Source organism: Lytechinus variegatus, chromosome 3 (genome assembly GCF_018143015.1).
Source record: "Lytechinus variegatus isolate NC3 chromosome 3, Lvar_3.0, whole genome shotgun sequence".
NCBI lineage: Eukaryota > Metazoa > Echinodermata > Echinoidea > Temnopleuroida > Toxopneustidae > Lytechinus > Lytechinus variegatus.
Window position 1 is genome coordinate 61,194,195 of NC_054742.1, and position 144,179 is coordinate 61,338,373.

The 144,179-nt window shown below is 36.9% G+C and overlaps 3 protein-coding genes and 1 pseudogene across 3 annotated transcripts; 1 reads left to right on the forward strand and 3 right to left on the reverse strand.

Annotated features, from left to right (window-relative positions):
• Positions 1-8,779: 8,779 nt before the first annotated feature.
• LOC121411565 (MAM and LDL-receptor class A domain-containing protein 1-like) lies at positions 8,780-24,800 on the reverse strand. The gene is made up of 15 exons (XM_041604359.1): positions 24,634-24,800; positions 24,108-24,228; positions 23,484-23,600; positions 22,656-22,796; positions 21,585-21,847; positions 20,807-21,035; positions 19,034-19,180; positions 18,086-18,183; positions 17,556-17,720; positions 16,162-16,297; positions 13,162-13,284; positions 12,718-12,811; positions 11,288-11,363; positions 10,074-10,130; positions 8,780-9,048 (listed from the first exon to the last, which is right to left on the reverse strand). The coding sequence occupies exons 1-15, from the start codon at positions 24,778-24,780 to the stop codon at positions 8,971-8,973; spliced, it is 1,992 nt and encodes a 663-aa protein (XP_041460293.1). The 5' UTR covers positions 24,781-24,800; the 3' UTR covers positions 8,780-8,970.
• A 797-nt stretch (positions 24,801-25,597) lies between these two features.
• LOC121412101 (MAM and LDL-receptor class A domain-containing protein 2-like) lies at positions 25,598-121,349 on the reverse strand. The gene is made up of 63 exons (XM_041605010.1): positions 121,191-121,349; positions 95,468-95,880; positions 94,324-94,414; positions 91,649-91,786; positions 90,704-90,901; positions 89,909-90,067; positions 89,045-89,185; positions 88,245-88,373; positions 86,692-86,825; positions 85,964-86,096; positions 81,756-81,905; positions 80,432-80,670; positions 80,003-80,093; positions 79,435-79,581; positions 78,732-78,988; positions 77,280-77,514; positions 76,465-76,700; positions 75,562-75,766; positions 73,755-73,892; positions 71,482-71,604; positions 70,474-70,621; positions 69,550-69,595; positions 69,305-69,383; positions 67,822-67,944; positions 66,590-66,736; positions 65,910-66,175; positions 65,156-65,411; positions 64,459-64,687; positions 62,952-63,120; positions 61,579-61,681; positions 60,561-60,713; positions 59,890-60,077; positions 59,158-59,326; positions 57,452-57,592; positions 56,592-56,854; positions 56,011-56,245; positions 54,829-54,912; positions 53,549-53,718; positions 51,073-51,202; positions 50,337-50,486; positions 49,623-49,879; positions 48,677-48,767; positions 47,192-47,323; positions 45,834-45,982; positions 44,972-45,094; positions 44,024-44,258; positions 42,760-42,986; positions 41,664-41,787; positions 41,111-41,227; positions 40,147-40,287; positions 36,505-36,761; positions 35,899-35,983; positions 35,448-35,576; positions 33,732-33,878; positions 33,083-33,183; positions 31,965-32,226; positions 30,749-30,904; positions 29,666-29,794; positions 28,867-28,985; positions 28,482-28,625; positions 27,903-28,092; positions 27,021-27,170; positions 25,598-25,716 (listed from the first exon to the last, which is right to left on the reverse strand). The coding sequence occupies exons 2-63, from the start codon at positions 95,876-95,878 to the stop codon at positions 25,598-25,600; spliced, it is 10,188 nt and encodes a 3,395-aa protein (XP_041460944.1). The 5' UTR covers positions 95,879-95,880; positions 121,191-121,349.
• LOC121412102 (uncharacterized protein F54H12.2-like) lies at positions 107,542-108,132 on the forward strand. The gene has a single exon (XM_041605011.1). The coding sequence runs from the start codon at positions 107,542-107,544 to the stop codon at positions 108,130-108,132; it is 591 nt and encodes a 196-aa protein (XP_041460945.1).
• A 12,052-nt stretch (positions 121,350-133,401) lies between the features above and the next one.
• The window catches only part of LOC121412104, a 93,283-nt pseudogene continuing 82,505 nt past the window's right edge, over positions 133,402-144,179 (reverse strand).

A 144,179-nucleotide genomic window follows, 5' to 3' on the forward strand; every position in this document is an offset into this window, starting at 1 on the left:
CCTGCGGTAACCTCCGGAAACACTCCAGGGGCCTGTAAAACAAAACTTAGAAATGAACGTAGAACAAATTTTACGATTGACAGCATTTACTACAATGTACAATCAATTGTAAAAATCAAGCATACGATCAATCGTTATGCTTAGTGTTACACAGCCAAGAACTTACCTGTAGGCTGATCTAAATAGGGAATAAGATGCAAAGTGTGCTATACAAATTCTCTATATGTGTGATCGTCATTGTTGTGACCCATTGTCATCTGATCAAAGAGTTTTCATTAATACAAAAGTTATAAAAATAGTGACATCAAAGACTCTCTATTAAATGTCAATGTGCTGTGCATGTAACTGTTTTGTGACACATTAGCTGAATTTTACAATGTTACATCCTTATCAGATGTAGTTCGCATCAGATTTTAAATAAATTTTCAACGTTATGCTTTGTAACATTCTCCCTAATCAAGTTACATGTATTGTAGGGGTGGATTACTGGCACTGCACTCACTATTCAAAGTACATTTTACACTGTACATTTCTTAACCAAAAACTTTTCATTTTGCTTTTTACTGCTGTGCTAATCCTACTTTTTGTGAAGGGTCAGCTAATACCGGATTGCCAGTAACACACACTCTTGGAAAAACCAGTGTAAACACAAGTGGGCAAAGGACGTTCCTACAGACACTGATGGTGGACCGTGGGGATAAGGCTACACCCCTAAAACATGTTTAATTTACCTTCTTTTATTTGGTATTGATTCATATTTTGAATATGTTTATGTCAGTTATCTCGGGAATGGGGGGGGGGGGGGGGGGGGGGGGCACTCAATTATTTTTTGGTGGGTGTGTGCCTCACGAAACTCTGAAATGAGGGTCTCAGGAACTGACTATAAAGGTAAAGTACAAGGTCTTGGGAACTAAATATATAATGCGCAGTGTGAAAAACAGGATCTACGGAACAAGATCACAGCACTGTAGGTACTGGTACGGTGCACCAAAGCGAACAAAGTTAATGCGCTAGCCATACATGGAGCAGCTACTATTTACATGTATATATGTAGAGAAATGCGAAGCCATACTTGCATCTCTCGCATGAGATGCTAGCGCTTGACAATTTTGGCAGGGCTGGAGAACCGAGATGTCCCCGGGGGGGGGGGGCACTCAGTATATAATGCATAGTGGGTATGTGCCGCGGAGGGGACCCCCATTTTTACACTCAAATTTCCGTTCCAAGGCATAGCATTTTTGCCTTGTTGAGAAAAAGAACAAAGAAAGCCGCTCCAAGGCATAGTATTTTCTTCTTATTGAAAAAAAAGAGAGAAATCCGCTCAAAATCTTCGCATAATTTTCGTTACGCCGCTCCGATCGCGTTGAATGAGCTGCAATTTTGGTGAAAAGCGGCCGCAGAGCTCCCCGGCGGAGGCCGCGCTAGCTGCATCATGCATGCATGACCGTTCCGTAGGAATGCAGACGCGCTCACACGCTGGCGATCCGTTCCAAGGACCCCCGTTTTCACAAACACTTGTCGTTCCGAAGTCTGTCCAAGGACCCTCCTTTTTTACAATAAGCCCGCTCGAAGGCCCCCGTTTTTTGTCTCGCCCGCGGCACATCCCACCACTTTTTTGGTCGAGTGCCCCCCCCCCCCCGGGGATGTCCCATGAAAGGTCTTGCGAGCGGGACTGGGCAGCTTGCCAGCTTCTAGACTGAATTTTCTCCATTCAGAGAATCTGAGTATCTAGAGAACTGAAAATTAGGTCTGAATTGGGTCATCAAAGCGGCATGCCCCCATATCACCAGGATTATCATTTGGAAGACATTCAGGGAGTAGCAAGGGTCAGTGGCTGGGGGGGGGGAAGAGCCAAACATTTTTTTGTTGCACGTCAGCACAAACCTCTATGCAGGTGGAAAAAGGAGCCCAAAAGATTTGAGTGGGCACAACATGGCACATGTGGGAAAATTTCTTTAAAAAATCTTAAAAGAAAGGAAAGCAAACAAGAAATGAAATTGTAATATTAGTTTAAGATTTTGAAAACTTTATTCAACAAATAATATATTTCACTCCTTTTCCTTTCTCTCCAGGGATCCAGGTCGGAGCCCCAAAAAGCTTTGGATATTTAGCCTTGAAAGTAGGCCTAAATGTTTAACGCCTAGAGGTTGATTTCCACATTTAAGGGGTGGTCCAGGCTGAAAGTATTTAAAGCTCAATAAAAAGAATAAAACTCACTGAGCAAAGTGCCGAAAATTTCGTCAAAATCAGACAACAAATAGCAAAGTTATTGAATTTTAAAGTTCAGTAATATTTTGTAAAAACAGTCGTCATGAATATTCATGAGGTGGGCTGATGATGTCTCCACTTGTTCGTTTGTATTTTATTATATGAAATAAGGTTTATTCAATTTTTTTCCTCCAAGAACTAGAAAAATTGGATTGACAACTGATTTAGTGCATTAGATATTTATTGCTGTGACTTATTTCATTATAAGGGAGACATATTATTCACTTGTATGAAATAATGATTTTATGTAATAACATAAGAAAACGGAAAGTGGAGATGTGACATCATCAGCTCGCCTAATGAATATTCATAACGACTTTTTTACAAAATTTTGCTAAATTTTAAACTTCAATAACTTTATCATTTGTTATCCAATTTTGATGAAATTTTCGGCATTTTGCTCAGTGAAGTCTACTCTGTGTATAAAGATATATTTTCAGCCTGGACCACCCCTTTAAATAGGCCTACATGTAGGTACTGGGGTCATGTATATAGGGCCACGGCTTTAATAGCCCTTGGTTGGGTACATCTTTAGCCAATACTCCTTAAGGCCTGGTTACACCGCCCGAGCGTTGTTGGAGCGGGGAGAAAAAATCATCATCACTCGCTACCGTTCACCATTCTCGATTTTGATTGTTTTTTTCTTTCTTTTTTTCCCAAATTTTGTGAGCGAAATTCGACCCTCTTTCCCTACCGCTCCACGACTGCTCCAACAACGCTCGGGCGGTGTGACCAGGCCTTTAGAGGGGTTCGGGCATGCCTGTGGAAGCTCTTGAGGTTCTGTTTTTTTCTTCCCTCCCTTCTCCTTCCCTTCTTTTTCCTTTATCCTGCTTTATTCTTATTCCCAGCAAAGTCCTCCAGGGGCGGGGGGTTAGGCTGCCCCCTGCCCTAGCTCCCAGTTGTTGCGCCACTGTGGACGATATCTGAACTAGAAACCTTTTACTATGATTACTGTCTTTTATTCTGGATAAACACAGGATATACCAAGATGTACATAAACCCGATGCCACTGCCAGAAATATTAAAGGGGAAGTTCACCCTGAAGTAAAGTTTGTTGTAAAAATAGCAGAAAAAATATTGGTGATGGTTTGAGGAAATCCATTGAAGAGTTTTTTTTTAGTTTTTGAGAGTTTTTTTAATTTTAAGTTTTGAATTTGTGATGTCTCAAGCGAGCAGCTGGCCCATAATATGGGCCGTATAATATAAATGCATGCAAGATTTTTTAATGGTTCGTGACTTCATGACTTATTTTTGTTTTCTTTTTGGAAGTGGGTGTGAAATGATGTGTCTATTGTCATACCCAAGGTACAGTAAAAAATATTAATTTTTTGAAAATGACATTTCATTGATTTTCATACCATGTATGATTTGTAGGAAAGTGGCTCACATTTGAAGTCACAAATCAAATAATTAAAATTCTAATAACTTTCTTATTCCTTGAATTTTCTGAAACCTTCGGCAATATTCTTGTATTTTTTCTGCTATTTTTACAATATGAACAAACTTTTTCAGGGTGAACTTCCCCTTTAAATCTGTGGGCCATATCATAAATAAAGCTTGTCATAAGAGCAACTTACGAACTACTGGTGATCTTTCCTTACACACTAAATAATCACCAATGAACATTTTTACCTTGGTGAATATCATTTTCCACAAGAAAGGATCACCAGTTGTTCTTAAAGTCGCTCTTATGAACATCTTTAGCCTTTATGAAACAGCCCATCAACAAATCAATTTCTAATAAATCTCAGAGTCACACTCAAAAGTTTGTTCTAAGGCTGCATTTATGCGACCTCAAGCCAGAATCATGATTTAAATCATGATTAAAAAACATGATTACATTTGGGTTTTCGACAATCTTCATTCCAATGCCGTTTCTCCTTGGATCGGATTTGGGCCGATCCAGTGCGCATCAAACTAAAGGAAATACAGCCTAACTAAGTACAGGTCAACTTTCTTAGCTCTCAAAAAATCAATCTTTTGCTTCCAGAATTCAGTTGATTATACTTCATTTTTTTTACTTCCATTCATCTTGTTAGTTTATTGAAAATGTTCTACTTTTGTCTGCTTGATTTCTTTTCTGTAACGTTAAGTGTTAGGCGCATTTTGACTTACCTTACAGAGCACCGAAGTGAGCAGGAGGTCCACAAATGCAGAAGATCCAATGCCTGCTCCAGCGGCTGCGGTTCTGGCAGCGAGTCGGTGATGAGAGAAGTCGCTCTGTATACTTGTTGGAAAATTATTTTTTCCAAGATATTCTATCATGACAATTTCATTCTCAGTTTCAAAACTTCCACATCTAATTAACAAGAATGCCTCGATTATTCCACGGCCAACACAGGGGTCAACATCGTCGACCGTCACAATTAACCGTAAAATTGGCATGGAATCTGATCGTCAAGTAATTCACCTAGCATTCCATCCACGCCGACTGAGTGCAAGCAGGTGTATAGCCTACGAATTTATAAACATGTTGCGCAATATCGATCAGACTAGCTTGCTCGATGTTTACTGATTGGTTAAAAGTTTACGAGCGAAAAAGTTTGGCTTTATTTGTTAATGGATTGGAGGCCCTTGGAGGGAACCGGGTGTAATGGGAATTCGGCATAGACAGGCGCGGGGGGGGGGGGGGGGATAGAGCCCCCTTCTCTTAAAGGTATTGTTTAACTTTGTGAGCAGCCGATTTAAAAAATTCTCGAACGAAGATGAAATGTGTGTACAAGTGCATGAATTAGAACTAATAAACCCTGAAAACAACCATTATTGAGAATAAATTAAGCTAAAACTACAAGGCAAACCCCGATTTTGTAAATAGGCGTCTTAGACACCTAAATAGTACACATAAGTGTATGGGATGAAATTAACTTGGTGTTTCCGGTCACTTTATGTTTCAATTTTTGAAGCACTAAATCATTTTCGAATGCAATTTTTTCTGGGCTTCATTTTTGGAACATATCACAGACACAGGTGACAAGTGTGACCTTCTAGCTCAGATTTTGTAAAAGTCAAACCAATGTTAACCAATCACTTTAAGCCCGGATCACGCTATGCGATCCGATACGACACGATTTTTCAAGAAATTGCAGTTTTCATTAGATGTCAAAATATAAGGAGTAAAATTACTTTGTATAAGGTTTGGCATGATGTGAGGATCTACTGAAATTATATTTTTACTTTGCGGCAAGCCCCGTGGGCGAAGTGCAAAAGTCCAAATCAGCTTCAAGTCACAGCCGATGATGACATCATTACAATTTGGAATTGATATTGTTTTTATTCTTTCGGGGAGGCTCGAACTGGACTGTATTTTCGATTTCGGTAGTCCTATCACTATTCTGAGCTCTGATCCTAAAGATTTTACTTGTTGGAATATCCATATCAAATGTTTCCACAATTTCTTTGAAATTCTGATCGCATAGTGTGAGCCGGGCTTTAGATAAAAAAGGAGAGGGGGCTAATTGGAGAGTAAGTACCAGTAACTTTTAAGTTTAATAAGTAGCTTTAAAAAGCTCAACCCAGGAGCTCTTCCCTGACCAATCATAGGTTCACTGCACAAATCTACAGCAGTGGTATGGTTTATGACTGGGTAGTCTTGGATGGGCAATGGTGAACCATGTGGCCGACAGGGATAATGGGACAAGTATACAGGAAGAGAAGGAGCGGGAATGTGAATAAATTACATATATTTTTATCGAACTGAACATGTAGAATTACCATTGTTTAACATTTTGTGCCTCAATCAAAAGGGTCCTTATTGTCCAATGTTTAAAAAATTAAATATTGTATAATTCAAACAATAAAATACATAAGAAAAAGCAAGTGAAGAACATCATCAACTCTCTAATTTCCATATCATTGAGTTGTGAATAAATCTATTTTTTGAAAAATAAGCGAAAATTAAAAATGCCCTGACTTTCTAATTTTACATCCAACTTTGATGAAATTTTCAGCGTTATGCTTGTTTCATTTTTTTTATTCACTGAAACTAACGTTTTTTGGGGTAGAAGTTGATAAAAACTCTCTTTCTTTACATGTCATAAATTGTGTAAATGCAACAATATATAGAAAGCGCCAAACAAGTGAGGGTATACTAAAACAAAATAAATGTAAAAAAAAGGTAATCAAAATGCTGTTGATGTTGGAGGGGGGGGGGGCAGGGGGCTCTGCTTTCCCAATATATTATATATATACGATGAATATATGTGTGTGTGTGTATATATATATATACATACAGTGCGTATCAAAAAAGTTTACACTTTGCAAAAGCCCTGGGAATTAAAAATTATGCAACATGTGGGTAATTATTTCACATATTATCTTGGGTTTTGGTCTCATCTATACAATGAAAATAAAATTTTTGACAGAATGTTACACTTGAGTGAGCACTGTCCATTTTTGCAAAGCTCGCAGAAATCTGCGCAGAAATGCTTGTTTTCATGCTGTGTCAAGGGCGAAATCAAACTTACCCTGCGAAACATTTCTCACACATTTCCCTTGCACTTTTAGTCAATTGAATAAAACGGATACATTCAAGCATTTTGTAACAATTTTGCCACCCAAATTGAAATTTTAACACTTAGTAAGCACAACCTTAACCATTTTTGTGCCAGCTGATCTGAGGACATAACTGAATCTGAACAAAAGTTTATATCAGACATCTCCAGCATTTTTCACTAAGGTTTTATCGTGTAACGCGGGTTTACATAACACTTTTCATTCAATACTTGTTTCTCCACACTTTTCCCAAGCTTGACAATGATTAACAAAAATGAAAATCAAGCCTAAGCCATTTCATGTAAATCACATCTCAGTGTAAAGCAAATATCGTCACAATGGCCTTGGTGTGTGGGGGAGTGGGGTGGGGCGCAATGCACTCTTTGAAGTGTTTTGGGCAAGGAAACTAATTTTAAAAGGTAAAAGATATTTTAAAATCCATTTTACTAGCTAAATTCCATGTGTTCTTCATGATTAAGGTCTACTTTTATTCGCATATTTATTTCAAAGATCTGCGCAAATCCTTTTTCACTAACTTTTCAAAAGTGGTGCTCACTCAAGCGGAAATATTTTTTGACAGTTATATCATCATTTGCTTGAATGGATCTGTACCAATGTTAAAATGTGGACATATCTTCAAGATATCGCAAATGTATTATTTTACAGGACTTTTTCTAAGTGTAAACTTGTTTTTGATACGCACTGTATACAATATATATACTGTATAGAGAGAGAAGGGTATAAAAATCTGACAATTATCTCACTCCTGATATAAGAGAGACATATCTTTCAAAAAGAAAAAAAACATAACTGCATATGAAATATACAAAACAATAATGTCGTAATCAGTCTTTATTTCCATCAAATACATGAAGCCATTTACTAACACAAAACATTCTCTTTGGTTACACACTTCAAATGATATAACAACAAGGCATTCCCTTAATGCAAGAATCATTCTCAAGACATACATAATATGTTACATTAAATACCATTCACAGTTGTCTTCTTTTTGATAATGATAGACAAGAAACTATAACTAAAAAGATCTTCAAATTTTTGTCATTTCAAGAAAAAATTTTAGGTACAAGCATAGATAAACTGAAATCCGTTTGGTTTAGCTTCATGATATTAATCTAAGAAGCCAACTATTTGATGAATTGTGTATATATTTCTCCATACAGTATTATGACGACAAAGAATCACAATACAAATCACTATCTCAGCCGAAAATGCATGATTTTTAGATTGCCTATACATGACAAACCTATCAAAGTAGGCAAAAAAAAATACCACAATCCAAATTACTCATCTTTAAATAAATGCATCTGTAGGAATATCTATTGAAGTGTTAAAAGACAATTATCATAAATTTTGTGATAATAACATTAGTGTTAAATATCAATTACTTGCAAATACACATACTGTATACATAATTTCCCCAAATGCCCCCCAAATATTAAATTATTTTGAATGCAATGAAAATCACTGATATCTTGAAAATAACATTAAAAATCTATTCATGAAAAGTTGGAAAAAAAACAACATTTTGCTGCAACCTGTGAGATTGGTTTTATTTGTTGATCAAATATATATGTGAATATAAACGTGTTAGGGTTTTTTCATAGCATTTTATCACACTATATAGTCAAAAATATAAGTAAGGTAAAATGACTGTATAAAGAAAAAAAAGTGTTAAACCTTCAACCAAGTATATATTCCTCCCAACTCTGATGAAGCTCATAACATTACATGAGACACAAAATAACATTTAAGTATAAAAGAAAGCAAGACCTAAATAAAATGAAAATAACCCAAATGAAAGTCATGCTTTTACAAGGAAATGCCCATAAAACATGACAAGTTTAAAATGATGAAATTGAAGAAAGTGAAATCTGCAAAACTGAACTTCGTGAATGTTTATATTATTTATTTGAAGGGTGTTTATCAATTGAGCATTAATACTAGGATGAATCAACTGCTCCTTAATAAAAAAAAATATGGGAGGGTGTAAGGAGGGGGGGGGTGTGCTTGCATAACAGTGAACTAGGGTAGGCCAATGGTGACTCTTATGCCAAAATCTTGAGTGTGAGTTATGGTTTTAGGGTAAATTCATCTAGATATTCATGGGTATAACTTTGAAATTTTGAAGGTTTTACTATATATTTGTTCTTTTTATGTCAGATTGTGTCATGGAAGTGATGTGAGCAATCAGGCCTCTGTCTGTCCCTCAACAGGCAATTGTGCAGGTGCAGAATAGACTGGGTTATCGATACCTCTGTTCGTTGGCTGTCAAGACGAAAGAGACATGAAATTAATTATCATTTGTTATGTTTTGTTTAAAATCCTGATGAAATAAGGGAAATATTGATGATGATGGTGACCACAATGATAATTTTGGTAATGTTGATGATTTCGTTAGTGATGCTTCAGATAGTTCATTGACCTCAAATGAACTTTGACCTTACCTTGGAAATAGGTTATTAATTGCATATGATATATGATGTTCAATAGCCATTTCACACAAGTTTCAATTGCTTGTATAATATTGATATTAAGAATAACAAATTGTAGATTATTATCAAATGTAATGTTGATATCTGATTATTATAATGTAATCATTACATTCAAGTTTAATAAAATAATGATTAGTATTTCAGAGTTATCTTGAAGTTTCAGAATCATAACCTTTTGTCAAGCTTTGTATTATATTACTTTATTGACCCAAAATGACCTCTGACATTGGTCTAGTGACCAGAAATTAGATTAATCCTTTTGCAAATTCTTGATAACCATTATATGTAACTTTTATGGAATAGAGACTTAGAACTTCAAATTATATTATCATTAGATATTTCACATATATTACGACCACTGTGACCATTAACCTTTCACCTTGTGACCCCAACAAATCTAATCTGTCAGTTCCATATGCATATATGAATCAACTTTGAAGTTGATTCCTCGAATAGTTCTTTAGTACTTTGGAATGAGATATTTTGATATACATCTGTGACCTTTGACCTCATGACCCCCATACCAATCAGGTCATCATCCTTCCTATATGACTACAAGAACCAAGTCTCAATTTGTTCTCAGAAATGGTTATTCACACGACCAAGATGCATACAATCTTTGTAAACTCTGTCCCCAATGCAAAGTCAGATTATTGTCACAATGGTACATGTATGAATACTTTGACCAAGTTTGAAGTTGACGGGTGCAAAATGTCATTCAAGTGGCATCTGTATTGCAGGGAAGATAGTTTAACAGATTTATCTATTAAAAAAAAATCTGTTAAAAGAATGTCTTACCCCAGATTCAGAAGGGGATTCTCCAAACATACTTGTGTCTATTTCCTGTAGAGCAAACTGTGAAGACATAAAACATTTAGATCAACATGGTATTTTATCAATTAATAAAAAAAAATGCTGATTATGCTAGAACGTATACATGTACTGTCTAGCTGTAGCCCACATAAAAGGGGTTAATGCAAATGTTTAAAGCCTATACTTTAGCTTGGCTGTATAATAATCTATTGAGCATTCAAAGAATTTTTACATTACCCGGGTAGAAAGTGGCATACATGGAATGATGTCTTGCCAAACGACATAGGAGTTTGATTAGAGCTAGAGTTGACTGCCGATTGCCAATAAATAATCAAGAACTGATTGTTTACTTAACTGATAAATCTATGAACTTACAAGACATGAGTCATTGGGAACAGAAATGTCACAATTGTACATACTTCCCCATTAAAAAGTTAATGGGGGGAGGGGGTTTAATCAGGTCCCCATCCTAAAACAAACATTAATTTGCTATTTTCATCAACTAACAGGGTAAAACTACATAAGAACAAAATAATCTTCCAATGTTTGTCGCAATAATAAAAGAAGTCATGATTTACAAGCATGAGTGGCGAGATTTACATAGAAAGATTTTGTGAGATGGTTATAAATTATGAGTTGATTTCAATTTACTGACTTTATCAAATATATAATATGATTGCCTTTTCTTTATTTTACAAAGTCTCGCGATAATGGTAAGGGAGGGAGGGGTAATTTCATAGCGATTCATATCAAGAAAAAACAGAGTTCACTCTGATTACAAGTTGGTTCAAGAAAATCAATATATACCAATATTTCATCAAAATCCTTCAAATATAAGACCTTAAATTATGACCTTCAGTATTCTCCAGCTTTCATGAAACAGTGACAAACATAAAGTAGTAGGTAAGAAAATAAGAGAGCTAATGATCTTGCACACTTGGACTATTTTCTAAATTAAATTCCAAATATTTCATTTTTAAAGAATTGATAACAAAGGAGCTTTTGATTACATTTTTTGGGGTGAAAATAAAACTTTAAAATACTGTCACTAGTTTAGTTTTCCTCGAATTGTGATAAAATCATTAAAGGTAAATGTTTCTTTGATCCCAATCAGCTTTGCGGGATGGAGAGATTTGGACTTTACGAATACTATGAAAAATTAGTTGAAGAAAGAAAATAAAGAGCCAAGATGTACTTACATCAACATTCCCAAAGTCTTTGTCATATCCTGGTGTTTCCATGTTATTCCTAAGAACTCCTAGATCTTCTTTACCACTGTAACATAGGAAGGACACATGATTGTCGTTTTCATCACTATCATTGTCATCAATATTACCATATCAGTATCATCATCATCTACATTAACAATAATATCATTATCATCATCAGAACAGATGATTGTAAAATGTATTATTGTTTGGTTTGTTGGACAAAGTAATATCCTATCACATCTATCACCACTATAATTACTAGTGTACGTTTACTTTGCATCATCATCATTAATAACATATATAAAATAATATCATATATTTATGATATTATTATCAGCATTATCACAATCACTATCTTTGCCATCATCATTTATCATATTTTTTTAAAATATTGTTTTCATTATTATCATTGTCATTATCAATAGTAGCATTGCTATTATCATTCACATTATAATTGCTGTAATCATCAGTATCATCATCATCACCATCTTCAACATCATCATCATCACCATCATAATTATCAATTTTATAATTACTATCAGTATTATCACTCATTAATCTCGCCATCAACCTTCTTATCATTGCTATTAAATGCCTATCATAAGTACATGAGGTGGAGATGCGGTTTAGAGTGACTTTTGCCCATTTAAAGCTGCACTATTAAAATAATCAATATCTGCCTCCCTGCCATTATCACCATGACCATGTTTTATCATCATCATCAACATCAACAACTTCATCATCATCATCACCACCACCATCATTATCACCATCATCATCATCATCATCATCATCATTATCACCATCATCATCTTCATCATCATCATCATCATCATCATCATCATCATCATCATCATCATCATCATCATCATCATTAATCATCACCATCATCATTAATCATCATCCATCATCATCATCATTAATCATCATCATTATCATCAATCATCATCATTAATCATCATCATCCATCATCATCATCATTAATCATCATCATCATCATCATCAATCATCATCATCATCAATCACCATTATCATCATCATTAATCATCATCATCATTAATCACCATTATCATCATCATCATCATCATTAATCATCATCATTAATCATCATCATCATCATCATTATTAATCATCACCATCATCATTAATCGTCATCATCCATCATCATCATCATTAATCATCATCATTAATCATCATCATCATTAATCACCATTATCATCATCATCATCATCATTAATCATCATCATCATCATCATTAATCATCATCATCATTAATCACCATTATCATTATCATCATCATCATCATAATTATCATCATATCATCATCCTCACCATCATCACCATCATCATCAACTTCATTATCATGTACAAATACTTGTCAATAATTGCTGAGCACAAAAATATGTAAATACTCCTACCTTCTTCTTCCCCTCCACCAGAAAAAGAAAGATATCACCAGGATGCCCAAGATGATGATGCCAAAAGTAGCAGAAAGTCCCGCCACAAGACCAGCTTCACAGTAATAAGATAAATGTACATGTTAAAAAAAACATGATAAAAAAGAACACTGCTTTTAAAAAACACAGCATAATCACGATGACAATTGACATGAACATCACCTGTTTTTTTTGTGTGCTTTAAAGAAAGTGGATTCAAAATTAATTTCCCAGGCATTTTATTGATTGTAAAGATTTCTATAGTATTTCCTTGTTTTTCAATCCTATTGTTCTTGAGATTTGTTCGCCAAAATTTGTTGCCAAAGTCCTTAAGAACACAAAAATTGAAAAGATTATCGTTTATTTGGGAATTTCAGCAAATAATTTAATTTTTAATGAAAATGAAATCTAGGGCATAGTAGTTACCAGTGCGTGGGCTGTGGGTAGGTGGCTGTCGTGTTAGCACCCCACCTTCAGTAGTGAACGTTGTTTGGGAAGATGATGAGGATGAATACGGAGTACTGGCAGATTTTTTAGTGGTAGCAGGCACTAAAGGAAGAAGGTATAAAAATATATGCATTATGCAATTTAACTTAATAAAAATATTCATATTTAATCCTTTGACTCCTGTAACGTACAACATCATTTTGAACAAGTTTTAAGAATGCTAACTATCATTATTTCAAACAATTGTCAGCATGAGAATTCTTCACCACAATATAACAAAAGAAAAGTATGTGATGTCAATGACTCGCTCATTTGCACAATACCAATACCATGCTTTAATACCAAAATAGGCTAAAAGCTGTAACTTTGTAATCCAACTGAAAATTGATGAAAGTTTATTCTACTGCATTTTATTTAAATCAAGTTAAGGTTATGATGAACTTCGCTTTTAAACACTATTTTATTGATACATTATGAAACCTTGGGTGAGTGGATTATTTTCAAAGGTCAACCATTAAACAATTGAGATTTACTATAAGATTGTTTTTTTTTCTCCTAAATGATGGTTTATAATTTGGTAAATATGGGCCACTTTTCTTCAGATTACGATGGCTGCATCAGGCATAAAATATCAAATGAAAACGAAGAATCTACTATGAAAAAAATATATTCCTTGGAGAGCATTTGGAAGAGAAAAAGACCCACAATGAAGAACAATCAACAATAAATAATCAATGAAACATCTATTGTGTGTCACACAACATAGGATCAAGGCATGTGTGTGGTCAGTACAACTGAATATGCACAATTTATTTTCTGTCATACTGTACATGCCAACCAGAGTGGAGAGATAAATCTTTGAAAGCGCCATAGTGATGATTGTCTATTGTAGCAGAGAAACATTAATGTCAATTCTGGTAATGATCTTAAGATGATTTCAAACAGAATCAAATACAATGACTACCAAAATGTTTACAATGATTATGGTCACCGCAGAAAATGTTTAATTGTCGAGAAATTTACAGAATAAGCATGGAAGGCCAGCGAGATGTCCCATCTTTTTCTAAGCAATAATAATTGCATTGTCCCACATGTGCTTTTTATCTGTGTTGGTAATCTTCAGTGAGGTCATTTGATTCCATTATTTCAGAGTTAGGTTTGTGTGAATTAAACATATCTAGATCTAACATATGTGACAGCCACTCCAATACCAACAATTCACCAGGACAGGTTCTCTGCAAATAGCCAAAATGAAACATTGGGTTTTCAAAATCAATTTGAAAATTAACTTATCTGAGAGAGTAATTCTTCTTCATACTGTCAAACGTCCAAGTTGTTAAGTTCAATTTAAAAAAAAGACATTGGAGATTCTTTGATGTTGACTGTTTGGAAGTTTCATTGAGATCGCACATTTCATGCTCGAGTGAACCAGAACTTCAAACATTGTTTTTTTATTTTTTTGTCCACTTTCAATTTTGATTTCATATTGCAATTATTAAACTATTGACATAGAAACATAAAATCACATTTGAAGAATGTACAAAAATTAAAACAAGTGGAATGCCTCTGGCTGTCTCACCTGCATCACGCAATTCAACATAGCAGCAGTGCTGACTTTGAAAACTAATATAACTTGCACAAGATGTTCAGTGATACTTGGTTACTCGTATTTCCACATTTTATGAACTAGACCAATACACTTACAGAGATAGGATGGTAATTCAACAAATACCCCCAATGTGGCCCAAATTCATTGACCTCACATGACCTTTGACCTTGATCATGTGACCTGAAACTTTCACAGGATATTCAGTGATACTTGATTACTCTTATGTCCAAGTTTCAAAAGTCAGATCAATAAACTTGCAAAGATATGATGGTAATTCAACAGATACCCCATTATGGCCAAAGTTCATTGACCTTTGTCCTTGGTCATGTGACCTAAAATGCGCACGGATGTTCAGTGATACTTGATTACTCTTATGTCCAAGTTTTATGAACTAGACCAACATACTTACAGAGATAGGATGGTAATTCAACAAATACCCCCAATGTGGCCAAAATTTATTGACCTCACATGACCTGAAACTTGCACAGGATGTTCAGTGGTACTTGATTACTATTATGTCCAAGTTTCATGAATCAGATCCAAAAACCTTTAAAGTTTTGATTGTAATTCAACAGATACCCCCAAATCGGCAAAAGTTCAATGACCCTAAATGACCTTTGACCTTAGTCATGTGACATGAAACTCTAATAGGATGTTCAGTAATACTTGATTAACCTTATGGCCAAGTTTCATGAAATGGGTCCATATACTTTCTAAGTTATGATGTCATTTCAAAAACTTAACCTTAGGTTAAGATTTGATGTTGACGCCGCCGCCGTCGGAAAAGCGGCGCCTATAGTCTCACTCTGCTATGCAGGTGAGACAAAAATGATAACATTATAATAGACAATTATCAAATTGAAATATAAATAATTGAAAGGGAGGGAGGGCCAACTGAAAGCAGAGCTTGTATAGTGTAGCCCCCCCCCTTATATTGTAATTACATGTTTATTACAACTGAATTGTTGTTTTATAAAAAAATATATATTTACAGTTATGTAATATGTACATCATAATACAAATCATATGCATGATATTTAAAAAAAAATATAGTGTATCCAAACAATTTCTTAATTGAGCTCTCACTGTGTTTCTTCTTTGTTCATTCAAGCACTTAGTGTTGATCAATTTTGATAAGTTATATATCATTTCAAAGCTGAGGATGCGCTTTTTCAAACTCAAATCTAAAATCTCTAAATTAATTTTGGGTGACTTATTGCTGGTTTTGGGGTGGCTGGTCACATATGGTGACTGTCAATCTTCAATCTAAAGACTATCTTATGAAATCGTTGTTTGCTGCTACTACAGGACATTATCTTTTAACTTTAAGACAGGCATCAAAATGGCTGCAGGAGCAACTAAATCATTACCAGTGCTAGTAGAAGGCGACCTTGTAGTATGAACCGGAAGGCTGGACCCAGACATCCGACATTCGGGAGTGAATGTTGTATCGTCAATCGCCAAGATACCTGATGACCCTTGACCTTTTACCCCTTCCAAGATGACCTGAAAAAGACGATTAATTGAACATTAAACCAGGTCCCTGTAACACAAAACTTAGGATTGATCGTAGAGCTGATCATATGCAATCAATTATAAAACATCAATAGTTTGATCAATTGCTTAGCTTCATGTCACCAGCTCCAAGTGGCGAAGGATAAATGTTTGCTTATGGCAGATTTGATATACATAAGTATTGATGAATTCATGGAATTGCCCTTATGGTACTAAATTGTGATATATACTTTTTGTTTGTTTCTTTTAATAAAATTATAAGGAATACACGGATAAGAGTGCCCACAAATTTCTAAGAATGTGCAACTTTGCAAACCTAATGCACAAAGATATACTGTAAAAGCTGTTATTTTCGCGTACAGAATTTTTCGCGAATCGCGGGGGTCCCGACATTTTCGCGGGTTGTTAAATTCGCGATCGGAAGATGTACGATACATTTCCACAGCATTTCAAAGAAGCAAAACTAGTGCAATTCATGTGCAAATCTACACTCCTCAATGTCCCCATGGTGATATGTCTTTTGTACATAAATATGTCCCTGTAAAAACAGTTACAAATTGTGGAAAAAGTGGCTTAAATTTCACTTTTTTAACCTTTAGATCTAAAAATTCATCATGCCACAGGATCTATAGGGTTAAGCAATTTTTGGAATTTGTGTTTGGTTCGATTCATTTTTCAAAAAGTTGGTAAAAAGTGCAAAATTGTGGAATTTTGTGAACAGAATGTTCACCTTCAAAATTCTGGTCATGTGACTTATGAATATTAATGAGTATGCAAATAGCTACCAATACGTGTGTATAGAGTCAATCAGATGACAATAAAATCAAATTGTTTCATGGAAAATACATTTTAATATTACAGTGAGTGTATAAATATTGATAAAATAATGTTAGAAAATAGTTTAGGCCCTGATTTTGTTTGAGAAATCACTAACTGTACTTTCTAAGCCTATTTTTTGTACATATAGAGGTGCATATCTCAATTTTCTCAATATGCAGGATGTTTTCAATAGCAAAGCTTTGCTGTTGGGGGCATTGGCACTGTCTAAGAAATGTGTCAATATTTTCGCGTGTTGTTAAATTCGCGGCCGATCGGCAATTCGCGAAATCCGCGAAAATAAAACCCCGCGAAAATAACAGCTCCTACAGTAAGTAACCTTAAAAACTTTCGACTGCATATGTGAAATATTCACAATGACCACATTTGGAGCACCCTTAGAGCCAAACAAAGCAGTTTATTCAATGTTTACCTGAAACATTTCATCACTGTTCAACGTAATAGTCTGCTTGATCCACATCAGACCTCGATCAACTGACTCAGTCCATCTCAACAGTAGAGGGCCTCCTACCACTGTACGAGTGTAGACATTTAAAGTACCTCCATTGATTCCAGTCATGTAGTAAAACAACCGCATCTACCAAGGAGAGATTCATATTTCTATAATTACATTTCATCCATATCAAGAAACTGAGGAGTTTTTAATCTTGGAGCAAGGACAAGCATATTGAGGTTTCCCCAAAAAGTTTGAAAGTGACATTTTCTAGTAATTTCTAGTAATATAGGATGCTTGTTTTCTGAAAGATCATGTGACTCAATTAAACAACCATGACATGAACATCTGATTGTTCAAGAGAAAAGCTTTATAACAGATGACAGTAATTCTTATTAACAATTTTCATGAAGTGACCAAAATGTGGAAAAACATGTATGGGGGTGAGGGTTATTCTTTTTGTATTTAAGAACAATTATGGATTTGTAGAACTGTCAAAATATACTTACCTTGCAGTTTGTATCACTTGCTTGGATAACATAACTGCCAAGGTGTGTTATATCACCAGTCTGGGCTCGGTTTTGTGGATCCATATACAAGTAGTATCCTTTAAAATAAAATTGTTAAAATGATTAAGGAGAGAAAGAGAGAGAGAGAGATAGAGAAGTGTGGGGGAGAATGAGGGGTTAATGAAACATAATGCAATAAAGTAATTACATTTTAAATTTAATTGATGTCCAAGTAAATTCAGTATCAATACCGATGGCTCTGTTTATAATTTTTTAGGTTGAGGATGAGATTTGCTTACCTTGTTCATTTGAATATTACGTTCTATTCATTATTTTGTCGTTAAATTAGTATTGTGTTGTTCGAATGGTAATAAGTGCTAAAAGACAGATTTATAATAACAAAAATAAAAAAATATTTTGCAGTGAGGTTAAAATATTTCCTGTGCTATGAGATGTTATGGCTCAGTGGAAAAGTGAACACATTTTGAAGCACAAGGTCTGGCATTCAAATCTAAACACAGCACTCACAATATTTGGCAAGGTATTATCTTGATTTGCCATTCTTAACCCAGGTGTAGTAAATGGTTACCCAATAGGAAGAAATATTTCTTGAATGCTTGAGCGCCCGATCTGTGTTTAAAGCTGGGGTAGTAGTATGCAGCATTTAACTGTAGAAACAATGTACTATGTGTTATATAAATGTTTGCATAGTATTATTATACATATTGGGCCTGTGATAAAGCATACAAAGAGTTTACTTTAACTCAGATACATTTTGAATTGTTGAAATCTAATGACAGATTGAAATTATCAATTTTTTAAAGAGTAATTTTTCTTGATTTTGATGCCTCTTTCTTAAGGTCTTACTTCAAAACTCATTCATGAAAGACATGTAGCTAAAACACAAATACTTCAAAACCATACAAGAAAAATCAATCCGCAGCTTACCATTTACAGAATCTGTAGTGTGGTCAAATCTAATCTGACTCATCTTTCTAGCCTGAACCAGAGTCCAATCAAAGTCATCTTCAGGCGCTGTTAACTGATTCCATACATTACAGAGATTAACCTCAAAGTTACATTGATGATAAGAACCTGGTAGGAATAATCATAGTAAAAGTAGTAATAATGATAATAGTAGTAGTAATAACAGTAAAATTAATAATTACAATAACAACAGCACCAACAAAGTATGGCTATTTCAGACTCATCCATTGACCATGCATTGAAATCAGGGAATTTAGGTTAAAGATATTTATTGCCTATCATAAATAAAGAAATCTATCCTCCATACAAAGATAACATACATTGATATTAACTTTTGCAAAAAAAATCAACTACCAACAAACAAACAAAAACAAACAAATCACACTATCAATCATCCTATCTAAATTCAAAATAAATTTGGATTTTGAAATGAATCTATACATCTTCAAAATTCTCAAATTTTACAGAAAAACTGACTTTTGAGATAGGTTTCAAGGTTTCAAGCTACACTGACTGCCTCCTTCAATCCTGAGGATTCATGCAGTATTGTAGTACCGGGGGCCGGCAGGTGCAATACACCGGGTGAACACCCCCTACTCTTTGACGAATATAGTGTATTGGTTTTAACATGCATAGGTTGTGACTCTCCTATACACGGGACCAACATTTGCGTCCTTTCCCATGGATGGAGTGTTTTCCAACTGCATTCATACCTGCACTGAATACAGTGGTGAGGCACGCTTACACACAACGCTATAGCATCAGATTTTTTGTTAGTCGCGTTTCAGCATGAGCGGGACTCTAACCCCTCACGTTGAGATCTACGATCTTATCCAAAACATGCGCTCTAACCCACTGAGCTACGATATTCCTGAGAGATATTCCTGACCTGTACAAAATCTTGCACATGTTGGATTATTGCATTAACATATACCCCTCTCTCTCTCTCCTCGTCAAAAAACTATTCCAATGTCTTTCATCACTGTCTCTTGATTGGAAGAATAGCTTAATTCCTGTCACTATGAGACTAATCTGGCCCAACAGATGAAGCCCAAGTCAAACCTTTCCATTATTTATACTTTTGTCACAAAATATAATCGTACAGAATCTATGCCTCCAATAATTCAGGCGTTTCATAATCCATGCACACAAGTTGCACTCTTATTGTGACCTCACTCATATGCTTATTTGTAATATTGAAAGATTGGTCGTCCACAGTGCACTCCACACCATGCATCAATCACTGTGGCCCATATTCTGAAGTCGGGTTTAAATTTAAACTCGGGTTTAAAGTTGTGGTTTATGTATGAAAAGCCAATTGTTACATAAATAACAGTAATGATATCATATCTCAGCTCATTTAGCTCTCAAATCATTCATAATTGTCTAGGAAGTATGAGTAGATGATTGTCGATCTCCACCATTGAAGAATCAGGAAAGAGCAAAGTAAATATAAGAAATACACATCTTACTATTTTTTTTACACTTTTGGCTTCCCATAATTTAAGCAGAGGTCTAAGTTAAACCTGACTTCAGAATACGGGCCTGTGTGTTTCTCTCTCAAATTGATTGCAAACCTCATTAAAACAATGCATGATGAGATTTGTGGAATCTCTCTTGTAGGTTATAACTTTACTCTTCCCTGTGCTTTGGATTCCCTGTTGAATAAATTATTTCTTTCATTTTACAATTTACATAAAAATGGTCAACCCACAAGGCACAAATTGTCCTTACTGCAATTAGCTTCATCGTTGCCGTTGCCGCCATCCGTACAACAATCTTTATTCAGGTCACACTTGTTGTCCTGGTGATAACAATGTTCATCGCTGCATTGGTAGAAATTGGTGAGACAGGGTTTGGATGGTTCGTACTCCTCAAAGGCGCAGTTATCGAAGCGGATGTCATCGATGGCGTAACCTCCAGAGGTTTTGGTATTTTGTTGATTTCCAGCATCAATGAGTATCTAGGTAATGAAATTCATTGGAGACTCACATGACTGGTGATAACATAGTGATCTGTATGGTGTGAGATTAGAAACATTGCTTGGGGACCCCTTCTCACAAGTAGTCAACCCCACTTTCTTGTTTAATGTTCTAATTCATTCTACTTAGGGTAATATATATAAGCTCAGAAAACTGATACCAAAGTATAAAACACCTCTTTTAAGGCATCATTTGCGATGCCCGGATAAGTGGTTTCAAAATTATGCAACATTTTGTAAGTGCATGTCGATAGCCAAGATCCTAAGCCCCCCCTCCCCCTGGCCACATGATCTCCCAAATCAAGTTGCATTTGATTTTATTGTGTAGCAACCAAATGAATGTTTTCTATAACATGGTGTGGTAATACATTCTATTCTTATATCCTTCATATGGTGAAATTGATACACAATTCACATGCCTGTTCATTTTATTGTCAATCAGCACCACTTAATTGACATAAACCCAATACTTAGCAGCAAATATTCTGACAATTTAAGAGCTAACATAGACCAAATTAAAAAGAGACTTACATTGAAGTTTGCCAAACATGGAGGAAGGCTGAGCCTGGCCTGCGTCCACTGCTCACCGACCGCATTACCCTTGTTGATGTTCATCAATGTCCTTTCCTCGCCATCCACCCTTCGTTTGATCTCAAGGTTCCCATACGAGCTACCATAGACGTAGTACCACAAAGAGGCTACGCAATCTACCCCTGCTTGGCCGTACGTTGGGCTGATCAAGGTAGCATGCTCATTCTTACTGCTTGTGAGACCATCTACATAGTAGTAAATACCTAAGGGGAGAAAGGATGGAGAGGGAAAGGTGTTAAACAATGTTTTTAAGGATGAGCAAGAGTGTCGCTAAGGCGAGGACATAATATGCCCACCTGTAACAGCTAGGGAAAATGGACTTATTGGTCAAGCAAGAAAAGTGGAAGGTGGCGAATTCACCTTTTACCTTCTGACCTCAAAATCAATAGAATTCCTGGGATCCATGCCAGTATAATACACACCAAATTATATGAGCCTAGGTTAAGTTAAACTGCAGTTATCGCATTTACAAGGACTTTAGAAGGGTAAGATGAAAGCATGTCACTGTGATCTTGACCTTTATCCTTTGACCTCAAAATCAATAGGCTTCCTGGGATCCATGCTAGTATCATACACACCAAATTATATGAGCCTAGGTTAAGTTAAACTGAAGTTATCACATTTACAAGGACTGCAGCAGGGTAAGATGAAAACATGTAACTCTGACCTTGACCTTTGACCTAAAAATCAATAGGCTTTCTGGGATCCATGCTAGTATCATACACACCAAATTATATGAGCCTACGTTAAGTCAAACTGAAGTTATCGCGTTTACAAGGAAAAGTTGACAGACATACGGACGGACGGAACCGAGCCTGATACCATAATACATCCCGTCTAGGACGGGCATATAAAAAGAAAGAAAGCAATGAAAGGAAATTACTGAGGTTACCAATTTGAAGAACTAAATGAGATTAAAAAAGGCTTCAAATAGTTAATTTGCATGAAAAGTGGAAGACTGCATTAACTGCATTAAGCACTTTAAATGAACAGGCTACTCCTGCTACTCACCCATAGGACTTCCTTTAGAGTGGTCTGCGATAGGACCAGAATAACTGTTGGCCTCCGAGTTATTAAATCTTGACCAATCAAAGTTATCATTCACTCCTTGTCTCCACATACACATGTCAACCTCAAAGTCACACACAGATGCTGAAGATAAAATTAAAAAATAAAAGATGTTTTAATAATAATAATAATAACAATAATAATATTATTATTATCATGATATTATCATTATTATTATTATTATTATTGTCATTATTATTATTTTTAGTAGTAGTATTACTACCAGAGATACAATAGAAGAGTAGAATTAATAGTAATTGGATTAAGGTCAAGAGTCAAGGATTACAGGATTTAAACTTCAGTACCAGTGTGCAAATCGGGTGTGCTACTCCTGACAGCATAACTGTTGGAATTAGATGTTTTAAAGCGCAGTAAAGTATACATGGTCTATCGATACAAAGGACACCCAACATACATGTTTTTTGTGTAGGAGAATCATCCATTAAATCATGACACATATTTCACTGGAAAGTTCAAATAAATTATTAGCAGCGAAATAAGATCTGCGTCTGTGGCATCTCATAAAGAGACTAATCTGGCGGAGATGTTTGACATGCTCAAGTGATTGCATGCATTTGGGGAACGGGCAATCGGGATGCAAAATGGTAAGGAAATAATGATTCTTCTCTGATGTCATAAGCTATTTTGATGTCCAATAAATTTCATTTTTATGGATTATGATTAGTCACATAAAGGGCTCTGGACCAATTAAGGAGCAACAATCTTTACAATTTTCATTGTTAATAGAAAATGGCATCACATTAGACTTACGGCAATCTATCTCATCTGAGACATCATCACAATCAAAGATGAAATTACAGAACTTATTGGATGCAATGCAGGTACCGTCTGTGCAAGCTCTTTCACCAACTCCACAGTGTGGGCTATCTGTAAGGTTAAAGGTCAATTATTTAATATAAATCTAAAGGAAAATCGCATATATCAGTACACTATATAAAGAGAGCATAATTTTTTAAATCTCGTATATGAATTTTATCCTATTGTGATTGCATAGGAACTTACATATTTTAGATAGGGCATCCTTACCTCCATATGACATTTTTTGTTTTACAGTCTTATCGGTGCCTTCCAATTTCACACCAAAAGAAATTACACCTGCTCTCATCATCATCTCATGTAATAGCATAAACAAACTCTTGCCAATCACTAGTATACTTCAATTTGAAAAAAAGAATAATAAATGGTTTATATGGTTCACCATGAGCAAAGTCTTGAAAAGGTCTAAGAAAAAGTGGATAGAGGTAGAAGTGAAATGGATATGCGGAAAGTGGAGGTTGGACAGTCAAGTATCTATTTCGGAAAGAATGCTTTGCTCTTGTCATTTCATTTTCAATGAATGACCCAGTTTCATCAATACATTGTGTTTTTTCCTACCTGTTGGTTTGATGGTAATCGGAAGGGTTTGATCAGGGTCTTTGACACATCCTGGAGTCATGGTGATATCATCAAGCGCTATATTGTCATCAAGGCCTCCAGAGATACCTTCAAAGTATATCTACATCAAAAGAAAAGGAAGGAATACTGTCATCAAGGCCTCCAGAGATGCATTCAAAGTATACCTACATGAAATAAAAAGATGGAGGAATACTGTCCTAAAAAACCTCTGGAATACCTTTAAAGTATACCTTTCTCAGACATATTTCATTGAAAGTGTGTGATGATTAATAGAGTGAAAATGAAGATGATTATGAAGAAGATGATGATTAGGATGATGATGATTATGATGAAGATGGTGTTTTGTGGTGTTCATGGTGATGATAAAAAGGATGATGCATATGATGGGGTGAAAGTTTATCGTGATGATGGTGATGAAAAGAAAAAAGGATGATGCAAAGGATCAGGTGAAAAATTATAGTGAGAATGATAAGGGCCGCTATCATGAAGATCATCCATATGATACCTTGAATCTATATCCAACATCCAGCGGAACTGAAAATTTATTCCAGACATCTCCCATGGATGTGGTCTGAGTCCAAGCCCTCTCTGGCTCATCATGAGTTGATACTTGAGTCAGCACGCTCAGACGATTCACGTTGGCTCCATTCATGAATGCCCAAAAGCGAATCTACAAAAGAATTTATATGTGAACAATATAGTTTAAGTTTTAGAGGAGGGGTTTCATCAAGTGAAGGGAGGGGGAGGCTAACTCTGCTTACCGTCCAGTCTGATAAAAATTCATGAAGCACCAAATCATTAGTAGCCTATTTAAGCAGGGTTAGAATGTCATAGGATATTTACGCTTTTTAATAGGTGAACTTTGTAAGAATCACATATAGTCTCAGTAAGTATACTATACTACTTCTTGGGCTAAAACAGCAATTTTGATGTCCATTAATTACTCTTACCTTCAGAGAAAGCAACATTTTGGGGGGCATTCAGGAACATTTGTCCTGTTCTTTGTCTCTGTTTAAAGAATTTCAAGGAGGTTTTTCAAATTTTATGTCCATATTCAATATAATGTCTTTATTTCCTTAAAGCAAACTTACATATCACAATATCCAAAATGATATGGATCTATATGGATTAACCAATTTATTAACTCAAATATCAGCATTCACACTCGCAGACCTGCCAACCCTAATTTTTATTAAATCCTTTTTGTTTCTTTTTATTTTATTTTTAAGATCCCCCCCAAAAAATACCTAAAAAATTAAAAGATGCACATTAACCCATTGAATACTGAATTCTGTGATTCCCATAGGCTATGTACAAGGATCATCCAGTTCCATTGGCAAAGGGTTAAAGAAGTTTATAAAATCAAATTTCAATAGGAAAAATCTCCTTCGCTGTCACTTTCCCCTAACATTCCCTAAATACGATAAAACACTACTAATTGGTAGCTATGGTACTGTCGTCTATTTTGATCAATAAAAATAATGTACCACACAATCTCCTGGGCTTTGAGGTGGAGAAATCACTGGGCCATCCAGGAGAGCTTTCTTGTTCACATCATCTGCTGCTGAGTTCAGATAGAAGTAATGACCTAAAAGAGAGAGTACATCAGGATAACATGAACCGTATGTCATTACTTGGTGGGCTTGGAGTATTCAGTTGAATGACAGGTACACTAGAACTTCCATGAACTAGCAGGGTGTTTTTCTTGTAATTAGCCATTAATCTTTTCTTATATCTGATACATGTACATGTATACAACTACCACCATTATATATTCAAATGATATCTATGTGACAATATAATACACATTTTCTCTTCTAGTCCTCATACACCTTATAAAGCAGCAGATTATCCCCAAAGTAATGATTTAAAAATCATGTGAACCTGACATGACTTTTACTACAACCATTCACTTGCTTGGACATGATTTCACTTACTCACTCACATATTAACCCTCAATAGATTGGGCTATTTCGACACCTAAAACGGGGGGGGGGGGGGGCTGATTCATCCCCCCATCGAAAATTGGCATGGGCGTTACCCATGGCATTATCTACAAAACTATAAAGACAAATTCTGCGAAAAATCTCATTGCTCATTATTTATGCTAATTCATGCGTAAAATCATAAGTTAGCTCTTATTAATAAAATAATGCCACTAAATACTCTAGATAGGCATCTGATCAAATATATTTTCCAAAATTTCAACATCACATTTACTTTCTTATGTATTCTATTGTTTTCTAAATTTCTTATGTATTTCTATGTTTTTCGACTTTTTGTTTTTTTTATTGTTTTTTCAATGGAAAGTTTTTGGGAATTTATTTTGACCATAAACAAGAAAAAAATTAATTGATTTTAAGCAGGAAAGGGTAAAATAATGATACATTTTGGCTAAAAACACTATTGCATTGGATTTGTACACAAATTCACATTTTCTGAGTAAGTTTAGGTCTGCATGCACTTACGAAATGTTGCGATATTTCAAAAATCGCGTACCTGGGGGTCACAATTTTGGTCTCAAAAGTTGCGTGAGACTTAAAAGTAAAAAGTCAGCGAGCAACACGGTAAAAAATTTCGAGCCGCGGATTTATCGCGAAAAATGTTGAGGGGGGGGGGGCTGAATCAGTGTGACCAAATAAAGATGTGTTCAGTTTCACAACCATTCTTTTGATGGACTGAAATAGATGTGGGGCTCACAAGGAGCTTTATATTGAGAACAACCTTACCCAAGCGATCGAATCGAGAACAAAAAGCATTGATTGCAAAAAAGTGGTTGTGGCTATTTGTTCTATTGTTTAACACTTGGACTATATAGGCCTCTATCTAGAGACTCTTGGTGTTGGATATTCATGAACTAATTGGGTGTGGTCATTGTTCTATACCACTCACCTGATGGACTATTATGGGTGTGGTCCTCATAAGGGGCTCCATCCAGAGAACCTTGGTATCCAGTGAGCCAGAACCAGTCTAGATCATCGTCAGAATCTTGGGTCCAGTCACACACAGTTCCAGATTCAAAGTCACACATTGTGTATGCACCTGGGTAAAGCAAAATAGGGTAAGGGTCAGGGTACAAGAAGTTAGGGTTAATATATCTAAGGTTTGTGTTCGTCCCCCCCCGACATATACATGTATCCAATACATACAGATTCAGTGTTGATATTTGAATCAAGACAAGTCAATCTACTTTAAAATCACCACCCGCAGGAAAGTTGAAGTATACAAATTCAATTCATGTGTTACCCTATTGATAATCCAGACAACACAAACGTATCACTTAACTGTTATATCAGTTTGCATTTTACTTAAAAGATAAGGACTTAATCATTTTTTAAACTAGAAAATTGATTGTTCAAAAAAAAACAACTGATTGTTCAAATAGGAAGTTACATCTCGATCTAAGTGTGCTTTGTTAAAATTAAGAAGTGGCAGCGGTGGGATATGAACCAATGTCATCAGGGGACAATAACATAACCATGAATGTATGAATATACATCATATCTTGAAAATGTATTTGAATAAACATGCATTTTAGATGTTAATGCTGCTGGCTTTCAATAATTCTAGTTGTTCGGATCAATCTCAACTCTTTGTAGGATGGGGCAATGAAGACCAATCTGTGTGCATGATGCTATGAGCCTGGGTGTATAAATTTGTAATAACTTACATATCAGGAAATTTATAATTGACCGTTTCCCTGGCATTCATGGTGTGAAAAAGCATAGAGGACACAGTTGGCAATAAAACTCTTTGATACATAGGATAACTTACTGCATGTACTTTCATCTGTTCCATCACCGCAGTCCTGGGAATAGTCACATTCAGCAGAGTAAGGTACACAGAGCTTGTTATCACACAGGATCTCACACGGAACGTAGGACACAGCCTTGCAGCCGGTGAAGGTGACATCATCTATTGCTATGGTGTCATTCTTGTATTCCACAGATGCAGCAAAAATTAACTGGAATTACAAGAAAGAATACTAACTAGAGTAGCATAACTTTCAGAGGGTAAGGTTATTAGTATATGTATATATGATACATATGTTATTAAATTTATGTTTCAATGGCAATTTGCAAATAAAATCCTAGTGAAGAACAAGATCATCTAGTAGTTAAGCTTCACTTGTAGACGTGGTTTGTTCGTTTTTTCTACTGAGAAAAAGCGATGATAAAAAGTCCTAACAGAAGTTTTTGAGGCCGCCATCTTAAACTAAAAGCTTGAAATTAGTTGATGACTAATAAGGAAGAGGGAGGGACCACTATCTACAGTATGTACCACAAAAAAAATGTTTTTACCATATTAGATATCAAACTATAGGGTGTACGAAAAATCTAGGTGGTATCATACCTGGTAGGCCGTCTCCTGGCGCCCCAGTCCTACATGAGCTTTCATCCACGAGGATGTCCAGGTTACAAGTGAACTCCAGATCTTGTAGCTGGGTTCATCCCCAATCTGCACTTCCAGTTGAAATTCAACATTGTCACTAGATGCCTTTGTGTCATGAAAATAACAAAACAATGGACCGTTAAAGGAGAATGAAACCTTGCACAATTTTGGTGACAAGCTTACTATCGGCGAATCAGATGGAAGGATTTCAGTAGCTTTTAACTATGATTACAAATTCGTTATTCTTTGATCCTTATTTGACTCAGGCCTAATTGCAACCATAAAGAAATAAATACAATAGTAACCCAATATGTTTGAATGATAAACACAGAAAACATGACCATACCTGAAGGAAGAACCAGAAATCCACCAGACATTCAACAGACGTATCTGGCAGTATGGGGCTGTAAAATCTTGAAAACTCACTGAACTGACCGCCTCCAGGCATCACCTTCATGTAGTATCCTTCCAATTAATAATACAGCACGAAAATATCATGGGAATTTATTCAAACTTGGAACTTGGATTTAACTTATATAAGGCAAAATGGTAAATATGAGATGGGATATCCAGCTTCCATATGTTCCATGCATTTTTTTTCTTCAATTCTGTTAACTTCAATATACACATGTCTATTAAATAACAATGAAATATGGAGAATACTACAATCAAGGTAAACAGTGAAAAATGAAATATTTAACAGCAGAAGATATTCAAAAGTGACAAAACAAAAACACATTTTAAAATGTCAAGCATCACGAGATAAGGTAGAAGAATATATTTTAACTTTAGCCTGTATTGGGCTTAATTCAGCTAACTGAAGGAAATAAATGGCTATGCATAATATCATGAAAACAGGATGAGGATGTCAAATTTTATTTTTTTAACAAAAATGGGAATTTTGTAACTACATGTTCTTGCATTAAAACATGCTTTATCAGTCTATATTTTTTGTCATTATTACAATTAGAAAGAAGAAATACAGTCAATACAGTGGGGTTATGGTTTCCAGTGACCGCAAAATGTCCTGTATAAAAAAAAATCACCAACAAAATGTAAGACAAAGAGAGAGATGCACAGCATTATTATTTATTCATGAACATAATATATTCATTTACTTTTAATTTGATACATTCTGTACCTACCATTCAGAGAATCTTTGGTGTGATCTTTTTCTGGTATCTTGCCCGTGCCACCTTGCTCCCACTGCCACACATACTGTCCGTAGCTCTCATCGTGCCATCCACAGAGCCCATTATCAAACACACAAGGTCCTGAAAATTAATGCCCCACCACATTCCATGTGAGATATCTTATACCTGTATATAAAGACTGCTCATAGGTGGCAACACAAAATGGTATCTACATGTATGAACAGGTGTTTTTTTAATAATAATAATCCACATTAATAGAGCGCTTAACACATCGGAACGACGTCTCTAAGCGCTTTACAGATATATTATTACCCCGGTCATCGGATCCTTGCATGCCCGCATACAATATATGCCATATATATATTCCAACAAGAGTTCCAAGACTCAATTGCTCGGCATACTACATAGACTTTCGCATCCTACCGGGTACCCATTTTAAACCTGGCTGGAGAGTGGCAAATTATGGATTGACGCCTTGCCAAAGGGCGCTAGTCCATGGTGAGATTCAAACACACGACCCTCTGATTACAAGGCTACACCACGGCACTTCCACAGGCGCTTCCACCACGGTGCTTTTGGCACAGGTTACTGCAATGCACATATTAATGGTTTTCTTGTTTGTTTGTTCAAATTTATTTTGTGTTCTAACAATATTATGCAAACCAATCATTACATGGTATAATACTTTACACAAACAGTAATGATGCTTAAAGTATCTGGAATAAACATATGAATTTTACAATTTTAATTATAGTTTCAAATGAGAAATACATGCAGAATAGAATACAAGAGAAATCCATCGTGATGAGCAAGGCTTTAATGGATGGCAGACACTGGATTCATGAATTCAGAATAATGGACTAGTAAAAAAACAGTGGACTAAACTATGGCAACAGGCATAAATTTGGCGCACTGTGACAAAAGCACCCATCAGCATTGGACATTCTTATTCTTGGACAATTTACCTGCTAAAATAAGTGTGATCATACAGCAAATCTGCATAAATCATGGGCTCAACCAATGTTTTCCAAAACCACCTTTGTGAATGAATATCAAAGAGGAGCCATTACTTACCACAGAATGCTTCATCTGATTCATCAGTACAGTCCGCTTGGTAATCACAGTACTGACTAGAGTCAATACAAGTCAGGTCTGCACACTGCCATTTACCCTTCCCGCAAGGACCAACGGTAGTAGCCACAGGAGTCGTTGTACCCGATGGTAGACCACCTAGGATAAACAGTAAGAAAGTCAATACAAGTCAGGTCTGCACACTACCCTTTACCCATCCCCAAGGACCAACGGTAGTAGCTTTAGGAGTTATTGTACCCAAAGGAAGACCATCTAGGATAAGAATAAAAACAGTCAATACAAGTCAGGTCTGCACACTACCCTTTACCCATCCCCAAGGACCAACGGTAGTAGCTTTAGGAGTTATTGTACCCAAAGGAAGACCATCTAGGATAAGAATAAAAACAGTCAATACAAGTCAGGTCTGCACACTACCCTTTACCCATCCCCAAGGACCAACGGTAGTAGCTTTAGGAGTTATTGTACCCAAAGGAAGACCATCTAGGATAAGAATAAAAACAGTCAATACAAGTCAGGTCTGCACACTACCCTTTACCCATCCCCAAGGACAAACAGTAGTAGCTTTAGGAGTTATTGTACCCAAAGGAAGACCATCTAGGATAAGAATAAAAAAAGTCAATACAAGTCAGGTCTGTACACTACCCTTAACCCTTCCCCAATGACAAACGGTAGTAGCTTCAGGAGTTATTGTACCCAAAGGAAGACCATCCAGGATAAGAATAAAAACAGTCAATACAAGTCAGGTCTGCACACTACCCTTTACCCATCCCCAAGGACAAACGGTAGTAGCTTCAGGAGTTATTGTACCCAAAGGAAGACCACCTAGTATAAAGATCAAGAATGTTAATATGAGCCAAGTCTGCACACTGCCATTTACCATTCCCGCAATGACCAACGATAGTAGCTGCAGGAGTAATCATACCCAAGGGGAGGCCACCTTAGTTACAAGAAACAAAACACTTTTAAAGACATCATGAATTATTCTAAGGGATTCAAAGGAACATTTAATCAAAATTTTTGTCTGACGGGTCGCCGTCAAAACCTGATACCAATTTCCCCTCTAAATATGTAAAGCCCACATCATTTCATAACACAAGAAGAATGCTCATGCTTTAATGCTTTTAAGCTCTTAAGAGAGGGCCCTTAAAAAAATGTTGACCATAAGATTGCAACATGGTTATCAATTTCAAGAGCTTACCTGTTACTTGTTTACAGTCCGGTGTGAAAGACGTGTCATCGATACCTACATCGCCGTACGGACCATCGGCCCGGACGACCTCGATCACAACCTGGAAGTTAGTTGATCCGGCATCGAGCAAGGCAAGATTGGCCAACTCCCAGTAGTCATTGGAGTGTCCAGTCTTGGTGAATATAAGATCCATGTAGCCTCCGATGTTGGTTCTCAGGTAGATGTTCAAGGTCCCCATGTCCCTGCCAAACATGTGGTACCAAATACGTGCCTGGGAGGAGTAAAGATCGACCTTTGAATTTTGAACTTGTGATCTCCAAAACCAATCAGGGTCCCATAACACAAAGGTTTGCAATTAATCGTACGCTTGATTCTTACGATTGATTGCACATTGTAGTCAATGGAATCAATCACAGAAAAATGTTCTACGATCATTGCTATGCTCTGTGTTACTGGCCACCAACAATAAAAGTACAATGTAGGTGTATACCTATTATAGCGACATTAACATTACACGAGTTTGAATTTGATCCCTAGCATAATGCTTCAATTATCGCGAGAAAGATTATATTTTCAAAATGGATTCTGCAACTAGATGGGTCCATTTCCAATCAATAGTAGTACATGCATCCACAATTTATTTTTATTTTAAGCAATTTCCGTTTACAGCACAGATTTCATCATTGCATGTTTGGGTAACATAAAATATGTCACAGTTTCAAGAGATCACCATTCACAATGATTTGGTATCATAGAACCATGTTAAATGCTGATTGTGGAGCATTGTAGCCCAGTGGATAAGTCTTCTGACTTTGAAACAGAGGGTCGTGGGTTCGAATCCCAGCCTGGCGTAATTTCCTTCAGCAAGAAATTTATCCACATTGTGCTGCACTCGACCCAGGTGAGGTGAATGGGTACCCGGCAGGATTAATTCCTTGAATGCATGAGCGCTGAGAGGCAGCTCGAGCTAAAGCTGGGGTAATAATAATAACAACGCGCCTCGGAATGTAATATTTCTAGATAGATGGCGCTATATAAACGTCTATTATTATTATTATTCTTTTTAAATAATCACTCACTACCACTTCCCAAGCTCTATTTGAATATGATCGTTGAATAGAACTCACCCTACTTTGAGGGCCGTTGGACCGGTAGACGGGGCTGATCAGTCTCCCCCTGTCGCCTTCCTCATACCCATCAGTGCCTGCACGTAATACCATGTAATATCCTAGAAAACAAACATAAACGTTATAGAACAAAAGTTGAATTAAGTTAAATTATTATCATTATTATCATTTTTGTGGTTTACAATTTAAATTCCACAAGTATATGACATATGCTGGCATTAACAAGATACTGTGTGGTTTGTGCTATACAAGAACTGTGTATTATTGTTGTTCTTATTATCATAATTATTACTATAATCAGTATTATTATTATTAGTATTTTCTTCATCATTATTAGTGTTATTCATAAAACAATCCATATTACTTTATTGTTCGAAACAGATCTGCTGAAAATTTTATTTCGCCCAATTAATCATGGGCCCAGCAGCCACTGTGCTGCCCAAGATTGACATAGCCCTATTCCTTGTACTCCCAATTTTTTATGCCCTTTGGTCTGATGCGGCCGGGGTTTGAACTCCATACCTTCAGGTTGTAAAACGGACGCTCTACCAACTGAGCCAACAAACCAGCATTGTAACCATTATCATGATTATCAATTTTATGATTCATGACTGAAACTTTTCAATTGTGATATCTATCCTAGAATTACCAAGATATTGAGTGGTATGGTCACGAACTGGGCCGCTACGCAAATCAGGTTCCGATGGTCCGCTAATCCTGCTAAATTCCATTTCATCTTCGGTATCCTGAACCCAGTCACAAGTACCGTCCTCAAAGTCACACATATTATAGCTCCCTATGGTATAATAAAACATACAGCATTATGTGAGTCAAGGTGGAACTTGATTTGTAACCGGTTCTTAGGTTGTTACAGGTTTAAGAATAGGACGCATTGATTGACATAACATCAAAAGAATGTTTTCATATCTTCTTTAGATAGTAATGCCAAATAGAAAGCTTCTTTGCTCATTACATGGTGTGTCTGACTATGACAAAAGTTTTGAACAAAGCACATTTTGCATTAAGTATGAAAGTTCTAAGAAGTAGGTTTACTTTATTTGAAGTAAGACATACTACTAGGAATGCAAAATCAGAATTCTACTTTGAAGCCTTGTGGTGAGGGTAAAGTCTTAATTGGCTTTAAGTCGCAACTGAAGAAAACATCATTTCCATAAGGACTTGAATTTGCCTTTATTCGTACTGGGAGGCTTGAAATTCTGAATTCTGATACTGTATCCACACCACTATTAAAAACGTCAATTATTAATATTTTATAGACCAATTTCACAACGTGAGAGGGCAGCAGACTGGTCGCCATGCTGCGGTGGGCGAATCAACTTTTATAGTACACAAGTCAATAGGGTATTTGGTACATTCGTTCGATTTTTTTTTATTTTGGACCAATTGAGCAGATTTCTTGTAAGATTCACAATGAGCATTAATCGGAGAAGTTCAGGTCGCAGCTGTGCTGTGTTCAATTGCCACAACAATTGGAGAAAGCTTCAGGATTGGAAGCAAAGTGAATGTGAAATTCACTCGCCTTGGACTCATGTAGCCTGTTTGTGTGTGAAGCCGTACTCCCTGCATAGGTTTCCAGGCCGTGATGAAGGAATGCGTCGCCAGTGGATAAAAAACATCAACAGAAAGGACTTTAAGTTAAAATTAGATGGAAATATCAGTCCCTCTCTCCCTCTCCCTCTCTATCTCACACTTTCCCTCTCTCTCTCTCACTATCCCCTTCTCTGTATTACACTATCCCTCTCTCTCACACACTCTCTCGCTAGCCCCCCCTCTCTCTCTCTCACTACCCCCCCTTTCTCACTATTCCCCTCCTCTCACACATACTCTCTCCACCTCTCCCCTATCTCATCCTCTCTCTCTCTCTCTCTCTCTCTCACTCTGTGTCTCGTTCACTCTCCCGCTACTCTAACACAATTTACTAGCAACAAGAAGTGAGCTCCCTGATGAAAACCAACAGTGATTCTTGGTCATCATCAACTCACTTTTACTGACAAAACTAAGGGGAAAAAGTAGCCAAAGTGCAAAAATTCATCATACCTTCATCGGTCAGATATGGCCATTGTCTTACATCGTCTACCCAGGTGTCCATGCTCTATTTTATTGATTTATGATGAAGTTAATGACACAATATCAGAGCTTATCTGTAATCTTTCATTGAATTTGTACACAGAGCCAATCGCGGTCAGCGCACTTGCCCACCGCAGCAATGGCGTCGCCGATAGAGGGCCAAATACATAAACCGGCCGTGAAATTGGTCTATAGGGTAATTGTTCATTTCAATGATATTCCTTCTTTTAATGGGATCCCAGCAAGTTGCGTAGTGTGTGTCAGGCTTTCGTCTTACCACAGACATCAGGATCTTCATCAGATGAGTCTCCACAATCATCGGTAAAGTCACATAGTCTCGTTTCTGGGATGCAGGCGTTATTGGCACATCGGTTCTCATCTATCTCGCAATCCCTGGATTGAGGTACTGTAAAAATAGTTATGAACATGTCAAATATCCAGGAGGTAGTTTTAATTACTTTATTTCTTCTTTGCATAAATCAGACAAATATATGTATAAATACAAGTTTCAAATAGGCATAAAACACATCGATTTTCACATGGCACATAAATATATAAACAGTTCAGATTGATAGGGATATAGAGCGAGCTGTTCCAACTATATAATTAGAAGGAAAATCGTACTGGAAATCACCAAGGCTTCATGATCTCATACATGTTTTAAAATTCATTATCAATGAAGGTATAACAGATTGCTTTTAAGTATGACAAGGATTGGCATGCTTTACCTGGTAGTGCACATTGTCTCATACTGATATCATCTATAGCCACGTCACCAAACACAGTGTAGCGACGAACTGATTGAAACTTCACCTAGGAGGGTGGAATAAAGGTAGAAGATCAATATTGATTGTAGCTTTACATATGATTTGTCATAGACTTTACACATAGATGTTCAGTGTCTTCTTTAAAATGCACTTTTGCAGTTTCTAATAACAAATTAAAGTAAAGATCTTCCGCGCCTACTAGCTGGCTCTCTTATTGCGTGTAATTTCTCAAAATCATTACGTCATGAAATGATTCTTACCCATGTGCATCGTGGAATGAATCATGAGCGAATTATGATTTAGACTGACTCTGTAATTCCAGTACATGCATAAATAACAGGGGCCGCGGAACGGTTTTCAAAGGGGGGGGGCTGAGCCAAAAGTGGGGAGGCTGACCATGCTAAAAATAAAAATCATATGATAATTTTTACATTTTTGTAAACAGTTTTGGAAACCCCCCCCCCCCGGTTCTGCGGCCCCTGTATAACATCTTGGGTTGTAGCCTTATCATTGTAGTGTTTGTAGTTGGGGTCAGGACAAGGGGTACTTGCAGCACGATTATCTTACATTGAAACCTCCAGGGATCCTACCCAGTGCTGCGATACCCTCGTGCCACGTATCTCCCTGACTTCCGCTCGTATACCAAGGCAGCATCAGGTGCTTCTCTTCCTGGACGTAAAGCTGGAGGTAGCCGATGTCCTCCCCGTACATGTGATACCAGAAGCGTACCTCGCAGGTGGCGGCTGCGTTGTGATGCATGCGGGAGGCCAGCACGGCCCACCGCGTCCCGGAGTCTGGGGTGATTCCTACGTACATGTACCAGCCTAGTGCAAAAGATAGATTGATAGATGGTACATGGGGTAATGCATTTAATTTCATTGTGATGCATGCAAGAATAGATGGTAGAATAGCCCATCTTACATACCCAGAAGTAGGGATAATTTCTATACACATGTACCAACATAGGAAAGAGGGATGGATTTCTAAATAGAGAGTGCATGGTGCAATGCACTTTTATTGTATTGTGATGCATGTAAGACACCAGCATGGTTCATTTCGTCCTGGAATTTAATCGGGGTGATTCCTACATACATGTACCAACTTAGAGCAGAGGCTTGAATTAATAAATATACACAACAAAAAAAGTAAGTCTCCCCTAAATGAAATTGCTGTAACTTTTGAACGGAACTATTTTGAGATATATTTCGTAGGTGGTTATCTACACTCATGAAGCAACTCCTGGGGAAAATAAGATTGATCGGTTGAGTCATGCATGAGTAATTAAGACAAGAGTCGTTTTTCAGATTGTGCAAATACAAAGTTGGGAAAAAGTTGTTTTTAGGTGAATTTTATGGTGTTATGCTTATTACTATCCATCAATTAGCCATTCTACACAACTTTGATATTGTTGTTCATGGTTGAGTGAGCACAATGTATTGCAGGGACCGCAGAAGTGGGGGGGGGGGGGGGGCTTCAGTCCCCCAACTTGTTTTTTTCCAAAAGCATGTACAAGAATGTAACAAGTGGAATGCCTCTGGCCATCTCACCTGCATCACACGGTTCAATATAGCAGCAGTGCTGACTTTGAAAACTACTCTAACTCGCACAAGATGCTCAGTGACACATTTTTACTCTTTTGTCCACTTTTTATGAACTAGACCAATAAACTTACAAAGATATGGTTATTCAACAAAAAACCCAACATGGCCAAAGTTCATTGACCTTACATGACCTTTGACCTTGATCATGTGACTTGAAACTCGCACAGGATGTTCAGTGATACTTGATTACTCTTATGTCCAAGATTCATGAATCAGATCCATAAACTTTCAAAGTTATGATGGTAATTCAACAGATACACCCAATTCGGCCAAAGTTCATTGACCTTTGACCTTGGTCATGTGACCTGAAATGCGCACAGGATGTTCAGTGATACTTGATTACTCTAATGTCCAAGTTTAACGAACTAGACCAATAAACTTTCAAAGTTATGATGGTAATTCAACAGATACCCCCAATTCGGCCAAAGTTCATTGACCCTAAATGACCTTTGACCTTAATCATGAAAGCTGAAACTTGCACAAAATGTTCAGTGAAGCTTGATTACTATTATGTCCATGTTTCATGAATCAGATCCATAAACTTTCAAAGTTATGATGGGAATTCAACAGATACCCCCAATTCGGCCAAAGTTCATTGACCCTAAATGACCTTTGACCTTGGTCATGTGACATAAAACTCATGCAGGATGTTCAGTGATACTTGATTAACCTTATGTCCAAGTTTCATGAACTAGGTCCATATATTTTCTAAGTTATGATGACATTTCAAAAACTTAACCTCAGGTTAAGATTTCGATGTTGATTCCTCCAACATGGTCTAAGTTCATTGACCCTAAATGACCTTTGACCTTGGTCATGTGACATGAAACTCTAATAGGATGTTCAGTAATACTTGACTAAGATTTGATGTTGACGCCGCCGTCGGACAAGCGGCGCCTATAGTCTCACTCTGCTATGCAGCTGAGACAAAAATGACCATACGATTGTGATTTTTTTTGCATGGTCAGCCCCCCCTCTTTGAAAACCCTTCCCCGGTCACAGTATTGTGACATATCATCATAGGGGTATATGGTAGTATCCTCTAAAGCTTGTTAGATCATGTTAAAATTTGAAAATGTTGGTGGCTCCCCCTGATTATAGGCCCCTCCCCCATTTTAAATTTATGGATCCACCACTGATTTGTCCATAAATTAAACTGATCATGAGAAATTGTTAGGAAAAGAATACATTTATGCAGTATATAGAGTATTCATTCTTAGGTTTTCGAATGTGCTCGCTCAACCTTGAAAATGTTTAAAGTTCAGAAAGTGTGTGGTGATAGAAATGATGGATGATAGAAACAACAGCAATTAATGTTACATTTGAAAATGAATTTGCCCCAAATATTCACTTTATTGCCCTTTAAAATGAGTCTGTGACATAGAAAATACCAATTTCCCACTTTGATGCATGCTCACTCATCCATAAATAAACAAATCGATTTCATTTTTGTACAGAATTCTGCCCATAGGTTGATAAACATTACTGCCAAATGACTTTGCTAAAGACAGCCTTGGAAAAAAGTTCTACCATATTGAATAAGGGGTTACTTATTGTTAAACATATATATGCACCCATAATGTACACAAGTCTATGAGAGACGAAGTCAAAATATGAAATGAGGGTTTGTTTCATGGACGGTTTTTGTTACTTCTGCCAACAGTTATTTCATGAAACTTCGCACATGGCTTCAGAGTAACACTATTCAAAAGGCGCCCACACCAAAATAACTATTCGATACGACACAGAGTGGGGCCAAGGCCTTGAACTTTCTTCTCATTTGCAAAATTTTCGTGCACACTGAAGCATTAAACATCAGGATTTTCATAAAAATCAAATCAAATGAACTATTGAAGGAGGTTTGTGACAGATATCCATAGTTACAAATTGAATTTTTTCCAATAACATAAAAAAGAGCCAATTACATTCCACATGTTCATTCAAGCATGAATGTTTAATTAAACGCCTTTGAATCATTGAAGCATGTTAATTGGTCATGAACATAACGAAATAGTTGAGAAAAGATCATTTTCAGTTACCAAAATGAAACAATACTTGCCTATGATATTTGAAAATCGTATTTTTTGTTTTCAATAAATGTTCATTGAACCGTGAAACGATGAATATTGTTGAAGAAACTCTTCCCCAAAATAACTGTCATCATATTCTATCATTTTTATTGATAGAAATGTGTAAAAAATCAAATTATAGCAAATTTGGACTTGTGTATATTCAACCAAAAAAAGTTGTATCGTCTTTTAGAAAGTACCTTTTACAAATCTTCTAACTATTTTTCATGATGAGAATGTGGAATCAGTTCCAAAAAATAGAATCAAAGTCATGATATTTGGCTTGTGACTTTTGAAAAGTGACATTTTTGCCTTCTGACGGTGCTCACTGAAGCATGATGTAAAATACGTCCATAACATTTACTCAGAGGGTAGCTTATAAAATTACCTACACGCTCATGTAAAAATATATTAAAAACCTCGCATTGGTTCGGAAATTATTGATGTTTGTTTAAGGGGACACCTACTTTTTTTGTTGTGTATAGATAGTTGCGCAACTTCACAACTTTGGACACAAATGAGTTTAATAAAAACTTTACCAAAAGCAGTGAGTGTTGTATGATCGAAGGAAGGGCCAGTGTTTGAGTCTGGTGTGTCTCCCTGATGTCGAATAAACCGATAGACATTGTGACCAGAGTTCCACCAACGGCATGTACCCTCCTCAAAGTCACAAGAAGTACCTATAAGCACACAAACATGACGATGATAAAAGATGTCAATATATACAGTTGTGCTCAAAAGTTAGTGAACCCCACCACAGAAAGCGCTCCTTCATGCTGAGTATTGACAGCAACACTATTACGTTCGGCGAGCTAGGAGAAACAAACTTTATTGAAAATAATGTTTTATCATCTGACTTCCCAATCAAATATCTAAAAATAGCATTACTTGAACAGTTTAAATATGTTTTTTTTCTGGTAGCGATCACTAACTATTGAGCACCGCTGGATATCCCATCCAGAAGGGCCATCAGAAACACTGGGTGATTCACATTTGTTGTTCAACCTATGGTGTTGGTTTCGGTCCAACTGAATTACCTCTGGAACTAAATGAAACCAATAGTACATGTCCACGGGACCAATAAGATATTACTTATAATATTAATGGAAAAAATCTTAGCTTTGCTCAATTTCTTTACCTTTCTGTCACATCTTCATAGCCCAGGGATGATGCCAACCCCCCCCCAAAAAAAAACAACAACAGAAAATGCATTTCTTTGGGGGATAAAAACTGCATTTTGGGTGTAAAATAGAATATTTTCAACTTTTTCAATATACAGGTGTACATTTATATACAAAAATGCTAGAAAAATGCAAAAAACAGGATGACTTGGCATCTCTGCTATCCTAATCCTACCCAGCTTGCATCACATCCATTATTCCTCTATAAGTCAGTTCACAGTAAACTCGTGTCAGAAATTGGCTTGAACATGCCCAAATAATTCTAAACACAGAAAGGTCTATTGAGGGAAAACAGAATAATGTTTCCAAAAGGTGAACCTACCGCAATCGCTCTCGTCTTTCTGGTTAGGGCAGTGAGGGGTGAAGTCACAGAACTTGCTGTAAGGTATACAGGTTTTATCAGGATCTCCGCAGTAGAAATCACACACTGATGGCGGATCTGTGAATAGTGAAAATATCAGATGTTGTGAAGTTCATAATTTTTTACGTTTTTTGCGATGACATGGAGCTACAATGAAAGAGATACGGTAATGTACTTGTGACTGTCAAGAAGGATGGAGCCCATAGGCGAATTACACAAATCTTTGTTACTGATCAAACAGTTGATTTGTATGATTCTACATGCACATTTACATCACATCGGATGCCGGGCTCAGAATGCGATACCAGAAATATTCCACAAGTTAGGGTCATTATCGCACAAACTAACGACAGTGCAATATTGGGCTAAAGTTGTGAAATATAGTCTACAGACTCTGGTGTTTTGAACTGAATTATGCCCTGATCTTAAATAGGGAAATCACCAGGTAAAAATATGAGTTTCCATGCATTGTTAAAATCAATCATATGCAGTAGATAATCATGAAGATTATTACCTGGGCATTCTCCATCATAGAAGGCAATATCATCTAGCGATATATCACCCCGAACTGACGATCCGACAGTAGCGTAAAATCGTAATTGATAGGAATAGGCTTCGTCTATCTCAGGTAATGAGACCTGTTGATCAGTAGGAGAGTCACGGAAAGTTTCTGATTACAACACTGAGCACTGAACAGAAAAAAAACTTTATAATCATTAAGAAACAATATAAATATACACACAAGCAAACTAGCAACTTCACGGTTTATCAAGTAAATGCATGAGCAATTAAGCGAGGGGGGCATACCCTGGGTAAACCCCCCCTCAACAGTTTCTGCGATCATTCCGCCGCTCGAAATTTTTTGACTCCACCACTCATAGAGTTTATACTTTCAAGTATCTTTTTGAGACCATCTTTTGAGACCAAATTTACGACACCCGGGTACGCGGTTCCGAAATTACGCAACATTTCGTAAGTGCATGTCAAACCAAAAATTCATAAAACAATGAAATACGTAAGAAAATAATTTCCAATACAAAGTTTTTTTCAATTGCGATTGTTAAGAATGCTACAAAGAATATTTTTCTCAAAAATTAGCATTGTATGATTTATGCATGAATTAGCATAATTAATTCATATAAAATAAAATCTCATTATTTTGAAAAATTTTACCATACAGCCTTGAAAATTACATCGCACACTTTGCAAATATTTGCGGCGCTAGCGCGAACGGCGGCCGAGATCTCAGGGGGGTTGAAACAACCCTCCCCCTGGCCACAGAATAGCCAAAAAAGCCCGGCCTAGTTAGGGTTAAGTCATACATGGGCTGGTGTTCTGGGAAACTCAGAACTTTTGTCATAACATAATAAATAATAAATAACTTTTTTTCAGCTGATCTAATCACAGAAAGCCAATCAAAATCAATGTCAGTTCCTTGTTGAAGCCCTCTCAACCAATAGCAAGATTCAATCCAATTCAATTTAAAGTCATTTGTATATGATATACATGGAAACAGGGAAATCATTATAGAACATCAAATTTTTATCAGGTACAACTGTACCTGAAGCAAAATTGTCAACATTTGAACCATAATTATATCACCATCTCACCAGCTGCTGTCGCCAAACTGGCCCTTTGCTTCCTTTGAGTACGACGATATTGGAGAACTTTGATTGTGTGTCAGCCTGCTTCTGAACGTATAGATTACCCAAACCGCTACCATCCATATAGTAATAGAATTCCAAGCATCGTTCCTGCGATGCTAGAAAATCTCCAGATTTCAAGATGGCCTTGGAATTCTTTGGGTAGTCAGAAGCCTCGATGAAGATGTATGAACCTGTTGAAATAAAATTTTTAGAATGCCCAGGGCAATCTTGCTCATATTAAGAAATTTATCATGGCCTGGAAATGGATGATTTTCTGCCCTAAAATGACTTTTGACCTTAAAATCATAACCGGGAAACTGTGTCACATCAGCTATGTTGAATACTTACTTGATATTGGCCAGTAAGAGAGTTATTATAATAATAACAAAAATTAATGACAATATAATAATAATAATAAAAATAAGAAAACCATTAAATACTAATAATTAGAATCTAATAATGATAAAAAAATCATAACAATAATGATTATTATCATATTATAATATAATTATTATTAGATGCCAGGAAATCTGGAGATTTCATCGCAAGAACGATGCTTGGAATTCTAATCTAATAATAATTCTAATAATAATAGTCATAATAGTAATAATAATAAAAATCATATTCATAGTCATTGTAATAATAACAATGATATAAAAGACCAATGAAAATAATGTCTGTAAGGAAATTCCATAACTCATAGTAAAGGGTAGCATGATGCTATAACTATGGAGTAGCAATGTCTTATTCTAGTGTGCTAAATATAGCGGTGTCGCACTGTAGAGGAGTTTCAGAGTGGTTGGCTACCTGCTAGTCTATGGGCAACATGGATATGCAACTGTTGACCAGCAGTGTCTTAATGCAGGGTGTTAAATATAGTGGTGTCTAACTGTAAGGTGTTCCAAAAAGTTGTTGTCTAATTGCAAGTCTATGGGTGACATGGCCTTGGGACTGAGCATGGGTCTCTTACTGCAAGGCATTAAATATACAGGTGTCTAATTGTACATGTAAGTTCTTCCAGAAAGTGGTAGGTTAAATGTAAGTTTATTTGTGACATGCTTTTGCGACTGTGGAGTAGCAGTGCATTATTCTGAGGCGTTCAATATAGAGGTGTCTAACTGTAAAGTGTTCCAAAACATGGATGTCTAATTCTAAGTAATATGAGTGACTTTGGAGAAGCAATTAAGTCTTACTGCAAGGTGCTACAAAATAGCAGTGTCTTAATTACCATATGGTGTTCCAAATGTATGATCTACTGGAGGACCAGTCCCAAACGAAGGTGTCCGTCCTTGAATGATCTTCCAATCAAAATCATCAAGGTTCTCCTCATTCCTCCAAGTGCAGAGACCAGTCTCAAAGTCGCATGACCCAAACGGTGTGCAAGGGGAAGTACCAAGGGATATATCATCCACAGATATGGCAGCATTCTGCCGAGAATCCTTGCTAGAAGCTTGTAAGCGAACCTAGCAATTCAAGCCAATCACGTTAAAGCAAATCAATCGATTGAAATCATACTAAATCACATCAGGTAAAATTAAATAAAACTTCATAAGCTGATAATTGGCATGTGTAGCATTGTTCATTAACAGTCACTGATAATCAAAGTTTTATTCAAGATGATACATTATATGGCTTGATTAACCTTGAATGTATAACATAAACTCATATCAAACTATATACATTTGAATGTAATTACCGGTAAACTAAACCAATTTATTTTAATCAATCTCTCTTTTAACAATAATTTATCCAATTGCAAAGAAAGTGTAGAGGGAGAAAAGAGAATGAGAACACTTCAACATATACACAACAAAATTAGAAAAGGAAAAAAGAAGAAAAAGGAAGAGGAAAACAGGAATGAAAAAGGTTGATGAAAAAGTAAAAGGAGCTGATAGAAGTACTACAAGATAATGAAGAAGAAGATGAAGAAGAAAATGACCACAGAAGAGTTTTTGAAAGAAAAAAAAAACAAGGGGAAAAGAAATATAAAAAATACAGGAAAATAGTTGTAGCAGTAAAGAAAAAAATGAAGCAGTAGTAGAAATATTAGTAGAGGGAGAGAAAAAATAAACAGAAGCCTAAGTCAAAGTATAATAAAAAGAAAATGATTATAAAATAAAAAGAAGTCAACGAAGTAGAAAGAAGGAGAACAAGGAGAAGAAGGTCATACTCATACCTTGAAGAAGCCATCAGTATTATTAAGATTCATCTCCATCACATGCCATTCATCTTCATGTGCAACACCATCCATCTCCCACAGCAACTCAGCCTCCTCAGAAACCAGCTGGATCTTAAAAGCCTGGTCACAAATTATTTCACTCATTAGTTCGGATAATATATTCTATGTTTTGTGTAGAAAGCATGATAACATATATCCCAGTAACTCATGAGATACATCTGTCCATATAATTTTCTGCATTTATCACATCTAGCTAAAGGCTTAGTGTGGGCGAGAGGGGTGGACTGACAAGGCTGATTTTTTTTTACTGACAACTATTCTAATGTATGCAAGGTATTGGGAGAAAGTTATGAAAGTTCATCATTCTTAATATGTAATCATTTATGTCAAAGATTTAGCTTATACATGTAAATAAACCAAATTGGTTAAGTGTCTTAGGAATTTCTATGAGTAATTTTTCACATTTCTGTAAAAAAAATCTAATAAAACTGGGAACTGGGCCCTTGAACCCCCCCCCCCTCAAATGTACATAATAAGAAATAGCATAGTATTCCCTGGGTGGATAATAAATTAATACATTTCTTACTATCATGATTACTTTTCTATTATTGTAATTACCATGGTAACAGGGCTTAGCAACCAATCACAATCAAGACTTTATTGGCATTAGCATAATGGCAAAGTTAACGTGGTTTCAAATATTTATGAAATAGGCCCCTGGTAGGACTATTATAACCTACATCCATGTATACAATATTCTACTTTGTATTGGCTTGTGAAAAAAGAAAGAATGTCTAGACAAGATTTCTTTTCTTATAATTCTCATACATCACTCTCAGGTGCTGGATGAACCATTTACCTTGAGTTGGCAGTACTGAGAGTTGACCATGTAATATGCCATTGAATAGCAGATACCATCTCCTGTAGTAGCTGCAATGGGCCCACTGTCTACAATCGCAACATCCCGGTTTGATGAAAGACCAGTCATATCAGCAATAAAAACATGGCCTGATGAGAGACAGAGAGAGAGAGAAAAGAAAATATATTCTTAACAGGACAACAATACACTGATGACGATGATGATGATGACTGTGATGGTGGTGGTGGTGATAATGATGACTGTGATGATGATCATGGTTATAATGACGGTGACGATGGTGACAATGATAATAACCATGAAGACTACTGTGACAGCCATGATGATAATGATCATAATGATAACAAGGATGACAGTAATAATGACTACTATGATTGTGATGGTAATGATGCATGATGAAGATGATATTGAAATAAAAAATAATCATAATAATATAGTAATGATAATATCAAGAATAACAACATTTCGCAACCATACAATGATACAAATAAAATCAACCCACATGACTTCTATTTCAGTTCAAATGTTATCATATTAAGTGAATTTACACACCACTGCTAAATGAAAGATTTCCACTTATATTTATGTTGCTTTTCAGAAATAGATTGTGTGGAACTTGTACAATGCACATATTCTCAAAATCATTTTGACAAGCCAGTCAAATTGATATCTAACAGTAGTAAGATTCTCACCTCAATAAATCAATTTACTAATAATGATAATAAAAATAATAATAGCTTGACTTATAAAGCACTTTGCCTGAAGATACAGAGCGCTGCTATTATTAACTGGCTTTAGCTCAAGCTACCATCACCAGCGCTCAGTGCAGTCAAGGAATATATCTGGCCGGGTACCCAGTCACCTCACCTGGGTCAAGCACAGCACAGTGCAAATAAATTTATTGCTGAAAGAAAACGTGCCATGGCTAGAATTCAAACCCACAACCCGTTTGAAAGGTGAGAGTCAGAACCACCAGACCATGACGTGTCCACATCAGTGTTAATTTTATTAACACGTGGAGCATTGTGGCCCAGTGGATTAGTCTTCGGACTTTGAAACAGAGGGTCGTGGGTTCGAATCCCAGCCATGGCGTAATTTCCTTCAGCAAGAAACTGATCCACAATGTGCTGCACTCAACCCAGGTGAGGTAAATGGGTACCGGTAGGAAGTAATTCCTTAAGAAGCTGTGTGCGCTATGAACGCCTAATTTAGCCGGGTAATATAGGAGCGCCTTGAGCACCTAACAAGGTGGATATGTGCGCAATATAAATATCCTATATTATTATTATTATTATTATTATTATTGATCATAATTCATTTTACATCACTTATATACTCACCATAATCAGTTCTATATGTGAAGTCTATCGGCGGTGCAACTGACAGTGAATTGGCAGTGATGACAACCCAATCAAATTGATCAGGACTTGTCTGACTGTAGTAACATTCACCATTCTCAAAGTCACAGAAATCTGAAAAGGAAATGTGAAGATACCATATTAAAGTCATAATTCACCAGACATGAGATCAAGGCAGAATCAAATTTTGATTCTGTATTGGTTCTTGTTTTGGTACTGATAAATTTCTAATCATATGAACTCTTGTTTTGTGGCAATGATACTGTTTAACAGGAATGGGGACCATTTTGAAAACATTTTCAGCACCTAAAAGTTGATGTATATACATGTAGCAAATGTCAAATGTTTGTGCTTCTCAGCCAATTAAAAGTACATGTAAGGAAAATTGTCACACCTGACAACTTCAAGCTGACAATTTTTAATAAAACACCATTGTAGGCCTACCTGTTCATTGTCAAATTATTTTGCCAATTTTCACAAAGAATGTTCCACAAAGTGTTAAGTTTCACCTACAGTCATGCTTAAAATGTTGAGTCGCATATGATATGTAACAAGAAATCTTATTGAATAATACACAGTAGCATGCACTCCTCTTAGCATGATGTAACCAATGCAGTCTTTACCACAAGCAACAGGGAATTTGAGAGTAACTCTAAATCACACTTAGTGAAACACCCCCCCCCCCCAGTACTGCAAACACCAGGGTCCCGTAACACAAAGGTTACCGATTAATCTTAAGCTTGATTTTCATGATTGATTGTAAATAATATTCCATGCAATCAATCACAGAAAAAACATTCTAAAATCATTGCTAAGCTTTGTGTTACGTGGCCCCAGGCGAGCATTTCATAAAATAAATGGCCAGTGATTATCACTGTATTGTGGCAAGCTACTGCAAATCGATGCATCTGATTGGCAGAGACCAGATCAGTCAGTAGGTGGTTTCAAACCGCCTCGATCACAAGAATCCCTGTTAAATTACGAGAACTTTTTAAGGCTAAAAAATACCCGTTAATTATTCCTGCATTCACACCGCCCCGAAACACATCCTTCGGGATAAGTTCCCGAAGTTACGAGCATGCGCAGTGTGGTCTGATAAGCAGGCAAGGCGGGAGATTCAAAATCACTAGCCCAGCAGCCACCCACGCCGCCGCGCCCAACGACACGCTGGGATAAAAGTTCCCGTAATTTGCTTTCACATCGCCAAATACCTGCGACCTTGGAAAAATCCCCACGAAAGTTCTCGTAATTTCGCCAAGTACCTACTATTTAGCGGGTATTTTCTTTCGGGGATATTACGCGTAGTTTGCTTTCACATTACCAAAATACCTGGTATTTTCTGATCGGGGTAAATTTCCCGATCAGAGAATACCTGGAACTGGCGAACTTCGAGGCGGTCTGAACCCACCTAATGAAAATCACTGATAAAACACATGGCATGGAATGTTCCCTAGGGTACGTACTCACCGGGAGTAGAACAAACACCAGGATGAAAACTGATGTCATCCAAGGCAATGTCACCGCTGAATGCACTCCCACGAACTGCTTCAAAGATGATCTAAATAAAGAAGTTACCAAACTATATCATTTAAGGTGCTAGAAAACAATAAGTAATAGTATATAATAATATATATATGCATATTGCCGACCCACAACGTATTTGCATATACCCCCGGCTTATTTGCATAACTCCTGACCAATCACACAACGGATCAATGCCCACCTATTGTCCTCGCGCTTGTGCGTACGGTCTTGGAGATTAGTATAAATTGAGTATGTTATCGGACAATCCTTGTCACTTGATAAAGAGTTGCAGCGGCACTCGAAAGCTCGTGAACTTGTAAGCTAGTGAACACTTTTTGCGAGAGTGATCACAAATTTCCTAGAAAGCCAGTGAACACTTTTTGCGAGAGTGATCACGAATTTCCTTGTTGACCATAGTAGATTGCGAAACAAATGAATACCCTCTAGCGATTAATATATATATCGATCATAATGACACATATTCCAAGAGGTCTGAACTTTAAGTACATCAGCCCTCACAAAGAATCTTCCACAAAGAGTTAAGTTTCACCTAGAGTCATATACTTAAATGTGGAGGCACATATATGATATTTATAACTCCCTTGTAATAACATATTTTCCTTCTCAGTCAAATCATGGAGAAAGAGTCTTGTAAAAATAAGAAACACGAGTTCTACAAAACAATCTTGACAAAAGTAAATACACATGCTTGGACCACGTTTTCAGTTAAAACCAGACTTAAGAATAAGGGCTAAAATGTTCTTGTTAACATGACTGTTCCCTTTCTTCCATCACTCACTTTACAACATAATTTTCTTTTCTTAAATCAAAACCACTTAAATATTTCACGTTCACCTACAGACGGTGAACCATAAAATGCTAAACTCACGTAGTAAGTGCCTGTATCTGAGAAATGGATGCGGCCTGGATTCCAACGTGGCCCCCGAGACTCTGTCTCCCTCCATATCTGCACCTCCCTATCCCCTCTCCTCTCATAGATAGTCAGGGAACCAATATGTCTGCCGTAGGCATGAAACCAGAACTCCATGCAGTATCCCGATTCATCAACGTTGTTCAAATATGCAGAATTTAATCGTGCGACATTTCCAGATTGTTGGCCGGTCGCTTCAGCATAAATGTAATAACCTAAAAATAAAGAAGACATATATATCATGAAACCTCTAATAAAAATCTACATAAACTAGATCAGCTTGTATGAACACAATATCCTACAATCCTTGGAAGGGGTTTCAGCTTCATCTTTTTATATCAAGATTTTGACTGTAGGATATGACAACAGGACTCTCTCATTTTCACCAGCCCCCCCCCCAAAAAAAAAAAAAAAAAACACCATCACATTTTGTTCTGGGTTTTTTATTTTTAATTCAAGGCAAAAAAAATTAAACTAAAATCAAGATAAAAAAAAGAAAGGGCAAATATCAGAAACTGTTGTTTTTGTTGTCAAATTTTCTGACAACCCACCCCAAATCTCACTCAAACACACATCCAGTTTGAAAAAAATTAAAAATCATTTCACTAAATTATAGCAAATTGAGAATGAATTGACGAAATCTGAGACTGAAAGATTCCAGCTAATACAGACCTGTTTGGTCCTTTTTGGTGTGGTCTGTATTGGGTCCAGTTCCTATACTACCAGTCTCTCCTGAGGACCTGGTCCAGTTGAAGTCATCATTGAGTTCTTGGGTCCAGTTGCAGAAACCATTCTCAAAGTCGCAATTATGAGTGTCAGGTACTACAGAAAAAAGAGGACTTGCTAATATCTATCGTTTGATTTTTTAGATTATTATCTACTTCAAAGTGTGACAGATGATTGCTGAATCTAACGATGTGATTTTAACTAGTGTGTTGGCTCAGTTGGTAAAGCATCCATCTCACAACTGGAAAGTTGAAAGTTCATACCCCGGGCGCATCAGACCATAATATGTTAAAAGATGGGAGTTGCTCCCACCCTGTTTGGCATTCAACAATTAAAGGAATATAGCCTTGTTGATCTGATGCTGCACAGCTGCTGCCGGGCTCACGATCAGTTGGGCAAAGCAAATTTTTGGAGTTTTTCATTTCATATCTATTTCTAATAACAATATGGATTTTAATGCTCATTTTATCAATTATGCAAATTTCAAATAATTAGGTAATTAATTTTTCATAATGCATGAAGTGAGAATCCAAAACTCCAAGTGGCTGTGACGCAGTCACAAAAAATATGGAGGGTTGGCTCTCCTGATTGATAATGCCCCCCCCCCCCCGCAATTAGGGTTGATATACAAAGGGGGAATAAAATTCATATCCTGAGTAACGATCGGATGTTCTGTACTTACATACAGTTGGTGGAGGTGGAGGTTGAGTAGAAGGTGGCGTAGTAAAAGAGCAAACTGAAGGATGAAGAGATATGTCATCCAAAGCGATATCACTGCTGTAATTTAATCCAATGACCCCTTCAAAGATCACCTGAAAGAATAAGAACACAAGATCAATAGACCAGTTTGGAGTTACCTCATGGGCAAGTTTGTTCAAATGACCTTCCCTCTCTTTCATTTAGATAGGCAGACTTCAAAGCAAGATATTTCATAAGCATGCCTGACATAGCAGGATGCAGACATTGTGTAGACCAGATGACTAGAATAGCACACATTGCTATTAAATAAATACCAGTTGTGAATGGCTGCATTGTTGATTTCTAGAAAATCACAATTTATAAGACAATATGATTAATCAAGACATCAAAGTTGGTGCTTATCTCATTTAATATTAAACCACCATGACATTTGAATACAAATGGTCTTCTTCTGATGATGCACAGAGTGGAACTACGGACTGGTCAATCACATGAGAATGATGTGAGGATATAATTATTACATTATCAATGACAAGGCAAAAGCAATTTTGTGTCTCGCCCACTTATGAAAAACAACCAGAAAGATTGTGATTTGCGAGGGCATGCAAGAGAATTATATCGAAACTTCATTGTGAAATGACTGGGATGGAATAACACTTGTCATAAGAGCCTTGCACGTTAACTTTAATGTTGACCTGAAAATGACCTTTGACCTTACCATGTGACCTCCGACTGCAGCATAACATGCAGGTCGCCTAAGTACATCTACCATCCAAGTTTTGTTGAAAAGTAACTTACGGTTGCGGAGTTAGGTGTCATAAGAGAGTCTTGCATGTAAACTATAATGTTGACCTGAAAATGACCTTTGACCTTATCATGTGACCTCCGACTGCAGCATAACATGCAGGTCCCCCAAGTCCATCTACCATCCAAGTTTGGTTGAAAAGTTACTTACGGTTGCGGAGTTAGGTGTCATAAGAGAGTCTTGCATGTAAACTTTAACGTTGACCTGAAAATGACCTTTGACCTTATCATGTGACCTCCGACTGTAGCATAACATGCGGGTCCCCTAAATCCATCTACCATCCAAGTTTGGTTGAAAAGCGACTTACGGTTGTGGAGATAGGTGTCATAAGAGAGTCTTGCATGTAAACTTTAACGTTGACCTGAAAATGACCTTTGACCTTACCATATGACCTCAGACTGCAGCATTATATGCAGGTCCCCCAAGTCCATCTACTATCCAAGTTTGGTTGAAACGCGACTTACGGTTGTGGAGTTAGGTGTCATAAGAGAGTCTTGCATGTAAACTTTAACGTTGACCTGAAAATGACCTTTGACCTTACCATGTGACCTCCGACTGCAGCATAACATGCAGGTCCCCCAAGTCCATCTATCATCCAAGTTTGGTTGAAAAGCGACTTACGGTTGTGGAGTTATGTGTCATTACAGGTAAGTGACGGACCGACGCCGGACGGACGACATTTGGATCCCTAAGTCTCGCCTTCACCTCTGGTGGGCGAGACAAAAAAGGTGTCATTGAGGACTTGGATCACCACAGGGTTATGACCAGGATATATCTACATGTGAATGATGTACACTTTGCATGCCAAATACTGACATCACATGAACCCTGAAGGCATTAACAAAAGTTTCATTAATTATACTGTACCTAAATAGTAATATCAAATAGATAATCAAGATTAGATTATGACCCAAATTTTCAATTGAAAAGGTAAAAGCAATAACATTAAGACAAAGTGGAAATTAGACCAACTGAATATAAGACTAACTGAGAATTTGGGGGTGTTGCAAGAAAATACTGGCAATAAATTGCACATAAATTGCATATTTCAGTTGCAAATTAACAAATGATAGATCAATTGTAAATAAAGGAAATCAATTCATACTTGTAGCAAGAAGCAGACCATGCGGGCCGGTCTTACAAAGAGTTACGATTGATCCGTTCAATGTCAAGTATATGGATATCCATCAATGTCAGAATTTTTCATCAGAAAATTTGCTCAATGTCCCTTGAAAACAAAGAGAAGCATACTGATTTGTCCAGAAAAAAAAGCAGTGAATGTATAAATATAAATCATTTATAGAAAATATTTTGAACAAACATGTATTTTAGATGTTGACGTTGCTGAATTTCCATAGATGCGATTGATCAGATAAATCACAATTCATTGTAAGACGGGGACCAGCAATCAATTGCAAAGTTGCAATTAAATAAAAGTCTTGAGATTGATTTTGGGACCTAAATTTGACATGCAGTTGCAAGTTTCTTCAAACACTCCATCAATGGGTAATGAACATTATTTTGCATTGTAGACTTGCTCCATGTTAATAGCAGATCAAATGGGTTTAGCCCCTATGCTATTAAACCGAGTAAAAGAAAAAAAAAATAAGTATAAATATAAAGCACTGAATTATCTTCATAGCGTTCTCCTTACCCAGAATGTCGTGGGTGCATCTACATTAATCTGCCCATGAAGCCATATATCACCGTGATTCCCACTCTCAGTGAAGAGTAGTTTTGGATCCGTTGTCCTGGTAACCGTGTAAACATTCAAATCCCCCATTCCTGCACCATACATATGATACCAGAATTCCAAGCAGCGACCTATAAAAAAAAAAATAAAAAAATAATCAATGAATTACGAATTGATATGTTTGTCATTACTTTTGTTAGTTTATTTGATATTCCATTGACATGTTTCGATCATTCATGTTTCTATGTTGTCTGTATCATTGGTGAAAATCTGTTCATGAACAATAGTTACACCAGTGGTCTGTATATAACTTCGTTCTCATCATGTCTTTTCACAAATTTGAAATAAATCAGATTGAATGGAGTTTCTAGCCTGACTGGTAAGATTCTGATGAGTATAGATCTATTCATGGCCTATATGAATTTACACAATTCCATCTTGTACATCTCTATACCTCAGAAGAGTTTGACAACTGTGAGCTCATACAAAGATATCAGTGCCTCATCCTAAATGATAAATGATAATAAGTCTACATGCAATATGATTACCGGTGAAATATGTCATACTGTTCCTAAATAAGAGCAGTTTAGGGCCTAACTGAAGCTATTATCTTGTCTTTAATGAACAATGTCACAAAAACAATAAATTCATCAATTAAAATGGCATAATTACCACAATCTCATAAGAGCTGTGTTATCATAATCCATATCCACAATCAATTTTTCAAAGCATGAAAATTAATTGCAAATTAGCAACTGGTCAGTGGTGCCAATTTGAGTATCAAAAAGAAAGAGATTAAACTTGGCTTAATGGTAGCTGTGTAATGTAAACATGAGACTCCACGACCCAATTCACAAAGGTGATTTTAAATAATTGGTTTCAAAACATGGTTTGTGCATTGATTTGGTTTAAAATTGAGAATGTATAACGCGAGACTTCCTATGATGAATGTATGTTTCTGCCAGAACGCACTTACATTTATTACACTGCTTGTTTTGATTAATTTACATAAAGAGGGGACTCATCAATAGAGTAATCTTTAAAAAACATCAATTAGGCTCACTAAAAAATGCAGACACTTATTCTCGGACGCTTTCTCGGTAAACATGCCGATTTTAGCATAATTGAGGATGAAATCTGCATAAACCACTGTCTGAAACCAAAGATATATCCACCTTTCTGAATTCGAGCTAACATCTAGTTAATATTATGCTAATATTCTTTATTGAAAGCTACCATACCTCCAGTAGATTGGAAATGTTCACTGAGCAACCAAGCCTTCATTCCTTCCTCTGTGAATGATGACTCCATAAAGACATAGTGACCTGTAGACAAAATGTATTAAAGGTACTTAGTAAGCTCGTCATGGGCCCATGACACAAAGCATAGCAATCATTGCCAAACTTTTTTTAAACAATTGATTGCAGTGACTATGATTTATAATTAATCATCAAAATTGAGTGCACAATTAATCGCTGACCTTTGTGTCACGAAACCCTGAAATGTTACACAAATCACTGCTTAAACTGCAACCTCAATCATCATAATTCTGAGGGATAGGAATGACCAGGAATTAAAGCCGAGTAATCCAAATAATCCAAGTAATCCAAATCAATTGGCCATCCTTGCAGTAAGCTAGCTGGGCAAACTAAAATTATTTGATGCCTTAAATGACTTAAATGACAGTTCACAATTTATTTTGCAATCATTAAAACAACACACTGTTATCTGTAAAGGTATGATTATCTTTGTCAATAGTAGAAATAATTTCTTCTTAAATAATGAGGTATAACTGTACTTGTTATAGTGTTACGGTTACACTATTTCTCTTTGCCATGGAAACCTTCAAAAGTGACATCTATACTTGTTCTTCTACTGTTGACTAAGATAATTCATGCATTATCAGGTTAATGCTTGTTGTGGTAATGATTGCAAAATAAATTGTAAAAGAGAGTCAAACCAAATCCATAATGGGTAATTGCTCAGGGATTAGTATAAGTATGGTATTCTACCAGAAGAAAGGTGTTTTTAAGCTCATAATCACTGCCCTTCTCAAAAGCCACAAAGAGGCAAAAACAGATCATAGAAGGCTCATATATAAAAATTTCTTTGTCTTGTGTTCATAGTTTATATGAAGTCCATGAATTGCCATCTATTACATGTTTCGTAACCACGAAGGGGAATTAAAAAAGCTGCGTATATGATTAACTTTAAACTTTCTAACAAAAGTCCTATTATAGGATTTATTCTAAATAAAAAGGAGGATGCTGCGTGCATCTGATGAAATATAAAATGAATTAAATTATTATTCTGTTTGAAAACTTATTCTTCAAAACTTTATAAGTATGCTTCTCTCAAGTCAGAATGAACTTTCCCTTCAAGACTGAATATGTTTCCCAAACAAACTTCTCCTATACTCTCACCGTATCCCGTCTGCAAGGTATGATCAACTTTCGGCCCAGTGTCAGGCGACGACGTTGTAGTGGTCCCTCGTACCCAATCGAGGTCATCGTTCTGGTAATCGTTGTCGAAACCGCACATGTCGTATTCAAACGTGCAGGCACCCTGCATGGGGCAGAACCTGTCATCGATGTTGATGTCATCGATGGCCATGATGCTATCTTTGGAGGTGCCTGTCGATGTAAGCTCTATGTAAATCTGTGAAGTACAAATACACATTAAACCTAGATTTGCTTGCATTCACTGCTCATTCTTAAGGGGGGGGGGTTTCCATACAATTTTTTAATCAGAGCATCGTTAAATCTAGATGCATATCCGTACAAACCTAATTCTTAAATCTTAACAGGATAGCACTACATTTACTGACTATATACAAATGAATATAGCTTGAATCATTACATTCAAGCATCATAAGGCTGCATATAAATTGGTTAAAATATTCAAGAAAAAAATTATCTAAAATTAGCTGTTCTGACTATTCTATCAATGGTTTGCCTCCAACAATCCCCATCATTACAGCAGATATGGAAGTAAAGTATCCAACCTTATAGCTTTTTGACATGATAGGAGTAACTTCCAACTGAGCCAGCATCCACCTATCGCCTTGATCCCCGGTCTTGGTCCAGCTGGGACTGACAAACGGGTCTCCGTCATCCTGTCTGTAGATGGACAGAGTTCCAGGACTAGATCCACCCATACGGTAGTAGAATGACACGCATCGAGGGCCGGTGTGGTAGTAGTCTTTGCTCTGCAGGATGCCAGTAGTCCCAGGGGCAATCTTGCTGGTGTCCACATAGATGTAATGTCCTGGAGGGATTGCAAACAAACTTCCGTGTAAAACCTCAGGACTGGGGAAAACAGCAAGATGGAGATTAGGGCAATTCCATTGAAGTGGTATGTCAGAATCTGACGTTCCCCATTTGTTCCCCTCTTTCTTGGTTTCACAGTATGATATCAATAGTCCTTGCTAGTGTATAGCCTTATGCGGGGAGGGGGTATGGGGCTGTGTACTACACTTTTTTTAATCTTAGATTTAACTTCAAGAGTTTGATCGGCATCCTATAAAGATATATGTATATCTCTTGAAATATTGCAGCAAAATGTCAACTTCCCTAAACAATGGACTAAGGGGTAATTTTGATGATTCCTTTTTTATTACATCCTTTTTTAATTTGCTGATATTTTGAGTTATACTTGAGATTCTGAAATAAATATTGCTTCATTGGATAGCTTATGATGTACTCTTTCAATATTTGAAAAGTTCAAAATTGTAAAAATTACCCCAAGTCCCTTCTTGCAGGAAGCTTATGAATTCAAAAGACAATCAATATGAATTCAAGAAGAGAAGACGCAGAGAAAGAAAAAAGAGAGAGAAAGAGGGGGGGGGGAGAAAAAATAAATTACCAGAGCCTGTGAATGTTGTGTGATCCACATCTGGTCCCTTCCCTTGGGTAGATATTGCAGATCCCCATAACCAATCAAACTCATCGATTTCAGAGCCAAGGTTTGTCCAGTCACAAAAACCGAGCTCAAAGTCACATTCAACTGTCAACATGAGAAAAAAAATGGAAACTGACATGGATTAAAAATCGTTAATTCCCAATACTATCATTCATCTTTCAGTTTATCAATCAAAGGATTCTTTAGTTATTGCGATAACAAAAACTTGGTGCCATAAAACAAAGGTTAGTGAATAATCATAAGCATGATTTTCACAATTAAATATAATAATTACTCATAAAAAACACTCATATGATAATAATATACCATGTCCATTTACCCAACATGACCTTTGAACATAATCATGTAACCTCAGACATGTACAAAAAAAACTCAATTACCCTTATGTCATGAACTACATGTGTAGATCCATAAACTTTCTAATTTATGATGCCAATCCAACAAATACCCCCAACATGGCCAAAGGCCATTGACCCTAAATGACCTTTGATTTTGGTCAAGTGACCTGAAAGAAGCACAAGATATTCAAGGATACATGGTTACTCTTATGTTCCAAGTTTCCATGAAATAGATCTATAAACTTTTAAAGTTATGATGACAATTCCACAAATACCCAACATTATCAAGTTCATTGACCCTAAAGGACATTTGATTTTGGTCATTTGACCTGAAACACACACAAAATATTCAGGGATACATAGTTACTCTTATGTCTCAAGTTTCTATGAACTAGATCTATAATTTTTTTATGATGACAATTCCACAAATACCCCCAACATTATCAAAGTTTGTTGACCCTAAATGACCTTTGACCTTGGTCATGTGACCTGAAAATTACACAGGATGTTCAGGGATACATAAATGCTCTCATGCATAAGTTTTATCAACTAGATCCATAAAATTTCAGTTATGATGACGATTCCACAAATACCCCCAACATGGTCAAAGTTTGTTGACCCCAAGTGACCTTTGACCTTAGTCATGTGACCGGAAACTTGGGCAGGATCTTTAATGATAAACTATCACTCTTATGACCAAGTTTCATGAATTAGGGCCACATACTCTCGAAGTTATAACAGCAGTTCAAAAACTTGACCTTGGTTAAGATTTCGATATTGATTCCCCCAATATGGTGTAATGTCATTGACCCTAAATGACCTTTGACCTTGGTCATGTGACCTGAAACTCAAGCAGGATATTTAGTAATACTTGATTACCCTTATGTCCAGGTTTCAAAAACTAGGTCCATATACTTTCTAATTATGATTAAAATTTCAAAAGCTTAACCTTTGTTATGATTTCAATGTTGACACCGCCGCCGCCGCTGTTGCAGTCAGAAAAGCAGCGCCTATAGTCTCGCTCTGCTATGCAGGCGAGACAAATATTTTACAATGATTGCTAAGCTTTGTGTTATAGGCCCGAGGACAGACTGTCAACCTGATAACTTTTAATATGATTCTAGCAACATCCTTTGGTGGGCAGATGCATAAAACGTCGCTTTTTTGCTCACTTTCTTCACAAATGTTTGTCTTGAAAATGGAAAGTTCATGTTCATCACATGTCTGATTTGATTACAATTATAATATAGGTGAAATAATTTGATACTGCACACAATTTACAGACTTGGAGCACCATATAGGTATACTGACCTGCTCCAGCACAAGCACCCTCTTCGAACAAAATATCATCAACACAGATATCGCCAAACCAGTGTTCACCAAGTATAGCTTCTAAGACAAGTTCATAGTTTCCGGTCGTTGCTATGTTCTTCTGAGCAGAGAGCCAAACGTTGGCTTGGTTCCCTTTCTTTGTCCAGATCTACAAGGATGATAAACATTGAAAATAAAAAAGAATTTGTTAAGAAATATGTATCAATATTTCTTGTAATGTGTCTGAAGCAATTTGATATTGATTGGATGCAGTTTTATGTATAAATGTACCGTGTGTTCAACATACTTCGTGGGCAAAATTCAAACTTCATTCACAATAAGCCAAAGAGCCAGTAGAATCTGAGACACAACCTGCATTCTATCAGACGAAAGGCCATGGCAAGGATTTTGATTCATACGTATAATGAAGCATGGACTCTAGTCATGCCTGTGATGTTAGCAGACATGACCTTCTTATCCGAGTGTTTCTCAAAAATTGTCACACAGCAGACCCATATCATAAAACAAATGATGCATAGGTTTGAATTTGTGAATATTAAGAGAGATTGCAGGCATCTTGGGTATATGCACAGTGTAATGGAAAAGCACTCGGTGTGAGCGCCTCATGCTTGTTGCATATTGTAAATACCCTTCAGTTTGCTGCATCACCACTAGAAAATACACATACATGTCCATTATTTGTCCAATATTCTAAATATACGATATACTTACAATAACTTCACTAGTTCCATCCGTATTTCTCTGAATGAGATTGAATGTTCCAATATTGGCACCATACATGTGATACCAAAAAGAGAAACAGTACGGTTGATTCTTGGTTGACCTGAGCGGACCAGACACTAATCGAGAGGAATCTCCAGGCTTTGCAGGCATGTAGGGTTCCAGGTATGCATAGTAACCTACCAAAATAACACGAGACAGTCCGCAGAGTTTACACAGACCTTGAAACTTAGCAAGATATGAATACGATTGCCCTATTGCTTTCATCATGTATTAAAAAGGTGAATCCCTGATATTTTCAATTTGAAAGCATAATAAAGTGATACAATAGATGTGAAAATGTATTAGCAAATTAAAATTCTGAAAAAACAGTTTTAATGCCAAGGTTTCCTTTTTTGTCTTTTGTTAGAATTTGTGGATTCATTGTGAGTGTATTCATAACTGCCCAATGAAAACATTGTTAAGCATTTTAAACAAAACAATCTTACAAACAATTAAAAATTTCCACCTAATTATAAATCATTGCTAAGAAAAACAACATCACCTAATGGAATATAATACAAATTTCAACACTAACACGGTATTCACAACAACGAGACTATTTTGGGGTTAATCCAGTATCAAAAAGAATTGTTTACAATCCTCTTCGACCTTTGACTGACCTGTGCCATCTGTGTGGTCACCCTCCGGACCTGGAAGGCCTGGGCCGTATCTGCCTTTATGCAAGGTCCAGTCAAAAGTGTCCGAGATATTCGTCTGAGTCCAGCCACAAAGCGTTCCTTCTGTGTCTCCTGGTCCAAAGTCACAGTTAAGATCTCCAAGCAAAACAATAAAAAAGAGAGTAAATTTTGCATATCAGACGCTTCTTCGTAACTTCTGAAGGTTTCCATGACAAAGAAGAAGACTGTCGTGGTTTCACAGTACACCGTGTGTTCTTTTGTGGGCATGTGTTGGCCCCTGAAAAGGGCCATCCAAACTTGATGTTTCAACAAGTGAGCTCATTTTGTTTTCAGGAGAATAGGCAAAAGTTGTAAAAACAGGCTATATAGATGTGTCATCATAATTCCATGACATTTGCTCAAGTGAGATCATATGTGCTCTCACTTAAGTGTAAAAATATTTACAGACATTGTAAAAGTAACCTGTAGACCTCCTTGGCAAAGAAATTGGCAATTGCTCGATGAAAGTATGTACCACGCCTAGGAAAATCTCAACCCTGGAGTTTCATAGGGATCATTCAAAGGGGCAAAATGGCAACCAACATTTATTTAGCCTTGATTTTACCAGTGAGACCCTACATCCGACAGGAATTTACTTGATGCACCTTAAAAGTTAATTAAATTGGGTGAAAGCAAAGATGCTATCAATCCCTACATGTAACCATTTGGAAAGGGTGTGGAGAAGTATACTAGTTATCGTGCGCTTATGGCGCAGTCCCATTTCCCCTACGGTGGCCGTAAAGCAAGTTGAAAACAGCTGTTCTAACATTTTTGTACAAGCTGCATATAGGTGGTTTGAATAAAAATGAATTTCAACTCTCTGTAGGGGAAATGTGACTGTAGCATAAATAAATATCCTCTATTATTATCATTATTATCTAATTTGTTGAACTCTTTGGGAATTATAAGTATCAAATGCTTGTAAATTGTGATTTTGGCATGTTAATTTGCATATTCTCACCAGCTGATTTGTCACAGTTGATAAACTTGATATCATCCACTGCAATATCAGCAGGAACTTGGCTGTCATCAAAACCTATGCCAGGTGAGGCTTCCAGTCGAATCTGGAAAAAAAAATGAAGGCAAAGGGCATTCATAATGGCACAAGGTAGAAAATTTCCATAGTGGTAGAGATGAAATTATTTGTACCTACGTCAGATCTCCCGTTTGAAGATGATGAAATACTCTCCTCAACCCCCTCCACGTTAGAGTTTTTGTTTCCACTTCTCCTACTCTGACTTTGTGTCATTGTATACCCTACTACATTTTATTTTCTCATTTGTTCAAAATGAGGATAAGATTATCAAAGAAAGCACCTGAAATATAAATATTAATGATACTGATGCTTTTGGTGGTTGTGACAATGATGATGGATGAATACATATATGTTTGTAGTCCTGAATAGGACTGTCTTTATGATGATGATGTGTAAGATAACAATCATGAAAAGTCTCTCCTATACCACAAAATATGTTACATTACTACATATATTACTGCATATATTACTTTGTTTGTATTGATTATTGGTGTTTGAAAATAAGAAATGTTGATATGAATAAACCTTGAAAATACTGTCCCCCAAAACCTTGGCCGTCCTGCATGTACTAAGAGCAATCAATGATGCCAAGTAGTTGCAAATGTCGATGTTAATGACTACTACTGACAATGTTGAAAGAAGTCATGATCATGATAACAATAAGAATGATAATGATGATGAAGAAGTCAGTTCTAAACCCTTTTTCTCATAAAAAACCCTGGTAGCTATCTATGATGCTATGTAGTTGCTGAAGTTTTGGATGATGACTGCTGATGGAGATGATAACAGTGATAAAGTGTCTTCTACACTTAATACTGTCCACAAAACCCTGGTCATGAAGAGCAATCAATGATGCCATGTGGTTGCAAATATCAATGATGATACTGCTGATGATGTTGAAAGTCAGTTCTAAACTTTTTTCTCCACCAAAACTTGGCAGCGCTCCATGATGCCATGTAGTTGCTGATGTTTCCGATGATGATTGTTGCTGATGATCATGTTGATGAACACAGTGATGAAGTGTCTTCTATACTCACATATGTAATCCTGTCCCCAAAACCTTGGTCTTCAACCAAGAGCAATCAATGATGCCATGTGGTTGCAAATGTTGTTGATGATGATTACTGCTAATGACACTGAAAGTAGTGATGATCATGAAAATGAGGATGATGATGATGAAGTCAGTTCTAAACTTTTTTTCAAGCAGTGATCCACGATGCCATGTAGTTGCTAATGTTTCTGTGGTGATTGTTGCTGATGATAACGTGATGGATGAAGTGTCTTCTATATACACTTACATAATACTGTCCAGCAAACCTTGGTCCTACCAACAAAGATCCTCGATGCCATGTAGTACCCTGGTCACCCACCACGGTCCAGGACGAGTCTGGGAGATTGTCAACATAAAGAGTCGCAGTCAATGTACCCGCATCACCTCGCATATGATAATAGAACTCCATCTCACATCTAAAAAAATTAATAACACGAAGAACACATTGTTAAACAATGATGAAGAAAGGGGGAAAAAGGAAAATAAGAGAGTCATCAATATCAATTTTCCTTAAACTCAATGCATTACCATTTATCTACAGACAAGATGGAAGGTTAATTGACCAGGGGGCAATAACTTTAAGTTTAGCAATCATTGCAGAACATTTATACGCACATTTTTTACGATTGACTCTAATGTACAATTAGTCGTAAAAATCAAGTGAACGGTCAATCACTAACCTTTGTTTTACAGGACCCTGGTAAATGTTTCATAAAGCTGTTCATAAGTTACAAACAACTTTATGAATGACTGGTAATCCTCTCTTAGGCACTAAATCAACATCAGCGAAAGTGTGAGGTACTGTATATCACTTAACACAAGAGAAAAGATCACCAGCCTATTCATTAGTTGCTCATAACTTATGAAAAGCTATATAAAACACCATCAGGAGTAAAGATATGTGTAGTAACTACTATAAGATACTTCTAATTATCATCTTATTCATTCATGAGTTTAAAAGTTCAGAAATATACACTTACAGTGATTTTTGGGGGGTTGTTGATCAATATTGTATATTAGAGTGATTGTGATTGGCCATTGTCATTTTCTGACTGATTGTAAGTCTTTGTGTAACAGGGCCTTGGAAAGCATTACATGAAGCTTAATGCCAGGGATTACTGTCAAGTGAAAACAAACTTATTGATACACATTCACATACCAGGGGCCCGTAACACAAAGCTTAGCAATCATTGTAGAACATGTTTCTACGATTGATTGCATTGACTACAATGCACAGTAGGCCCTACAATCAATCGTCAAAATCAAACGTACGATTAATCGCTAACCTTTGTGCTACGGGACCCAAAGTATTCTCTACTCTTCTGTCCATTATTAGTCTTCCATTCATTTCCATCTCAACTTTCTCGTTTTAGTTCTTCTTTTTACTTCTTTACTTTATCTTTCCTCTCTTCTTAAAATCTTTTGTCATAAATAAACAAAAAATTTGTCATGATAAATTTATCAATCCTGTTAAGTTTTGACGGTCATTTCATCCATTTGAAATGTGTTATTTATTAAAAAGATACATGACCTTCTGAATATATTGTTTGATTGTATTCGATGTTTTGATGTAAATGTGAAATGGAGATACCGATTAAATGCAATTGAAAGAAATAATATGATTAATCCAACTGTAAAGGTTGCAAGAACAATGGAAATGAATGAAGAAATAAATGGATGATACATTTCAATGTTTATATCAATAATTGAATGAATACATAATGAATAACGTCAAATGAAGCAATATCACTAACCTCGAACCAGAGTTGCCGAGGATGAGGGGGCTCAGAAGGAGAGCTGTCATTCCAAATGTTCCAAACGTGCTATCGACAAACATGTAATATCCTGCATTGGTTGACAGGGTGTGGTCTACATCTGGTCCCCGTCCCTGAGGGGCGTTACTAGCCTGGATCCTGGTCCACAGGTACAGACCATTGGGAATGCTACTCCATCCGCAGCTGTTCGTCTCAAAGTCACAGTTACCTATTAAATGAAGTGTGTTGACACTTGTATCAACCAGGACTTCAATTAATAAAATGTATGTGTGCTTCTGTTTATCTTTATTTGATTCCCAGGAACATATATATGTAATGTACAATGGCTAGCATGGCTACAATTTTTAAAAGAAAAAAAAGCTTCCCTGAAAATGGGTCTGAATGGAAGTCTAGGTCAAGGATGAGACACTTCAAATAAAAAGAAAATGACTTTTAGAAAGGCTGATGGTATACAAAAGGATATCCATTCCTGATATTCATTGTGATCAATAGCATTGTCTGCAAGGCATCTCACTCCTGTAAGAACCTCACTAAGATAATGCACCTTTGAGAAGAAATACCACAGACGAGGCACTACGCATCTTTAACAGCAACTTTGACACTATCATGTCTATGATGATACATGAGCATTAATAATGGAAAGAAACTCACTCTGACCCTTGGAAAGGAGACTCACCACAGTTAGACTCATCTTCCGAGTCGCTGCAGTCCGTTTTTGCATCGCACCGCTGCTGGACATCCAAGCACGTCCCGTCGTTACATTGGAAGGAATCGGGCCCACAGGTAGGCAGATCTGGGGGAGGCGCAGTGGGTGCCTGGGTCACCACCGATGGCAGGGGGGTGTCGATGAAGACACAACCTGGGGTGAAACTAGTGTCATCTATGGCTATGTCTCCATATTCACCATCCCCTCTCACAGCCTCTACGATAATCTATGACATAAAAAAGAAATCCTCCTTTAAATTTTTTTTTGTAGCAGGTCGTAAAATCACGATGAATCTTCAACCAGGGCCCCATTACACAAAGCTTAGCGATTAATCACAAAATGAAACAGTGTATCAAGTAGACTGATGAGGAACCAATCAGAATTGTTCTTTAATTAAAGTTAGTGATTAATTGCTAACCTTTGTGTTACGGGGCCAAGGTCTGCAGTTATTGCATTTCAAAATTCTCCCATACTTTTCTGATGAATACTGCTGTTTCATCTATCATTCCTCAATTTTGGATCATCATCATAACATGGTCGGCAATTTCCAACTGATTTTTGTAACAATATCGATGCTATCAGAATCCAGAATCTGTGACTACTTTACTTCAAATCAAATGAAATAGAGAAACTTCTCAATTTTTTTTTAAAGGTGGCGTTAAAGTTCTGTAAACAAAATCCCAACAATTACACAAACACATACACCTGACATTTCTGGACAAACCTGCAGAGGGTATTTGAGATCCTTCAAATCAAGATCCGCTCTCAGGAAGTAGTCTCCGATCTGTCCTCGTCTGTTCCAGATGGGTGTCAACAGGCCATTGATGGCTTCTCTGGTGTACACGTTGAGCTCGAAGATGTCTGTTCCATACATATGGTAATAGAACCTGAAGAAACACCCGGGAGGTGATACTGAGGAAAGAGTTCTGGAGCCCAGGCGTGCCCTGGAACCAAAACGTGAAAAGCTTGCTTCCAGGTGCATATAGAAACCTGCAACAGACAACCATTTGATGTTTAGCCTCAGCAGTGCTCTTAGTTCTTTGCCAGAACCTTTTGAAATAGTAGGAGTTCTGACTCTTTTCTTTCAATAAGAAGGTCCCATGTATAAATCTCAAATACGTACCAGTTGTTTGGCAAAAATCAATCTTCACTCACCCTATACATGCATGTTAATGAAATCAATGTGGTCAGGAAGCAATCAGACCTTTATAATAGGCATGGTCTATTTACTATTTATTTGTTAAACATTTATTCTCTGTGTTATTGATGGTTATCTAAAATGTTTAATTTTAAGACTAGTTATTTATAACACACAGTGATGATGAGAGTGCACACAACGTGTTTGTCAATTTGCCCTTCCCCCTCCCCCTTGAAAGCTACGTAACAAAGTGATGCTGGATGTACCTGAAAATAGACCAGTAGTGTGATCCCTTCCAGGACCAGTACCAACAGTCCTAGTGAGCCCTTTGTTCCTCCTCCAATCAAGCTCATCGTTGTGCAGCTGGCTCCAGCGGCAGATGCCAGTCTGGAAGTCACACATCTCGTACGAGCCTAGGTCAAGATATAAGCCCTCATACTGTTGATAGTTGGCAATACCATCAGACATTGACACTCATACGACACTTCAATACTGACTTGAATCTGCTGCCGAATCGTACAAACATGTAGGGCTTGAAATTTAGTTACTGTACCCAAGTGTTATATTCCCTTACTTTTAAAAGCCTTAAAGGAGATCGGATATGCTAACCTGCCAATGACGACTGTTGATGCATCCAATCATATTACAAACACATTGGTAGTAAAATGACCTACTTGCCTGTGCAAGAAATGAATCAAAACCAACCTCTATCATTTTTTCAGTACAGATACTTTCAAAGAATATATATTCATGGATTGAAATGAAAAATAATTGGGTTTTTATTTCAAAAAATCACAAAGAATGAGAAAGCAAGGGAACCACATGCACACACATACACACACACACTTTGGGCACTATTATATAAATTATTGATGTGGGTTATGAATAAAACAAACTTTGCCAATCACTCCAACCAGACTTCATATTTTTCTGTAAGATCACAATATCAAACAAACAAGCATACAGACAACAGAGGGACTTAATACAATGTATCTCATCTTACATGTCTCTCCAGTCACTGGTAAGATCACAATATCAACCAAACAAGCAAACAGACAACAGAGGGACTTAATACAATTTATCTCATCTTACATGTCTCTCCAGTCACTGGTAAGATCACAATATCAACCAAACAAGCAAACAGACAACAGAGAGACTTAATACAATGTATCTCATCTTACATGTCTCTCCAGTCACTGGTAAGATCACAATATCAACCAAACAAGCAAACAGACAACAGAGGGACTTAATACAATGTATCTCATCTTACATGTCTCTCCAGTCACTGGTAAGATCACAATATCAACCAAACAAGCAAACAGACAACAGAGGGACTTAATACAATTTATCTCATCTTACATGTCTCTCCAGTCACTGGTAAGATCACAATATCAACCAAACAAGCAAACAGACAACAGAGGGACTTAATACAATGTATCTCATCTTACATGTCTCTCCAGTCACTGGTAAGATCACAATATAAAAGAGAAAAACTTACCACAATCAGTCTCGTCGGACAAGTCTCCGCAGTCATCAGAAAGATCACAATAGCTGTCCATGTTGATGCAACGTCCATTTCCACATGTGAACTCCACTGGGCTACAGCCATCTGGAGGTGGCTCTACATAGATTATATATTTAGATCAATTATTTTTAGAATGACTTGTTAGATTTTCCCAATATTTCATTCAGATACCTTTACCTGAATCGTTATAAACTTTTGAGATGAAATTTGCAACGCCCTTGTATGAATGCAATTCTGAAGTCATGTAACGTTTGAAGTTGCATGTCAGATCCTCATATTGCAATAAAAACACAATGTCATGTACAAATCCACTGAAAGTTCTGATTCAAGACAAAATCCATAAATGCATCAGGAAAAATAATCATTTTCCTCATTAAAATCAATTTATGTTATGTTGTTAATGATTGGAATACTTTTGCTGACAATTTGAATAATAAAAAAAACAAATAAAAAACAAGAAGCCAATGAACAATAAACTACAATAACACAATAAAACACAAGGTAAATTAATTTTGGCATCCTTATGTCTTCATACTTGCTTTGCTAAGTAGACCACAGAGTGTCTAGATAAAGAACAATCATACTTTTACATCTTGATTTAGGGACATTTTGAAAAGCCAGAGCCATGCCTCTTGTGCAGGAATTCCAACTTTTACACTTAATCATGTACATAACGAAGGGAATGCAGAAAAGCAGTTATATGAAAAGACGAATAGTGCCTGTATAGCAGGAAAACCGGGCATGGTGGCTCAGTGGTTGAGAGTCCACCTGATGAAAGGGAGGTCGTGGGTTCGATCACTGGCCAAGTCATATCAAAGGCTTATAAAAATGGGACCTCCTGCCTACTTGCTAGGCGCTCAGCATTTAGATTGGAGAAGGGTAATAATAACATATTATATTATGCAGGACCCGCTCTAATAGCAGTTTTCTAACTATTTGTTTTTTCTAACTTTTTCTATCATTATTACTATTATTCCTGCTCTAAGAGTTGGGACAGATATTTGACAAGGTACCTTACAGCAGACTTCTAGTTTTCAGAAAAAATTATACATAAAATTAACATAATGAATAAAAGAGTACAATTCCCCCCCCCTGAAAGAATCACCAATGCAATTCTGTAGATCATGCCAAAGATAATATACATGCCAGTTTTTGGTATGAGTCAACAGCCACAATCGTGGTGGGTATTTCATAAAGCTGTTCGTAAGATACGAATGACTTTACGCACGACTGGTGATCCTTTCTTGTGCTGTGTGATATCCCTATGTAATTGATTTATTTTAGGATGTAAGAACATGTTCCAGTCGTGCGTAAAGCCGTGCGCAAGTTTACTTACAGCTTTATGAAACACCCACCTGAAGTGGTCTGTTATAAACTACCAAATAGCCAAGTCTAGTTGGGGTTTAGGGAAGAATAAAACATTTGAATAATAGATATTCTCAAATTCAGAGCTTACCAGGAAAGTCACAATCACGGAAGGAAATATCATCCATTGCAAACTGCACTTGAGAAACCTGTATTGCTCTGATCTCAATCTATTTTTGAGAAAAATGAATAAAAATCATGAATTTTATGATCATAGATAATGCTTATAAATAGATATAATAATAATCATAGAGAGGAGCTGATAGCAAACTAGAGATTGAGAAAATATAAGGACTATTTGAGGAGGGGGAGGGGACATAATATCCTGTAACTCACAGTTTTTGTATAAGGCACAAACATACAATTAAATTCTTCTTCCCCTCTATTTTCCAAAATGAATATTCTTTCAATCCATAGTATTATTTCTTTACAAACTGGTTCTTTCATGAATAACTGTTATCATGGTAGTATGCCACCATCCCTTTTAAATTATATTATATTGAATCGATCCATTCATTCTCATAATACACGAAATAGATGCAAATTTCATCCTCCTCTGTGTCGAACTGAGCTAGCCAAATCAACCATTTTTTATCAGGGCCCTATACTGTGGAACAATCTCTCTGTTAAACTTCAGACAGCAAAGACATGTAAACTTTTCAACTTTAATTACAAACGACACTTACTTTGTATATTGCTTTGTACATATTTTAATTTTGTGGAAATAAATGAAATGAAATGAAATTGTTTGTTAGTCTGGTCTAGGATCATCCCTTTGGTTTCCTCAAAAAAAAGGGGGAGCTAAAACAGGATCGTGAACTTTTCAAAAGAATAGGGATTACTTGGGCAGAAATTTAACCACTGGATAATGCATTGATGAGACATTTAAAAACAATTAAAGCATGTGGCTACCATGATGTAAAATGGTTTAAATATTCTTTTATGGGGAGCTTCCTTGTATTTCAATCATATAAAAATCTGTAATTATTTTCACACATTCACTTATTCACTCATTCATTTAGTTATTTATTTATTCATTCATTCATTTATCAAATTATTTATTTATCTATATATTTCTTAATTCATATATCATTTACTGGCACATACTCACTAATTCATTTGTTCTTTTATGTATTGTGTTTTCTATTTATTTTGTTATCTATAATATATTAACATTTTACTTATTCATCATTATCATTCTTTCTTCATTTATTTTTATTTATTTCTTTTTTGGGGGAGGGGGGTAAGGGGGGTATAAACAGTGCTCTTGTCAGTACCTGGAAAGTTCCTCTTACTCGACCAATTGGAATAGAAGCCAGGATCCACTCCTGGGAGCTTGGCTGACCGTGGGCTGCAACATGGGCTTTGTCTAAGCCGGACACAATATAGATGCTCACAAACCCACTTCCTGAAAAAGTGAAAGCGCATGAAGAACATAATACCTTCATCAGGTTTTTTTAATATAAGCAAACTACAGAGTGTATGAGATTAATGTTCTTTTGATTTATTTTAATTCTGAATTCTGATTTTAATTTTGAATTCTGATTTTGAGTTCTTTTGATTTATTTTAATTCTGAATTCTGATTTTAATTTTGAATTCTGATTTTGAATTCTGATTTTGAGTTCTTTTGATTTATTTTAATTTTGAATTTTTGATTTGTTTTAATTTTGAATTCTGGTCTTGTATCAACTGAATGATGCACATTTTTTTACCACCGATCTCACGACTGTTTTTCAGGAATTACCACTGAAATGTGCAATTACCGGTATGGTACAGATTACAAATTTCATGGATCTCATGTTTAATAAGTCAATATATATATCTCCTACCAAGAAGCAAAAAATAGAGACAGAATGGAATAAAGTGACAAAAAAGAGCAAGGGGAAGAGGAGAAGAAGAAGAAAAAAGAAGAAGAAGAAGGACAGAGAAAAAGCAGAAGATGAAAAAAGCTGTAGATGCAGAATTAGGAGCAGAGGGAGAAAACAAGAAAGAGGAAGAGGGTGGAGGAGAAGAACAAGAAATTGGTTGAAGGAGAAATAAATATAACAAAATAATAATAATAAACAGTTCTTGTATAGCGCATATCACAATTATAAATAATGTCTCTATGCGCTTCCAAAGGACTTGGATATTATTACCCCAGCTGTAGCTGGCAGCCGTAATTACTGAGATTACAGCGCACACGCATTTCAAGGAATAAATTCTTCTTTAAAAAGAAGAGGACAGCTAAGAAACAAGAAAAACAAGAAAAAAAAAGAAAATACTACCTCCATATTTGTAGACCCAGAATTCAAGGATGCAGTGAGGACTTGCTTCATTCAGTTCAGGGGAAATGAAATAAGTTTCAGTGTATTGTGGGCCTGGACTAGCATCAGTGTACAAATAGTATCCTGCAAGAAATATATTAGCTGGATTTACATTACACGCGTATTTTTGTCAGATAATACAAAGAGCAACGAAACCCCTAAAAAAAAGTTTGGAAATCTGAATTTGGTCATTAAAGGAGAATGAAACCATTGCAACAAGATAGCTTGTGTGAAAACAGAAAAATCAAAGAAACAGATCAACGAAAGTTTGAGAAAAATCTGACAAATAATGAGAAAGTTATGAGCATTTGAATACTGCGATCACTAATGCTATGGAGATAGCAAATTGGCAATGCGACAAAGATGTGTGATGTCACTTGTGAACAACTCTCCCCATTACTTTAGTATATATTTCACTTGAATTGCCTCTTTTATCACATTGATCCATAAATCATACTGTTCTTTCTACATGAGGGCATGTAATACATATTTTTTAAGAATACATCATGGATAAAGAGTTTGTATCATCATAAGAAAAGGCAAAAAGAGACATTTTGAGGGTATTTTATAGTCCATCAAAGGGAAAGTTGTTCATCAGTGACATCACACATCCTTGTCGCATTGCCAATGTGAGGATCTCCATAGCATTAGTGATTGCAATATTCAAATGCTCATAACTTTCTCACTATTTGTCCGATTTTTCTCAAACTTTCTTTATTCTTATTCTTTGATTTTTCTGTTTCTACACAAGCCTATTTGTTCCAAAGGTTTCATTCCCCTTTAATTTTCTGCCAACTTCCAATTTTACACAATGCATATTTGATATAATTCAAAAGATCATTTAATTCTCTTTAAAATGATACCATGCTTGTTATGATCATACCATCACGAAAAGAGCATGATTGACAAGTGTTGGATGAGGTCTAAATTGAAAAGCTGCAAAACGAGCAGAAATAGTCATGAAGGGTCAATAAAGAACATGATTGTTTGTCTGTGTCAATGGAGATGAAAATCCATTCAAATCAAGCCCATGCTTCTTCTTTTTTAATGCTTTGTTGTGGTTTATGTAGTGATGGTTCAGAGAGATAAAATGGTTTGAGTTGTGAATTGAAATACCCATGCATGTTTGTTTGTTTGTTATGTATTTGCTTGCGCAGAGGTGTGTTTGATTCCATGTTAATGTTGATGTTAAGGTGCATGAAAACAAAAGAAACCGCTGAAAAACTCACTCATCCGCGGAAAAAAGAACAGCGACTTTCAATACTATGTCATTTTGCAACTTTTGAATTTTGACCTTGTTCCAAATTTCAAGGCACTGCACCTCCTTGTGAACAATAATCATATCATGTAGGGTATCATTTTAAAGGAAATTAAATGATCTATTAAATGGTATCAATCACACATTAATATTCACTAAAACCAAGGAGGGATTATCGATCATAGTCAGATTTCCAAACTTTTTTGTTATGTTATGTAGTTAACTTCCTGTTATCCTTTCAGTCATTCACCTTCACTTGTTTACAAACTCCCCTTATGTCATCTTCGAATTCCAAATCCCCCAATATCACTTAACTTCTAAACCATGACCATATAAGACCAACCCTCATTGACGTAAGCTAACTTCAAGGAACAAAAGTTCTAAGAAGTAGGCCTATGACTCATACCACCAGCCCCAGTCACTCTCAGTGAGCATCACAACAACCCTTATACCAGAGATTGTTTGATAGACGGTTACCTGTAGACCAATCAGAAGAAGTTTAGATCACTCCCACCTTAAATTGTTACACCACCAAAACTAATGATATAAATAAGACTTCTTGATTATTAGAGAGAGACTACAGAGATATACAGACAGGCCATATATACTAGACCCACACTCATCCAGATAGACTGATTGACTTCAAGACTTTAAACATCAACTAAATTACTTCTGAATATTTGTTTCCAATGCCTGCTGTATTTTGATTCTTCATTAACATCTACTCAACTATAGGCCTATAGAACTTTAAACAAATGCTTATGATTTGAACTGCATATAATTTCTTCAGAGTTTCTTCACTTATGCTTCCCTTCTAAATTAATACCAGTCCCGAATATACACAACAATAATTTATACAATTATTTAGTAGATTCCTTCTTATAACACCATCACTGTCAAATCTCTGTATAATGTTGTAAAAGATTAAATGTAACACCTCCTTCATAAGCACTCCTGAAAAAAACAGTGTACCAACCTTCAGCTGTTCCGATTGTATGATCTTTTGATGGCCTATTGTTAAGTGAAGGTGTATCACCTTTTCCTCTCTGCCACCTCAAACTGCCATCGCCAGAGTCGGTGTAATTACACCAACCCAACTCAAAGTCACAATTACCTGGGATGATAGGTTAAATTGGAATAATAATTTTGATTGTTAAAAATCTTCTCTTTTATTTCATGTTAATCAATCAAAGGATTAAAAAAAACAAAAAACATGTGCTTGTTTCATTCAGAAGCCAGCATATCAAGAAGTACCTGTAGGGAAAGGCGGGGTAAGTTGAGCATAGGGGCAAGTTGAGCCACCACCCCCAGGCCAATAATGAATGAGTCAGACATTGTGTTGGTGTCATGTATTGATGACCCATCACATAACCCTTTACCCAACCACATTGTTTTCGACGTTGAAACAAAAAGTACTTTTTTAGATGGAAAAATACAAAGTTCAGCCAAAAAAGTAAAAAAGGGTGTAAAATAGAGGAGTGATTTTTACCCACACACGTCTTTAAATATAATAAAAAAACAAGAACAATATTGTTAGTCCAGGTATGGATCTTCATTCTTGTCATAGTCTTTTAAATGATGGCTGCATAAGAAATGTGTGGATGTGAAAATATCGCATTAAGTTCGGACTGGGGTACTTTGTGCCAGCCAACATGAGGCAAGTTGAGCTATGGTAATTCTTATGGTAATAAGAATGAAAACTAAAAAAACTTGAAAAGCCATTGATATGCAGGCAGAAAGGTGTAAATTCACATGACAGTTCTTTTACTTTTAGAGGATGTTAGTATTTATAGGGAATTAGCAAGTGAAAAGACTTGAAATAAAACATTTACATGCTGCTTCTTCCCGCATACATTTTGTACGTAGTTTTTGTGGCTCAACTTACCCCACATATGGGGCAAGTTGAGCCATTTTACATCGTTTTTTTAAAGGTCACAATGAATTTCAGTGTGGGGGTAGAAAGTTATATATAGGTGAAATATATTTCCCAAGAATCAAATTTAAAGGCAAGGTACTTATTTCTACAATATTATTAGTCATATCAATTCTAACATGCAAATTGCAAAAAGTGTCACAACTTACCCCGCCTTCCCCTATATATACATACATATTTGAAACATATGACACACAAATGGGAATACTGTCCTTGATTATTTCATATTGTTTATTGCACCATTTATAAATTCATCTGCTGACTTTAATTTATTATTCATGTCATTACCTACAACTCAGTCTCGTGGAACATTTGTACATCACATAATAATCAGAGTCAAAGGACTTTTCCAAATCATGATTTGCATGATATGAAAGTCAAACAGATTTCTATGCTAAAAGTGATTTGGCATATCATCAAAATCACCTGTATTTACTCTTTCTATTTCCAAATTTTATTTTCCTGTCAAACTTGATACAACATAAGCCATAGGTTATCATTATTTTAGTACTACCATAGAAAATGTCGAAGCACAGGACAATGTAATGAGTTTAATAAACGAGACCATTCAAACATATACATATTAGATACACAAAAGATTTATAATAAAAAAGAAAATATTTTTTACTAATGTAAAACTACAATAGATACGATTATGATATGGTTGATAGAAAACTTAATAACTGAGGAATAGAGAGGTGTTTAAATGGGAAATGGAGACGCTGAGAAAAACAGAAGGGGGAGGATGTCGGAGAGTGAGAAAATAAATTCATATGCAAGTTATTATGAAGGTATTGCCATAATATGTATTCAGATGCATAAATAACCTTCATGGTATTGACAAACTCACCACAATTAACTTCATCACTGCCGTCACCACAGTCATCTTCGAAGTTACATCTCAAGGTGGCATCAGTCAAACACTCCCCGTTATCACAATAAAACTGACATGGTGGCGGATCGGTAACTGCTACACAAGCCCCATCATAGATGCTGATGTCATCAATGGCCATGTCGCTTTGAGAAGGTGTCCCCACATCTCCGATAATTCCAATCTACAATTAGGAAACAATATTACAGAGTATATTATGATGCATAATGATAATAATAAGCCTTAATATAGCACCATCTCTCTAGAAATAATCTATTCTGAGGCAGATTGTTACTGTATTTTATCATTGTTTTACCCGGCTTCAGTTTGCATTGCCTTCAAGTGGTTCAGTGCATTCAAGGAATGAATCCTGCTGCATATCCATTCACCACACCTGGATCGAGTGTAGCACAATGTGGGTAATTTTCTTGCTGAAGGAAAACATGCCATGGTTAGGAAACCCTTGTCCCTCTGATTAAAGACAAGAGTCAGTCATAACAACTAGACCATGATGCCCCCACTGAATAAATGGGGTATCCTGCCTCATTCATTTGTTTCATTTCCATCACCTTTCTCACATATCTAACAATGGGATTCAGCTTCTGACCCACTACTTGTTAGAGGCTGGGTTCAGTAACACAAAGCTATGCATTTGATCATAGGTGAATATTGTAATGATTAATTCAATTGACAAGATTGTACAATCAATTATGGAAATCTATCATACCATTTTTCAGTATGTCTTCGTATAACAGGGCCCAGGTGGCACAGTGCAAAGCTTCATTCAGATTCAAATCAAACTAAAATCTAGATTACACCTTGAGATCAATCTAACTCTGAGCTTGATTTGAGCCCCCTCCCCCTTCACTATATGTTACTCACTCTGTACGTCTCATCTTCAGCTCCAGTTGTTACAGTAGCATGCAGCCACGCACCACTCAGAGGACCTTTCTTCGACCACAGAATCTGATCAATCATGATCTTGATGGAACCTTGGTCAGCACCACCCATGTAATACCAGAATGATAAGCACTTCTGACCGACCATCAGCGGCGAGTTGAGGATGGCCGAGTCGCCAAGCTGACGAGGTGCACCAGAATCAATGTAGATATAAAACCCTTGAATAATAATGAAAATAAAATAAAAATAGTGACAATAATAGCAAAAATAATACACATTTCTTGTATAGCACACATTATGATACATCATTGCTATGCATCAAAAGGGAAAAAAGGTTTAAAGAATGTCTTGTAAACATATATTTTACATTGATAGCAATTTATCATACCATGCAAGATTCATTGAAAATGGAACAATGAGCATGGTAACAGATACACTCGCTAGGTCAAATAGGGTAGTTTCGTGCATCTTGCTATACTACATGTATAAAGACTCTTCCATACGACAAACACACTACTAATTTAAGATTTTGTTGCGAAAATTAGTAGATGAACTATAATAGATGAACAAAATCAAAATAATAATTAAAATATAAGTTTACCATGCAGTGTCACATGTAAATGAGGAACAGCTTTATAGAAAATCATAGATATGTAGCTTATAGTAAGATACCCCTTGTCACAAAGTTTATGAGAAATATGTTTACCAAAGAGCGGCAAACTGTTGATATGAAAAGTGTCCTGTGGCACATTGTCAGGGTTTGTCAATAAATACCAATGTACATATATATATACTACCTGCTGCTGTTCCAACAGAATGATCCGTGTCAGGACCAGAGCTCGATGAAGGCGTGGGTCCGCTGGCTCTTATCCAATCAAACATATCGTTACTGACTGAGGAAGGATAGTTCCAGAAGGTACAGGTGTCATATTCAAAGTCACAAGACCCTGGTGGAGCGCAGTAGTCTTTGTTCAGGTTGATGTCATCGAGCGCTAGGACTCCATCAGAGCCAATGGTGGCTTCGAAGATGATCTGTTAATGAAATTAGCGAATGATAATTCAGGAATATCAATATAATACGTTATCACTTCTTTGTTTTTGTTTTGGGTTTTCTTCTGTACTCTAAATGGGTATTTTTTATATTCACTGAAGATAATCTTAGTAGAGATCATGGCAAAAATTGCAAACTGAAACATGTACCTTCCTAAGCCAGAAAGTACCTCCACCAACAACAACAATGCAGTATAATTATGTTGTATTAGCAAAGCAGCTTTCACACATGTTGAAAAGCCATACACCTAAGCACACTGCATTTCAAGGTGTAAATTTCTACTTGATTCATATCTACCCAAGATGAATTTGTTGGTGAAGGAAACAAGCACCATAGAGTAGGATTTGAATTTCTTATTTGTAGTCATCAGTGCCAACAATGTTTGACTAGTTGAGAATGAGACTCCCATGCACAGGCTAATGATATAATTTAGGGGTCAAAATTAGTGGGATAAATAGAAATGCAATAAAATTAAACAAAAAATTTAAGTGAGGAAGGACCGCAATGAGTGAGTCTCACTCTAAATGAGTGAACAAAATATAACAATAAATATAAATTACTCTCTCCAATGTCTTTCCACAGAAAACTGTGGATTTTCCCTGATAACTTTACTGAGCAGTGACAGCCATTCCATACGATTGTATTTGAACAATCGTAAGTCACAACAGACTCCTCCTTCTTCTTCCATTTACTGATGATAATGATGCTGATGATGACTGTGATGATGGTGATGAAGATGATAATGACTATGATGATTATTATGATGGTGATTATGATGAAGATGATTATGATGATGATGGTGATATTGATTAAGATAATAATAATAATAATAACATAATCTGCTTAATCCATCGGAACGACGTGTCTAAGCGCTTTACAGATATATTATTACCCCGGTCATCGGATTCAATCAGTCATTCCCGCACAATGTGTGCACATCCTCCACTCCCTGGGGAGTATTCCAGTCAGTCGCCTGTGAGGCGCACACAGTACTGGACAAGCTACAATGACTTTCACATCCTACCGGGTACCCATTTAGCACCTGGGTCGAGAGTGGCAAAGTGTGGATTAACGCCTTGCCAAAGGACGCCAGACCGCGGTGGGATTCGAACACACGACCCTCTGTTTACAAGGCGAGAGTCAGAACCACTACACCACGGCTCCTCCATTCCACTCCACTCCTCCAAGATGTACTTACAGTATAGTCCAAGCTACTAGAGAATGACGCTTCATACGGAATCCACATGCTTATAGCAGCAGAGTCATCGAGGCTCAATATTTGAGTAATGGGGGTATCACCAACTGTGACGGTAGCTGTTAAGTCCGGTGGGTCTGTACCTTTGCTGAAAATCCATATCCGAAGACATCGTTGGAAGGTGGGAGGGTAGACAGGAGAGATCAGACGAACCTTTGACATGTAGTTGTTAACGATGCTGTCAACGTATATGAAGTGACCTGTAAATGAATCAGGCAATTCATGCATGATTTCATAATGCACGTGCAACCAAGATCACTCTTACCATCGTAAATAGCTAAAACTTGTGTGTCTTTTACACATATTTCAATTCCAAGTCACAGCACAGTCATGTTATTGGATTCCATAATTTTCACATCACCAACTATTGAAACAAGGAATGTAAGCCAATAACAATATCAAAATTATCATCATAATCCTTGTTAAATGTAATGATTTATTGTAATTATCATTACCTCAGTCATGATTTTTCTTTAAAAACTTCTTTATTGTTGGCAACAATAATTATTATCATCATCATCATTAACAATGATATTTTAAATTTATTTACATAGTGACAATGCTTCACAAAATTTGATAAATATATCACCCCTGAGTCACCAATAATTTCCAGCTTGCCTATCAAGAGCAAATAAATGAAGCATACCCAAACTTGTTCCATAGGTATGATCTGCATTAGGACCGTATGTGAGGTCCAATGAAGTGAAGTCGTTTGGTTCTACATTCCAATCTCCACCATCCATCATATCCTGGTCAAAACCACACCATTCTCCATGCTCAAAATCGCACATTCCTACAGATGAAGCAAGAAAACATGAAATATAGAGCTTTTATAGAAATACAAAAAGATAAACTCAAGATTTATTGTTGCTTTTTGCATTGTCAAATAGATGACAGATAAGGTTTGCAATCTTCCCCATTTAATAATTCAATAAAACATGACAGTTTTACACTGAAAAAATGCATCGCAGCCTTTTGCTTACAAGTAGTGCACTGTTATAATTTAGTTGTCAGTGACATAAGGAAGAAAAATTAATGCATTAATATTCAATAGTGATATATATATTCAACTACTGAGAGTTTGCATAATGTTTGTGCATTATCTTTAAAACCTTTTTCAAGGATCAGAAAACCTTAGTTTTGGCCTTACATATGCCATATTTGGTGGCAGCGGTGGGATTTAAACATCATGTAGAAAACATATGCAGACTCACTTTGTGAAGGACACTTCCCGCTGCTAAGGGTGATGTCATCGAGAGCTATGGCTCCTCTTGATCCACTACCCTTGTATCCTTGGAATGTGACCTGACATTTAAAAAAACATGCAAGAAAGATAAACTCAGCTAAATTCTTTTATTCATCCAGACAAGTAATAACAAAGAGCAGTATGCCTTATATATACTGAAAAACCCTTAGATATGATATTATTTTAATCATTCAGTTTTCCTGCTCATTGTCATCTTTGATGAGGAGATAGGTTTGATATGCTCTTAAAATTGACTTTCAGACTTATCTGTGCAGAGATTAAGTCAACTTCCCATTCAAAGCACCAAGGCTCATCGGTTTTAAAGTTATTCTGAATAAAGTAAAAATCCTCACCATGATGGGGAAAAGCAAGGAATAACAAACTTTGGTATACTTACTGCAAAGATACCATTTAGATAGATCTGACCCTGTTTCCAGTCTGGGCCCTGGTCTCCCACCCTGACCCACTCCTTGGTTGACCCGTCCCTCCAGACTTCCAACCTGTTGATATCAGCTCCCTTCATATGATACCACCACGAGGCACAGATCCCCTGAGGGCCAGCCGTAATTGACCTTGAGGTCAGTTTGCCAAAGTCACCATCATTGCCCACATCAGTCTTGAGATAGGCATAGTAGCCTGTGGGCATAAGGAATATACAAACATATATCATGATAGCTCAGAGAAGGAGTGATCATTAATATCCTGAAGGTCCAGTGGTCATCAAGTTTTGGGTTAGCTGGCCAGTCACAATCAGTAATATATGTCGTCTATAACTTTAGCCACTATGACTGATTAACCTGACGTATAATGCATCCTAGGTAATTGGTTATATACCAGCTTGGTGTTTACCAGCAAAAGCTGTTCTGTCGAGTTCCTACGGGAGTTACCTTAAACAGAACCCACATTGGTTTGCATAAAGTTCTGTGGTTTTGCATAAGAGTCTGCAGTTATGAACAAAACCAAGCTTTGGGTGAAATATAAGGAGATCACCAGGTGGCACAGCTACTGTAACGATAGAGGTTATCATGATAGAGATCAACTGGCCACAGTCATCATCAGTCTTGAGATAATGATAATAATAAAAATAATAGCAATAATTTCAATAATAGTAGAAATAGCATTGCTTTGATAGTGCATATAAGGATGATATCATCACATCTCTATGCACTTTAGACAGACAAAAGAAAGAAGAAAAACAAACCCTGTTTACAGAGGAGCAAATGTATAATCAAATATAGGTACATTGTTACAAAAAGAATTTCTTCAAAAAAGGACTTTTGAATTTTGGGATTCTGGGCAGCATTAGCTTGTTTAACAATATGCATCATGCAGGCATATGCTTTCACTTTGAACAGACTGACCACCATGACATGCATAACATGCTGCAGGTGTGAATTAAATTGCATGTTAAGTCCAGAGGGGGCTCCCACCATAAGAATCAGATATCATTGAGGCCAAGAAGTCCTTGAGCTTGGGGGTCAATTTTTATAGAGCTTTTTGCAAGTTACACGTGAAAATACCCGTTCTTGTCATGTGACCCTCCACCAGAACATCAACCTACTGTAAAATATAACTTTGTGGTCAATGCTCACACTTTTAGTTTGCCATAAATATACGATTACCAGCAGTTATAAGATAATGGTACATATTTATTTTACTCATACAAAATAATTTTTATGTGCTCGTAAATCACACAAGAGTATTAAGGTTTTTTTTTTTACCAAATGTGTTTCCGAGAGTGTGATCTACAGATGGACCCGAGTTGGGGATTGGTGGGTCACCTGAGTGTCTATACCATTTCACTGCACCTGGCGTTGATTGGCTCAAGTCACAGAAGTCGGTCTCAAAGGTACAGATGGACAAAATAGGTGCTGGAGAGACAAAGATAAGTTAAATAACAGTAGAATATTAACAGCCTGAAACAACAGCATTTTATCACATTTTGAAATGTAATAGAGCACCATTTGCACTACAATGGACTGTAGTAATTAATGCATTTAATGCTGATTTATAATTTTCTCCTATCATTATGATTGACATCATCAACCCTGCCTCTCATTTGCTTAACTAGAATCATCATCCTCACCATTACTGTCCTTATGATGCCAGTGTCATCCTCAAAATCAAAATACTTCAAATATCACCAACATCACTACAACATTTATCACAGAATCATTTTTAATCATCAACATCACAAAACAAACTCATAATAAAAATAAGAACACTTTCACTCCCTTTGAACTAGTTACTATTTTCATCAACACCCCCACATTCTTTCAATTATGATCCCCATTGCCATCAATGTAATTATCATATTTAACATCATTATGAAAATCATTAACGTCTTCAACAGAATCACAGTCATCATTCTCATCAATACCATGACCAGATATCATAATACTCACCATCACAATCATCATCTTCACCATCATCATCATTACCATCATCATCTTAATCATCACTATCATCATCATCATCATCATAACAATCAGCATCTCCATATTCACAACTGCGTATCATCACTCACAATACAATATATCCATCTACACATCAGCTGTTCCAACCATCAACATATCACCATTAAAGGGGAAGTTCACCCTGACCAAAAAGTTTATTGTAAAAATAGCAGCATAAATCTCTGAAAACATTGCCAAAGATTTGAGAAAAATCCATCAAAGAATACAAAAGTGATTTTAATATTTAATTATTTGATTTGTGATGTCTTATTGCATGGTAAAAAATCATTTCATTTCATCATTTCATTTCATCATCATTCATTTCATCATTTCATTTTATCATGTCATTTTCTCAGAAAATTGAAAATGTTTTTTACTATACATTGCTATATTAATAGACAAATCATTTCACAAACCTTCCTTAAATGGAAAACAACAATGAGTCATCATGAACCATTAAAAAATTAAAATTTATGTATATTATATTACATAACAGGTGGGGCAGCTGCTTGTTTACGATGTCATAAATCCAAACCTTTAAATTCTAATAACTTTCTTAATCTTTAATGGATTTTCCTCAAGCCTTCACTAATATCTGTTAACATTTTTTTTCTGATATTTTACAACAAACCTTTTTTCGAGGGTGAACTTCCGCTTTAAAGTAGAAATATATTGAAAATCGTAAAACTGGAGAATCATATATCACAATAAAGGAGAAAATAAGGAGAACACGATGGTGTACATCATTTATCATGGAGACGGATGAAACTCAGTTAATTGATAGTTTAAAGTTCTCTCTCTGAATGCTCCAAACACGCAGAATTACGTCCGCGAAATTGGGGATTTTTTTATGACGTCACTGTCTGTACGAGAGGCGTGATTGGCTCTCCCACGTGAAGCTCCACTTGCATGCAAAACCTGTTGCAAGGGTACATTTTCTCCACATTGTCACTGAATACTTCGATCCCAAAATGATCGAAAGAAAACCCAGAATTTTATCTAGATTTGGATTTTCAAATTGATGATTTTGAGATGAAGAGAATGATGATGAAGTGAAACAACACAGTGACGTAGTTGGAGGTAAATTGGGGGAATTACGCCGATGATGATGATGATGAAAATTCAACTTGCAACACAATCACAAGTAAAGTCATGTACCGGTACATACCGATTCGCTACCAATTCATGCTGCTGGAAGTGCTAGCTACACCGCGCGGGCCAAATTGAATTCATGCTGAACATGTTCCACATCCAGACAGTCTATCATAAGAAGGAAAATGATATAACTGTACTTACAAACAAGTGAATAATCCGAACCTGAAGGCAAATCAACTCAACGAATAGTACCAGACGATATGGCATATGCACTGACGATAAACTTCATGTGGCTGGATAGATTGTCACTCGTTCTGTTAGATGTAACTTTTATCTCATTAATTTGACAAAATTACGAAACTCGGGGAATTATTATTCTATATAAAAATATAGTAACATCTCTTATCATTTTTTGAATTATGATAAAACCTGTTTTGAAGGAAAACGTTGAGGTAAATTAAAATTAGATGTAAAAGATCATCCCATCATGCGTAGCATTATGTGATCGTAAACAAACCATCACAACAACACATGCCGTATTGTTTGCTCGCCTTGGCTGAGACTGAGAGAATAGATCTATGCACGTGTTGCACAGCTCTCAATCAGCAAGGAAGGAATACGTGCATGTTTGCGATGGTTTGTTTGCAATGACATACAAGCTACGCATGTTGGGGGGGGGGATTTAAAAGTAATTTTAGTTTATCTCAACATTTTCCTTCAAAAGAGGTTTTATCGTAATACAAAAAATAATAAGAGATGTTACTATATTTTTATATATATAAATAATTCCCCGAGTTTCGTAATTTTGTCAAATTAATGAGTTACAAATTACATCTAACAGAACGAGTGACAATCTATCCCAGCCACATGAAGTTTATCGTCGGTGCATATCGTCTGCTGCTATTCGTTGAGTTGATTTGCTTTCAGGTTAATTCGGATTATTCACTTGTTTGTAAGTACAGTTATATCATTATTTTCCTTCTTATGATAGACTCTCTCTGGATGTGGTTATTCATTTTCATGGATTTAATTTGGCCCGCGCGGTGTACGTATAGCTACCACTTGTAGCAGCAGCTGCATGAGTTGGTAGCGAATCGGCATGTACATGACTTTACTTGTGATCGTCAGGCAAGTTGAATTTTCATCATAATCATCGGCATTGTTCCCCCATTATTTACCTCCAACTACCTCACTGTGTTGTTCATTTCATCATCATTCTCTTCATCTTTAAAATCATCAATTTGAAAATCCAAATCTCGATAAAATTCTGGGTTTTCTTTCATTTCGTGATAGAAGTATTCAGTGACAGTGTGGAGAAAACGTACCCACGCAACAGGTTTTGCATGCAAGTGGAGCTTCACGTGGGAGAGCCAATCACGCCTCTTGTACAGACAGTGACGTCATCAAATTCCAGTCAATTCAGAGACCGATGCGAGGCATATTTTGGAGGGGCATTTTAGCGTTTTTTAATCGGCGATTTTCACCTTTTTGTATTATTTTCGGTATTTTTGAATGACCCACTGATGATCCCCACATCATTACCTTTCCATTGATATATAATAAGACCACATTCATAATCAATATATTTCTCCTTTAAAGATAAAATATGGCATTGGTAACAAACAAAAATAAAAGGTACGCAGAATTATAAAAAATGAAGTATTTCTGCCAAACCATTTTTTCTAAAAATGTTTAATTACAGGGTAATATCCAATTGATCACTGAAAAATGCCTGTCCATTTATAGGGTGGTCCAGCCTGTTGTGCTATTAAAAAAGAATTATATATCATTATTCTTATTAAGCATTCTGGTGTACTATAAACATGGCTTCCAACCATTTCCTGTCGAAACTAGATTTTTATACCGGAACTCAAACTTAGCTTTCTAATTAACAATCATTGACATCGTTCCTAATACCTTCCTATAACTAGTTTACTGGAAACTAATTTAGTGGAAACTAGTCTAACATGAAGTGAGAACGGTTGAAGCGATCTTGAAAGTGATCTCCCAAACCAGTTCAGAAAACCACCTCACGATGTAGTTTTCAAGATCGCTTTGCCTTGTTAAACTGGTTTTAGTGAAAGTGAGGACTCGGGAATCGATATTTGCACATTTTGAGCGCGCTACTCCACACGACAGGTGTAGAATGCCCAGCTGCAGTTTCAAATTACGCGCGTAACGTGTCACCCACTGAGAGCGTTTCCATATCAACAAGATTGCTTTACATGAAGTGATTTTGAAAACCACTTTTGTGTGATCAAGTGGGAATGGTAGCAAAGTGATCCAAAACTGAATTCCTGAATCGGTTTCCAGTAAACTAGTTTTAGAGAGCATAATGAGAACGGCCTCATTGTCATCCTTTACAGAATGAGACACACCTGCTGTGGGTTGGGAGGTGGTAACAGGAACGGGTGTACCGATATCAGAGCATCCTTGCATCTCAAAGTCAAGATCATCTACTGCTATATCTCCTTGATCTCCAACAACCTTGTAAACAGCCTCCAGTTGGATCTAAGAACAAAATAAAAGTCTTTGTTCATTATCTTGATTCAAAATATCCATTCAAAATAAATTCACCATTTCATGGAAATGGTAAACATGAAGTGGGTTTTGTATGGCAGGCATGCCTATGTGGTGAACCGTCTGTCTGTCTATCTGATTTTAGTTTGTGGCGATCCACAAATATTTAACAGCTTTTAGCTGGGTCAGTTTGAAAGTAACCCTCAAATCCCCATCCATATAGTATTACATCTGGAGGGCACATATTTTAAGCTCATATGGGATTAATACACTTCAGCATCTGGTGGTTAACTTTTGAATGAAAACATTCAAATTTGAGATATCAATATTTAAGTCATACACAATGCTGTAAATCATCCACTTCTGATCCCCAAATATTACCCATTTTTCAGCTAGGTTAATTTGCAACCAACACTCAAATCTCCATGCACAGGACATAGATGTCACATATTTCGAGCTGATATATTTGAGTAAAACATTTCAGCATCTGGTGGTAAGTTTATGAACGAAAAACATTCAAATTTGGGATATCACCATCACCAACAATAAAGGAATACACAATATGAATCTATAGATATATTCTCACCCTAAATTCCACGTCACTTGAAAGATCAATTTTAGCATTGTACCAAGCAAAGCCTTGGTTTCCGCTTAATGACCAACGAGACTGCCTGGGTTGTCCGGAAAGATATGCCATCCAAACATTAAGATCCCCAATATCTGTGAAAGAGAAATCACGAGGAATTATTATCATGCCTAAAAACATATTCATCTGTTGCACCTTGTCTTTTGATTTATCCACCAATCCAACTTTGTAATTGTAACAACAATGAGACCTTCAAATCTAAACTAAAGATCTCTCTTTCCTCTATCTGCTAGTTCGAATGAAAAACTTAATAATGCTCACAAGTTTTCATGGACTGGGTGGTTCTTAAAGTATATGAAGTAAAAATGGTGAAGGCTAGGGGTTGGACTTACAAATAAATATTATGATTTTATGTCATTCATCCACTCCCCTCCCTCTACAGTGCGTATCAAAAAAAGTTTACACTTAGAAAAAATCCTGTAAAATTATGTATTTTTAATATCCCGATGATTTTTCCACATTTCAGCATTGGTACATATCCATTTAAGCAAATGATGATATAACTGTCGAAAAATATTTCCGCTTGAGTGAGGACCACTTACTTTTGAAAAGGTGGTGAAAAATGATTTGCGCAGAACTTTGAAATAGTTATGCGAATAAAAGTGGACCTTAATCATGAAGAACACGTGGAATTTAGCTATTAAAATTGATTTGAAGATATCTTTTAACTTTTTAAACATGTTTCCTTGCCCAAAACACTTCGAAGAGTGCATTGCGCCCCACCCCACTCCCCCACATACCGAGTCCATCGTGACGATATTTGCTTTACACTGAGCTGTGATTTACATGAAATGGCTTAGGCTTGATTTTCATTTTGTTAATCATTGCCAAGCTTGGGAAAAGTGTGGAGAAACAAGTATTAAATGAAAAATTGAATGTAAAGCCACTTTGAATGATAAAAACTTAGTGAAAAATGCTGGAGATGGCTGATATAAACATTTGTTCAGATTCAGTTATGTCCTCAGATCCAGCTGGCACAAAAAGGGTAAAGGTTGTGCTTACTAAGTGTTAAAATTTCAAATTTGGGCGGCAAAATTGTTACAAAATGCTTGAATGTATATGTTTTATTTCAATTGGCTAAAAGTGATAGGGAAATTTATGAGAAATGCTTCGCAGTGTAAGCTTGATTTCGCCCTTTCCCCTTGACACAGCGTGAAAACAAGCATTTCTGCGCAAACAGATTTCTGCGAGCTTTACGAAAATGGACAGTGCTCACTCAAGTGTAACATTCTGTCAAAACTTTTACTTTCATTTGATAGATGAGACCCAAACCAATAATTACATGTGAAAAAATTACCCACATGTTGTATATTCTTTAATTCCCAGGGCTTTTTTAAAGTGTAAACTTTTTTTTGATACGCACTGTATAAGTAAAAAATAAAATTGATGCATTTAAAACTAAATAACAAGCCTTACAATGGTACGAGAATTTGAGTACAAAAAGTAGAGTCAATTCAAAAGAGGAAATTAAATGGAATGGTGAATGTACTCACGATTTCCATACATGTAATACCAGAAACTGAGACAGGCAGACTGGATCGGGCTGAAGTATTCACTGTTAAGAACGGCTGTTTCACCAATCTTCAACGTTGGAAAGGAACTCTCAAAGAAAATATAGTAACCTGTATCAAAAAAAGATTTCAGCAAATTACAAAATAACACAAAATATATAGTAACACATTGATAGTGAGAAGTCTTATCAATTCATTGGAACAATTAGATAATGGAGTCCATGATGAATTTTCCAATGACTCAAGAAAATAGAAAATTCAACTAAATAACACATGAAATCAAATTTTAGCCCCAATCCTCATCTTAACGTATGTCTTTAAAAGTAAAATCTTATACTTAGCATGAAAATCAGAAGAGCAATTTTCATGTGACAAAACATTTCCCATCATGTCTTTCCTACATGTTTGCTTCTCCTACTCTCATAAAATGCACGTCTATCAAATGAAAATGGAAAACCCCATTGTTCCATAGATGCAACGTGCCAATGGTAATCAATGATAATATCCAAGTCCTTTGGAAGCGCATAGGGATGTTATGACATAATGTGATATGCGCTATACAAGAACTGCGTTATAATTATTGTTGATAGAAAATGGAAAATCTAAATAAAGAAAACATAAAACAAAACAATAACTCTAATCCTCATCTCCATCATCATAGGATATACATGTGTAATCACTTTTTAGTTATTAAGCACTTCATAAGTGTAACCAAAACATCAAATAACACACATAAAAGTAAAGTGTAAGAAAAGCTCTGAACATAAACTCCTTCAACATACCATCACGAGTTCCAAAGGTGTGGTCCACTTGTGGTCCAGTATTAGGACTATCTGTAGACCCAGATGACCTCAGCCAATCCCATTGGTCCTGGACTACCTCTTGGGACCAGCCACATAGATCATTTTGGAAGTCACAGAATCCTGCAGTGATTAAGCATAAAAAGTCTTAGGACCAAACTAATCTAGAAAATGTAATTTATATCATATTGAATGTCCTTCTTTTCTACAAATATATCTTTTCATTATAAAACAGTGTGAACTATATTGTTAATTAATTATGTTTTTTTATTTCTATTCTGTCTTACTTTCTCCTTCTTAATAATTTTTTTTACAGCATTATATCGTGCACATCCCTCTCATACCTGAAGATCTATTCATAAAGCAAAGTTTCATTATATGTTTTATGTTTTCATGCCACTGATTGCACTGATCTTTAATACAGTCTGGGGGTGTGGTATGAAGTTATCCGCACTCACACATTAGGCAGTACTGATGATGTCAGTGAAATCCTTGGCTTTGACAGGCTCAGATGCTCCTGCCCCTGACTGTTACCATAATGGTACATGATAAAGTAACCTTGTCAGTGCTGACAACTTTCATGAAAATGCTCCCCATGTATACAGGTACCAGTCATTTTGATGGCGTGGGTTCTCATCCCACCGCTGCCACCATAAAAGAACAAACATGTCAACAGACAAGGTGTACAATTTGAACTCTTTACTTAACACGATCTGCGGCAGGTAGGAGATGCTACCAAAGTGCATACAAAGCACGCAAAAAAAACAATAAAACGCTCCAACAAGCCAAAGTTACACAAGGTGGCGCTATTACATAAATTACACAACACACAATTCCTGGCATTACCTTTACGTAGACAAGTCCCTCTAAAAATCTCCAGGTCATCAACAGCAATGTCTCCCTGGATGTTATCTCCTTGTGCTCTTGAAGCTTCAATGACGGCCTTATAGCGATGGGAAGATGAGATACTAACTTGACCAAACCTCCATGAATCATCAGAAGGACCTGATATAAAAAAATACATACATACATTTATCTCATTTATTGACTCAACAATTTTTAAAAACAGGAAAAATTTACATCAATATTCAAAAAACAATACAAATTAAGGTACTGGTATTCATAACAAGCAATGAACATATCACTCATTACACATTTTTCCCTGCAAACACCAGGAATAAAGAGAATTTTACATTGTTAGATCTGCGTTTTTCTTTTAGTTTCTGATAACATTACCAAGATACTGAGAAAGTTATACCGAGATTACCAGGTGCCTCGGAGAGGACCTTAAGCCGTTGGTCCCCTGGTTGCTTGCTCACAGGCATTTGTGCTTTCTTAGCAGTCAGGTAAAAAAAACCTTGGTGTAACATTGATACTTCTTATTTCATTCCATTCGTGCAATTCACTTCAATTAATGCACAATTAAAAAAAGCAATATGTTACTTTTGAGCTAAATTCTTTGATCCTGATGACCTCTTGTACATTTCTATATAAATTTACATACTCACTATATCAACACTTTGCACTATACAAATAATTGCACTTTCAAGAGAATTTATATGCAAATTACATTTGAACTGCACTTTACACAATCTTTACTGACAAATTATATATTTAATTACTGTTGTATTACAGGCTTACCACTCCTGGTGAACAAGGGATTACCAACTTCTTGTGTTACTTGGTCCTCTATGTAAATGTTCAACTGGCCGAGGTTATCACCAAACATATGGTACCAAAACCTCAGGCATTCCATATCGGTATCTAAATAGATGGGACTAAAGAGCCGTGCCTTGGAATCGGATGACGCATCAGATGCTTTGACAAAAGCATAATAACCTGAATGAAATGTTAATAAATCCAGAGTTACATTATATCTCTTCACATTTGCCCACTGAGCGCAGCTCTACTCCTCTCAGGAATTGGTCCCCATCTTTGTCTCTAGCTAATTATGTAGCTAAAACTACACTAGCTTATGTGGACTGCTCTTTTAAAAAATATTTTGTAAGGTTCAATGTTCTATGAAATTGTTAGTGCATGAAATTTTTATGAGTTGTACACCAAAATAATAAGAAATATTAAATTTCTTAAGAGAAGGGTTCACCTCTTTTTTCTTAATTTAGCAAATGAAGAATGTGATATAATGTGATATGTAAAACACAAATGATTAATGCTTAACATTCATAAAAAAAATATTATTTGTTTTGCTATTCATACAAGAAATCTCAAAATAAATGATTCTTAACTTTCCTTCCTCTAAGGGAAGATGTATTTAGTAATTTATAGTTTAATGACCATAACCTAGAAACTAGTTAATATTACCACAGACCTTGGGATAGCTAGTTTGGTACTACATGTATATCCATGGATTGTTAGATAGTCAATAATTTGGGTGTGCTTGGTACATGTACATGTACTTCCATTTTTAAATACTGCATGAAAAAAATTATACTCATTTAAGAAATACTAAAAACTAAAATTTGACAATTCTGACCAAAAAACTATTTTCAATGGCCTCTTACTGAAAATCATAAAGTGCAACTTTTTTGGCTTCTGCCATGCTTGGTCACATATCTTAATACATACCAAGGGCGCTACCGGTGGAGTGATCATAAGATGGTCCTGTACTAGGGGTAGGAGTTGGTCCAGTGTTCCGCTGCCATTGCCAAGGGTTGGTCTGATCCTGGGTCCAGGAACAAAGGTCCATCTCAAAGTCACATTCAACTATAAGATCAAAAAGGTCAATCTTCTCTTTTGATGAAGAATTCAGAAGAAAGCCTTTACAAATTATCTCTTGGATAATATCCATGACACAAAGATTATCCACATTTTGGACCAGCCATCCCCAAATATCAGCAATAAGTCCCCCAGGAAGGTTCTTCATTATAAGGCCAAAATGAGAAATTTAGCATATCTTAAAGAGTAAGTCTTTATCTTCTTACTTCTTCAAAATGTAAAGTTGTAGTGTTGAATAAAGCTTCATTGACATTTTTTTGTAGAATGTCTAGAAGTTTCACAAAATTGGCCAATGAGCACATCTCATGCCTGAGTGAACCATGAAATTTACACCATGTTCTCTCCTAATCTTGAGAAGCTCTCATTACGAAAATTTCCCGTTTGATTCTCGACCTCACTTCGGACTGCAAACTGCGGTCGCATACCCCGTTTTTCGTTTGGGAAATCTCAAACAACATTTCCAACCCCGATAAACCCATCTTGGCCAGGTAATCCCCTTGTCTCGATTTCACCACCACGGGCCAGCTAAACGAGCGTTGAGCCAAGGACGAAATGATAAACAACAGCTGTGCTATTACGTAAGACTTGTCTGCCTGTAGAAGGATCTTCGGAATGAAATTATTGTATTCGATATTAATCACGTTTTCAAAGGCATATTACATTCAGACATCCAATACTAGTCCATTTTCAATTTCGAACGAAGAAAATCGACCTCGAAATAAGGAAAGTATGCGGAATAAAAATTACGGTATGCTTAGCATGCAAGGACCGCGATGCATCCCATCTAGTTTCTGTCCGTACAGCAAGAAAATATGGGATGCATGCCGTTCACTCGCGCAACGATACAGTCTTAACGAAAGAAAGAAAGGAAGGAAGGAAGAGAGAAAGAAAGAAAGAAAGAAAGAAAGGAAGAAAAAAGTTTCTATCAACGCGTGTATACATGGAACTCCATGCACTCACCAGAACACACATTGCAATCCATCGTGTGTGGCCCCCTGCTGTGACCGTTGATGCTGGGGTGTATTATCTTCGGACCGAGGTCAAGAAACAGGTGTTTCTATACTTAAATTTCATGCTTGAGGGCAATAGGGTTTTGAGAAGAGATTTGATGATAAGGGAAACTTGGGGTATACTGCTCTTAAAAGCAAGATTTTCGTCATGTTGTTGAATTTCTCTTACAGTTAATTAAGCACTTGTGAGGATTATTTGTTGATTGATTTTTATAAGTTTTGAAGCTCCTCAAAAAACTCAGAATTTGTTTTGGGGTTGCTGATCACATTCGCTATGCATCTGTTCATGATATTCTTAGGACAGGCTTCACAAAGAATTAAATGCGACTAAAAATAATGCTTATTTAAAGCAAAAGCAAGTGCACAAAAAGTATTCGGTATATAATCTCATGCAATGCAACATCACCTCAACAAATTCTAACAAATGTGGTGAGCAATATCTTCTATAAACAAAATCTTATGAGAGACTTTAATGGTGCTAAAATATGACATTAATCTTGATCCTTGAACCTTAAAATTTAGACTTGACCTCTCAACTATATTCAGAAAGGCCAACTATTCATATCCTATGAAGTTAAGTATATGTTCCATGAAAACGATTGTTATCTTTGATAAATATAAAATGGAAAGTTCATCAGAAGTGGGATCATTAGGACACAATTACCTCCCTGTGTAAAACATTAGGTATTTATAGTCTTGAGGACGCAATGATGATGATTTTTTTAGATATGTCTTAGTTTCTTCATCATTGACGTCTTGACACTCTCTCCATACTGCCTTCAGCGAACGACCAAAACAAAGATGGATTTCCCCCCAAAATCCATCTTTTTAAACCGAAATGACTAGAATTTTGTTAATTTTATTAATTCTTACACCTTCCTACGCCTAATGCGTAGGAAGGTTTTAAATATTACTTTAAAAAATGTAAAAAAATGAAGATTTCTTACCTAACTGATGCCGCGTAGACCTCTCGTTCCACATGTAAACAACGGAAATACAATAGCGTCGACCCTTGAACCGCTTATGTATGACGTACTTCCGGAAAGCAATGCCGTCTTAACGAACAATTTAGAGATAAAAAATCTTATTTAACAAATATTAAAATTTATTTCGTGATCATAAATAATTCATATCAATATTATAAATTATTTATGATCATAAAATAATTTTAATATTTGTTAAATAAGATTTTTTATCTCTAAATTGTACATTTTTTAAAGTAATATTTAAAACCTTCCTACGCATTAGGCGTAGGAAGGTGTAAGAATTAATAAAATTAACAAAATTCTAGTCATTTCGGTTTAAAAAGATGGATTTTTGGGGAAATCCATCTTTGTTTTGGTCGTTCGCTGAAGGCAGTATGGAGAGAGTGTCAAGACGTCAATGATGAAGAAACTAAGACATATCTAAAAAAATCATCATCATTGCGTCCTCAAGCTGTAGGTATTTACACATGTATGTCATGATATGCAGAAAAGTATACTTTTTTTTAAAAATCAGTTTGAGTTACAGTACCTTGTGTTGGACAGGCACCATCATAAAGAGCTATGTCATCCACTGCAATATCACCATATTCACTCTCCCCTATGATACCCTCATAAATAATCTGAGAAAGAAAAAAGGAAACAACTGAAGAAATTAAAATTTGATTGGCCAACAGATTTAATATTGACTTCAACTGTTAGTGTATCAACCAATAAATCAATTGTCCCTTTCCCAAAGCTCATTAGTTACAGACCTACTACAACTGGACATTTAACGAATCCTCTCCTTTGGGTCAAAGACAGTCGCTGCTAATCATTGTGTAAACAAAGCGCAACAGCTGACATCAAGCCGGCCATAAAATACACTGCCATCGACGGACAGCAGAAATCAATTTTGCGCTGCTCCCACACATTGCAATATTATTAAATCACTGCCAAAAGCAGCAAACACTAGCAATGACAGAATGATCGAAGAAACAAGAAATCAGCATTGCATTTACATATTTTTACATACATCGCTGACCGCTGACAGACTTCATTGCTATCACTGTCAGATCAGAATATCTAGAATAAAATTGCAGCAAAAATTTGTTGGAAAAATGTGTTGAAAGACGTTAGAATTTCCTCATTTTAGAAGAATCCTTACCAGGCCTTTGAAAGATCAATTGCCTTTGCATATACTTTGTATTGTTTGTTAATTTTGTCTTGTTTAAATGGTTATCGTTGAATGTACATTTCATATTTTCATAATGAGGATTGGAAATAAATGAAATCAAATAAATTGAATAACAAAATCTTACAATGACAAGCCATAGAATGATACCACAAAGTAGACAAACAAATCAATGTAGACTACCATGCTCATATACCTGCATGATTGAGGCTAAACTTAGTAACATGAAAATAAACTCCTTCATGTGGCAATGTGATTCAAATTCCCAAATACATATTTCTCAATATGATTTGATAATAATGGAATCTCTATCCATATATTCTGTCGAGTCATATTTAATAGAGTAAGTGTTAAGTGATCTTTTGAAATACATTTTATGGAAAATAGTAATACTGGTGTCGTTTGATAAACAGCTGCAAAACTTGAAGTTAAAAAGGCATGAATCCTAAGAAAGAACTAGAAAATAGATGATATATACATGTATGATTAAAATAAAACATACCATCCAGGGATCATCTGACGTGATTTCTTTCTCCGCTTTTTTCCATTGGTTGCCTTGGGTGCCGTACTTTGTGAAAATGAGGTCATCTACCGTCATCTGGGGTCCTGAAGTTCTAAGATAGACGTTGAATCTATCAACATGTACACCATACATGTGATACCAAAACACAAGACACTTGGAGGATCCGGGACCAGTCGGGTTCTGGGCGGGGCTGGCAAGCTGAGCCTTGTCCCCACGGATACGGCCAGTTGCATCCGTGTAGACGTACCATCCGCTGGCGTCCCCCCGCGTGTGGTCGGACCTGGGGCCGGTGCTGTCTGTGCCACTCAACCAGAAGGTTCTTGTCCAGTCAAACTGGTCGCTCCTCAGTTGGGTGTATGAACACAGGGTTGATTCGAATGTACAAGACATGGCTGTAAAAACAAAGGGTAATGGGAATAATGTGTAATACACCAAGATCTCCACAGATATTTTACTCATTTACACTTGTTTTATTGAAACAGGGTTGCCTCTTCATTATCCAGAAATGAAGCAACTCAATGGCCTGTATTTTAATGTCTGGTCTCTAACTTAGACCATGGTCTAACACTGTGCTAAAATTATGGGAAGCCAAATATGTCAAAATTTTGTTTGCATTGTATCCTTCAAATTTTCACTGTGCTCTTTCCGAATTCTTTAATAGTGAAGACAGCTATCTTATTAATCATTCCCAGAAAGTGAAAATTTGTGTGTGTCAAATGAGCTGATTCATTGAACCTCTACATTTAGAGATTTATGTTACATTTGGCTGTCCATAGTTTAATCCACAGCTTATTAAACCCAACTTCAGAATACGGACAAACAGGTCCTCTCTCTGTGTCTCTCTTGCTCTCTCTATTTCTCTCTCACTTCCTTCTGTTTCCATTCTGATATAATAGTGATAACCGAGAGAATATAGAGGGCCGTGTGTTTGAATCCCACTGCAGTCTGGCGTCCTTTGGCAAGGCATTAATCCACACTTTGCCACTCTAGACCCAGGTGCTAAATGAGTACCCAGTAGGATGTGAAAGTCATTGTAGCTTGTCCAGTACTGTGCACGCCTCACCGGCGACTGACTGGAATACTCCCCAGGGAGTGGAGGATGTGCACACATTGGTGTGGGAATAACTGATTGAAACGATGACCGAGGTAATAATACATATGTAAAGCGCTTAGACACGTTGTTCCTATGTATTAACTCTTTAAGCGCCATTGGCAGCTATTTGTGACCATAGGCCACTCTTGCCGGTGGCAGCTATTTGTGCCCAAGTAACTTTTTTTTTTAAACCAATTTTACAGCCAGAAAATCAGCACCATATTCTGTGTATTTTATGTTGTTATACTGGCAAGGAATTCACAATTCATTTTATCATATAAAAAATAGTGGTTTACATAGACATTTTTTGAGTAAAATTGTATTTTTGCATCATTATTTTGAAGAGTTGATTTTGGATATTGCCGCGATCTGAATCAGGATTTCCCCTATAGAAACATGTGATATAACGGTTGTGTGTAGCAATACACGTACTTCTATGGGCAGAGCAAAGGCGAGTGTGCGAAGGCATTCAGCTCGGAATTGACCAATGACAGAGCGGTACGATGTTCCTCACCCAGCACTACTCGCCCATTCGCTATTGTTACATGAATATTCATGAGCTATCGCTTTGGTCTTTTGCAGGCCGGTATGGTAGTATTCTTGTGTCAAGGCTTTTTTGTGCCTGCAAATGTGCACGGTTTGGGGGAGATTTTTTTTTTTTTTTTTTGGGGGGGGGAGGTTTTATACTTTGTTTTTTGCATTCTCACAAAATTGTTCTCGTTATGAATATATGAGTAAAGAAGGCTGTCATTTCCCACTCTCGTCGCACTGCAATCACCACACTCATTGTTTATTTATTCATTTATTATTGTTATTATTATTATATAATATAATATAACCTTTGCGATATGAATTTTGTGTACACCTACAAAATATCTACACCTTGGTCGAACCGGATTTATGCAACTGGTCGACATGATCTGATGTCACCTAAAAAAAATACGTTTGTCAATTATGCCAGTGCATATTTATTTCAATGATGACATTTGTTTTATTGCTGGAAGAAGTATAATACTCAAGAAAGAAAGTATACGTTTTGTTTTTAACTGTCAGGTTCAGATCTGCAGAAGGGGAAAGAGTGTGATGGAGAGGCGCTATAGTGCCTACAAAAATGAAGCATGCACACTTGACAGTTTGTATCAACATGGGAGTTACATAATATAATTGCATACATTCTCATGATGAAATCTGAAAGCTTCTACGACAAAAAAAAGATTATTCATGTTCCTCCTTTGCTCCTTTTCGTCGCATACAGGGTTATAAGCCGGTTTTTCTAAATCCAACAACACCAAATTACGTACAAAGTTCGGTGGAAAAAAACATCAAATTTGCAGCAGTTACGGAAAGAAACCTTAATATTATTTTGATCACCAGCAAAATATATGTTATCAATGCGGCAAGGGCGAAATAAAAAGTATGATGTGTGTGATCTTTTATTTACAAAATTCTGTGAATGTCATGCATTTTTCGCAATGCGTTTTTTGTTTTCATTCTTCCTAATTTGTTTATTAGCGAGAAATACTTCATATTAATCAATGTATCATTTCTTCCGATGATCCGTTTTCTTTTGATTCTCCCTTTTTGCCAGCAAAAAGATGATGGGTAAATACCCCTACACGCTGAGCTCATATGTCAAATCTGATATCATATACTACTAAATGAAAAAAATGAATCAAGCAAATGTGATAACAACACCGAATTACGAACCAAGTTTGGTGGAAAAAATAAACATCAAATTTGCATCGGTTACGGAAAGAAACCTAAATATTATTTTGATCATCAACAAAATATATGTTGTCAATGCGGCAAGGGCGAAATAAAAAGTATGATGTGTGTGATCTTTTATTTACAAAATTCTGTGAATTTCATGCATTTTCCGCAATGCGTTTTTTTTTTCATTCTTCCTCATTTGTTTATTAGCGAGAAATAATTCATATTAATCAATGTATCATTTCTTCCGATGATCCGCTTTCTTTTGATTCTCCCTTTTTGCCAGCAAAAAGATGATGGGTAAATACCCCTACACGCTGAGCTCATATGTCAAATCTGATATCATATACTACTAAATGAAAAAAATGAATCAAGCAAATGTGATAACAACACCAAATAACGAACCAAGTTTGGTGGAAAAAATAAACATCAAATTTGCATCGGTAACGGAAAGAAACCTAAATATTATTTTGATCATCAACAAAATATATGTTGTCAATGTGGCAAGGGCGAAATTAAAAATATGATGGGTGTAAGGAAGATAAAAAAACAAAAGATAAATGTGAGTGAGCGAATCAAGCGAGTAAACGCACTTTTCATGATCTTTTATTTACAAAATTCTGTGAATGTCATGTATTTTCCGTAATGCGTTTTTTATTCTTCCTCATTTGTTTTATTAGCAAGAAATAATTTATATCAATCAATGTATCATTTCTTCCGATAATACGCTTTCTTTTGTTTCTCTTTTTTTGCAAGCAAAAAGATAATGGGTATATATCCCTACACGCTGAGCTCATATGGCAAATCTGGTAGCATAAACTGGATTACTACGAAATGAAAAAAAAATATATCAAGCAAATTTGATAATTGAAAATGTTAAGTGTGCTAACATATCGAGTATGTTGATTGTGCATAAAGTCCTACCGCATGAATAAAATATTGACAATGCACGTTATAGAGAAGTTTAGTGGTGTCACTTATATATAATTTGAACAGCAAATGATGTCCATTTCATTTTTTTTCAGGAAAGGGGAAGTAAATTAAGTTTTACTACATTGATAGTTTCAATGACGGGGTAATTATCGATATCACAAATAAGAGGTGTAGTAAAAATAATCTCTGATATTGTCGAAAGCAATATCTTACTTTTCCGATAGATGATCCATTACAAACATCTTATTTGAATAAACAAAGGTTCAACAAATGATAAAGATCTAATTTTCTACAAATTGTTAGTAATTTCTACCTTCACACCCCATCGCTTCGTTATTTCTTTTCCCTCTTTTATCTTTCAATTTTCTGTATGTTTGATTTGTCAAGGATTATAGCCTATACATTTCTTCAATCTTAAATTTCATCTTTATCCTTTATTTCTAAATATGCAAAATAGGCTTCAGCTACAAGTTGATTTAATTATTTTAAACTATTTTTCTTTGTGCTTTGATAAGTGGAAGTAACGATGCCAGTGTTTGTGGTGGTGGAGGTGTGCTGTTTCCCCCTTGATTTCTTGTTATCATTCTCGACATTATCCATGACATCTTTACCATCATCCCTATCATCATTTAGATTACAGGAAATTTGAAGCATATTGTTGATGCTAAATGTCTTAAAGCCGAAAAACAAATATTTGAATAAAAATTATGTATTTTAATGGCAATAAGTCAATGGAAGGTGTTGGGGAAAGCGACAGAGGAATTTTAATCTTGATCTCAACGGAGAGAAAAGCTATTGTTCGTATCGGAACCTTTGAAAGTATTCAATTGTCAAATCAAAAGACGCGCGCGTGGCCCAATTTCTATGAACATCCTGTGCTAAATTACTTTCCTCGATAATAGGTCAGGAGGGAGCGCGGATTAGACATTCCTCATAAAAGGGAGTCTGGGCATCTATTGTTCATGACTTGGTGGCATGAACAATAACGTGTAGTCGCTATCAGACAGGTGGCTACTTTGGTCGAACATTATTCTTTTTAATGCCGAAACAGATATAATGAATATTTCACCCCCATCATGAAATGTCCACAGAGTGAATTTTACATGTTATGTTTATCGTTCATTCACTGTTCAGCTACGATTTTATATCAAGTAGTGATCCCATAGGGCTTCAAATACAGAACAAATACAGAACAAATAGGCTTATACCCTTTCATAAACCCAATTATGCGGCTAATAGCAGCATAATTTGGTCGTAAAATTGGAAGAGGACCAGAGTTATCCGCATTATTTTGATGCTGCTATTATCCGCATAATAGCAGCATCGGGACAAGATTTTGAGTTTGTGAACGCATTTCCAAATAATGCGGATAATTGCCATGGTACGGTCAGAAGGTCACCCTTTTCAAACGCAACCGCATCGGAGGGGGTGTGTGCGGTTTCCATGACGATTATCCTCCTTTTTCAGGACGGGCGCTCGTAAAAATAATAATAAAAAAAAAATTATTTCCGGAGTTTATGAACGCAATTTTTATTGAATTATCCGCATAGGTTTATGAAAGGGGTATTAGTATTGAATCTGTCCGATCCCTCTTTATCTATATTTCAATATATCATCTTTAGTTTTCTATATTTTGTCTCCTTGTGACTGGCAATGCCTTTGTTACAGTATGAAAGCCCGTATGTACGACGAATAGACCCTGACAAAATATGACCAAACTTTACACTGATTCATGCTATAGAACGATAGTTGAGTGGGTCGCAAATGTTTGTTGCCGACACTGGATAGAAATCGCCTACATTATCCAAAACAGTATATAGTTGAGTGCATCGAACACCACAAATCGTATCCAGGTTACGATTTTTCTAAAGCATGTTTTGCATTACGACAATATTGGCAAGAATAGAAATGACATAAAATTTACTCTGCACCAATAATTTTGTTGCGGAATACCGCGCATTCTAAATAAACAAGGGTCTTGTTTTGAAGACTACACGAATGTAAGGGTACGGTTGGCTGCACTGTGAAGATACATGGCTCTAATATATTATTGTGTGTGTTTGCGTGGGGATCGCAGCTGTGCTGTGATTGGTCACTTGATCGACGACAATGCCCTTTTTTGGAAAAGGATGGTTTCAATTGTGTGTGTATAAACCCTCTCGTATTTCAGAGGAAATAACTTGAATAGCAAAATAGTATTTCATTCAAAAGAGCATTATTTTTCACATTTTTGTTTGTTCAGTTACATCAATAGATACGTCATTTGAAAGGGTAAACATTGAACTTTCATATCATTTTCTTAATTTCTTGGTATCTCTACAATTCCTTGGGTTATTTACTCTTTGAAATGTTCATGAAATCATAATTTTCTAGGTTTTACTTATTGAAAAAAACGGTGTAAAATATTTCATCTTTTCTCAATTTTTCCAAACGCAAATTTGAAAGGTCATAACATGATCATAAAGTCCATGAACCATGCATCATTTCATGTGTAGAAGGTTTCGTTATACAACGTACGAGTAAAGAGTTATGACCGTTTTAAAATCAGTCTTTGCTTACGTTTCGGTCAATTTAGGATTCCTCGAATATCCCTGGCACTAGAGGGGTATTGGACCTGGCACAGTAAGAGTTAAGCGCTATAAAAGCACATTTTATTTATAGAGAGATGATGGTGATACTTACGTTGCAGAGGGTGAGTAGTATAGGTGTACCTATAACGTCATAACTAATCCCTATTGTTCTAAACAATAGAAATATGAATTATGATATGATCCTATTGTTCTAAACAATAGCATAAAATATTAATCCTCTTATAGAAATATGAAATCGATAAATATGAAATATGAAGTATGGATCATAGAAATATGAATTATGGAAATATGAAATATGATATCAGAAACAATAGAAATATGAATTATGGAAATATGGATGACATCAACGAGAACAATGAAATATGGATCATGACTTAAAACAATAAAAATATGAATTATGGAAACATGGAAATATGGATGACGACACAGTGGAGAAAGATATGAAATATGTAAATATGGATTATGACCTAAAACAATAGGAATATGAATTATGGGAATATGAAAACATGAAAATATGGATGACGACACAGTGGAGAAAGATATGAAATATGGAAATTTGAATGATGGAAATATGAAATATGACATCATAAAACAATAGAAAGTATGAAGATATGGAATGAGGGATGACGACACCGTGACGGAGAAACATGAAAAGACGAAGTATGAGCAACTATGAAATATGACATTGGTAAACAATAGAATCATAAGAAATATGCAAACATGCAAGATGGATGACGTCACCGTGGATGCGACAACCAGGGAACATGAAAACATGAAATATGGATTAGTAATTATGACACCGTACAACGATGGAAACGAAGGGGGGCACAGGGATCAAGAACGACGAAAGCAAGATTTTGAAAAATATGGATTAGGGTGCCAGGTCGAGATTTCAGGGGAAAGACAAGATTGACAGGCCCGTGGTTGTCAAACCCGATAAGACGGGTACAATGGGCTGCGAAGAAACAAGGGAGTCGTAACGAGGACGGGTGTTTCTATGGTACAATGGAAACAATAGAAGGAGGAAGTGTTTGTCTTCGCAAGGGCCTGGGTCGGTGAAAGGATGAATGGGCGAGTGGATTTGATTGACTTTCGGGTCAAAGGACGCGTTGCAAGAATGGGTGCTCCGGTCGTCACGATGGAGAGATGAATGGGCGAGCGTATTTGATCGATGTACGGGTCAAAAAGACACATTGCAACATCGGATGACACCATGGCTGTTTTGTACAGAGGTCAAAAGGCATGTTTAAACTTGACAGGTTCAATGACGAGTGACCAGGTAGAAACACCCAGCATAAAAGACATAGACCTTGGACTGATATTATTCATTTACATTTTGAATTTCATCGACAACTACTACGCTTCTATGATCCATTATGAACTACACTGCAACAGCTTACGACATCGAGAGAATCGAACTGATGATCCTCTCCGAGTACATCACCTTGATGGAGATGTTGAGAGCGGTAGAGACTATGCCAAACTTCATCGAAGTGGACGGCGAATTAACCGACCAGGAGAGGGTGAAAGTGGAGAATGCCACCAGTCAGCTGGACATGGGGCTGATAGAACTGTTCTACATCCAAACAGCCTGAATCATGTGGCTGAAACCAGAGGCACTGAACTGTTTGAATTTTGTGGGATATCTAAAAATCAGCCTTCCAGAGATGACGGTCGCGGCGATGAAAGCCCGTCTTCGCAGCCTCCTACTCCGCATCAACGGGATGGGGTTGACTCTCCAAATTGTACACCGGGCATTCGGACGGGAGGAGCAGGCGAGACAACCCGAGGAAGCTGTATGAAGACGTCCAGACTCTGTGTAGAAAAAAGGGTCTTGTTGGCGATATTAAACAGACTGTCAACTAATGCTAATTATTACAAGATTGCAGCAGAATGCGAAGTCATTTTAAACGGGTCGGATTTTCAACGTTTGGAGGTGATTGACATAGCCAACCTGCAAGAAGCAGCGGACTTCATCATCTCACATAGCCTGCTGACGGACAGAGAAAATCTGCAGAGTTACAGACGTTGCCTGGTTGGTATCTGCTACCTGATGTTGCTGTTTCAACGTAGCCCTACTACAGAACTAACAGAAGAAAAAAGAGAGCAATTCATAAACATTTTCATTAACGAACTTCAACTTTATAATATTGACTGGTCAGATGCACGATATCCTTGTGTATCCAACATCATTTTGAAACTGTGTATACATTTCTTATGCTATATTGGTACTATTGATTTGAACCGGCTGCAATGAAAATAATATATATGTCTTAAACGTGGATCTGAAGAGGTGTAAATTTGAATCGATAATAAATTTCATGGTGTAATGTTAATTTTCAAATCTTTGAGCATTTTTATTTTCCGGTTGAATGTATTATGTGTTGATGATATAACCTGTGTCATGAAGGGTGTTTGTGTTGTTGATGCTATGTGGGTGTGTTGTATAATTATCATTTCTATATAACTCAAGAGCGTTGTCTTTGTGACGTTTTGGGGATGTGAATAATAGATATAATACATGTGCAATGAATGATTTATGCATTTGCGGTGTGTGTTTTGTAGGGGTAAGATGGGTCCTTTAGAGCAAGCGTTAAAGAGATATATTACGATCCCACCAATCCAGCCAGTTTTTGGGTGTGAAAAAGTTGTGGAAAGCGGTGAAAGAAAGAGGAGGGGTGGATGCTAGTTTGGAGAGAGTGAAGGAATGGTTAGCGCAACAAGATTCTTACACGCTGCATGCTCCTGCGAGAAAGTCCTTTAAAAGAAACGTGGTCAGAGTAAGGGGGTTGGATGAGATTTGGGTAGCAGATTTGGTTGATGTTCAAAACTTGAAAAAATTCAAAAGAAATTACCGTTATTTACTGACATGTATAGGGGTATTATCAAAATATGCCTGGGTGATCCCTCTTAAAAAACAAAACGGGGAAAGATATGGTCCGTGCATTTGATACAATTTTACGGGAGGGTCGTGTGCCAATCATGCTACACACGGACAAAGGCTCTGAATTTAAGAATAAAGAATTTCAACAATTTCTAAAAGCTAAGGACATCCATCATTATACGACAGAAAACGAGACAAAGGCCAGCATTTCGGAGAGATTTAATAGAACCCTCCGCACAAAGATGTGGCGATACTTCACTTTTAAAAACATGTTTAAATACATTAATATTTTGAAAGATCTGGTGGAAGGTTATAACAATACGGTACATTCGAGCATAAACATGAAACCCATTGAGGTCAATATCGAAAATCAGAAAACGGCTATGGATTATCTGTACCAAAGACGTCACAATAGAGGGTTCCATAAAAGACCCGCCTCTTTAAGTATCGGGTGGGTGACCAGGTTCGTATTAGTAAAACAAAGATGAGATTTGAAAAGGGATACGAGGCCAATTACTCACAAGAAGTGTTTACAATCAGTGGGCGGTTGAAAAGAAAAATACCCGTGTATAGGGTAAGCGATTATAACGGTCAAGAGAGCAAAGGAACGTTTTATGAACATGAACTTAAAAAGGTAGTGAAAAAGAAGGGTGATAAATATAACATAGAAAAAATACTTCAGACACGCAAGCGTGGAGGGAAAAAGGAATACTTGGTTCGATGGGAAGGATATGGAAAAGAATTCGATAGTTGGGTCCAGAATGTGACCAAACGTTAAATATTGTGTCAAGGGTGTCTTAAAACCATTTTAACAGTTGTTGCTTGCGAGAGGTGTGTGTGTTAAAATGGGCTCCCATTTTTATGTTACGTTACCGAGCAACAGCTCCATGTCGTATTATCCCAATAACAAGACCTGTCAGTACACAACTAAACTGCATGGTCCGATTTCTTTGAACGATGGGTTCGAAGTTGGGGTCGCGGAATTGCAATTTCAAAAATCCCGGAATAACATAAGCGAGAAAAACAACGTTATTACTGTTCATGACAATAATTCAGATTCAGATCGTGCACCAAAGGTAAGATCTATCATCTTACCTACAGGTTATTACAATTCTGGCGAAGAGTTAATCACCGTCATCAATGCGGTCATGGATCGGCAAACACGTTCCGCTATTGGTTTCTTTTACAAACACACAATGCGAAAGTGTTACGTACAAATTGGTGAGGGGAAGGCCGTGTTAATACCATGTAATTTAGCGATGATGATGGGTTTTGTAGGAGAATGTTATCTTACAGAATCAACTTTAAGCCCTCTTCCGATGGATGTTCACATGTATTTTCACACGTTTTACGTTTATTCGGATATTGTACAACACCAACACGTGGGAGATGCATCTGTACCTCTTTTGAGAACAGTTGCTGTCCTCACAAACAAAGATTCTGATAACATAGTTTGTGTTGGTACCTATAATTCCCCCCATTATGTTCCTTTAAAATTGTACCATTTTGAAACGATAGATATTATATTAACGAATTAATCTGGCGAAGTTGTACCATTTGAACGTGGGAAGGTCATCGTGAAGTTACATTTCAGAGAACGCTCTTCTTTTCTGAATTAGAATAACAAAATAAAATAACCAACAAGTTAGAATGGTTCGTCCTATTGCAATATTTCACCGTCAGATAGGGTCTGGTTTACCCGTCTTTAGAGGTGCACCCATGCAGAGAGGTCATGGTCTCGGTAGTTTGGTCAAAGGGTTGTTTCGCATGGCTACACCGCTTGTCAAAAAGGGGGCGTCTGCCCTGGGTAAAGAGGTCATGAATACCGGGCTGAATATCATGAACGACACCCTCACCGGTCAGAGTTTAAAAAGTGCTACGAAAAAACACGTATCTAGAGCTGGAAAACGATTGGCGTCTAAAACTCTCCATGGAATTAAAAATAACATGGGACGTCAGAAAGGGGGAGCAAAGAGTGATGACAAAAAAGGTTAAAATACAACGATGTGGGAAAAAACGTGCCATTCCCTCAAAAAACACCAAGTCGAAAAGCGCTCGATTGCAAGATATTTTTGATTAACACAACGTTAACACAAACACATTTACGATGGCGTTATTACATGAAAAAAGCGACCTCTGTTGTAAGACCGAATTGGACTTGTTTACAGTATCTTCTATACAAATGAGTATTGTAAATAGTCCATGGGTGGAGTATCACCCTGTCAGTAGTATCACCGATGAGGGCCCTATTGAATTCAACGTCGCCGGGACTTCGGAAGAATACGTGGACCTCTCCCAGACCATGCTCCAAGTCGTGGTGAAAGTGACAAACCGAGACAACACCAATTTAGCGGCTGAATCTCCAGTGGGTCCTGTCAACCTCTTCTTACCATCTCTCTTCAGTCAAGTGGATGTCATGCTAATCGAGAAACTGGTGTCCCAGCCTTCTAACACCTACCCTTACAGAGCATACATAGAAGCACTGATGCATTATGGTTTGGAAACGAAGGAGTCTCAACTTACACAACAACTCTTTTACAAAGATGAAGCGGGAAAAATGGACATTGTCAACCCGTATGTAGCGGACAGCAATGCTAATGCAGGACTGATAAAAAGAGCATCATTCATTCAACATAGCAAACTTCTCCCGCTACTGGGACCTGTCTACGCCGATCTTTTTTTTCAAGAATGATTGCTGGTACCAGGTGTGGACCTGAAACTCAAATTCAATAGAAGCAAGGATGCCTTTTCGCTCTTAACGACGGAGGGCAATGCAGGATGCAAGGTCAGGATTGATTCAGCTGCCCTCTACGTTCGGAGGGTAAAGACAAACCCGACGCTCATGGTTCAACATGCCAAGACAATGGAAAAGATAACAGCAAAATACCCTCTCAATAAAGTCGACGTGAAAGCATTTTCACTACCCGCCGGTAGCATGTCCATCAACAAAGACAACCTCTTCTTGGGACAATTACCCAACCGTATCATCGTTGGATTTGTGGACACCGATGCCTATAACGGTATCTATACAAAAAATCCATATAACTTCAAACATCTGAACCTCAACTTCATTTCCATCACGGTGGACAGTGAAACAGTGCCTATGCGACCTCTACGTCCAAACTTCAAAGAGGGAACGGGACAGAATTACATTCACGCTTACAATTCACTCTTTATGGGGACGAACAGGCTGTTTACAGACAAAGGACTGGATATCGATCGAGAAGAATACATAGGCGGGTATACCCTCTTTGCATTCGACCTTACGCCAGATCTTTCAGATGGATGTCACCTCAATCTTATCAGACAGGGAAATCTACGTCTAGAACTACAATTTGAAGCCCCCCTCCTGAACACCGTCAACTGTATCGTCTACTCGGAAGGCCAGGGACTCATACAAATAGACAAAGCCCGGAACATCATCTACGATTGAGAACAAACCGTTCCAGCTACCATGGATACCAAACAGATCAATGACGTTTTAAAGAACCACCCCTCACGAAAAATTATTTCAAAGGGTTTATGCAGCGGATCAGTTACCGACACGTGTCCAATGTGAAAGGGGGTGTTATGTCGTTAATACAGATCCTATGAATGAGCCAGGGACCCATTGGGTAGCTTTTAATTTTTCAAAGGGAAAGGGTGAATTTTTTGACACATTTGGAAGCGAGCCCTCATTTTATAGCCAAGAATTTGAAGAGTTTTTAGAAAAAAATACAGTGTCTTGGAATTATAATAAGCAGAGGCTCCAGGGAACTTTATCTTCGGTATGTGGACAATATTATTTACTTAACGAAACGGAGGGCTTATTATGTCTAGGCTGCTAACTGTTTTTGGAAAAGACTATGATAGAAATGATAAAAAGGTTAATGAATGGTTTAATCGTCGTTATGGTACAACTCTTTCAGTAACAGACCCAACATTTGCCCTAATTCAAATAGCACGTTCTTTTGAAAACTTGTAATCTCTCTCTCTCTCTCTTTATCTCTTCTTATCGTAATGGGTCTTTTATTATTATCATTTTATTTTATTTAATGTCATATTATCCTTTCCATTACATGTTCATCATACATATGTCTTCCCATTTTCTTTCTGTCCCCCCCTCTTTCTTTCTCTGTCGCTTTCACGCCCCACTCATCCACTACCTCTCCCTCTTTTTCTTTCTCCCTCACACTGTCTTTTTTTTCTCACAACACTACATTAAAATCTCTTTCATTCGTTTTATTCATGAAGCTAGACCGCAAGTAAAAAACATGTTTACTCATTTGTTTTGTATGTAACTTTTGTTTGTATAATATTGTGATAATAAAATTTCATTCATGATAAAATATTTTGCAAACGTGTGTTGTTTTGGTGGTGCTGTGTTAACATAGGTAATACATATACAAATAGTTTCAAAATGATAACAATAATTATGATAATAATAGTGATTAATAACAATAATAATAATTTGTATGTAAACAACAGGTATGATATAAACTAATCCCATGACGCCCATATGTTAAAATGACAAACCAAACATATTTGAATGTAAGTGATTAAACAGCTTTACATGAAAAAAAAATCTACCTTTACAAAATAAATCGTATGTTTCATATATCATCGGTCTTTATCTAATAATTTGTAAATATGAAATAATAAGAGTAAAAGTGCATGATAGTGACTAACACGTACGATACAAAAATAAAAAACAAAACAAAACGACCAAACGATGAAATGACGAATTGACCATATTCGACCGTGAGTAATTAAACATTCGTTGTAAGATAAAATTTAATTCTACAGTAGAAATCATACGTTTTATCAACCGTTGAAAGAATATGTCTCAACCTTCTTCTAATATTATGCATATATTAAAAAAAAGTATGATAGTAATAACACGTACGATACAAAACTAAATACCAAATCGACCAAACGATGAAATGACGATTTGACCAAATTCGACCAAGATTAATTAAACAACGATATACAAAAAACTATAACTCTAGAAAACAAAATGCCAAATACCCAACTGAAATAATAACAGTTCGGACACGTCGAGATTTTGCTAGAAGATAAGGTAGTTTTGGGGGTGGATAATGAGGGAGGTACATGATCTATCCCGGTGGGTGCACCGACACCACGCTTTAACCGTTGGAGTTCTTGACGTCGTGCAGAATTAGAAACAAAAGTCTCTGGTACACTTAAGGTCGCCAATGTCTTTAGAAATTCATGACTGCCGGTCGGAACGAACCCTTTACGTTCTCGAAAGATGTCGAACACCAGATCACACATGTTGCTTCCGACGATGGGTTGGTTGTTGACGACCAGCTCACCGTCACCCGTCCAGCTTACATTGTCGTGCTGTTTCATCTTTTGTAGCAGCTGCGAAACTCTCTTTTCAAAATGTTTTGGTACGTGGTGGAGAATGTCACGCTCGATGGGATCGCCTTCTTTTGTTGATAGAGCCCCCGTTCTGTTCTCGTCGTCCTCGGTGGAAATGTTATTCAGGAGTTCAACGGATAACGGTCTATTTAAAGACTCGTTGGCTTTAAGAAATTGTTGAAGGTATTGAGAAATATAGCTTTGCCTTTTCATATTCCCCCAAGTCTGTACGGTCCAGTACCTCGCGAATCTGCTGATCCAAATTGGTGACCTGTTGTTCTACAGAAGAAGGGGTTTGACATTTGAGTGTCTGGAGGACCGTTTGAGGCACAAGGATCATTTTGCGGGCGTGTTCCATAACGATGATGAAGTCAGAGTCATTTGGGGGCAAAAAGGTTTGCAATACCCCCAATCACATGGGGGATGATTCTTGTCAAAAGTCCGATGAAACCCCCCGCTGGTTCAGGATGCGTTTTCTCTCTCGGAGCGAAGTACGTCGATCGGCTACTTTTCGAAGTTTCAGTTTGTGTTTTTTCAGTGTCTTTTTAAGAGAGTTTGGAATGGTGACGTTGCCGCGAAGCACATTCAGCACACATTCGCAGATGGCATCGACAAAGTTCTTATCGGCTGTCTTGAGAAGGAGTTGTCGTTGTTGCGGTGAGCAGTGTGCCAGTGTCTTGAGCAAGACTGCGTGGTTCTTGATGCGATGAGACATTTTAAAGAAATAAAGTTCAAGGAACGTGGGATTCGAATTTATACTTTAGGAACGTACACAGTGTGGTTTTCACCGGGAAATATATTGGTTCTTAATCTATACTCTTCAGGCGTTTGAGGCTTCAGGTCTACAAACAAATAACCGTATTTATCATGAATGGCATCATTATAGGCATCTTGGAAAAATTTGATCTTGCTGGGATACATCTGTTTTGCCAAACAGTTAACTTGAAGTTTATCCCGACAATTTTTAAACAATGCATAGTACTGTGTAATTGGAGAAATTGTCCGGGATTGTTTACCACGGTGAAACAAATTCTGTGTGATGTAAATCACACTCACGTTTCTATGATGGCATCCTTTTGTGAAGAGAGCCGCCACCCGTTTATCATCTCCCGCAACATCCATTAAATCGTCAATGATAAATAATGTGGGTCGAGAAGGATCCGTCAACTCATTAAAATCCAATGGCAGATTTTCATAAAATTCAATATTAGGTATTGTTGCAGACATTTCAGTATAACTTGATATTCTCCATAAAACCAAACAATTTTATGAGGTGTCGGAACGATCATATCCGCCATATTTCTCAATATCTTTTTAACAAATTCTGTTTTTCCCGAAAAAGAAGGACCCACAACCATCATCGAAAAACTATGTTTAAGACGAACATCCATCATGAACATAAAATAGAATGAAAATGAAACAATGGCACAAACAAATAGAGGTGAACGTAATCTTTCTGAGACGTGCGCAGTTCTTGTTACATTGAAATAGTAGATGAAGAAAATGAAGATAATAACCAGGAACAGAAAAGTACACCAACACAGCTATCCCACCGAAGACACACTAACACTGTCTTCAATATCCGATGTGTTTGAATACTCTGTCATACCTGTGTCAATGATTTTGTTATGATCTCGTAATAATAGAAATTCAAGATAAAAAGACAGGAAGAAAATAAAAATCAAAAGTGCCAAAACGATGACATTTCGACCCTCTTTTGGGTTGTTTACAGCTCTTTGCAAAATTGAAGACATGTACGCAATATGTCGACGATCCATATTATAAAAAGTAATGGCTAAATAATGTCTATTTATAAAGGTAAAATGTATTAGCTCCTACATCCACGGTGTGGTGATACTAAATGAAACCCAACGGTGGTTCGGTGTAATTTATATATCGGGGATATCAATGTGTCCGTATGGGAGAGTGCTATTATCTTGAAGACGGACTCGTTTGGTAAACACTACCTTATACTTTTTTCTCTGTCTTCAGTGTGTATTGTTTTAGTCTTTATGTCCCTTACTATTTTGGATTCTTTGATTGTTTTGACGCTACCTGGCTCTCCGTGAATAAGCTCTTTCATGCTGTTATGATTGATGACGAGAGAGTTGGATACATTCAAGGTGAACCCCCGTACTTTACACACCTTTGTACCCTTATTTGTAGCGTAGCTGTAATTTTTTGGTCCACCGCACAACCACGTGACAATGTGTTCACCTTCTGAAAGTTCGTCCGTTAAATCAACCAGATAATCCCCGGTAGGGGGGTCTAGGTGTTCTATGGACGGATTAGTGATGAACACAACGCTGTCCGTGTCGTAATACAACACTCTATCTTCAAGCTGTTCCAGCACCGAATATAATTTTAAACGGGCCATGGCTGTAGTAAGAGGCAATGATGATATTTGTGTTAACATTGTGGTCAACAAAATTACTGGCCTGTTTGTAATGGACCTCAACCATATCCTCATTCAAAACAAGGAGATCCACGACTTCTTTAGATTGGTCGTTGAAGAAATCGAGGATCTCGGCACTGGTCTTGACAAATTTGGTTTGGCGTAAATTCGGTCTCTCTGAGAATTTTCCCCACAGAACATTTATGATAGATTTTGAAATAGCTCTCAGTCCAGGATTTTTTTCGATTTTATTCTTATCTAATGTTATTCCTTCGTGTGATTGGTATCGCTGAATGTATGCTTCCCGATCTGTTTCTGTTTGTACATGTGTTGGGTACCCAGATGACTCCTGTTTGATTTTCATAAAAGCATCGATGTCTGGTGCAAACAACCCACCGGATCTTGTTTTGGGGTCATATACCGTGGAGTTGTCAAAGTGCCACACCTCGATCATGCTGGAAATGATGTAGCCCTTTTTGACAGCTTTCTTAATTTCTTCCAACACCCACGTTCCCGTCAAGGCACGTTCCTCCGTGTTATGCGCGCAAACACCTTGATTTAAACTATCAGCGCACTTACTACATAGAGGAAACGTCAGTTTTCCCCCAGAACGGTACGGTAAAACGGGGTGAAACAAACGTCTCGGAGGAATGACGGTACACTTGACAAGTCCAAATATACTATCAAGCAGGGAAAATCAGAATGGATGATTCGTGGATGGCCAAGCGGGTACCTTTCGAATTTGTTGATAAACGGATAGAGACTGGTAAAATCGAATTTTCTCATCCCCCTTGACCTCTCTACAAAGAACGCCCACCCGTCCTACCCCCAAAAAACAAAGTTCTTTGAATGCTCGTTGAAGCGTAGCTATGTTGTGAAAAACATCCGGGTCCTCACGGATTATCTCCCACTCATGCTCCCAAATGTAAAATACCGTGTATCCCGCTTTCTCCAAAAGTTCCAGACGTTGTATTGTCTGTTTGTACAGAGAACCCATGGTGGTATTAAGTTTCTTATTCTCTACCTCTGGTTTATAGCATTGTTTGCAACCGTGGTAGAAGCAACCAAAAACTCCCAAACATATTTTTTCCCATCTACTTCCGCATAACCATCCACGAACCGTCCATTCGCTTTTCACTCCCCACCGTTAAAGGCATGGCGTGTATTGAGACCAGTCTGTAAAGACTCCAAGTGTAACCACTCACCAGCGCTGATTGATTCTTCCCTTCTGTGTATCCATCCTGGGGGATTAGGGCAATTGAGTCCGGTTTTAGATAATTGGTCCTGAAAAGAAGATTGCACGCGCTGGGTAGTGTGAGCGACCGAAAGAAAGGATCAATACCCGAAGGGTTTGTTTTTGTGACACTTACTGATTTAAAGTGATGTCTAAAGAGTTTACAACTCTGATGTAAGATGTCAACATCACTCTTACAGTAGGCGGCCAATTCTTCTTTGAAACGAAAAACATAATTGTTCTGAATGAGATTGTCGTACTAGATGTCAAACTCCTTTTGCGCTAGTTTCATCATATTATCATAACCATAATACTTCTTGGGAGGTAAGGGTCCAACGTAATCCTGGTTTGCAGGTTTATTGAAAAAGTGGGAAAAGTGACCCTTTTTCATTTCTTTCAGACCGAACGTTTTGGGGAGTTTTGAGAGGGGCATTTGCAAAAAAGTCCAAAGAGTCTTTTATCGTGATGTCGGGTTGTTTTGTTTGTATGCTGATTATCTTTGCGCCATTGAGGATGACATCTGGTTCAATACCCTTTTCTATTAGTTTGTTGAGTAGGAAATATGAATCGTATGCCTTTGCATTGTGCGCAAAGGCTACGGTGTTATGATTGTCTAAAGAAAAAAGCCAAGTTGAAAAATTATCCTAGGTGTCAACTTCTTCAAATGTAATGCTCCGTTCATCGGGCTTTCCACAGCATGGACAATATTCCCCAGGACCAATTAGCCCATCCATACACCCTACACACTCCCACGTCACGTGTACGAAATTGGGGAGGTGTGCACCAGTGTCCTGTGAACATTCAAAATCAAAGAACAAGTACTTGGTGTAATTTTTTTTTCTCGCGCTTATGCGTATGCTGCAAATCTGAAGGTGCTTGACACCGATCGTTGGTGTTGGTGTTCTCTTTCCCTTTGGAATGAGGGCTTTCTTTTGGCACCTTCATATAGCATTCATGGTATCTACCATCTACGGTCACCTTACAGACACTACACCATGTTTTCGAACAGTCATGTTGTTCAACTGACACAATTTCAGTATCAAACACTTTCTCGCATCGCACGCATTTGCGATTTCTTTGGCACGCTGTCTTGTCATTGAACAGAGTCACGCTATGCAACTGGAAACAGCGCTCTGTCAAAAAGGTTACATTACACGCAGTACATGTAATTGTTTTGTTTTTCTTTTACTAAAAAGTTGGCCGATCACAGTCCGTAGAAAAACAGTCATGGCATATACGACAACAGACATAAAATCTCGGATCCCCGGGCTCGGATCATTGAATTTCTCTTGACAAGTCCTGCAGACAAATTTGGCGCAAAGAAAAGCTTCAATATTGGTGATCACGTCGTAATGTCTGTTGTCATGGAGATACAGAAACAAGGTCTCAGCTGCAGGCTGACCAGCGTATATCATGGTTTCTGTGTTACGACTTCTATATACCATGAGTCTGTAATTAGTAAGCAACACACGTTGAAACGCATCGTACTGTCATCGGTCAACCACGCCCACGGGTACCCCAGCCAGTTGATGCAATTTTCGCGCTTTAAGCAGCAATTGTTTGTTGGTTCCCTGTCTTTACGAGACCACGATTTGTAAAGCGCATTGTTTTGCTTTTGTAGCTTTGCAATTACCAATGCTTTTTCAAAGCACATCTCATCTTCTCCCACAGGCACAGAGACGATGGATTTTTTTCTCAAGGCGGCAACACCTGCCGGAACGCCGGTGTATTTCTTGGGCCTACCACCTCCAGCTGGGTTTACCACGTGATGAAATCGAATGGTAAAGCCAGGGTTGAGAAAAAAAATCCTGACTGCTATTTAAGAACCTGCCAAATGCGCTCCAAAATGGCGTCAATGTCAAAATCGCGCGGTTTAGACCACGGTGTGGAGATGGGGACGTTGAGTTGGTCTGAAACCAAAACCAACCTTACGTTATCCCTCTCCGCCGTGTTGTCAAGTATGAGTTTTTGAAGCTCGTCGAAGCAAGTTCGGAGGTATGACATCATGGCAGACATGGTCGTGATATGATCTGTGTCCGCTTTGAGGTCATACCATACCTCCCTTACTCCGAATCGCTTCGACATGCGCTGGTCAATAAAGACCCATTTGGGTGTGGATACAAGTGGGGTGTCAGAAAATGTCGAAAAGGGCATACTGTCTTCATCCTCAGACAGACGGTCAGATTCTTTTTCAGACATTTTACTTTTTTTCTTACCCTTCCCCCCTTTTTGACCACCACCCCCCGTTTTTCTTTTCAAGGGCTTGTTTTTTCAGGCGTTTTCACAAACTCATCTCCCGAATCGTCGGCAGAGCTAAAACAATTGACCCGTGGTGGTGGTACAGCTTGGGGATCAGTGGCATAGCTGGTATGGGGAGCAGCACTGTTGTTTGATTTATCGCCGCGCACGTCTCTATTAGAATTACGTTCACCTACCTGATTGTCTGCCGTGTTCCTCTCTTTCACACCCTGTACTGCGTTGATTGTTGTGTCCACCGTCTTTTCCGCTTGAGAATTCGTGAAATTGTAAAAGGTATCTAAAAGATGTTTCAATTGTTGCCGAAAACGGGAGGTTCGTTGGGAAGGTGGCGAGCTCTCTTGCGATGCCATGACTCTAAATCAAACTAACAAACAGATGCCAAGGGTCTGTACGTGGTAACGGTATGGTTATGATTTGTCGTAAAATGATCAATCCCCCATATTTTCTACCGTCTTTAAAAATTCCTCATGCGTATGCTGTCACTCAATGAACTTGGTTTCGTTTTCATTGGTCAAGATAGTTCTGACGTGTATTGTCCGACAAAAAGGGTGGGTGTATCTCTTCCCCGGACGTGTGCGCTCTTGCATGAGCCCTCTCTGTAGAATGACAAGTTCTAAATGTGGATATGATGGATTTTTTTTTGTTCTCGGTGTCCATTGTTTTTTTTTTGTTCTTCAACAAAGTCCATCAATCTTGGCTTGGTGCTGTAAAATTTCTGCCAATCAACATCGGTTAGGACCATTCCACTGTCACTCATATCGTAATGTCCAGTATCCAATGAAAATGGTGCCAAACGTATTGACGTACGGTTGTACGCCTGAAATACAATTCCTCGCACCTGAAAATGACCCCCTTTTACAGTTGACATGTCATACACGTTCCGGCAAAATGGGATTTTAGAAAAAAACACAGACCGAGTTATTCATATCATGGTTTATATGTTCCATTTTGTATTTCAAAAATTCCTCAAATTCAGCCTGCTCTATGATGATAGAATGCCCTTGTAAGGTGACCATTCCATCTTCTTTATCAAATTGACGAAAATGGGCAAATAAAAACCCTTGGTACACCATCAGGCTGAAAACCTTCATATGTTGATTGTTTTCGCAAAGCGTTTGGTGGTAGAGTTCTTGCGGGGTATTGTTGCGATAAAAATGCTTCTCATCGAGGCCTTTTCCAACCTTGATGATTTTTGTTTGCTCCGATTCCATGTTTGTTTTATCAACAATGTTTCGTCTACGGACACCAAATCACGACTGAGTAAAACTTTTAACATTTAAAAAATTGATATGTTTGAGACCCACGCATCATAAGGCAGGATTAAAAAGACTCCTTTACCCATTCATCGTTATTCCTGACCAGTTCTTCGCAAAAAGATTAACCACCCTGATCTTAATACGGTTTCACAATGACCGTCATTAAGAACTCTTTTCATCAAACTAAACAAAAAAGTACCTGCCTTCGAAGAAGTCTATCAAACCCAAAAATAATGTCTGGCAACATGTCATTCAGTGAACATGAAATACAATAGAAATTACCTTTGTACCCCATATTCCCACTTGCAACATGTCTTTTATTCTATTTTTTAACTTTCATGATTGACACATGTAGATCACAAACAGTACCCCATTTTTTACAAATAATTTTTAGTTTTAAAAATCCTCATAAATACACTCCACCTCTGTTTATATTTAATTTACTCATATGATCTAATTCAACTTTCATTAAAATCTCACATTTATTATTTGATTTTTTATTCTAAATATCAAAAGCTTTTATTGTTTAGGTGTTTTCTTTTATTTCTTTTTTTTAACCCAATTTTCTTCTTTTGTTTATTGATTTTATTTCATAAACTATTCGTTAGTAATATCATTTAAACTTTTATTTCATATTATATACTTATCTTTATTTATTTTTCAGTTATATTATTTGTTTGTTTTAACCTACTCTTTTGTCCCACATATTCATTACAAACTTAACTTCATCGCTCAAACATGTTTTCACACCGTTTTTAACAACCACTCTATTCCTTTCTTTTCTCATCAAAATTCTTCAATTCATTTACCACACATTTACAACACAAAATTTACTTTGTTTATCACAATTTTCTCAGACACTCTTAATCTTTTTCCCCCACTTAATTTCTATATCTTCTATCTCTCCTACATACATCAACACATACTTTACACGTTGTCAACACATACGCTCATTCATACACGCATAACCCGTTGGAGATTGGGTAATTTTGCTATGGAACATGTGTCCATATATACTCCAAACACGTGATTGGGGCTTATAGTCTCCAACAGGTTAACTTTTTTTTATGTAGGGTACTCACACAAGGTACATTGACGAATCGTACACAATATGTACAAGATCAGGTAAAAAAACTTATTTTAAAAATGCCACATTCAAATTTGTTGTGATCTGGTTCTTCTTATTTAAACAGTGTTTGTTATAGTTCAATTTTTCTCTGCTCTTCAGACCCGTCCGTTCTGTTCCTCTCCAACCAGTTCTGTTCCTCTCCGACCAGTCCTGATCTGCTCCCTCTGTCCCGTTTTCTCTCTCCAACCCGCTACAGTCTCCAGCCCAATCTGCTCCGGTCTCCGTCTCTCCTACATGTTTTTGCCCTTGTATATAGCAGCGTTGATCTGCTTCAACGACATCTGGATTTTTTTGAAGTCCATCTCCGTCAAGGTGATGCCTTTTTTGGTCGGCAGTGTTTAGCCTCCAAGCAGATAGAATTCTCTGATGTCCACATACACGCGGCCACCAAACTTTCGTACAGGCCACCAAACTTTCGTACAGTCACATTTTTGGGTTTTATACCCTGGCATATGTTTATCTGGGCGATGTTAGCACCGGTCGGTGGTGTTGGTGGTGTTTTTACCGTTTTCGATGTCGCTGGATTTCCACCCGATTCCCTCCTCGCCTCCTCCACGAACTCATTGATAGCTTGTTGTGGTGGTGCCTCCGTCTTCCCTTTGAAGGCAAATCTTGCCTTTTTTGCGTATGGGCCGCCGTCTCTTCCATCGGCTGTGTGTCTGGGATGACTACGATCTCTTCCTGTTTTTCCTGGTACATGGTGATATTTACGTAAGTGATGCTGGCGTGGTGTACAAGATGAAATTCTAGGCGTGAATAAAATATATCAGTCCAAGGTCGCTGCTTTTATGCTGGGTGTTACTTCCTGGTCACTCGTCATTGAACCTGTCACGTTAAAACATGCCTTTTGACCTCTGTTCAAAACAGCCATGGTGTCATCCGATGTTGCAATGCATGACGAAAATCTTGCGTTTAAGAGCAGTATACCCCAAGTTTCCCTTATCATCAAATCTCTTCTCAAAACCCTATTGCCCTCAAGCATGAAATTTAAGTATAGAAACACCTGTTTCTTGACCTCGGTCCGAAGATAATACACCCCAGCATCAACGGTCACAGAAACTAGATGGGATGCATCGCGGTCCTTGCATGCTAAGCATACCGTAATTTTTATTCCGCATACTTTCCTTATTTCGAGGTCGATTTTCTTCGTTCGAAATTGAAAATGGACTAGTATTGGATGTCTGAATGTAATATGCCTTTGAAAACGTGATTAATATCGAATACAATAATTTCATTCTGAAGATCCTTCTACAGGCAGACAAGTCTTACGTAATAGCACAGCTGTTGTTTATCATTTCGTCCTTGGCTCAACGCTCGTTTAGCTGGCCCGTGGTGGTGAAATCGAGACAAGGGGATTACCTGGCCAAGATGGGTTTATCGGGGTTGGAAAAGTTGTTTGAGATTTCCCAAACGCAAAACGGGGTATGCGACCGCAGTTTGCAGTCCGAAGTGAGGTCGAGAATCAAACGGGAAATTTTCGTAATGTGTCTTTTTGACCCGTACGTCGATCAAATCCACTCGCCCATTCATCTCTCCATCGTGACGACCGGAGCACCCATTCTTGCAACGCGTCCTTTGACCCGAAAGTCGATTAAATCCACTCGCCCATTCATCCTTTCACCGACCCAGGCCCTTGCGAAGACAAACACTTCCTCCTTCTATTGTTTCCATTGTACCATAGAAACACCCGTCCTCGTTACGACTCCCTTGTTTCTTCGCATCCCATTGTACCCGTCTTATCGGGTTTGACAACCACGGGCCTGTCAATCTTGTCTCTCCCCTGAAATCTCGACCTGGCACTCTAATCAATATTTTTCAAAATCCTGCTTTCGTCGTTCTTGATCCCCGTGCCCCCCTTCGTTTCCATCGTCGTACGGTGTCATAATTACTAATCCATATTTCATGTTTTCATGTTCCCTGGTTGTCGCGTCCACGGTGACGTCATCCATCTTGCATGTTTGCATATTTCTTATGATTCTATTATTTACCAATGTCATATTTCATAGTTGCTCATACTTCGTCTTTTCATGTTTCTCCGTCAGGGTGTCGTCATCCCTCATTCCATATCTTCATACTTTCTATTGTTTTATGATGTCATATTTCATATTTCCATCATTCAAATTTCCATATTTCATATATTTCTCCACAGTGTCGTCATCCATATTTTCATATTTCCATAATTCATATTCCTATTGTTTTAGGTCATAATCCATATTTACATATTTCATATCTTTCTCCACTGTGTCGTCATCCATATTTCCATGTTTCCATAATTCATATTTCTATTGTTTTAAGTCATAATCCATATTTTCATATTTCATATTTCCATATTTCATTGTTCTCGTTGACGTCATCCATATTTCCATATTTCCATAGTTCATATTTCTATTGTTTCTGATATCATATTTCATATTTCCATAATTCATATTTCTATGATCCATACTTCATATTTATCTATTTCATATTTCTATAAGAGGATTAATATTTTATGCTATTGTTTAGAACAATAGGATCATATCATAAATTATATTTCTATTGTTTAGAACAATAGGGATTAGTTACGACGTTATAGGTACAACTATACTACTAGGGTGACTGGGACAATGATAATAATTATAATCAAGATTATAATAATCACAAGGAATATGAAGATGGTATGATGATGACGATAACGGTGATGAGGAAGATGATAAGGACAATAATGGTGAAGATGGTATATAATGATGATGATGAAGAGGAGAGGGGGAGATTATAAGAATGATGATGACAGTAATGAATAATGATAAATGTTGATGATGGAGGAGATATCAGTATGTTCAAGTTGATGACAACAATGAATTTGGTGATCACTTACGAATCACAGGCAAAGTTGTCGGTCCTCCTCCATCATCACAGGATCTGGTATGTACATCAATATCATCTATAGCAATATCTCCCTTTGCATTTTTGCTCCCTGAAGCTCTAAACACAATCTGTGGTGAAAAAAAAACATTAACTTATTGCCATTAAAATAGTAAAATGAGTCAGAAACCTGGATAAAACAAATATTTTCAATTCTAAACTTGTTGTATTCCTTTTTTCTTAATAGGTAGGCCCCTGGAAGCTATATGTTTACTGAGATGTCAATCATGTCATGTGGAACTATCAAGGTTAAGGATGTGATTGTTTTGGCATTGAGACATTTGCTCTTTAAACAACTGCTCCTCCTATTTATCTAAAGATCAGATAGGGAGGTGGGAATTATTTTTTTTTATTCAGAATGATATGATGATTAGGATTAACATGAAGGTCTAAGGCTCTGATCACATACTTTATCAGAAGTCACTACGCACTTGGCAATGATGCTGCATAATTACCCTCATTTTAGGACAGCAGCTGGCACAAGGTACTGCATTTCAATGAATAAATTCTTACCAGCTCACATTTGCCTCACCTGGGTTGGGAGCAGCACAATGTGGATGAATATTTGTACTGACTAAAAACAAATATGCCCCTTGCTCTTCTCCCCCTCTCACATTTTCGTTCCTCGACCCCTCTTCCTCTCCTCTCCTCTCTGCCTTATACACCTATCAATTGTAAGAAGCACCCCTCGACCCCCAGGAATGGTGCGTCATGGGTGGGTCATTTACCAACAAATTGGTGACTCAGGGTACCGTCATGGAAGCATTTGGTCAGTCATAGCATGGAGAATAGGGTGCGTCATAGTCAGTCATTTTACCGGGACGCGTCATAAAGCCTCAGCATGGTACGAACGGGTCTGTCCGCGCACTTTACTCAAGTCATCGGGCGTTTATGTTTAAACCCAAACATGCTAACTCCTTGGATTAAAATCTTGCCTTGAATTTTCTGTCACCTTGCATCATAAGAAGTTATTTCGCTTTTCTTTAGATCCATTTTCATATATCCAGCCCGCGCGCCCACACGATGGCTCAAGATGAAAAACAAGTTTTTCTTGCAGAGCGCGTCTCGTACGTCGTTCCTCACAGATCAAAACTAATTCTCATGGAATTCTCCTGGGGGGTGTTCTTTGCTAATGATGTCTTTCGTGTCGCGGATTTATGATGCGCCGTAGGACATTGTTTTTTTTTTAATGCCTGCCAACATATTTTATTCATTTGTTGGTGAACAAAAACGGTTGCTTAATAATAGTTCATGATTAAAATGCACCTCATAAAATGGGCGATACCAAAGACAGTCCTTTCAAAGACCCTCTTGTGCATTCGCCCCCTGAATGGGTATTATGGAGCGGGTTCCTTTTTGAACAGGTTTATACCAAAAAGGAAGAAAAGATAGACAAAATGGGAAGGAAGAACGAACAAAAGAAAGATAAGTAAAGAGGGGGAGAGCGAGAGGAAGAGAAGGGGTATAGAGTAAAGTACATGTATGAGAGTGAGAGACGGAGAGAGGGTGGGGTGATGGGAAAAGAGAAAGAAAGGAAGAAAAGGAGCATTAAGAAAACAAAGAAAGAAATCTTGAGAGAAAAGTTAAGAGGGGAGAGAAAGAGAAAGGGTAAGAGCAAAGTAAAAGAAAAGAGAGTACAAGCATGACAAGAGCGAGACAGAGAGAATTCTAAGGTGGGGGGGTATGGAAAAGGAGAAAGCCAAAATCTTATTTTTTACGGTTGTGTAGCCTAAAAATTTAAATAGAATAAATTACGATCTCAAGAGTCCACAAATTTTGCAAATTTTCAGTTCACAAGGCCTTGCGGTCCTCATTTTATGAAATATGTACTTTTCCTTCTGTTTCTATTTTGATTATCGGATGTTCAACCTGACAAAAAATGAAGGTTTGAGGAAAGTTTATCAACGATTTAGATTTTTTTTCATTTATGGATATATAAGCTACAAGCTCTCCAATATATAGTTTGGTTCAAAAAATCAATGTCATTTTCTCAATAGACAAATCATTTCACACCCACTCCTGAAAGAAAAAAAAATTAAATCACGAACCATTAAAAAATAGAAATTTTTGCATTTTATATTGACATGTGACAGTGTTTTTTTTTCCAATTCGTCCACTATCATTTGGTCTACCATCAGTTCGTCCACTATCCACATGCTCTAAGTGCCAATTTTTCCACTTATTTATATTTCGTCTAATAACCAGTTGGTCCAAATAGCCATTTAGTCCATATACCATTTGGTCTAATTAGACTAAGTGTTGATTTGGGGAAACGAACTAAAAGAAAATGGGTTTTAGACAAAGTGGTTACATAGATGGAATGGTCATAGACGAAATGGTGATTAGACAAAGTAATCATGATTGGACCAAATGGTTGTTAGACAAAACGTTGGACGGAATGGCTATTATACTAAATGAGTGTAGACTGTGGTGAGTGGACGAGTTGGCAGTAGACAAATTGGGAATTTACCGTGGCAGCTACTCGCACATATGACGTCACAAACTAAAAATTCTAGTAACTTTTTAAATCTTTGATGAATTTTCGTCAAACCACCTATATTTTCTGCTATTTTTCTTGTATTTTACAACGAAATTTTTTTTGGTGTGAACTTCTCCTTTAAACAGGTGTCCAGACTGAAAATAATTGTATCTAAAAATTCACTGAGCAAAACATCCCAAATTTCATCAAAATCTGACTGAAAATTACAAAGTTATTGAATTTCATTTATTTCATTGTTTTTTATGTTTTAATAAAATAAATAATAAAAAAACATTACTGAATGTTAAGGATAAGCAATATTTCGTGAAAAGTTATATGCATGCTATCATGAATATTCATTACGTGGGCTGATGATGTCATGTCAACACATTTCTAATGTTCCTATATGAAATCAAAGAATACATGTAAATGTGCGCATGTCTCTTGTAACAAAATAAGTTGCTGCAATGAATATCTTGTATTAAATCAGTTGTCAATCCTCTTTTTTTACATTTTTGGTGGAAAAAAATTGAATAATTTCATAATAAAATGCATAAGAATATTAAAGTGGGGATATGACATCAGTTGCCCATTGGATATTAATGAAGACATGTACATTTATAAACTGCTTCACTGAATGCAAAGAGTTAAAAACTTAATCCTTGTCCGATTTTGATGAATTTTCCAGTGTTTTATTCGTTTAGTTTTATCTGTTCAAATCATGTTATTTTCATCCTGAAGTACCCGTCTAAGATTCAGATCCATACTATGAAACATGGATTCGGACCGGACATGGACTCATTTCATTGCAGGCCATGGCACAGGCCCCTACAGCTTGATTACTTGAGAAGGTGGGGTGAACACAAATACTCTATTCTTAAGACAAATTGATAACTGCATTCTTTCTTTTTTTCTAATAAACTTGTAAAGGTTTAATACACACACAAATATGGTATACAGAAAACACGTTTATGAAGTACATGTAAATGACCAACAAACACATTTTTGCTTAAATCAAATCACTTGCCAGCTTTGATTTTGAGAAATAGTGTTACTTTTATAGTCCTTCCACTGGTTTATATAAAGACAGTTCTTTTCTTTTTCACATCACAGTTGTGTTATTATGAATGATTTTTGGTGAATGTCATACACATACTTGTATTGCTATGAAATAAATCCTATATGCTGAAATGATATCTTGCTTTCATTTTCCAATTTGTAGGTACATGTACATGTATATTCAAGTCCATGGGAGAGAGAAGTGGCTGTGCAAGTCCCTGTAGTGTAGACAGCTCTAGCATTACCGTATCCAAATAAGAGAAAGTGCCAGGATATTTACAAATGACGAAGAATAGACATTTTTATCTTAGTTGCTACTCCACCATATTATGGAAGAACATTGAATTCATACATGTACATGTAGTGGAGGATTTTGAAAGCAAATCATGTTTTTGAACATTAGGATGTAGAAAAGTACTTCTAGTTCATCAAATACATGTAGAAGAGGAAGCACATGCTATGTATAATATTTGTTTTATGAAAATGCCTAGGATACATGTATCAATGTCACCGGAGACTTATGGGGTGTGGCAAGAAAATATTTTAAATCAATTGCAAATTTCAGATGCAAATTTAGAAGAGTTAGATCAATTTTAACTAAACAAATCAAATTATTCTTGTTGATGCAAGAATCAGACCAGCAATCTGTTGCAAATTTACAATTGCTCAAAAGATTTGTGATTGATTAAAGTAACAAAAATTGACTTGCAATCGATTGCAAGTTTCTCGCAATGCCCCATTAAAGAATTACATCTTTGCATTTTACATATTTTTGGGGAGGTCTAGGCAATGTCTTGCATAACTTAGAAACGTTTTGCACTCAGGATATACATGTGAATATATTCTTTAAACTTTTATACACATCATTTTGTCTTTCAAGTATGAAAGATACAGACAAATTAAAAGGTATTCAACTATGAACCCATTGGAAATATGCCTGAAATATCAGCTTTCATTGGTAACCTTGGTTTCATCTTCACTGGGTAATATTTAATTGGTAACTCTTTTATTCATTTGCTCATGTACTTTTCTTGTCTTAAATATTTTACATTTGTATTTTTCTTGTACTCTCTCTACAAACTGAACATTACTTTTATGTTTATGTAATTAATTGTTGTGACACGACATGCATGTCTTTTGTATTTCACAACAAACATAATGATGATTATTTCAACTTTACCTGGAGATGGCCAGTGCACATGAGGTTCTACTAAGACTCATGTGCGAAGGTCAACTCCAGGAGAGATGAATAAAATATTCATCCTTGTCTACTTGGTGAACTATTTCAAACATGAAGATTCCTCTAAATGCATGATGGGGCAGTCATTATACATGTACTCTTATTGTTTACTTTGAATAAACACCCAGTGAACAATTGTTGTTAAAATACTTAACTGTCTATAGTACTTTTGATTTAATTCCAGAATTTAAAAGTATTGTAACAGTAAATTTTGCTGGGTCTATCTATTTTAATCTTTACTCTTACATTTGGCTTTCCATACTTTCAACTTGTTTATTTCCATCCCTACTCATCTCATCCTTCTTTCCATCCTCTCAATCCACATACATTGTCATGATCTCATCTTTCATTCCATCAAACACGAAACAATATATTTGGGAAATGGAATGGAAATCGATTTTGTTCAGACAATTTGAATCTTAAAAAAAAGAAGCTAGAACGAAATGTTTACGAAACAAAACTTAGTTTGGTTGCAAAGTTGGTAATTTGTTTGATGATGCATGATCCATTTTCGCTTATGGCAGTTTGTTGTATATTTTTTTTCTTTCCTTTTGGACAAGCATAGCTTTTTAAGGATATTGGTTTGGAATACTAGTGAAAAAAAAGTAATATATGTTTGAAAAAAAAAATGATATTTTATCTAAATTCACAAATATCGCAAGAAAAAATTAAGTCTGAAAAAAAAGAAGAAAGCTAATTGTTTATTCGAAAATACTCGTGCAACAACAATATGCTGATACATATTGTATTAATATACATGTACCGGTATACTATTTGTGCTTTTGCAACTAACAGTCAGATGGCCATTGGTAATAGTTAATACTGATTTGAATAATTCTTATTTCTCTTCGAAAGAAATATCGAAGTCAGAATATACATTTTTTTTTCATTCTCCGAAATCGTCTGTTTAGTGACGACCGCTATAAAAGAAGTCAATATTACATAGATTGGGTTTGGAAATATGTCAGTTCTGCTGATTGTTGCAAAAGTAATGACTTATTGATATTACTGTGAGCAGTTGAAATTTAAGGTTCCTTCATTATTTTCTTTAACCTCTTAAATTTTTGGCCCATTTAAAAAAAAAAAAAAAATCATGCTAGCAAGAAAAAAAAAAGTTCGGAAAGAACATGAATCGAAACTTAAAAACTTTGGAGTGTATATCGAAAAATGAGGACATTTTTAATGAAGAGGGAATCTTATGTACCAGTAAATTTTGCTGGGTCTATCTATTTTAATCTTTACTCTTACATTTGGCTTTCCATACTTTATTGTTTACATTCAACTTGTTTATTTCCATCCCTACTCATCTCATCCTTCTTTCCATCCTCTCAATCCACATACATTGTCATGATCTCATCTTTCATTCCATCTCCACAATACATCTCACATAGCAACACAGGTTCATTGCATTTCATTCTTTCATTCAGTTTCCCCTCAGTCATGCTTCCTGGTTTTCCATTAGCTTTCCACTCCACATGGTCTTATTGTTTAATTCTCATTAGGATTCAGTTTAACTCATGATCACCATTCTCTATTCTCTGATTGGTTCTTATTTTTAAATAGGGTTAGTTCATTTTATAGTTCATACCATTTTCCTTGTATTTGATTGGTTGATTTCTATGATTATCCAATGTGGGTACATTGGCAGAAGATAAGATTGGAAAGTAAAGTCAGTGCTGATCTGGACTTCATCTTGTAAACTTCTAATTTATTTTGTGTACACCCTATCTTCAGTTTAATCATTTTAGTTTAATTAAAGGTGAGCTTTGGAGATTAAATTACAGGAGAGCATAGGAGACTGAGTTTGGAAGTGTACAAACGGTCATGTTACAGTATCAAATTGCACACTTTTTTGGCTTTCATGTACAATTGTCATGAACACTTTTGGAAAGAAATAAAAAGTACAATCATTGTACACACAATTTTGACATTCTTATTTTCGAGTACATGTAGATCACCCACAATAGTATACATCAGTTAAAATAAAATTACTGTACATGTAACTTATATATGAATCAAACCTCTTTCAAATACCTTCACTGTATATGAACTAAAACGCAAGTAAGAAAATAACGTTTCTCGTAAAGACTTTGAAATATTTTTTTCAAGATGACTGCACCATTCACCCCAAAATGGATACATTCCATAAGCAAATTGTATTTACAAACTTTTTTTGTTATATTTTGCAGAATTTTTTTAAACAATACCTAACCAATTTAGGATAGCATCAAAAATGCAGTGCAGGCTGGGACAAGAAACACATTTTCTTTTTCTTGGCTTAAAAGCAATCAAAGGACAAACACACTATACTGAAACAAATAGACAGGTCTGATGCATGTTTAACGTTAATGTACATTTCTACATTACATTTAAAATTTATTAGGCTTGAGTCATTAGCTTTGTTTTTGAAGAAAACATTTTTTTGCAAATATTAAGCAGGCAGTCAGGATTAATGGGGAAGGGGGGAACCTTCCCCCAAAGTTCATGAAATGTTACGTTTCATATCTTTATATCCATGAACTAGCCATCAATTTTCCACATTTCCTTGATAAATATTTAGTTGAAAACTATCAATAAAATGAAGGATATTCCCTTCTTCCTTGACTATGAAAGATCGTTTTCAGTTGATGTCAAACTACATGTAAGTTTAGATCATCTAACATGAACGTCTACAAGTGGAACCACATTTTTAAAAAGCAAAATTCAGGCAAAAAAGAGATTCTTGATTTATAGACCCAAACTTTTATTTTGCACCAATGGATATATCAAGAATAGGTAATATTGCATCCCTTGACATATTATCGACTTGAAACATAAAAAACTGTCTGGAAGAGAAGTGCATTTCGGCATATTAAAAGCAAAAGTTAATTTTTGATTGTTTTTAGAGCGATTCAATTTTAATTTCTACATGTAGTTGAGAAAATTAGGCCAAATGCAAAATGAGCTCAATATCCTCAATATCAATGGTTCAATGACTTATTGTTGGCTTTTAAAAATAAGAAAACGCTAATGCTATTAACAGTTCTTTTGACTCAACCCTATTTCATTTTAAAACACATACATGTATATATGTCAGACTTGTAACAAAAATTTTGCAACTAATACAACACGACAGGATAAACATGGACGGATCTCATGAAGATCTGGCATTATTTTGGTTTCGCGTATAAAAAACATAAACTTTAAGATATATACATGTACATATTATACACCTGTCATGAAATAAATAGCTGGCTATGAATACGCACCACCACATCCATGAATATTGTCCCATTTCATTTGAACATCAAGCAGCATTGGTCTTTGGCATAAGTGTTCATAAGAATGCTGGTGAATTCAGCAGTCGAGGAATACTTGGTCAATCTGAGAAAAATGTCACACACATATCATATTGCTGCATCAGAAAATGTCACTTCATGAGTCTTGGATGATAAAACCCATGTAAATTCAGCTGGCTTTGAATAGGCAACACTACATTCATGAATATTGTCCCATTTCATTTGAACAACAAGCAGCATTGGTCTTTGGCATCAGTGTTCATAAGAATGCTGCTGAATTTAGCAGTCGAGGAATACTTGGTCAATTTGAGAAAAATGTCACACACATATCATATTGCTGCATCAGAAAATGTCACTTCATGAGTCTTGGATGATAAAACCCATGTAAATTCAGCTGGCTATGAATAGGCAACACTACATCCATGAATATTGTCCCATTTCATTTGAACAAGCAGCATTGGTCTTTGGCATCAGTGTTCATAAGAATGCTGCTGAATTAAGCACGTCGAGGAATAAGGCTTGGTCAATTTGAGAAAAATGTCACTCAATCATATTGGTAAGAAATGGTCACTTAATGAATGTTGGTTAACGGGTGTCATCTATTTACTTCAGATTGATATTCATTTACCACAGTGAAGCTGTCCATCAGAATTATTTTCGCATAGTCAGGCCTTAGCATAGCATTCGGTATACCGGCAGAAGGACATTCTGGTTATGGTTCCTAGAATTTCTCAAAGTTGACATGTTTGATATAGTCATGCTGGGGAATGTGTTCACCTACAATTGGGGCAGTACCATGACCCTCTTGGTTTGCGTCTAATGCCAACACATTCGTAATGGAACCACTGCTGAATACAAGCAACATTGTCACAGCCAATCATTCGCCCATATTCTCCACTGAAAATTAAAAATAGAAAAACATTAATTAAAATATGAACAAATATCTTATAAATGGCAGAAACCCCTTTTATGTGTATTGGGTATAAAATTGGTTAAGATTTCATTTGCGAAGAGCAAGTAACGAATGAACAAGTCAGTCAGCAACATTGTCAGGGAAAATTTGTGATCAACCACAATCCTACACATGTGGAAATATATGACAAAACTATGCAAGGCACACATCATATCAAATACAAAAAAAAAGATTTCTGCATCATTTACAACCAGCTAAAATTTACATTTTCTGAGCAGAAGTTGGTATTGGGTAGAAGAAACAATATTTTCTTGTACTTGCAATACAAAGAAATTAATTGTAAGCAAGTTTTATCCAACATAGTTACTGAGGATCTGATGTAAACTCAGTGACTCTTACCGATGGCATATTCAGTTGTCATCTTCTTCTGCCTCATCATCCCCCTCACTTCCGTTATCATCGGAGCCTTCGATTTCTTGATCTTCTTCCTCATTGCCACTACTACTGCCTTCATCTTGTAAGCCTTGGGTTTGGTGAGCTCCTAACTCGGCATCTACATGTAGGGTTTCAGTTTGTGGACCTTGTGCTGCAGCCATTTTTTCCCCTCCTCGATCTCTGTGCTTTGAGTGCACCATAAAGCCTTCTCTGTTTCACTGACTCCAGGTGCTCAGTCCACATTTTTACATCCTCAACAGATAACAAATTTTCTCTGGCCAACTTAGTAATGCTTTCCTCTTTGAATTCACCATTTGGCCGTTCTAATGTTTTGAAAGCATCACCGATGACATCTCGTGGAGGTTGACACTTACTGCCTGTCAAGTTGTCTGGAAATTGCTTGTAGTGTCCATTGCAGTGTTCACTGCATTTGCTGCATTGTCCACCCCATGGTTGACTTGGGTCAGCAACTGGAACTGGCACAAATGACAATGGGGGCCCACCATCAAACCAGAAAATGTCTTCTCTTTCTCTCCTACAAACTGGATGGGGACATGCATCGTCATAACAGGGTAGGAGCTGGAACACATAATGAGAAAGCCCCTTTTGCATGTGTCTCTCACGTAAGTCCCAAACCATCTGAAAGTGGGCATACAAATCTGGTTGTTTTTGCTTAAGCTCTTGCTTGCTCTTCTTTGATCCTTTCAGGTAAGTTAGAAGATGAAGCTTTCTTGCATGAATTTCAGCTCCATGTTCATCTCTACATCCCTCCACAAGCTTGATGTTGGACCTACCAGCAGGTGCGCCATTACAGCGATTGATGTACACCTGTGTTGCTGTCCGCAAGTTTTTCTCGAGAGCAGCCTCATCTATCCCTCGTTCATTGAAATTAGAGCCATGAATTGTGGATGGGATGAACATATTTGCATGAGCTCTTGTCAGGCAGCCATTCATAAGCTCTACTGGGTTTAGGTAGCTACCACCTGCATATCGCGCTGTCAACAGCGTGCAATACTTAGCCATGTTAAGATGCCATTCTGTCCACAAAAACTGGACTTCCAGGTGTGTAGGTCCCTCATCGGATGCCCATCCACACGTATGCAGTCGATGGGCTTCTGCATGTCAGTTGCAAATTCGTCCATTTTGCTCATCATGTACATGTCAGCCATGTGCTGCGATGGGTCCTTTTGGTACAGCTGATGAGCCTTCACAACACCAAGTACCTTTTGAGCCTTTTTTTGTTTTGACAATGAGATGCATGGAGGTCTGTAGTACTGACTTATATTTGTTTACATAATCTGTGTGCGTAGTGAGCTCTGGCTGCTCTTTCAATGAAACAGTTTTATATTGCTTGTGTGTGTATGTAGTGTCAAGGCGGAAACCTGCACCATCATCCCTGTTAAGCACCAATTTATTACGGCCATCTTGTAATTGTAGTGTATCAAGATCCCTGTAAAAGGCGTTGCTCCAGTGACTGTCGGGATTGAGTCTGATATATTCCAGCCTTTACGAGCTCTCCTGGATGTTATTTGTGCAACACCTTTGTATCGTTTGGCAGGTATCCACTTTCTATTGTGGCAGGCACACAACTGAACTTTCATCCCATACGAGAACTTATCCTGGTAGTGATCCTGCAGATGCTCCAAAATCCTTTGGTTTGTGACTCTTTTTTCTCGTTTCAAATTTTCATCAAACGTGAGCACACCTGTTCTTCTCCATGCATCTGCTCCAACCATATTGTCGTGAACATAGTTCTCCATAACTTTCCCGATGTCAGGATACTTTGCTACTATTCGCGACACACACTTCGGTAGCTTCCGTTTCAACAGACATTCTTTTGACAATTTCTTAGCAGTAATTCTTTCAGTCCTCCTCAAAATCGTTTTCGATATCTTCTTCACCTTTTCCTTTGCCTTCTTACTGCTTGTATCCTTTATGGTCAAGTACTCCTCCGGATCATCACTCTCCGACTCAGTTTCTATCATTCTTGGTTGTTCTGATGATTGTGTGAGGGTCATATCCAGGTCACTGTCAGAGCTGAATGTACTTGAGTCTACTTCATCTTTGTCACTGTCAGTGTCTTGTCCTGATGAGGCCTTCAGTTCGGCTGTAGCTTGTGCAAGTGCGAGATCCCACATCGAGTCATGGATCTGTTTCTGTTGGACGATGGCATCTTCAACATTTTGTAAGAGCATCTTTGGGTTATGAACTCCTAGCCTCTTCTTGCTTTGTTTTGCACTAAGGTAATGTGATTTAATAGCTACATATTTTATAAGGCTTCTATCTTTTTCACTTGAAGCAAGGGAGCAGATCTCTTTCATCTCATCTTTTGAGAAGTGAAGCTGTATTTTAGGTGGCACAAGGTTAAGGTGTTGAATCATATTATTGTAGTCAAAATTTGTCACATACTCGGCGACAAAAAGGCGTTTTTGTCCTGCACCAGCAGCAAACACAACAGCAGGTAGCTGCATTACTTTCCTCACAGCCTTATCACTTTTGTAACCCGCATCAGTGGTCATATGATACAACTCCTTCAATGCCACAATCCCCCTTTCATCAACTGCTGTTGCCATCTTCACAATTGCTGAGCAGCGCTGGCATGGTTGAATGTGCGTTCTGTTACAAATCATGTTCTTTGTGTCTATGAAATTCCTCATTGATATACCAGAAAGTGAAGAATAGTAAATTCCATCCTTCTTGCTGAAATTGCTCCCTAATGCCTCTGCTTCCATCAGTTTTTTTTTCGTTGAGAGAGTCACGTCACTCTGCTTCTTGCACTTCACTGCTGTTGCTTTCTGTAGCCTCATCTTCATCGCAGCTACTGTCTGCTTCTCTCACCTCAACTTGTTGAGTGAGGCTAGCATAGATGTTCTCAAGCAGGTGCTCTGCTGTTTCGAGACCAGAATCTGCAACTATATCAGCACTGACTTCGTCAATATCCATGCTCCTCTCTTCAGTAACGGATCCTCCACTTTCCATATGATCAGTTGCAACGTCATCCATGTTCCTCTCATCAGAACCTTGAGCCATTTCACCAGTGCTAGCCTTTTCAATTTCCATACTCCTTTCCTCCAAAATATTGACCTCTTCCGCATCTGCCTCAGAATCACCCATCACCTTGACTTTCTTTGATGAAGATCCACTTTCACTTCCTTTGATTTTCCTTCTTACCCTCCTCTTCTTCAAGGCATCAGACTTGTTACCTATCTCTGCCTTCTCAAGTTTAAGGTTTCTTAGTTTCAGTTTTAGCTCTGAAATTTGCTGCTCAAAAGCTGCCGCTTGCCCATACTGGTTGGAAGTGACAGCTCTCTCTTTACCCTTCTCGAGAAATTTGATTTGAGTCTCCATACTCCATACGGACTATTTCCGTAATTTCTTCAAGACAGTCTTCTCTTGTTGCTTCTTTGGAGTAGTTTGATTCCTTCTTCTGTTTTTTACTTCCAAAGACTTTACTTCTCGTCTTCTTTCCATGTGCATATTCATAACCACTTGCGTGCACCGCTTCCCTCGCCTTTTCAAGGAGGAGTCCTCTCTTGTCCAGCAGAGTTGGGTTGGCTTTTGCGAGACGGGAAGCGGCTTCATTTATCTTTTTCTGGTACTTGTTGAGATTTTTGCCATCCTTGCCAAATATTTTGGCTCTCTCTTTGATTTCTTCATCGGTTATATCACCCACAGGTGGACTTTGACTGGGTGGTTCCCGACTGATTGAGAACTTTCCACCAGTGAACTTAAGGGTTGCTTGACTTGTCCTACATGTAGGAGGATTATCTTCATAAGATGTACTCGCTCTAGCTGCTTCACCCCCTGGCGAAGAGGATGCTCCCTCACTGCTTACAATAGATGGCACTTCGCTATGTACATGTACTGCAGAAGCTGAAGCTGATTGAGCCAGTGATACAAACTGCAATCTAATCTTGTCATTTTCCACCGGAACATGCTCATCGTAATCGATATAGTCCTCAAACCCTTTATCGTAGACTAATGCACGCTGAAGTTGTAGAGCTGCAATTTGGGGGCATATCTTTACAGCTTCCTGGTGACATTCATCAATTGTTCGGGCACGAACAGGCTTTTTGGCCATTTCTTTACCATCTACCTCGATGATTGCTAGAATCCGAGGAGCAGCCATAGCTGTACCCTGTCAAAAAGTAAGACAAGTAATAATTTGGACATGAGTTCAATATTCAAAACACTTAGATTAAGGCCATGTGTCATGAACTCATCACATAAAAAGCTGCTTTTGTAATGTTTTTTAAAATTTCATTCGGTTTAACATACAAAATCTCGGTTGAACAGAGAGGTTGTTTCAAATTGGTGTCATTTTAAAGCTGAATATGTACACTATCATGTCTGTAAAAATTAACAGGGTGGCGCATGAATTCGCGACACCATGATTGGTAGAATGAAAAATGGTGAGGGTGTGGGGGGGGAGTGGTACACACAAAGATCCATGGGAGAGTCAAGTTTCAAATTTGAAACATGAACAACTTTGATATACAGGGGGCTACAGATTTAATTTTGGTCTCATTTACAGCTAAATATAATGGTTAATGGGTAGAACAATACACCTCCATACACATTAAAGAATCATTAATTGATGATTTGTTAGAAATTAATGTAAAAACGGGTGAAAAATGTAAGTTTTCAATATTCAAAATTTGCATAAATTTGCATATCAATATGACCTCGATAAATTGAATGAACCCGTTTAAATTATATATCATTTGACATGGAATTTCATAATACAAAATGGTAAGTAATTCATGGCATGGTCTCAGAGAAAAAAATATGGATGCTTGAAATAAAGTATATTGGGGGTCATTAAAAATTCAGTTTTAAGATCCTGATGTGAGCCATTCACCCTACCTCACTTTCAATTCCCTTCTTTTCCATCCTTTTTTCTTAAAATCCTCCAGGCTCAAAAAATATTATTTGAACAGATGAAGTAAAATCAAACAAAACAGTGAAAATTTCATCAAAATTGGACCATGATTAACAACGTCGTGACATTTTTAAGCTTTGTATCATTTCAGTTAAACAGTTCTATACATGTATCCTCATGAATGTGCAATGAGCAAAGTGATGATGTCATATCCCCACTTATTCTTTTGATGCATTTTTGATAAATGGTTTAATGCATAAGATATTCCGCACTGTAACTTATTTTGTTACACGGGTGACATGCACACATGTATGAAAATATGAAATAATTACAATTTCATGTAATAACATAAGTAAATAGAAAGTGGGAATATCACATGAGCACACACCTAATGAATATTCATAAAGGCATGCAAATAACTTTTCACAAAAATATTGCTGAATTTTATAACTTTTTTTGTTTTCAGATTTTGATCAAATTTTTAGCATTTTGCTCAGTGAACTTTATTTTATTAGATATAATTATTTTCAGCCTGGAGTACCCATTTAAGCTGCTTCTTAATATTTCATCTTACTCGTTTCATACTCCTTCCAAAAAGGTTTATGTTTCTTTTTTGTAATTAAACACTAAACATTAAATATGGCTCACACAAAATTTAGAAATGGATGCTAAAACTTACTGAAAAAATGAAATTTCCATCAGGATCATAAATTCAATTTTCAGTAAATTCAGTCTGCAACTTTTAATACTTAACCCTATCTAGGCCGGGGGGGGGGGCCTCGGAGGCCCCCCCTCAACGAATCGCGCAATATTTTTGTTGTGCGGAATTTTTTTACCACACCGCTCACTGAGTTTTTACTTTCAAGTCTTGCGCAACTTTTGAGACCAATTTTGCGTCACCCGGGTATGTGGTTCCGAAATTACGCAACATTATGTAAGTGCATGTCAGACCGAAAATTGCTCAAAAACGTGATTTCGTGTACAAAGTCAATGCAAATTGTGTTTTCAACCAAAATTCATAAATGTATGATTATTTTTAGTTTTGCCAATCTAAATGTATTCATTTTATGATTTTTATGATCACAGAAGAGTCCCCAACAAATTTCATTGAAAAAACAATGAAAAACAAGAGGTCAAAAAAACAAAGAAATACATAAGAAATTGCAAAAAACAATATAATACATAAGAAAATGATTTGATATCACAATTTTTTTCATGTCCTCTGCTAAGGACACCACAAAGAGTTTCTATACCAAAAATTAGTACATTCGGAGCTTTATTTAGGGAGTTAGAGGAAAAAGTATGATTTCGCATACTATAATTACGCATAAATTAGCATAATCACTTATTGCGATTCGCATGAAATGAATTACTATAGAATCTTGTAGATTATGTCCCAGACAATCCGCATGCCAATTTTCGGCGCGATCGTGCGGTCGACGGCCGAGATCTTGGGGGGGGCCTGGGAGCCCCCCCCCCCGGCCATAGGAACTCCCAAAATACCCCGGCCTAGATAGGGTTAATTGATGAGAAGTGATATTTAACAGTTCATTACACTTTTGTAAAAATAAACATATCCTTAAATTTTCAGCCCAAAGCTTTTATAAAAAAAAATTATTTTACTCTGATCTCCAAATAAAATCTTCAAATAAAACACATTTTCATTTTGTATCCTCCACATCATTTACTTTTTAGGGCATAAATCTAGAAATGAACAGGATTTAGTGATAGCTGCATTTCAGGGGGGTGGGGGTTATCGTTGGTGATCTGGTACATTTCACGTTTCATTTTTCAACATGAATCATATGATAACAAAATAAGGGAATCAGTTTTCGTTAAAATTTGACATCCCGCCCCCCCCCCTCCAACAATATGTCTTTATATTATCCAAATTGTATATTTTGTGGAGGGGAATACCCTTGTGCATGTTTTAGAGCCGAGTCAAAACAATGTTCGAACTATATACAGCATTAAATTTTTCCTATATTGGCAAACATCAGATTTAAGGGGGGGGGACCTATCCCAAAGTTGATGAAATTTCACATATTCACATCCAAGAAATTACCTTCTATTCTATTTCATATTTCCTTGCAATTAATATGATTTAGTTGAAAACTATTAAGAAAATAAAGAATATTCCCCCTTTTCTTGCCTCCGATAGATCCTGATAGAACCTATTTGTCATTTTCTTGATAGTTTTCACCTATTAATCAAACTAATTTTGAAGGAAATGATGAAAATTGATGGCCATTTCAAGGGTGTAAAGATTGGAAATACATTTTAGCAACTTTGGGGAGATTTTTTTTCTTTTCTTTTAACCCCGTTGGTTTATACTAAACAATAATTGCCTGTTTAGTAATAACATTTTTCAAATAAAGCCGGGCTATTTGGAACCATCTCACAGCTGGGGGTAGGGGAAGATCTTCCCCCTCAGACCTCACCCACAAATTGCTAATTTATATTCACAGACTCTTTTTCCAATCAAATGTACTTTAATCAAAAAATTGTTTTGGTTAAAAAAAAATTTGCATTGGATCTGTAGATGAATTTAAGCAGTTTTGGGACTGACATATTGCATAATTTTGTAACAGCATACACAGGCATCACAAATTTCCCCTCAAAATATGCTCGAAAATGGAAAAGTAAGAAGTCAGTGAGCCACGCGGTAGAATTATTTTACGCAGCAGATTTATCACAATAAATATTGGGGGCGGATTACACCCCCCCCCCCCCTGGAGATTCAGGGTTCAAAATCCACATGAATATAAAAGAAAAGAGAAATCCAAGTCAAATGAAACCTAGATAAGCAAGAAAACTGAACCATGTCCTCTCTCTATGTGATTCTGCAACCTTGTTATGTTAAATCGGCTGCTATTGTTTCAAGCAGTTTCCTGCTTATTTAATATAGTTGGCACCTGCATTTAATATTTTAATATCTTACATGCTTTAATATTTGTAGTACAGTTTTGAATCTTATATATTTATACTTTCTTGATTGTCACATAAAAAATGTATTAATTTTTGTCATTATTGTATGAATTTGTTTATTTGTAATTGATCTTGAATAAAATGCAGAAACTCGGACTGCAAAAATATCATACAGGCTGCAGAATTTGTAGGGGAAGGGGGGGCATATGGAACCCTTCCAAAAAATAATGATTGGTTTCTACGACAAACAATGTGTTTGGAGCTCGATCATGAGAGTCTGATGCCATTCATTCAGTATTTTCTTGGAAACTTGCTGGAGGATGTGGATTTCAAACATCCAATTCCAAAATTAAACATTGGGAGATAGTAATAAACTTTGAAGTGCCCACTTTGGCGGCAGAAGCCAAGAAATTTAGGGGGGATGCAGGAAAAAAATGAAAAGGTTTATTGCTGTTTCTGTTTCTGTTTGTGGTAACTCCCGTAGGAACTCGGCAGGACAGCATTTTGCTGGTAAACGCTAAGCTGGTATATAACTAATTACCTATGAAACATTTTACGTCTAGATTAATCAGCCATAGTGGCTGACGTTATAGACGACAGATATCACTCTCGGGCCTTTTTTATCAAAGTGGAGACAATGGCAGAGTTGGGATTCGAACTCACAACCTTGCGATTATGAGTCCAATGCTCTAACCACTGGACCACATGACCCGACTGGACCACACGACCTGATTGTGCCCTATTCCAAAAATTCGGGGGGGGTGTCCACCTGAAAACTAAGGATGGACACAAGATAAAAAAACTGACCAAAAAAAAACAGGTTAGCAACCTAATTTTTAGGGGGGGGATCCACCCAAATTTAGGGGGGATGAGGGAATACAAATATACAAGAAAAAAAAAGGTTCTCAACATAAATTTTAGGGGGGTCCGTCCACCACCTCAAATTTTTTTGGGAAGAACCCCCCCCTCTTCCGCCACCTATGAGTGCCCAAATATCGCATGAAAGAGGCAAGCAACTCGACTCCTGCCCTGCAACTGCTAGGGTATCGCATGCTCACACAGGGCACTTGCACTTTCGCATTCCCATTGCACCAAGCAGTACACCGAGCCAGCTGTGAGTCTGAACTTAAAGGTAAATGCTAGTTTTGGTAACGATATCAAAATGAGTTCGTACAGAATCCAATGAAATGACCACCAAAGTGTCTGTTTGTATAAATAAAACGCATGTGCCTAAGAATTCTGGAAGAAATTGTGTATTTGCTGAGAAATCAGCAAATAAGCACAGGAATCGGGTAGGGCGTCGGGCCCGACGCCCTAAGCAATAATTATACATTGTCCCACGTGCGCTTATCTGTGTTGGGGATCTTCGGTGTGAACATTTTTCAGCGTAGATTTCAAGATTTCACAAAGTTCAGTTAATGTAACTGTACCAGATCTAGATCCTCGATGATATACTGAAAATTAAGCCTTACATGTATTTTACAGACTTTCTCATGAAATCAGTGTTTACTGCAACTACTGGAATTTCTCTTTAAGCTGTATTTTTGCTTCAAAAAAAAATCCTGTGTAAAATCCATAATTATGACTTCCAATATTCCTTATGACCCTTATGATTCTAATTTATTTTGGACTCCAAAGATCTATGACCAAAAAATCTGGTTTGGGAGAAGTGATATTTGCCGGAAATATCACCGCTGGGATGACACATGTTCGATCTGCAACGGCCACCGGAGAGTTTCCCGGTTCGACACCCTTCCAAATTTGCCACTCTTCCAAATTTCGGACACCACTGCCGATGGAATTGTGAATGCGTATACTGTATATGACGTACACTATACATGTGGATCGCGGTGCATAGCTTGACGCGTCTGACTTTTGGCAATTGCATTGTGTCCGATATTCGGGGGAAAACAATTTCTGGTACATGTAGATCTAACTGAGTCTAGGCTCTAAAGTACAACTAAAAAATTCCCCAACCATATTTTTTCATCTTCAAAATGACAATTCCAACATTTTCAAAACAATACATATGATTTTTGAATAATTCAATGATTGTACTTTTTGTGTGAGACCTCCATTTGGCGAGACCGTCCAACCACACGATCTCAAAACAGCCCGTAAGTGGCCACTGCCTTGTACACGTCTTGCAACGCACACCCGCGGCACTTACACATCAGACAGCATTGCCATTGACCGATCATTTCAATCTTTGCATTACAATATTCTCAAAATCCTCAATTTTCATGTATTCAAAACCAACTAGTTTTGTTCGGGGATCTTTAATACTGTATATACATACCTCAGTCTTTGAATAGTGATCAACAAAAGGCGGATTGTCAAGCTTTGAATTGAATCTCCACGTATCGGTTCACCTCGAGCTCGGCCTCAATAGCGTGTATTTACATACGTATTTTGCAAGGTTCTTTCGCGAGATGTACACAGCGGCACGTGCGCGCGGAGATTTACTTGACGGAGTGCGTCATGAAGACAGTCAATGGTCAGTCAAAATCTAGCACTGGTGCGTCATATTTTTTCGTCCAGGCAGTCATCGTAAGACAAGGTCTGTAACAGTCGAGACACACAGGCTATGGTACATGAAAATCCGACTCACATCTGACAAGTGACGCACCATTCCCGGGGGTCGCGAGGTGCGTCTTACAATTGATAGGTGTATTAATCATTGTACCTACTGTATCCATCAATTACCCAAGACCACAACTGCCAACCATTATTGCGAATAAATCCAGACCTGCCAACCTCTGGGAATGAAAAACTGTATTCTGTGATAACAAAAACTGTATTTCCCCAAAAAAAACTGTATTTTATTTTAAAAATGCACTCAACACGCAAGGGGGGGAGTTGTCCTCCCCTCCCACAGTATGGAAAAAGGGCCATTTACTTCATGTTTTGTCATTTTTTCCACACATGTCAATCAAAACTAATAATAATACCTAATCTTGTTTTTTACTTGCACGCTGGAAGCAATTTTTTATCGGGTAATGTACATACACTTGCAAGCTGCACTTCACCATTACGACAATACACCAGACGGTGGACTGTACTGTTTCCAGAAGAAGAAGATCTTAATGATACCTTAATCAGATGACCTGAAACTTAAGCAAACTTATAATTGATTACTCTGTTTCATAAACCAAAATAGATCAATTAACTTTTATTTACTTTCATAGTTATGACGTTTCAAAAACTTAAGATTTGTGAAAATTGTACAGATATTCTGAAGAGTCAATCAAGTGCTGCCTTCATATAACTTGTGATCCAATACTACGCTGGACTCCATGATTATGCACAACACAGCCGCAGAGCCAGTGCAGTGCAGCAGCCGTAGCGCGATCATCGGGGCATGCCGCGGCCGGCCGGCCAGGCACATCCTCAAGTGCCTAAATCGCTAGGCCGAGGGTTTGCATTTTGACAAACTTACTTTTCACCGCTTCTCATTCTCCATCTTTTGGATGGTCCAGAGTAAGAATCGCCTCTGTTACTCTCCTTTTTCTTTGGTATGAATCCATTATCCGAGATGAAAATATCTATTCCAAGCAAACACCGCGGCGATGAAATGCACCGCACACACACGAACCGTGAACAACGAAAACCCGAAGCGCCAGGCCAGCGCTCCCCGGCCGGCGCCCCGCTTGCTTTCGCTGGCGATTGGCCATCGGGCACCGGCATCACGCTTCGCCCGTTCAACCACCGAAGTCTCTATCTAATTGAATGGATATTGTGCGCGCCTCGATCACCATTATCCGCCATCTTGCTACCCCACAATGCATCGCCGTGTACATAATGTTGGAACAACAATTACAGCAGCCACGTGTTTTTATATGACACAAAATGGCGGCAGACTGTTTATTTGCGGTGTCAGGGATTGTGGGGCGTTTAGCATGTCAGTTTGTGGAAGTGCCGATCTATGCCAGTAGTACCACACTGAGCTTCGGAATCGCTTTATAGTATGGAACGCCAAAATAGTAAATATTTTTGTAAAAAACATATATTTTTGAACTTGAAAAATCGTATCAAAATAGGGAAAAATCGTATGCCCGTATTTTGATTCAAAAATCATACTAATTACGGGAAAATCGTACTGGTTGGCAGGTCTGTAAATCCTATTCTTTTCCTTTTTTAAAACCTATTTTCAAGCCTAATATCCTATTTTACCTTACAATTTTGAAAAACATACAAAAAGTCATCATTCTTACAAGTTTCCAAAATCCTATTTTACTTATTTTACAAAATCCTATTTTACTTAAAAAATTATTTTTTGTGTCATTTTCCCTTAAAAATCTTACTAAATAGGATAAACTCCTACCAGTTGGCAGCTCTGCCAGACTAACCTTAAACTCCCCAATGTAGACAACGTCTGCGCTACCCTGTATCCAGACGTCACCCTGAGCTCCAGTCTGACTCCAAACGGGATTGTTACGCTTTCCATCTGAACCCATGACAAACACCTCCAGACTTCCAATATCTTTGAAATGAGGAAAGGAACAACACCGGATGGTTAGAAAGGAATTTACAAAGAAACATCAGCTGAAGTCCTTGTGAAACTGAATATCTAACCTGCTGGAAACTGAATGATCTTCCATAGACTGAGGCTCACATGCATGTGGGCTACGTTTCCCATGGTTTAAAGCAAAATGACAATCTACAGTTATCCATTCCAGTGCCCTTAGAGATGTACAATCATTTTTTAATCAAATGTGATTATTTAACATTCTGATATTTTTCATGATTGTTTTGAAGTATTTCAATTTGAGACATATGACAGTATAATTGGAAGGTCACATTGCTTTACAGTACTTACCACTGCCAAACATATGATACCAAAAAGTCATACATGATCCCTGGGTCCTTGGCAAGTATTCACTTACTAGGTCAGCAGAGCTGCTATCAAGATCATTGTCTGCTTCAAAATACATGTACATGCCTGAGAGAGAGAAAAAAAGGAGAAAATATTTTTATCTTTTTTATTCACGTTTTTCTCCCTTTTACAATTTAATTATCCGGGTTAGCATTGAATTTATGAGAAGAAATCAAGGTCCTTGAAATGAATGCTGTCACATACAGTGAAAGAAAGATAAGAAAGGTTATCGACAATCTTTTACTTGAATCGATGGGATTTAATGAAATCTTGAATATTATCAACATAGATACACATCGATATATTTACAAGAGACACTGGCAACTCAAGAAGCCCTTACTTGTCTCTAGATGTCAATCTATTGATAAACAAGATACTGACAAATTTTCATCTGATTTCACACAAAATACATATAGATCAAGTCTTTAAGCTATATACCTTATATAACAACACAGTGTTGGATGAAAGAACATAATAAATCACATACATCACATGCCAATTGTTGTCAGCTTTGCAGAAATAAATCAATTCCCATTTTAAATTTTACTCCCATGAAAAGATATGGCCTTACTGCACTAACCTTTATCAGTTCCTGTTGTATGGTCAAATGATGGGCCAGTGTACGAGGATGGAGTTGCGCCATTGTTGCGTAACCAATCTCTGGTGTCCAACTCTTTCTCATCACTCCATCCACATCTTCCTTTCTCAAAATCACAGAAACCTGAAAAAAAAACAATATAATGTTGAAAAAAATTATAACACCAGAAACCAACCAAATGTTAACTCGAGTTGATAATGACAAATAATTGTAATAATAACACTGAGATTATATAGTGCAGCAAAAAAAAGGAA

Excerpts from the sequence above, each read along its gene's own strand:
- LOC121411565 (XM_041604359.1), bottom strand. The coding sequence starts at position 24,780 with ATGAATGGAGCCAACGTGAATCGTCTGAGCGTGCTGACTCAAGTATCA. Across the intron at positions 23,601-24,107 it reads GATTACCATCAAACCAACAG|ATAGCCCACACTGTGGAGTT; the intron begins GTAGGAAAAAAC and ends TTAACCTTACAG. Across the intron at positions 22,797-23,483 it reads CTCAGATGAGATAGATTGCC|CATCTGTGTGTGACTTTGAG; the intron begins GTAAGTCTAATG and ends TTTTATCTTCAG.
- LOC121412101 (XM_041605010.1), bottom strand. The coding sequence starts at position 95,878 with ATGTCTTGTACATTCGAATCAACCCTGTGTTCATACACCCAACTGAGG. Across the intron at positions 81,906-85,963 it reads CACCTCCCAACCCACAGCAG|CACCTATTTTGTCCATCTGT; the intron begins GTGTGTCTCATT and ends TTGTCTCTCCAG. Across the intron at positions 56,855-57,451 it reads CACAACATTCACAGGCTCTG|GACATTACATCTATGTGGAC; the intron begins GTAATTTATTTT and ends CAATCCCTCCAG.
- LOC121412102 (XM_041605011.1), top strand. The coding sequence starts at position 107,542 with ATGGTTCAACATGCCAAGACAATGGAAAAGATAACAGCAAAATACCCT.